The 144,179-nt window shown below is 41.0% G+C and overlaps 5 protein-coding genes, 2 long non-coding RNA genes and 1 other non-coding gene across 16 annotated transcripts; 5 read left to right on the top strand and 3 right to left on the bottom strand.

The window, feature by feature from the left end:
* The first annotated feature begins 9,591 nt into the window (after positions 1–9,591).
* On the top strand, positions 9,592–20,051 carry rpsa (ribosomal protein SA). 2 transcript variants are annotated; one of them, XM_034189965.1, is made up of 8 exons: positions 9,592–9,674; positions 11,504–11,674; positions 17,974–18,092; positions 18,525–18,770; positions 19,294–19,422; positions 19,532–19,691; positions 19,787–19,819; positions 19,911–20,051. In XM_034189965.1, the coding sequence occupies exons 2-8, from the start codon at positions 11,542–11,544 to the stop codon at positions 20,003–20,005; spliced, it is 915 nt and encodes a 304-aa protein (XP_034045856.1). In that variant the 5' UTR covers positions 9,592–9,674; positions 11,504–11,541; the 3' UTR covers positions 20,006–20,051. The 2 variants fall into 2 exon arrangements, with proteins under 2 accessions (XP_034045856.1, XP_034045857.1); XM_034189966.1 differs by having other exon boundaries at positions 19,787–19,822; positions 19,907–20,051.
* On the top strand, positions 18,171–18,310 carry LOC117528831. The gene has a single exon (XR_004565888.1). It is a non-coding gene; the product is annotated as a small nucleolar RNA SNORA62/SNORA6 family (small nucleolar RNA).
* A 1,593-nt stretch (positions 20,052–21,644) lies between the features above and the next one.
* Positions 21,645–35,724, bottom strand: LOC117527563 (myb-like protein X). The gene is made up of 8 exons (XM_034189964.1): positions 35,674–35,724; positions 35,124–35,503; positions 31,340–31,520; positions 31,213–31,232; positions 30,726–31,092; positions 24,249–24,335; positions 22,272–22,351; positions 21,645–22,155 (listed from the first exon to the last, which is right to left on the bottom strand). The coding sequence occupies exons 2-8, from the start codon at positions 35,481–35,483 to the stop codon at positions 22,111–22,113; spliced, it is 1,140 nt and encodes a 379-aa protein (XP_034045855.1). The 5' UTR covers positions 35,484–35,503; positions 35,674–35,724; the 3' UTR covers positions 21,645–22,110.
* Positions 35,725–43,476: 7,752 nt separating this feature from the next.
* Positions 43,477–66,176, top strand: ubn2b (ubinuclein 2b). Of its 2 annotated transcripts, XM_034190797.1 has the most exons (17): positions 43,477–44,113; positions 46,119–46,247; positions 46,341–46,442; positions 48,887–49,018; positions 51,804–51,910; positions 52,549–53,044; positions 57,670–57,740; positions 57,822–57,951; positions 60,540–60,646; positions 60,774–60,884; positions 61,001–61,144; positions 61,270–61,320; positions 61,411–61,453; positions 62,491–63,774; positions 64,140–64,341; positions 64,757–64,825; positions 65,079–66,176. In XM_034190797.1, exons 1-17 carry the CDS (start codon positions 43,793–43,795, stop codon positions 65,123–65,125), a joined length of 3,546 nt encoding a protein of 1,181 aa, XP_034046688.1. In that variant the 5' UTR covers positions 43,477–43,792; the 3' UTR covers positions 65,126–66,176. The 2 variants fall into 2 exon arrangements, with proteins under 2 accessions (XP_034046688.1, XP_034046689.1); XM_034190798.1 differs by lacking the exon at positions 64,757–64,825.
* On the bottom strand, positions 65,754–67,333 carry trir (telomerase RNA component interacting RNase). Its single transcript, XM_034190801.1, has 3 exons — positions 66,580–67,333; positions 66,217–66,288; positions 65,754–66,142 (listed from the first exon to the last, which is right to left on the bottom strand). The coding sequence occupies exons 1-3, from the start codon at positions 66,844–66,846 to the stop codon at positions 66,035–66,037; spliced, it is 447 nt and encodes a 148-aa protein (XP_034046692.1). The 5' UTR covers positions 66,847–67,333; the 3' UTR covers positions 65,754–66,034.
* Positions 67,334–69,581: 2,248 nt separating this feature from the next.
* Positions 69,582–111,669, bottom strand: LOC117528203 (protein Hook homolog 2-like). Of its 2 annotated transcripts, XM_034190799.1 has the most exons (23): positions 111,499–111,669; positions 110,877–110,959; positions 104,676–104,748; positions 104,497–104,547; positions 104,226–104,358; positions 100,399–100,466; positions 100,053–100,118; positions 99,818–99,898; positions 91,824–91,990; positions 91,544–91,684; positions 88,259–88,460; positions 87,990–88,100; positions 77,177–77,264; positions 76,978–77,044; positions 76,381–76,518; positions 75,737–75,824; positions 73,835–73,840; positions 73,651–73,685; positions 73,483–73,565; positions 73,269–73,372; positions 72,904–73,005; positions 72,736–72,807; positions 69,582–71,256 (listed from the first exon to the last, which is right to left on the bottom strand). In XM_034190799.1, the coding sequence occupies exons 1-23, from the start codon at positions 111,541–111,543 to the stop codon at positions 71,128–71,130; spliced, it is 2,133 nt and encodes a 710-aa protein (XP_034046690.1). In that variant the 5' UTR covers positions 111,544–111,669; the 3' UTR covers positions 69,582–71,127. The 2 variants fall into 2 exon arrangements, with proteins under 2 accessions (XP_034046690.1, XP_034046691.1); XM_034190800.1 differs by lacking the exon at positions 73,835–73,840.
* Positions 85,287–106,304, top strand: LOC117528205. 6 transcript variants are annotated; one of them, XR_004565699.1, is made up of 3 exons: positions 91,041–91,052; positions 98,803–98,809; positions 106,135–106,304. It is a non-coding gene; the product is annotated as an uncharacterized LOC117528205 (long non-coding RNA). The 6 variants fall into 6 exon arrangements; XR_004565698.1 differs by lacking the exons at positions 91,041–91,052; positions 98,803–98,809 and adding exons at positions 95,035–95,044; positions 97,961–97,965; XR_004565700.1 differs by lacking the exons at positions 91,041–91,052; positions 98,803–98,809 and adding an exon at positions 85,287–85,306.
* LOC117528207 lies at positions 108,224–129,923 on the top strand. Its single transcript, XR_004565703.1, has 3 exons — positions 108,224–108,321; positions 119,083–119,087; positions 129,912–129,923. It is a non-coding gene; the product is annotated as an uncharacterized LOC117528207 (long non-coding RNA).
* The last annotated feature ends 14,256 nt before the right edge of the window (positions 129,924–144,179 follow it).

Raw genomic sequence — 144,179 nt, 5'->3', positions numbered from 1 at the left:
GACACAGAATGATTAATGAACTTGTATCTCGTACATTTAGATTGCTGTGGATAAACTCTGATTAAAGTCCTGTTTTTCAAATGGTGTGGTAATTTTGTTCAGTGGAGGCTCACTTTAAAAACAGTGGGATAATTAACCAAGCAGACTGAGGGAAGCTTCCAAGGGTCCAATGATGACTGAAGGAGTTAAAACCTTCTGTGGAAGTTATTGGAGAAACTGGCCTCAGGGTAACTTTTGTCTGTTGCTTTACCAGGTAGAGCTTCATGATGGGAGTGGCACACAGAAGCGCTTCTTAAAATTAAATGGAAAATGCAAATCAAAAAAATGCAGTGATCATTGTTACTTTGACTTCTCTTTCATTGCTATATTGATAGTATGAAGCAAAGATATTTAATGTTTTGTGTGGCCAGCTTCATCTCATTTAATATGGCTCTCACTGCGGTATTGTATCACTTCCTGTTCCGGAGCACAGCGGTGTTTTTCTGTATCTGTTAGCTGTTTAATCTGCGCAGTTAGATTGATCTAGTTATCTAGATTACGATTTGTTTCCCAGTGTAATCTTTACGTGCCTTAACTAAAGCACTCCTTCTGCTGAATCACCTCTAAATTATTTACACATTATTCACTTTGCGTGTTTTTAGGAATCCGCTAGCTTAGCGTAGCTACTAGCTCTTAGCCGATTTAGCATGGCGGCTTCTCCTGTCTCTCCTGCACTTTTCTGCTCTGGATGTGAAATGTTTAGTTATTCCTTGGCCTCCTTTAGCAGTAACGGTACTTGTAATAAGTGTAGCTTATTCGTAGCTTTGGAGGCCAGGCTGGGCGAATTGGAGACTCGGCTCCGCACCGTGGAAAATTCTACAGCTAGCCAGGCCCCTGTAGTCGGTGCGGACCAAGGTAGCTTAGCCGCCGTTAGTTTCCCTCTGGCAGATCCCGAGCAGCCGGGAAAGCAGGCCAACTGGGTGACTGTGAGGAGGAAGTGTAGTTCTAAACAGAAGCCCCGTGTACACCGCCAACCCGTTCACATCTCTAACCGTTTTTCCCCACTCGACGACACACCCGCCGAGGATCAAACTCTGGTTATTGGCGACTCTGTTTTGAGAAATGTGAAGTTAGCGACACCAGCAACCATAGTCAATTGTCTTCCGGGGGCCAGAGCAGGCGACATTGAAGGAAATTTGAAACTGCTGGCTAAGGCTAAGCGTAAATTTGGTAAGATTGTAATTCACGTCGGCAGTAATGACACCCGGTTACGCCAATCGGAGGTCACTAAAATTAACATTAAATCGGTGTGTAACTTTGCAAAAACAATGTCGGACTCTGTAGTTTTCTCTGGGCCCCTCCCCAATCGGACCGGGAGTGACATGTTTAGCCGCATGTTCTCCTTGAATTGCTGGCTGTCTGAGTGGTGTCCAAAAAATGAGGTGGGCTTCATAGATAATTGGCAAAGCTTCTGGGGAAAACCTGGTCTTGTTAGGAGAGACGGCATCCATCCCACTTTGGATGGAGCAGCTCTCATTTCTAGAAATCTGGCCAATTTTCTTAAATCCTCCAAACCGTGACTATCCAGGGTTGGGACCAGGAAGCAGAGTTGTAGTCTTACACACCTCTCTGCAGCTTCTCTCCCCCTGCCATCCCCTCATTACCCCATCCCCGTAGAGACGGTGCGTGCTCCCAGACTACCAATAACCAGCAAAAATCTATTTAAGCATAAAAATTCAAAAAGAAAAAATAATATAGCACCTTCAACTGCACCACAGACTAAAACAGTTAAATGTGGTCTATTAAACATTAGGTCTCTCTCTTCTAAGTCCCTGTTGGTAAATGATATAATAATTGATCAACATATTGATTTATTCTGCCTTACAGAAACCTGGTTACAGCAGGATGAATATGTTAGTTTAAATGAGTCAACACCCCCGAGTCACTAACTGTCAGAATGCTCGTAGTACGGGCCGGGGCGGAGGATTAGCAGCAATCTTCCATTCCAGCTTATTAATTAATCAAAAACCCAGACAGAGCTTTAATTCATTTGAAAGCTTGACTCTTAGTCTTGTCCATCCAAATTGGAAGTCCCAAAAACCAGTTTTATTTGTTATTATCGATCGTCCACCTGGTCGTTACTGTGAGTTTCTCTGTGAATTTTCAGACCTTTTGTCTGACTTAGTGCTTAGCTCAGATAAGATAATTATAGTGGGCGATTTTAACATCCACACAGATGCTGAGAATGACAGCCTCAACACTGCATTTAATCTATTATTAGACTCTATTGGCTTTGCTCAAAAAGTAAATGAGTCCACCCACCACTTTAATCATATCTTAGATCTTGTTCTGACTTATGGTATGGAAATAGAAGACTTAACAGTATTCCCTGAAAACTCCCTTCTGTCTGATCATTTCTTAATAACATTTACATTTACTCTGATGGACTACCCAGCAGTGGGGAATAAGTTTCATTACACTAGAAGTCTTTCAGAAAGCGCTGTAACTAGGTTTAAGGATATGATTCCTTCTTTATGTTCTCTAATGCCATATACCAACACAGTGCAGAGTAGCTACCTAAACTCTGTAAGTGAGATAGAGTATCTCGTCAATAGTTTTACATCCTCATTGAAGACAACTTTGGATGCTGTAGCTCCTCTAAAAAAGAGAGCTTTAAATCAGAAGTGCCTGACTCCGTGGTATAACTCACAAACTCGTAGCTTAAAGCAGATAACCCGTAAGTTGGAGAGGAAATGGCGTCTCACTAATTTAGAAGATCTTCACTTAGCCTGGAAAAAGAGTCTGTTGCTCTATAAAAAAGCCCTCCGTAAAGCTAGGACATCTTACTACTCATCACTAATTGAAGAAAATAAGAACAACCCCAGGTTTCTTTTCAGCACTGTAGCCAGGCTGACAAAGAGTCAGAGCTCTATTGAGCTGAGTATTCCATTAACTTTAACTAGTAATGATTTCATGACTTTCTTTGCTAACAAAATTTTAACTATTAGAGAAAAAATTACTCATAACCATCCCAAAGACGTATCGTTATCTTTGGCTGCTTTCAGTGATGCCGGTATTTGGTTAGACTCTTTCTCTCCGATTGTTCTGTCTGAGTTATTTTCATTAGTTACTTCATCCAAACCATCAACATGTTTATTAGACCCCATTCCTACCAGGCTGCTCAAGGAAGCCCTACCATTATTTAATGCTTTGATCTTAAATATGATCAATCTATCTTTGTTAGTTGGCTATGTACCACAGGCTTTTAAGGTGGCAGTAATTAAACCATTACTTAAAAAGCCATCACTTGACCCAGCTATCTTAGCTAATTATAGGCCAATCTCCAACCTTCCTTTTCTCTCAAAAATTCTTGAAAGGGTAGTTGTAAAACAGCTAACTGATCATCTGCAGAGGAATGGTCTATTTGAAGAGTTTCAGTCAGGTTTTAGAATTCATCATAGTACAGAAACATCATTAGTGAAGGTTACAAATGATCTTCTTATGGCCTCAGACAGTGGACTCATCTCTGTGCTTGTTCTGTTAGACCTCAGTGCTGCTTTTGATACTGTTGACCATAAAATTTTATTACAGAGATTAGAGCATGCCATAGGTATTAAAGGCACTGCGCTGCGGTGGTTTGAATCATATTTGTCTAATAGATTACAATTTGTTCATGTAAATGGGAATCTTCTTCACAGACTAAAGTTAATTATGGAGTTCCTCAAGGTTCTGTGCTAGGACCAATTTTATTCACTTTATACATGCTTCCCTTAGGCAGTATTATTAGACGGTATTGCTTAAATTTTCATTGTTACGCAGATGATACCCAGCTTTATCTATCCATGAAGCCAGAGGACACACACCAATTAGCTAAACTGCAGGATTGTCTTACAGACATAAAGACATGGATGACCTCTAATTTCCTGCTTTTAAACTCAGATAAAACTGAAGTTATTGTACTTGGCCCCACAAATCTTAGAAACATGGTGTCTAACCAGATCCTTACTCTGGATGGCATTACCCTGACCTCTAGTAATACTGTGAGAAATCTTGGAGTCATTTTTGATCAGGATATGTCATTCAAAGCGCATATTAAACAAATATGTAGGACTGCTTTTTTGCATTTACGCAATATCTCTAAAATCAGAAAGGTCTTGTCTCAGAGTGATGCTGAAAAACTAATTCATGCATTTATTTCCTCTAGGCTGGACTATTGTAATTCATTATTATCAGGTTGTCCTAAAAGTTCCCTAAAAAGCCTTCAGTTAATTCAAAATGCTGCAGCTAGAGTACTGACGGGGACTAGAAGGAGAGAGCATATCTCACCCATATTGGCCTCTCTTCATTGGCTTCCTGTTAATTCTAGAATAGAATTTAAAATTCTTCTTCTTACTTATAAGGTTTTGAATAATCAGGTCCCATCTTATCTTAGGGACCTCGTAGTACCATATCACCCCAATAGAGCGCTTCGTTCTCAGACTGCAGACTTACTTGTAGTTCCTAGGGTTTGTAAGAGTAGAATGGGAGGCAGAGCCTTCAGCTTTCAGGCTCCTCTCCTGTGGAACCAGCTCCCAATTCAGATCAGGGAGACAGACACCCTCTCTACTTTTAAGATTAGGCTTAAAACTTTACTTTTTGCTAAAGCTTATAGTTAGGGCTGGATCAGGTGACCCTGAACCATCCCTTAGTTATGCTGCTATAGACGTAGACTGCTGGGGGGTTCCCATGATGCACTGTTTCTTTCTCTTTTTGCTCTGTATGCACCACTCTGCATTTAATCATTAGTGATCGATCTCTGCTCCCCTCCACAGCATGTCTTTTTCCTGGTTCTCTCCCTCAGCCCCAACCAGTCCCAGCAGAAGACTGCCCCTCCCTGAGCCTGGTTCTGCTGGAGGTTTCTTCCTGTTAAAAGGGAGTTTTTCCTTCCCACTGTAGCCAAGTGCTTGCTCACAGGGGGTTGTCTTGACCGTTGGGGTTTTACATAATTATTGTATGGCCTTGCCTTACAATATAAAGCGCCTTGGGGCAACTGTTTGTTGTGATTTGGCGCTATATAAAAAAAATTGATTGATTGATTGATATACATCCATTCCTACATATCAGGCCTGCAACACAACCAAAAAAAAAAAAAAAAGTTAAGAAGTGTGCAGTTTATTCTATACATATCCACATTAAATCACTTGCACAGTTTTCTTAGTGGAAGGATACATGAACATTTCCAAGACCCTGAATTTATCTTGGATTTTAATTTTCATCAATCATTAAGAAATATAAACAGAACGGCACTGTGTCAGAAATCTGTGTCAGGTAGGGAGTTCTCAAAAACTGAGAGACTGTGCTGGAAGTAGACTAATGAGTGAAGCCACCAAGACAACAACTGAATGAGTTTTTTTTGTTTTTTTTTAAGCCTCAAAGCATGTTTTTTGACTGTGGGAGGAAACCTATGCAGAGATGGGGAGAACATGCAAACTCCAGACAGAATGGGATCCCCAGGACCTTCTTACTGTGAGGCAACAGTGTTAACCACTAAGCCAAAAAAAAAAAAAAAAAGCTCTGAAAAAATTATAGGCTTCTGTAGATGTAAGTGGAAAAACTGCGAATGGTGATGCAACATTTGTCAGTCGCAGCACCATTCATGGGGTGGAGTACAGGATTACAAAACAGGAAAGCAGATCAAATATAGGCTTTCCCATGTGCCTTCTGGCAAACGGCAGCTGAAATTTCACATTCTTTTTCAGAAAATCCTCCACTATACCACTTCATTATGAAGCCGTACAACTGGTGATGCAACAGACAAAAGTTGTACACTCAACTACAACTATAGAAGGCTAACTCCTTCAGAGCTGTCTGGGTGTCTTGTTGGCTTCCATTAGTAGTCTCCTTCAAGCATGGTCACTCAATTCTTAAGACGTACCTACACGACAAATTTCTGTGATAGTACTGTCGTGTTTGCATTTATTAATGATTGATGCAAAATGAAGTCCAAGACATATTCAGTCATTTGGAAATGTTCATATATCCAGCCCCTGACTTGTCTCAAGAAAACTGGCTGTAAAAGTGATGAGTCAGTACTTATATTTAGAACAAATTGCCCCAATGTGCCTCAGGCCTTAAATCCAGGAAAGGATGTACAAATAAGATCAAGCTGAGCACATGAAACATGAAATGTCTTTGGTTCATCCTGTCTGTAATGAAATAGATGTCAAAGTAAATATAATCGCTGTATTTGTATTTCAGCTCAAGCAGCAGCAGAGATGTGAACGTTAATTTCTCTCGAGTCATTTTCAATATAATAGCACTTTACTAATGTTTAATGTTAAGTTAATTTGTAATTTATGACTGCATTTGTGTTTATTTATTCATGGTAGTTATTCATTGTATTATTTACTGTATTTGTATCATTGCATTGCATTGTATTATTTTTTTAGTATATTTTATTCCATTGTAAAGCCTGACCAGGGACAAAGACTGCAAATTAGCTGAAGCTAGAGGTCTTATATACATCGCATTTTCCCATTTTCTGTGGCAATGTTGTATGTATCGTCCCTGTTAAACATCAGAATAAACAAATTTTTTTTAATCTGCATTTTCCGTATCATCCCATCATTTTCTGATTTGGAGTTGTATTTGTGACTGATTTAAAAAGAACGCTGAGACTTGTTCAGTGGCTTGGAAATGTTAGATTGTCAATTCTCTGACTTGAGTTTAAAAAATGGCTATAAAAGTGATGACTTGGGGGTATTATACTAAAGGTTTTGATGTACTTAAATGACTTTTGCTGAAATGAGATTCTACTTTGATGCATGTATGTCTTTCTAAAATATTTATTTGTGATTGTTCTTGAGAGGAAACTGCCTGTCATCTTAGATAAAGTGTTACAGACAGGTTAAAGAACTATGAATCATTTGGCTTTTTAAGGGATGTTGCACAGGGGCGCGTTCACATATGTCATATTCTCTACGTTAAAACTGCAGTGCATGGTGTACAGTCTGTCACTTTTCTCTCATTCTTACAGACATACAGCCCAATAACTTTATAAAAGAATTTTACATAAGAAATTTCAAAGTGCTTTGCAAAATGCAGCACATTAAAACACAAATGCGCAAATCAAAATAAACATTCACAGGCAACAAGAAGACGAAAATCACCATGATCCCACTGAATTAAATAAACCATCTGCTAATACATAACATACATAATACATGTGCTCTGATGCTTCAACCAAATGTGACTAATTTCAACAGAATGTCTGTGAGGCTGGTGTTTTACTGGTTCTGCTGTGTTGTGTCAGAGTACATAAAGTAGATTAGAATGTATTTTCTCCCTTTGATACCAGTCAGAACATAACGGGCAAACACTTATCAGTGTTGTAAGCTGATAAGCAGGGGGAGTGACAGCGTGACATCAAATAGGAGGTCAGGACAAAGAATACAGGACAGTCAGACTGAAGTAAGAAATTTAAAAGATCTGATCCTTAACTGGGTGAGATGTTTAAAAAAAAAAAAAAATCCAACTGTAGTCCATGTTTAATAAGTTACACTTTGTGTTATGTGATACATTATGCACAGGCCTCAGCAGTGACTTGTGCAAATAAATTTTGGAACTTCTGTCATTTAAACCTTATAAATCCTCATGTTAACACATATAATGAGCCTCATGTGTGCAGCACATGACAGTAAGTTAAATATGGCACATCCTATGTTTGCTGTGAAATAGGGAATTGACTGATACTCTGTAAGAGTTGTGGCAGCTTGAATGAATAAAGTATAACAGACTACTTTCAATGGTACAATAAACATTTAATGACGGAATTGTGAGGTGTTTTATGCAACAGACTCTGAATAGGAGCCGAAACACTCCATTAATGAGTGACAGAAAGATAATCATCAGCTATTTTGATAACTGCTTAAATGTTTCCATCACTTATCAGGGGAATAACAAGGTTGCTCACTCTAAATTACAGATTGCAGATTTGGATTGTTGGTTTGGAAATTCAAATAAAGCTACAGTATGTAGGATTTAGTGTCATCTGGTGATGAGGCGGCAGATTGTTTTCTTTCATGTTCTTGTTTCTTTTGGAGACAGACAGTTGGTCTCCCTTGTCTTCTCTTGTGATAAGTAATATGTATGATCCTCCAATTCATAAAACAATGATAGGTCACAAACTTGTGTCTGCACTCAGAACCAGTCTATAGTCTGTAGGGGAGCAACTCTTTCTTTAATTTTTTTTCAGCCATCTGGCTGCACTGTAAAATGCTAAAAACAGAGTAAGTATGTCCCTATTGGGCCACTGTACTAACATGGCACTGCAACATGGCTTCCTCCAGTGAGGGAGCCCACTCCCATGTAGATATGATGGGCTTGTAGAAATTGTGATGAATGAAGAAGCCACAATTTCCCCATTTCAGCAACGCATCAGCACATCACTTAATTTCTATTGTTATTTCTACATTTTTCCTCTTTTCTTCTCTCTGTCTTTCATGCAATTCACAGACATTTTATAGCAGCTCAGTCCTGCCCATGAACTTCACAAGAGCCCTTACAGGAAAAGCACCACAGGGGACCGAGACAGCTTGTTATATGCACAGTAGGAATACATATTGGCAGTTACAGGAAAGCTCAATATGTGAGACGGTTTGTCAGTAACAGTTTGTCATTTGCATAGCAGGGATACTGAGACCATTGTATGCTCTTCACACAAGGCGGTGTGCGACCAGAACATGAATACACATTGGCAAGACAGCAGTCTTGGCTGGGATACATCAAAGAGGCCAAAACACTCTGAGAACAGAAATTACACAGCAATCACAGATGATAACCTTGTATGGTGAATTATGTCCATTACGTGCTGCCTATCTGCTACAGGCTCATTCTAAATTTAAGAAAAGACATCGTGTTTTTGTTTGAGGTAATTACACACTAATGAAAATATGTTTGCAAATGCTATATTTTATTCCTGATAATTAACGCCCTTAAATCCAACAGACTGTAGCTTTAAAGATGGTGTATGGAAAATGAAATGTGGATTTTTTTTTTTTAATTAATGGAAGTAATTGGTGTTGAAATTTCTGTTAGTGCAATCCTTTCTCAAAATATATTTGTCAGATAACCCACTTATTCAATAATAAAGAAATAAATGAATAAATAAATAATGAATATTTTTAATAAATAATAATAACAACAACAATAAGAAGAATAACAACAACAAAATAAATGGACGTAAAAAATCTTTATCCTCTTCATTTCCCAGAAACGCCCTCAAAACATGTTCGCTTTTAGACTTACTTTAAAAAATTAAGACACGTTTCATTAAACGATTTCTCAACCTGTGTACTTTCACCGTGGACATACGTTCAACTCGTCCTTGAATTGTTTGTCTCTGGCAAACAGTTGCCACACAGGTCAGTGTCTCACTGTCTCGGCATTGTCTTAATATGGTCTTTCCATCTCCATTGTCTTAATATGGTCTTTCCATCTCCATTGTCTTAATATGGGAAATCATCCGACCGACAGTTACCTCTGCTGGGCTGGAAAGAAGACAAAACGCACCACCTACTGTCCAAGAGCAAAAACTGCACAGCTACCTAACCAACCAATCACACGCTTGGCTTTTCTACCATAAATATTACGTCATTTCCTCCTAGCGGCCTCTTTTTCCACCGTACGGTCAGATTTCCATACGGCGTTGTTTCGAGGTGAGTTTAAAGCGATAATATTGATGTAATAAGTGCTTAATTGTTGGCAAGGAAGGAATATAATGAAAGACTACGCAGAAAACTCGTAGCAATGCGGCACAAAACTCGACACGGCTGGGTCTTTTTAAAAAAAAAAAAACTTGTGACAACCTGCTAACATTCATAGCTAATATGTTAGCCGCCGACACGCGCTCACTTCGAGGTGTTTCCCTCGCGCCGGATTCTAGTCATTAATCGAGCCTCATGGTCAACTCGTAAACTGTAAGATCGTTATCTAGTCAACATATGGGTACTTAAATATTAAAGTTGTGCTTTGGTTATATGCTAAAAGGACCGCGTGTAAGGTGGATGCTGTGCATTTGTGCTCGGATACTCTGCAGCGGGAGCGGGAGTACCATGGGGGTGGGGGAGATATTGCAGATGCGCGTCTTTTATGACCGCATGGCATAAAATGGTGTTCTTTACAAACATGAGAGTTTTTATTGAAGCCTTCCAGCTGTCTAAGTTACTATTAGTTTTGCACGGATCCGGAATCATTTTTAAAATTCCCAGTTTTTTAAATAGTTCAGTTATCAGGATAGTCGTGTAAAATACTGCCGTATGTCGGTGGCAAAAAACATGCCTGTTATACTGTAGGTGACGACGTGACTTACCGTCATTTGTGGAACAGTTTCTAGCCCCCTCCAAAATAAAAAAAAAACACATAATGGTGTAGCTGCCTCTTTAACCTGTTTATATCAGAGAAGGTCTGGCATGTGCCGGAGAAATGATCTTAAATGGATTTTTATTTGGTCACTGGATGTGCATTTTAATGCCAGGTGTAAATGGGGCTTTCCATATCTGTATTTAGACTCATTGTGAGGAAAGAAATGTCTGGAGGTGCACTGAAATAAAGACAGATGCAATTTTAGTCATGATAATACATGCACACAAATGGGACGTGCGTGGTTCAGGGGTTACGGCACATATTGCATTACACAGAATGTAAGCATGCAGGTTTGAATCTTGGCCAAGCAAGTTTTGGTTGTATGTCGCTCCCTGTCACTGATTCGGTTTATCTATTCTTTACTGTCCTAATAATAATAATAAAGGCTGAAAAAATGCCATAGGTTTTCTAAAAGGCTGTGGATATTGTTATGGTAACCATAACTATGTTTTGGTAGACTCTTACAGTGTTGATGTGACATCCTATCCTTAATATCCCAAATAACCCAAATCTTACAGAGCTAAGTGAATCCAAAGAATAAGTGAAACAAGTTGTTGGTAGATACGAAGGGAGTAAAAAGTCTTCCATCTGAGAATTTAACCAGTCTTCCACATGATGGGATATTTACCACTATACTGTGTAGTTAGCGACACACACTTTTACAGAACATCAATTGCAGTGGCTGTTGTAAGAATATCCCCAAGATTGAGAGTTATGGCTGCCGTAGCCGCAACTACTTCATTAAAAAAGAAAGTACATCAGTTTTTGGTTCATGCAGAAAAATACATGGAATGCTTCCCCTGTAAAATTCAGTCTTAACATGGCACAATAGTTGTAGTCTTTCCTCCCAACAACAAAGTCTGGGGTTTAAAGCTCGCCTGTGCCCAAATCTTTGTGTATCTGGAGTTGCGCCATGAAGGGAATCTGGCATAAATATGCTAAATCAAGATGTGGGCCCATACTGTAGCTGCTGTGATAACTTCACCCAAAAACTGGAGCGGGCAATCACATGTATGTGCTGCTTAAGTTACATTTTCTTGTGTGTGAGAACTGTATTGCAAGTCTGCAATGTGTGACAAGGTTGCTGAACTTATTGGCCTGTCCCCGCCCCATCTTCCCACAGCTCTCCCGTCTTAACGTAGCTCAGGGAAAGCGGTCACGATGTCCGGAGGTCTAGATGTCCTTCAAATGAAGGAAGAGGATGTGCTGAAGTTCCTGGCTGCAGGAACCCATTTGGGAGGTATCAACTTGGACTTCCAGATGGAACAGTACGTCTATAAGAGAAAAAGTGATGGTAAGTGGTGGAATGATAATAGCTTGTCACATGTACTGCAGTGTGATTATTAGGGCTGTCACTAACGATTATTTTCATTGTCGATTAGTTGGCGATTATTTTTCGATTAATCGACTTAAACGATTATTTTCTTTTCTTGCTTAAAATGCATCACGCTGCTGTGCACATTACAGTTGACCTTTTAAGTTCACTTAATGGACCTTAATCAAAATACTTATGATAAATTCAGGTAAAACACACATTTAACTTAAAAGTGTGGATTTTATTATACACAAATATTAACAAGTGCAAGTTTAACAGTGCAAGTGCTTGTAAACAATTTAAACTTCAGCTCCCTGACAATGACAAGTTACTCCAAAATAGGGCTCAGTGGCAACACTTGTTGTTTTAGTTTGGGATTTAAGACTCTCACCTCCTGAATGACATCCTTGTAGTTTTCTCCCATCAGTTTTGTGAAATGACTGCGAGATGGCAATTGGTAGCCTGGAGATAGTGTTTGAACCATCTCAATAAAACCTCTCTCTTTAGCCGTTGATACGGGCATGGCTGCAAAATCTCCGTCTGTATACGGATGTCCGTCAATTTTTATTTTGTGGTTCCGTTTATTCCGTCATTTATAATCGCTAACTGAAAAAATATTTTATTGTTTCATTTCAACACAAAACGGGAGAGAAGTACGGAATTTGCTTTAAAATGTATTCCATACGGAGGCTGCCATTACAGGAAGCGGTCATGTGTGCGCAGTGGTATTCTGGGCAGCAACTCTGTCACCGCGCTCATTGCTTTCTGAAGGTAAACGTGAGCAAAACCTCCGTTTATGGATTTCCGTCCAATTTTTTTTTTCCATGTTCCGTTTATATCGTCGTATAAAACCGCTAACTTAAAAAAATATATATTTTATGGCTTTATTTCAACACAAAACGCTCTCCTATCAAACCGGGTGTCCCTATGAGAAAATCAAACACCCCTCTCTTCTTCTACTGCGTTTAATGGCAGCCGGCATCCTTATTGTTGGACTGCTGCCACCTACTGTATCAGGCCGTTAAAGCAACCCTAAATCCTTTCAATGAGTCCCGTGTCTTTCACGTATTTAAAAAGGCAACACTTCCTCCTCTCACTGGACTTTACTGCTAAAATACTTCCTACAGAAACTCCTTTCAGGCCTTACAATTGATTTCCTTCCGTTTTTACACTTTATAACTTTATTTTGACATGAAATGCACTCCTCTCCAAACGTGTGTCCCCGTGATGAAATCTAACTTACCCCTCTCTTCTTCTACGGCACTTAATGCCATCGCACTGCTGCCACCTGCTGCATCAGTCCATTATAGCAGTACTAAATCCTCCCGATGAGTCCAGTGTCTTTCAAGTACTTAAAAAGTCAACACTTCCCCCTCTCGACCTTCTGGATAAATTGCTTTCTACATAAACTTCTTTTAGTACTTACAACTGATTTAAGTTTTTACTCTTTAATCGATTCAAAAATGAAAAGATATATTTTGTAAAATAAAATATTTTGAAGTAAAATAAAATGCTAATACTGTAAAAGTGTTCATTGGTTATGATTTGTATCATTGTGGTGACAGTATTTCGCAAGACTATTTAAAATTCAGTTGGTCTGGTGGTTCAATCAATTTTTTTTTTTATTTCGAACTTAGTTGTCAATTCAAGTATCATGGCAGTTCACAATATAAGCAAATCAAATGAACAAAGCTTCTTTGTACTCTCTGTACCTCTACACTCATATGAAAAAATAAACAATTAAAAAAGAAGCAAATCAAAAAATGACAAAGTTCAAAAGGGAGTGGGAAGAAGTAAAAATCCCACCCCAGTGCACATATCTTCAGTGGTTGCTTAATTGACAGTAAATACAACTGCAGTTAATTTATAATACCTAAATATATTTACAATTTCCCCCCAAAAGTGATCTCCAAATTAAATAAAACATTAAAAAAGAAAACAGCAGTGCCACACAGATAACATGAATGCAGAATGCCACCATAGACTTCCATTTTTTTTTATCTAATAACAGCCATGGACTTGCTGCCAGTAGGCGGTGGTATTGCTCTGTATACAAAAACAGATCTGATGTGTACAATTGTTGAAGAAATGACGATTATGAATGATGTCATAGAAATTGTAACAGTGGAACTTGTACATGAAACATCTAAGAATATTTTAATTAGTTGTGTATACAGAGCACCAGATTCTTGTGTTGTGAAATTTACAGATAAAATAATTGAATTATTCCATCAAATTAAAAACAAAACGCTTTTTATGTGTGGGGACTTTAATATTAACATAGAAAGCTCCAGCTGCCAAAGATTAAGTGATTTTGTGAATACAATGTATAGTTTGGGGTTATTCCTCTTGATAACAAAACCAACCAGAATTACATCGCAAAGTGCAACGGTAATTGATGATATATTTACAAACAGAACAGATGAAATTATCAAGAATGGGATCTTCATGACAGATATTAGCGACCATTTACCAATTTTTTCAATATTTAAATATAAAAATAGGTACAACAAAAAAACTGATATAAACTTTAAAAGAGATAAGTCAGTAAAAGCCTTAGAGGCATTAAAATATGACCTTAAAAATCAAAACTGGGAAGAAGTTTATGTCAGTGATGTTAATGTAGCATATAACTCATTTATGAAAATATTGATGAAATCATACAATAAAAATTGTAAATTAATTGAAATTAGTAAGAAAAGAGTAAATAAACCATGGCTGACAAAGGGAATAAAAAATGCTTGTGCAAAGAAAAACTATTTATACAGGTGCTTTTTAAAATTGCAAACAAAGGAATCAGAACATAAATACAAAAAATATAAAAATAAACTATTAACAATAATTAGGAAACAAAAAAAAGATTATTACAGTGAAAAACTAAATAAGAGTAAAGATAATATGAGGGTAACATGGGGAATTATAAAAAGTGTGATTGATAGTGATGGAACGAAAGAAACTATTCCAAATTACTTTAAGGAAAATAAAGAGATATATGATATAAAAGAAGTTGCAAATTGGTTTAATGATTATTTTTCAAATGTAGGGTCAAGTCTGGTGGGAAATAAACCAATAATAGAAGATAAATTATGTACATTGGTAAATACGGTCAATAGTATTTTCCTGGACAATGTGGAAAAAGATGAAATAAGAAATATTGTAAAAAACTGTGTAAGCAAAAGATCAACTGACCATGAAGATTTAGACATGACTGTAAAAAGTATAATAGAAATTGTTATTGAACCATTTACTTATATTTGTAATCTGTCTCTGTCAACTGGGGTTTTTCCAGATGAAATGAAAATTGCTAAGGTAGTCCCATTATATAAAAATGGAGACAAACATAATTTTTCTAATTACAGGCCAGTATCATTGCTTCCACAGTTTTCTAAAATTATGGAAAAAGTTTTTGTAACAAGATTGGATAAATTTATTGAGAAACATCATATTTTAAATAATGCTCAGTATGGATTCAGAACAAAACATTCGACAGCTATGGCAATTATGGAACTAATAGAGAAAATATCAACAACAATAGATAATAAGGATTATTTTGTAAGTATTTTTATTGACCTGAAAAAGGCTTTTGATGACCACTCAAGATTGCTCCACAAGTTACAACACTATGGAATAAGAGGTGTTGCACATCAGTGGGTAAAAAGCTACTTAGAAAATAGAAAACAGTTTGTTCAGATAAATAATACCAAATCAGAATTGTGTAACATTATTTATGGAGTACCACAAGGATCGGTACTTGGACCCAAACTGTTTATTTTGTATATCAATGATTTTGTGAATGTATCCAATGTGCTTGGCAGCATTTTATTTGCTGATGATACAACGCTGTTTTACTCTGGATCAGATATACAGGAAGTAGCACAAGTGATAAATACAGAGTTGGAAAAAGTTAAACATTGGTTTGATATAAACAGATTGTCACTAAATATTAATAAGACAAATTTCATATTGTTTAATGATAGAGCGAAAGAAAATAATGTGTCATTACAAATAGATGGAATGGATATACAAAGGGTAAAAGAAATGAAATTTTTAGGAGTCATGATTGATGAAGATCTTACATGGAAGTCACACATAAATTACATAAAAGGAAAAATAGCGAAAGCCATTGCTGTTTTGCATAAAGTAAAATATTCATTAAATAGTTATGGTTTATTAACATTGTACAATTCATTGATTGTCCCATATTTAACTTACTGTGTAGAAATCTGGGGATCAACATATACAACCTATATACAACCTTTATTTATTTTGCAGAAAAGAGCTTTAAAAGTGATTAGTAACAGTGGTTTTAGAGATCCATCTAATCCATTGTTTATTAAGTATAGGGTACTTAAATTTCATGATTTAGTTGATTTGAAAATATTACAAACGATGTACCAAGTTAATAAAATTACTTTACCAACAAACATTCAAAATATGTTTGAAAAAAGAGTAAGTAGTTATAAATTGAAAGGAATAGAAGTCTTTAAAAAACCAAGATTTAGAACCAAAGTAAAGGAAAGGAGTATTGCAGTAAATGGTGTCAAATTATGGAACAATCTTAATAAAGAAATTAAAGAATTAAGGTCACTTAAATTATTTAAAAAACATATTAAATTAGATGTATTAAGTAAGTATGAAATTATGAAGTAAGTCAGTGGGCTGCAAGAAAGTAAAAAAAAAAAAAAAAAAAAAAAAAAAAGTAAACTGTTAATAATGTTTGGAGTGTCTTAAGTTTAAATATAACCTGTCAGTGATGTAATCTATTAATTAATGGTCATAATTATGAAATGGGTCAGTGGTATGTGACAAGTTAAAGAAATGCAATCTGTTAAATAATGTTGACTATGATGCTGTATATTGAAAGATTGTATTGTTAAAAGGGGCAGAAATCATAAGACTTGTTCTTCTTTCTGCTCCTTTTCATTCTGGTATTGTGGTGCTTTTGTTTTTTGCTTTTCTGTTTTTCTTTTAAATTAATGAAATAAATATTAAAAAGAAAGAAAAGAAGAAAAGAACTGCAGGTTGAGGTGCTGAAATATGTAGGTATCGTGGACCTACTCAATGTGGAGAAGGCCTACGGCCACATGCCATCCATCCGCACACCAAGTCTTTGGAGAGAGGTGAAGATGTACAGGGTTGATGACCAGTACTTGCCAGAAGTGTGGGAGTTTGACCAAGGAAGTGGGATGCCACTTGAAGGAACTTCATTTGCCCTACATAGCAGAAGAAGAGATAAGCTTCAACAACGGGGAAAAAGACTTTTCATTGGCAATACTTACCATGTCTTTTAGTGTCTTTAAGTGTATTATTTATTTTACCAGGTAATAGCATAAAGGTTCGAATAATTTATTTTGTAAGACACACTTAGGATTTGATTAATTGTGTAGAATGAAAGCAGAAATTATAGTCAGTTAAATTACTGCAGACAGTCATTCCATTTGTGGATGGTAACTTATTACGGACACATACTGGCATACAAAGTAGTAAATAAATTGTGATGAAATTAATACACTTTAGTCATTTTTTGCAGTATGATAAGAGTCAAAAAGCACTGTTTTAGGCAAAGGAAAACTGTCCAAATTGCACTCAGATTGCACCAAATTGTACCGTATCCGCTTCTCCCTTGAGGGAACCCCCCCCCCCCCCCCCCCCCCCAAAAAGTTCCTTTTGCAGTTAGCGCTTCCACAAAAAAACGTCGCCGGACCAAAATGATAGTTTTTGAATGGTAAAACATGATTGGGCAATTTGTCGACAATGAAAATACGTGTTGACAAATTTTCATTGTCGACATTATCGATAATGTCGACTAATCGTGACAGCCGTAGTGACTATAATGCTCTAAGGCAGGGGTGGGCAATTAATTTTTACAAGGGGCCACATAGGGAACCTGAATTATGTCCAAGGGCCACACCATCGATAACTCGGCTGTCTCCCATTACAAATTTTACAAAAAAATTACCTATTTAACAGCTTTTATAGGTCATTTTTATTATTGTAATATGTAAATATTTAAATATACCTAAATAAACCTCTCTAATGATTTGCAACACACAAGCTTGACATTTTTAATATATGTAATAATAATCACAGACCTCATGAGGGCCGGACAGAGACATGCAAAGGGCCGCATGTGGCCCCTGGGCCGCAGTTTGCCCAGGTCTGCTCTAAGGGCTAAGTTCTGCAATTGGCTACCTTGTCTGATTGCATGTCAACCCACAAGACTTTCTTCACATACCTTTAATGCAAAATAACCACAATGTGGTTGTCTCCATCAAAAGGTGTGTATATCATCAACTTGAAGAAGACTTGGGAAAAGCTTCTCCTGGCAGCTAGAGCCATCGTTGCCATTGAGAACCCAGCAGATGTGTGTGTCATCTCCTCCAGGAACACTGGTCAGGTAATGTGAGGGTTTTTTTTTTTTTTCTCCTGTTAGTGTAGAAAATGTTGCTTATGCAACAGGATATTTGATGTTTGCTGTGCACACTATTAAAACCAGGCACTAATGTCGGTGTTTAGGTGTCGGAAGTGTGCTAGAGTGAGTGGGCTAGGTTTTCGCTGACACCATGAGGATTGTTGTCCTATGACTGGGGTTAGATAGTGACCTGAGCCACAATCCAATTGTCATCTGTCTGACTTTAATATACTTGGAAATATCAAGAGAACTAAATTTTGATGTGATTGGTCCATTACCAATCCAGCAATGGGGCAATTACAGGCTATTTTCAGGCATTTTCTGTGGGTTTGATGCTGAAAATTAAAATGCTTAAATCAGTTTAGGGACATGTGATCATGGCCTCCGTAATGTCCAATACTCTTCTTCTCACTGTAGAGAGCTGTGCTGAAATTTGCTTCTGCCACTGGAGCCACAACCTTTCATGGTCGCTTCACTCCTGGTACATTCACTAATCAGATCCAGGCTGCTTTCAGGGAGCCCCGCCTACTGATCGTGACTGACCCCCGTGCTGACCACCAGCCACTGACTGAGGCTTCCTATGTCAACATCCCCACCATTGCGCTGTGCAACACAGATTCTCCACTTAGATATGTGGACATTGCCATACCCTGTAACAATAAGGTGAGGTGCCCTGAAATTAAATTATATTTTCATAGCTTTGGCAGCAGTAATTTAATATTTGTATAAGACACAAATCCGTTAAAAACTTGATAAACATTTGGATTATTTTTGTTTTTATGCAATAATTGCTAAAATGTTGGTCTGTCCAATTGAATGCTACTTTGGCATCCCACAACTTAATGATTGCTGCACTACAGGTAAATTGGGATACATCTTTTAATGACTTAAGTCATGTAATGGTTATCCACCATAAAACTGTTCTGACCCAGAATCACCATTCTGGGTCCTTTGGCTCTGAGGGAATTCTTGCTTCTTGCACACAGCTAGAGCCCGATGCTGTCCTGTCTGTGCAGCGTAGGGTGTAGGATGTGTGCTAAATCATATGCTTGACCTTTGTCATCTGCTTTCTGAACTCCAGAGAAGCAAGTAAAGGTCTTGCCACATATGGCATGCTTCATGTAGCTTGGCTTTAGTTGGCTGTGGGTTTAATGTGATTATTGATGGCCAATCCTTTGACTTGCAGGGTCACCACTCTGTGGGTCTGATGTGGTGGATGTTAGCCAGGGAGGTGCTTAGGATGAGGGGCACCATTTCCAGAGAGCACCCGTGGGAGGTCATGCCTGATCTCTACTTCTATAGGGACCCTGAAGAGGTAAGTGAAATACAGTATACTTTGTTACATATATAACAGTCTAAGTTGGCGTTGTATATAAATGTGAGAAATACTACTTCCACATTCGCTGATCATGTTTTTGGTGTAGATCGAGAAGGAGGAACAGGCCGCAGCTGAGAAGGCTGTTGGGAAGGAGGAGTTCCAGGGTGAATGGAGCGCCCCGGCAGCTGAGTTTGCTCAGCCTGAGGTAGCCGATTGGTCAGAAGGAGTGGCTGTGCCATCTGTGCCCATCCAGCAGTTCCCAGCAGGTATGATCACAAGCTTCCATGAAGTTCATTATTGTGACCATTCATTTACTCTGCACTTTTTTTTGTTTATCAAAACCCATAAACCTTTGTTACAGCTGCTGCACCTGTCAAGCCAGAGGTTTACACAGGTGAGTTCACAAGAATAAACTTGCCTGAATGATGGTTGTGTAGAAATGTTTATTACTGGCAAGTATTCACTTTAACTTCTTTCTGTCGCAGAGGACTGGAGCACCCAACCAGCCACTGAGGACTGGTCCACTGCTCCCACTGCTCAGGCATCTGACTGGGGTGGAACCGCTGCTGACTGGTCTTAAACACCGAATGCAGACCATGAAAATAAAAGGCTTTTGTACATGTCAATATTTGATTCATTTCATAAAGTATGGTGTTAGTGCTTTAACACTTTACTAAGTGTCATAGTACCAGTTCTAAAGAGATGCTGTGTTTGCACTGCAGGAACCAGGGGCAAAACTCCATTTTACCAGTTCCTATGATCTTGCATGAAATTACTTTATGGGATTGGATCTTAAGGGAACAAATGCAATGATTTCTAGTTTTTGAAAGAGCAGTGCTGATCTTCACACAGAAAACCGCTTTTAAACCAAGGTGCTGAAGCGGTAATGAAATGTAGCACTGCTCTTGCTTTGAGTTCTACTCCCGGCCCTTATGATCCAAGGAAGACCCTAACTTGTATGTGTGCAGTCAATTTCCTGAGCATGTCATGCACAGGTGTCAGACTGATTCCAGAAAGGGCCAAGAGGGTGCAGGTTTTCTTAACCACAAACTGCTTCAGGTAATTTCACTAAGGAGATGGGAAGAATTCATCAATGAAATCGCCTGTGGATTTTGTGGTTGCAAAGAAAACCTGCACCTTCTTGGCCCTGGAATCTGTTTCACATGTACAATGTAGTTGGTGGATAGTGTTGAAGGTGCTTCAGTGCCTGAAAGGTTTGCATGATCCCTGACCACTGCAGGATAAACAGTTCTTGACAAAGAACTTTCGCTGCTACTTATTACAATACCATTAAAATGGTACTTGCACTGGCAGTTGGCTGGGGGGGGGCGCAGTACATGACAGGAAAGACTTGACGATCACATCTGTAGAAGGTTGGAGTAACATTTTGTGTTGGTACCCCTCTATTTTTTTTTCATTTTAAAATTCACAGCATGTTTACATTCACCAACTACAAGCCATGTCATAAGATGAGAAGGTTGGGGTTTTGTTTTTTTCCCCTCAAACAATTTGAGGTAGGGTCCGCCAGAATCATGTAGAAACAGTTTGATGTGCAATTGGCCAGAATCAGTTAAAATAGTTAAGTTGGGGCCTATCAAACACTGCAATTTTATTCCTTTATATGCACCCACAGACGTGTGTGAGTGAGATGTAAAATCGCTCTCTGGAAGCAATGCGTATACTTGACACACATTGGAAGGCATCAGACTGACTGAACAAATGGGAGCATAGATGGGCAGCCATTGACTTGGAGGGGGCTCACTGAAAAGATGCAAGAGATCTAATCGTCAACAATACAGGTGTCTTATGTGAACCCCAAAAGAACTTTTAAGTACTAAACATATTTGCTATTCTTGTAGGGGTAACAAGCTCTGACCTTGAAGGAACTCTGTTAACAGTAAGGTTACCCAGTATGCGCTGGTTTCTCTTGTATCCCCTGGAAGTATGTGGAATATAACCACTGTCACTTTGTAGCTAATTTAAGAAATGTTTAGTATCTGGCTGCTAAACCACATTCCATTTGGAAACACTTGGTAATTGATTTTTTTTTTTTTTTAGCATGACTTCAATATAAAAACACTACTTACCCTTACTCCCTGCATTTACTCTGAAAATCTGAATTAAATGTGGTTCTGACAGTTCAGTAGTTTGGAAAAAATAGACAAGCACAAAATTATGCTGTGGAGTCCTTCTCAATACCATATCATACCAGGCTCCAATAAGAAAAAAACAAAACTATTTAATTAAACTGGATCAAAACAAGTGAAATTTAAGTTTACAGCAGAATTGGCAAATTCTTGGGAGGCAGTATTACTGTGTTCAAAAGGTTTAAAAGAAGTCAGCAGGCCACAGTGCTCTTTATATTGTGTGGAACAATCTCAGAGATTCATTCAAATCCAGACCCATCTGTTCTCCGTTTCATAAGACAAATGTAAATCCCTTTATGGATCCTTCATAGCTCACATCTACAGGAATAAAAATGTCAGAGCTTAAAGAATGTTCAAATTTAAAAACATCACAATGTAAAATATGAGAAACCATTTTCGATACAGAATAAAGCAAATGCAAAATTTAACTTTCTTTATCCATGGACAATCTTCACACAGACAAACAGAAAACACAAAGGGTCATCAACACCCCCCCCTTCCCGGACATACAACACCTTGTGTCAGTTTTCTCAATTTCTCATTGATGCAAGAACAAACACTTTTTTGAACCCAAAACGTCCATCTAATAAGAAAGAAGCACAATTCCATTACGAGTATTACAATTAACAACAAAGCTCAAGTGTAAAAAAAAAAAGAGACATTGTCGTGAGAGTCAGCTTTCAACAATTAAGACCAAACCTTGGCTCCACCCCAAGTGGAGGTCTGACTCATGGGACCAGTAAACAAGTCATCTGTAGGCAGCTCAGAACTCCAGTCATCTGCAAGCAAAAATAAACTCAAATTATTACACATCAAAATCCAGAACGTGCACTCAGACAGTGCAACACTTTATTATACGAGGTCTGTCCGTAAAGTATAGGTCCTTTTTATTTTTTTCAAAAACTATATGGATTTCATTCATTATGTTTTTACATCAGACATGCATGAACCCTCGTGCGCATGCGTGAGTTTTTCCACGCCTGTCGGTGACGTCATTCGCCTGTGATCACTCCTTGTGGGAGGAGTCGTCCAGCCCCTCGTCGGAATTCCTTTGTCTGAGAAGTTGCTGAGAGACTGGCGCTTTGTTTGATCAACATTTTTTCTAAACCTGTGAGACACATCGAAGTGGACATGGTTCGAAAAATTAAGCTGGTCTTCAGTGAAAATTTTAACAGCTGATGAGAGATTTTGAGGTGATTCTGTCGCTTTAAGGACTTTTCACGGTGCGAGACGTCGCACAGCGCTCTCAGGCAGCGTCATCAGCCTGTTTCAAGCTTAAAACCTCCACATTTCAGGCTCTATTGATCCAGGACGTCGTGAGAGAACAGAGAAGTTTCAGAAGAAGTCGGTTTCAGCATTTTATCCGGATATTCCACTGTTAAAGGAGATTTTTTAATGAAAGACGTGCGGGCGGATTGCAGCATTGGCTCGCAGCCGCCGCGACGCTCCGCCACAGGAAAAACACCTCTGTTGGAAGCCTTGAGGACAAGTTGGAACATCTCCAGCTGATAAACAATTTCTCATATACTCACTCCACTGAAAGCCATCAAAAGATTTTAACAAATGGTTATCAACACGGAGGTGTTTTTCCTGTGCCGCCGCACCGTGACGGCTGCGTCCCGACGCGCGGACCCGTCCGCACGTCTTTCATTAAAAAAAATCTTTAACAGTGGAATATCCGGATAAAATGCTGAAACCGACTTCTTCTGAAACGTCTCTGTTCTCTCACGACGTCCTGGATCAATAGAGCCTGAAATGTGGAGGTTTTAAGCTTGAAACAGGCTGATGACGCTGCCTGAGAGCGCTGCGTGACGTCTCGCACCGTGAAAAGTCCTTAAAGCGACAGAATCACCTCAAAATCTCTCATCAGCTGTTAAAATTTTCACTGAAAACCAGCTTAATTTTTCAAACCATGTCCACTTCGATGTGTCTCACAGGTTTAGAAAAAAGTTTGATCAAACAAAGCGCCAGTCTCTCAGCAACTTCTCAGACAAAGGAATTCCGACAAGGGGCTGGACGACTCCTCCCACAAGGAGTGCTCACAGGCGAATGACGTCACCGACAGGCATGGAAAAACTCACGCATGCGCACGAGGGTTCAAGCATGTCTGACGTAAAAACATATGAATGAAATCCATAGTTTTGAAAAAAATTAAAAGGACCTATACTTTACGGACAGCCCTCGTATGTTTAAGACTGATTCACGCATCATCATACTGCATCTTTGACCCTTCCAACACATTTAGCCCATATGGGCTCCAAACTGTTCCAAGTTCATGTATGATTTTATAGCCACTGTAAATAGTCCCTATGAATTAGCATTGACCCAAGATTCTGACCTTGACTTTTAACCAATTTTTCCCTCAAACTCATATCACTTTGTCCTTGCCTGTTATTTTGTTCACACATGGATGGACAGACACATGGGACTGCAAACAAACAACACTCCCGTATGTGCAGTCATACTGAGGACATTACCATCTATAATACCTTTCTGGGTTCGCCACCTGAAGCCACCCCCCCTTCACAACTGTCCCACACACAATCTAATAATACTGTACAAAATTTGTGAATTTTCTCACTGTTAATTTTGCTTTTCACAAATGTTCACACTTATGCTGGACAATATATAAAGTAGGCAAACACAGGATTGCTGTGACATCTTCATGCTGCTCACCTGCAGGTGGGAGGTGGGCAGGTTCACTGGGTGGATGTAGAGCCTGATGTGGCATGGTCACCTCAGAGCTGGTTTCTAATGACAATTCTGTTACAAAAAATAGTAAACACTTATTGTTAAGGTAGCATTTTAAGTGAATTGAAGATTATTTACAGTGAGGAAAATAAGTATTTGAACACCTGTGAAAATCAATGTTAATATTTGGTACAGTAGCCTTTGTTTGCAATTACAGAGGTCAAACGTTTCCTGTACAACCCCTGGCAATAATTATGGAATCACCGGCCTCGGAGGATGTTCATTCAGTTGTTTAATTTTGTAGAAAAAAAGCAGATCACAGACATGACACAAAACTGTAGTCATTGCAAATGGCAACTTTCTGGCTTTAAGAAACACTATAAGAAATCAGGAAAAATAACTGTGGCAGTCAGTAACGGTTACTTTTTTAGACCAAGCAGAGGGAAAAAAATATGGACTCACTCAATTCTGAGGAATAAATTATGGAATCACCCTGTAAATTTTCATTCCAAAAACTAGCATCAAATCAGATCTGCTCGTTAGTCTGCATCTAAAAAGGAGTGATCACACCTTGGAGAGCTGGACTGACATGAATCATGGCTCCAACACGAGAGATGTCAACTGAAACAAAGGAGAGGATTGTCAAACTCTTATCACGCAATGTTGCAAAAGATGTTGGTTGTTCACAGTCAGCTGTGTCTAAACTCTGGACCAAATACAAACAACATGGGAAGGTTGTTAAAGGCAAACATACTGGTAGACCAAAGAAGACATCAAAGCATCAAGACAGAAAACTTAAAGCAATATGTCTCAAAAATCGAAAATGCACAACAAAACAAATGAGGAACGAATGGAAGGAAACTGGAGTCAACATCTGTGACCAAACTGTAAGAAACCGCCTAAAGGAAATGGGATTTACATACAGAAAAGCTAAACGAAAGCCATCATTAACACCTAAACAGAAAAAAACAAGGTTACAATGGGCTAAGGAAAAGCAGTCGTGGACTGTGGATGAAAGTCATATTCAGTGATGAATCTTGAATCTGCATTGGGCAAGGTGATGATGCTGGAACTTTTGTTTGGTGCCGTTCCAATGAGATTTATAAAGATGACTGCCTGAAGAGAACATGTAAATTTCCACAGTCATTGATATGGGGCTGCATGTCAGGTAAAGGCACTGGGGAGATGGCTGTCATTACATCATCAATAAATGCAGACGTTTACGTTGATATTTTGGACACTTTTCTTATCCCATCAATTGACAGGATGTTTGGGGATGATGAAATCATTTTTCAAGATGATAATGCATCTTGCCATAGAGCAAAAACTGTGAAAACATTCCTTGCAAAAAGACACATAGGGTCAATGTCATGGCCTGCAAATAGTCCGGATCTTAATCCAATTGAAAGTCTTTGGAAGTTGAAGAAAATGGTCCATGACAAGGCTCCAACCTGCAAAGCTGATCTGGCAACAGCAATCAGAGAAAGTTGGAGCCAGATTGATGAAGAGTACTGTTTGTCACTCATTACGTCCATGCTACAGAGACTGCAAGCTGTTATAAAAGCCAGAGGTGGTGCAACAAAATACTAGTGATGTGTTGGAGCATATTTTTTTCCCTCTGCTTGGTCTAAAAAAGTAACCGTTACTGACTGCCACAATTATTTTTCCTGATTTCTTATAGTGTTTCTTAAAGCCAGAAAGTTGCCATTTGAAATGACTTTAGTTTTGTGTCATGTCTGTGATCTGATTTTTTTCTACAAAATTAAACAACTGAATGAACATCCTCCGAGGCCGGTGATTCCATAATTTTTGCCAGGGGTTGTAGTTTTTCACCAGGTTTGCAAACACTGCAGCAGGGATTTTGGTCCACTCCTCCATACAGATCTCTAGATCTTTCAGGTTTGGAGTTTCAGCTCCCTCCAAATATTTTCTATTGGTTTCAGGTCTGGAGACTGTCCAGGCCACTCCAGGACCTTGAAATGCTTCTTATGGAGCGCTTTACTTCTTCCACATTTTGTTATGTTACAGCCTTATTCCAAAATGGATGAAATTCATTTTTGTTCCTCACAATTCTAAACACACAACACCCCATAATGACAACATGAAAAAGATTTTTTTGATATATATATATATATATATATATATATATATATATATATATATCAAATCAATTTTATTTATATAGCGCCAAATCACAACAAACAGTTGCCTCAAGGCGCTTTATATTGTAAGGCAAAGCTATACAGTAATTACAGAAAAACCCCAACGGTCAAAACGACCCCCTGTGAGCAAGCACTTCGCGACAGTGGGAAGGAAAAACTCCCTTTTAACAGGAAGAAACCTCCAGCAGAACTAGGCTCATGGAGGGGCAGTCTTCTGCTGGGACTGGTTGAGGCTGAGGGAGAGAACCAGGAAAAAGACATGCTGTGGAGGGGAGCAGAGATCAATCACTAATGATTAAATGCAGAGTGGTGCATACAGAGCAAAAAGAGAAAGAAACACTCAGTGCATCATGGGAACCCCCCAGCAGTCTAAGTCTATAGCAGCATAACTAAGGGATGGTTCAGGGTCACCTGATCCAGCCCTAACTATAAGCTTTAGCAAAAAAGAAAGTTTTAAGCCTAATCTTAAAAGTAGAGAGGGTGTCTGTCTCCCTGATCCGAATTGGGAGCTGGTTCCCCCAGTAGAGGAGCCTGAAAGCTGAAGGCTCTGCCTCTCATTCTACTCTTACAAACCCTAGGAACTACAAATAAGCCTGCAGTCTGAGAGCGAAGCGCTCTATTGGGGTGATATGGTACTATGAGGTCCCTAAGATAAGATGGGACCTGATTATTCAAAACCTTATAGGTAAGAAGAAGAATTTTAAATTCTATTCTAGAATTAACAGGAAGCCAGTGAAGAGAAGCCAATATGGGTGAAATATGCTCTCTCCTTCTAGTCCCCGTCAGTACTCTAGCTGCAGCATTTTGAATTAACTGAAGGCTTTTCAGGGAACTTTTAGGACAACCTGATAATAATGAATTACAATAGTCCAGCCTAGAGGAAATAAATGCATGAATTAGTTTTTCAGCATCACTCTGAGACAAGACCTTTCTAATTTTAGAGATATTGCGCAAATGCAAAAAAGCAGTCCTACATATTTGTTTAATATGCGCATTGAATGACATATCCTGATCAAAAATGACTCCAAGATTTCTCACAGTATTACTCTCTCTCTCTCTCTCTCTCTCTCTCTCTCTCTCTCTCTCTCTCTCTCTCTCTCTCTCTCTCTCTCTCTCTCTCTCTCTCTCTCTCTCTCTCTCTCTCTCTCTCTCTCTCTCTCTCTCTCTCTCTCTCTCTCTCTCTCTCTCTCTCTCTCCTCTCTCTCTCTCTCTCTCTCTCTTCTCTCTCTCTCTCTCTCTCTCTCTCTCTCTCTCTCTCTCTCTCTCTCTCTCTCTCTCTCTATATATATATATATATATATATATATATATATATATATATATATATATATATAAGAAATCACATGTATCCACAGCCTTTTGTTTATGTTTTATCTTCAGTATGATGAGCTTGTGCCGGCCTCTCTCACCACAAAACATGGAGGCTTCTACATCAACACGGGTACTCTGCAGTTCAGAGCAGCATCTGACTCAGAGGGAGAAGAAGCCGGCCCCGAGGATAACCACTTCAAAGTTTGTTGCTGTTTCTTCACGCTTGTTTGCACACATAATAAAGTTACCATCAGATACAGACAGATCAGAAGAATGTTGAAATATTAGTTGTTTGCTGAAAAAAGTAATACTTGAATTCATGTTCTCACTTTTGTGGAGTTAATGATCATAAAAATACAGTGAGGAAAATAAGTATTTGAACACCCTGTGATTTTGCAAGTTCTCCCACTTAGAAATCATGGAGGGGTCTGAAATTTTCATCTTAGGTGCATGTCTACTGTGAGAGATATAATCTTAAAAAAAATAATAATAATAAAAAAATCCAGAAATCACAATGTATGATTTTTTTTTTAATAATTTATTTGTATGTTAATGCTGCAAATAAGTATTTGAACACCTGTGAAAAGCAATGTTAATATTTGGTACACAGTGATGCCGGTAACGCGTTACTCTAATCTGACCACTTTTTTTAGTAACGAGTAATCTAACGCGTTAATCTTTCCAAATCAGTAATCAGATTAAAGTTACTTCTCCATGTCACTGTGCGTTACTATTATTTTTCATTGTGGGTCGATAGCAGCATTAAACTTGGTCTGTGGGCAGGAGGTCGGGGTTCGACTGAACTGCCCACTTTAAGTGAGCTGTGAGCTTTTCATCCACGGTTTTTTGCAGCTGCTCGACTCGTCGTCTCCTCTTAAAGTGCGGTGATCAGCACACCTGCACTGAGCTTTACAAAGACATTTTTATACTTTTTTTCCTCCTTTATTTAGAGCTGAGCTGAGCCGCTCTGTATCTGCACGTTAAAACAGCTGATCCTCCGCGACGCGTCAACAACTAACACTGTTTTCCACTCAAATGCACCTAAACTCTCTTTCTGAGGACCACATGATGTGAAAACACAATAAAACTTTCTTACCTGTAAATCTGGTCCTGTTTTCTGCATAAATAAATGTTATCCATTCTTTGTGCTCAAACGCCAAAGTAGGGGCGAATCCAGATGGAATGGGGGCGTGGGGGAGGGATGTGCCCCCCTCACAACACCCCTAGATTAAAGGTCCAGTTTTGAAGCCTTTTTTTACTACAACTACTAATACTACTTAAAATAATATTAATTTCGACAAGTAAAATATTTAGAGAGAATTTAAATGTTAGAAAAATACTAGAATGAATTTAATAGTTACATTTATAAACAATGTAGGTTCGAAATTGCAAGTTTTACTGTTACAGTGCTGTCAACAGTTAAATGTGAGGTCAAGAAAGAGGTCTTTATTTTACTTTTTATAAAACAAGTATTTATTTTCATTGAAGTCAAGAAAGGGTGACTATAAAGTAAGTTTTGGCAAAACAGGTATCATTGTCATGTTGAGGTGGCAGAGGGTTGTTGTCGGCAGCTGGGAAAAGTAACTAAAAAAGTAACTAGTAATCTAACTTAGTTACTTTTACAATTGAGTAATCAGTAAAGTAACTAAGTTACTTTTTCAAGGAGTAATCAGTAATCAGTAATTGGATTACTTTTTCAAAGTAACTGTGGCAACACTGTTGGTACAGTAGCCTTTGTTTGCAATTACAGAGGTCAAACGTTTCCTGTAGTTTTTCACCAGGTTTTCACACACTGCAACAGGGATTTTGGTCCACTCCTCCATACAGATCTTCTCCAAATCTTTAAGGTTTGGCGTTTCAGCTCCCTCCAAAGATTTTCTATTGGGTTCAGGTTTGGAGACTGGCCAGACCACTCCAGGACCTTGAAATGCTTTTTACGGAGCCCCTCCTTAGTTGCCCTGGCTGTGTGTTTGGGGTCATTGTCATGCTGGAAGACCCAGCCATGACCCATCTTCAATGCTGTTACTGAGGGAAGGAGGTTGTTTGCTAAAATTTTGCAATACATGACCCCATCCATCCTCCCTTCAATACAATGCAGTCGTCCTGTCCCCTTTGCAGAAGACCACCCGCAGAGTATGATGTTTCCACCCCCATGCTTCACGGTTGGGATGGTTTTCTTGGGGTTGTTCTCATCCTCTAAACATGGTAAGTGGAGTCGATTCCAAAAAGCTCGACTCTGGTCTCATCGGACCACATGACCTCCTCCTATGCCTCCTCTGGATCATCCAGATGGTCACTGGTGAACTTTAAACGGGCCTGGACATGTGTTGACTTAAGCAGGGGGACCTTGCTGCTGCATTTGTGTCGAGACTGGTGCTTGTATCACCACTTGAAAGATTGTTTCAGTTAACTGCTGCACTATCATGTCAATAATGCAATGTATGTGCAAGAACATGCGTGCACACGTAAGAGCAGGCAAAGCTCCACTCTGTTACACAGTCTGTCAACTGTTTGGCTATAAATGTTGTGTCTTTCATAGTGAAACTATTCAGGGCTAGCCTTAAAATATTTGGGGCTATCACCCCGAATCTATTATGCCACTGATTATTTTGTATAAATACAAGGTGAGCAAACAAACTGTTGACAGATTACATTTGAGTTTGAATAACTGATTGCAGGTAGAATAACAAAATAATCCTGTGTTCTTCTAAAATGAGTCATTCCATCTCAAATGAACAAATATGAGAAAATATTGTTGCATGACCTCCTCTGATTTCTTTCAAACTTTTTTGTAGCTTTACTAATATAAGAATAGATACTTTGTAAAGTTTCAACTTCATGAGATGGCTAATTTCAAGGTTATAAAATGTTAAAATCTTAAATTTCTTACTTGGAAATTGATATTTTAGGTAGAAAGGCCTATTTTGGAAAGTTACGGCACCACAATCAGTGATAGTCAGGCCTTAAGAACTTTGATTTATGAACTCACCATTATCGACATCATCTTCCATCTGATCGACTTGATCCGGCTCAGCTTCATTCTGAGCGGCGTAATCCTGCTCAGCTTCATTCTGATCGGCGTAATCCTGCTCAGCTTCATTCTGATCGGCGTAATCCTGCTCAGCTTCATTCTGATCAGCGTAATCCTGCTCAGCTTCATTCTGATCAGCGTAATCCTGCTCAGCTTCATTCTGATTGAGGTAATCCTGCTCAGCTTCATTCTGATTGAGGTAATCCTGCTGAGCTTCATTCTGATTGAGGTAATCCTGCTGAGCTTCATCCTGATTGAGGTAATCCTGCTGATCTTCATTCTGACTGGTGCAATCCTGCTCAGATTTATTCTGATTGGGGTAATCCTGCTCAGCTTCATTCTGGCTGGCACAATCTTGCTCAGCTTCATTCTGATTGGCGTAATCCTGCTCATCTTCATTCTGACTGGGGTAATCCTGCTGAGCTTCATTTTGATTGGTGTGATCCCCCTCAACAGTGTCATCAGCTGTAAGAAAGGTTCAGGTGACATCAAAGAGCACAAAATAAGCAACATAAATACAATTTTTAAAACAATGAAATACCAAATTACTCAGGATTCTGGGGGGATCTTACATGCAGGAGATTGCTGGGTGGGCGCAGATGACACCTCAACTTCCTCGGCCACATCAGGCTTGTCAAATTTAGCTGCTGGGTCACTGCATTCACCCTCCATCACCTCCATCTTACAGTTTGAACCTGTGTGTAACTCTTCTGTAGAAGTACCTTTCTCTGTTGTACCCTCTGACGCCTCAAGCTGCATCAAGAACATACATCAGCTGAAATTGTGAAATGAATTAAAGATTTAAATACAGAGATTTACTACCAATTGCTAGAACCTACTGAATGACAGGAGAAATTGACTCAACTCCACTCACAAATAATTCATGAGCCTGAAGCCAATTTTGACCTAATCTGTACCACAAGGTGTCCAAACACTTACAATCCAGGCACAGCATACCATGGCCTACACAGAAATGTATGATAGCCACCCCAGGGTGACAGTTATAGCCAGGTAGTGGTCAATGAAGGTTTACATAGGGGTCAAATGTAAAAATGCTCCAATCATATGGAAAAGTACAGCAAATTATTTGTCTGATCATCAAGTTTCTAAAAAGGTATAGTTTAGATGATCTATGACTGATTGTTATGGAGTTATGGATAAAAAAAACAGCAAAAATGGTGATAAAGATCAATTTTGGGTTGAACATAGTTACTCCAATTTTGACAAAACATGATGCAAATTAGTGGTTGGGTTAATAGGATTAATAAATTAAATAGTTTTGACTGTGGTGAATGCTCGGTCTCCAAAGTAATGGATCAAACATGGTTAATGTCCACTGGATTCTATGGCATATGTTCCCCATAGCATGATAAATGAGCACAATATAGGGCAAACTATTGCTTTTTAAAACCAGATGAGTAGTTTAAACGCAATTGCAAATATTGCCAGCGCTTTCTTATGTTCTACACTGATATTTGGAAAGCACGTTGTTCGGGCTGCTGTCTTGCAAAACAAAAATTCTGTTGTATCTTTCAATTACGTAAATTATTGTCCATCTTGTCAACATGGAAAATGACCACGTCTTACATCGTCATCTAGTCTGCCACTGCAAATAATAAGTATTCTACTATAAGGACCTTCATAACAGTTTCTACTGCCAACATGTGAATACTACATGGAGCAGGATTCAAATCTCTGATTTCTTCCCAGTGAAAACTGGAGTTAATCAGGGATGTGTTCTGTATCCTTCTCTGTTCAGTCTTTACTTTGACTAGGTGTTGGGTAGGGTTGTGGAGACCAGTTCCGTGGTAACTTTGTCGGAGAGAATGGTCTACTGACCTTGATATTGCAGATGCCATCATCTCTGCAAAAATAAAGCGATCCATTTGGCCATCAGACATTCACTCATCTCAGCAGCGGCATTCATGTCTCTGCACCTGCTGTCTTTGAGATCAAGAGATGCCTGAGAAGAGCTTATGGGGTCCATGGACCCATGAGGTCACTAGACAGAGATATTTGGCAATGCTGATTCTTTTATAGGAGAACAAAGATCCAAGTCTTGTTCCAAGTCTACCAATCCTTGAGTACCTATAGAATGTGTCAAATTAATGGTTAGTTAGGGAGACTAAAATGAGGTGTACCACCACTTGCATGCAGTACCTTTCCTTGAACATGAGCTAGCATTTAGGTACCTCCTAGCAACAAGAAACGAGAAGATGCCCACATAGCACCTGGCTGCACTTGATAGATGGCTACTTTTGAAAGGTTGGGACAGATCAGTTGTCTGTCTGGGTGGTTGCCATGCAGGATTAAGGTGGCTCCATAGTGTGGTGAAGTCAGATGAGTGGCACCAGCACACACTCCCAGACCAGACAACAACTTCAGGGAACACATGCATGATGACCACAGATTCAAGGACTGTTGTGCGTCATCAGTTCTGAAAAGGTTTTTGCAGCACATCTCAGTTCTGCATCTACTCACACACAATGGAACTGTGATGTAGAACGTACTGAACATAATGTGTTTGCATCAATGTGGAAATGAGAGAATTCCCAAATCTGTACATTTGCATTTTCATAAACTGTAATAGAACTTTGTGCATTTATGCATCTGCATTTCTGACATATCATAAACCAGTTTCATTAAACCTGAAATATTGAAACCTTTCTACTCAGACTGGAAAGTTTAAGTGAACAGGGACGATGTTTGGCTCGACTATATGATTGTGTGGCTGGATTGCTGTAAGTAGCATATAGGCAATATTTTGCGTGGATCCTCTGAAGCGAGTGACAATTCTTACGTGTATGGATTAAAGTACACAGGCTGTAAAGAACAAATCAACAAGCGAGATATGACCGGTTAGATTAGACAATCCAATATGCAGATTTTTCCCTTGCCAAGCTGCATACATTTACGTGGATGTGGATTTTGTGGGGAAACTGCACGAGCAAACTTTCCAGTCTGGCTTTCAACTATATAACCAGTCTACGAGGGCTGTCCATAACGTATAGGTCCTTTTTATTTTTTTCAAAAACTATATGGATTTCATTCATATGTTTTTACGTCAGACATGCTTGAACCCTCGTGCGCATGCGTGAGTTTTTCCACGCCTGTCGGTGACGTCATTCGCCTGTGAGCACTCCTTGTGGGAGGAGTCGTCCAGCCCCTCGTCGGAATTCCTTTGTCTGAGAAGTTGCTGAGAGACTGGCGCTTTGTTTGATCAAAATTTTTTCTAAACCTGTGAGACACATCGAAGTGGACACGGTTCGAAAAATTAAGCTGGTTTTCGGTGAAAATTTTAACGGCTGATGAGAGATTTTGAGGTGATACTGTCGCTTTAAGGACTTCCCACGGAGCGAGACATCGCGCAGCACTCCCAGGCGCCGTCATCAGCCTGTTTCAAGCTGAAAACCTCCACATTTCAGGCTCTATTGATCCAGGACGTCGTGAGAGAACAGAGAAGTTTCAGAAGAAGTCGGTTTCAGCATTTTATCCGGATATTCCACTGTTAAAGGAGATTTTTTTAATGAAAGACGTGCAGGCGGATTGCAGCGTCGGCTCGCAGCCGCTGCGACGCTCCGCCACAGGAAAAACACCTCTGTTGAAAGCCTTAAGGACAAGTTGGAACATGTCCAGCTGTTAAACAATTTCTCATATACTCACTCCACTGAAAGCCATCAAAAGCCGCCTGGATTTTACAAATGGTTATCAACACGGAGGTGTTTTTCCTGTGCCACCGCACCGCACCGGCTGCGTCCCGACGCGTGGACCCGTCCGCACGTCTTTCATTAAAAAAATCTCCTTTAACAGTGGAATATCCAGATAAAATGCTGAAACCGACTTCTTCTGAAACTTCTCTGTTCTCTCACGATGTCCTGGATCAATAGAGCCTGAAATGTGGAGGTTTTCAGCTTGAAACAGGCTGACGACGGCACCTGGGAGCGCTGCACGACGTCTCGCTCCGTGGGAAGTCCTTAAAGCGACAGTATCACCTCAAAATCTCTCATCAGCCGTTAAAATTTTCACTGAAAACCAGCTTAATTTTTCGAACCGTGTCCACTTCGATGTGTCTCACAGGTTTAGAAAAAATTGTGATCAAACAAAGCGCCAGTCTCTCAGCAACTTCTCAGACAAAGGAATTCCGACAAGGGGCTGGACGACTCCTCCCACAAGGAGTGCTCACAGGCGAATGACGTCACCGACAGGCGTGGAAAAACTCACGCATGCGCACGAGGGTTCAAGCATGTCTGACGTAAAAACATATGAATGAAATCCATATAGTTTTTGAAAAAAATAAAAAGGACCTATACTTTATGGACAGCCCTCCTATAATGTCTTCTTGTTTTCAGACCTTACCGCTGGTGTAAATCTTCTGGTAAACCCTCTGTATCTACTCTGTTGAACTCTTCTCTTGATTGTCGACTTTGACACAAACACGCCTAACTCCTGCAGGGTGTTCTTGATCTGGTCCACTGTTGTGAGGGGGTTTTTCTCCAGCAGGGCAAGAATTCTCCTGTCATCCACCACGCTTGTGACCCTCGGTCTCCCGGTCCTTTGGTAGTTCCTGAGCTGACCATTTCGCTCTTTCTTAAGAATGTACCAGATAGTTGATTTGGCCACACCTAACGTTTTTGCTATCTCTCTAATGGGTTTGTTTTCATTTTTCAGTCTAATGATGTCTTGCTTCATTGGCAGGGACAGCTCTTTGGACTTCATATTTAAGTCCTTTTCGTCTGCTTAAGTGAAAAGAAAAAAAAAAGCGGCTTTCGGTTAGCAAGTGAAATCCGACGCAAGGAAAACGCTACGAAATGACAGCGGATAGTAAGTTAGCTACGGGTGTTAGCATAAATAGCCAGAATCCTTTAAAACGTTGCAAACGCTGCAGCCGAGTCTTGTGCAGCTCTACTGCGGAACTGGCGTGTCGTCTGCCATTAATTGCTTCCTCGACGAAATCAGACCACAGGATGTAAAAAAAAAAGGGGACGTTACACGGAAATGACGTAATGTTTATACGGAAACCACGCGTGGAATTGGTTGGATAAGCGTGTAGTTTTCATTTTGACCACTAGGTGGTGCTTTGTCTACAGTTGGAAGACAATGGAGACGCAAAGAACAATGTAATGTGGCAGAAATAGAGATCAGCGAGTGATTACGATGTGCACACAATGATAATACAAAATGTTGATAAATCATTTAATGGCACGTGTTTTATTACACATAAAAAATTAAACTGTATTTTATGGCGGTCTTATATGTAACTGCATTCTTTTCAAATGTGTCTCATATTTTGTCCAACGTACTTCCATATTTGAAGGGTTAAATTTGCAAATATTCCATAAGCATTATTCTAAAAAGAATCAAATAAAAGTATTTTAAACTACGATACTTGTATTTTATTTATATAAAGATTGATCATGCACATTTTTATTTATTATGTTAAACTGTGGCTGTGTTATTTCAGCGCATGTTTTGTTTTCAATAAAATTCTTTTTACTGTTCAGCCTCTTTGCATTTGTCTTTCATCAGTCTGTCCATCTTTAACACTTTCTCGTCCCCTGTAATTCCATTCTCATCACTCTTTGACTGACACATTTGTCTCTTCTCATGACGAATCCAAACTACCTCAGCCTGCGTTTTTTTCTGCATCTTCAGATGCTCGTACAAGCAACAGTGGCTTTACTTACCATCAGGACTTATTCGTGTTATAATATGCCATCATGGCCCAACATAGAAGGTGCACTAGTCCTCATCTGTATCTAACAGGAGCCAAAATTTCAAAGCTGAATATGTAGTACTTTGAAAGTAAATTTTACACCTGATTGTCTCATTTCTTATTCTGAACATCTGTTCTTATTATTTCATACAGCTTCACACTTCCATCTCTGCATTCTCATTACCATTGCATTCATTTTCTCCTACATTCCCTTCATTGCCCACTTCTCCATCTCATACAGCACTGCTGTTCATACCACCGTCTTGTAAATCTCACATCTAACATTTATCCGTAAGTCTCAATTTTAGTCTCTTCCATTTTTCAGGAGGTTCTAAAAAGTAGTTTGAGGGGTCGCACCCTGCCGAGCTGCTGACCAAATGTATCATAAAATATGGGAAAGATCACTGCTGAGCTACTTTGCAACTGGATACAGTCAAGGAGGCAGCACAGTGGCTTAGTGGTTAGCACTGTTGCCTCACTGCAAGAAGGTTGTGGGACCCCTTCCCACCTGGAGCCTTTCTGTGTGGAATTTGCATGTTCTCCCTATGTTTGCATGGGTTCCCTCCGAGTGCTCTGGCTTCCTCCCATAATCCAAAAGACATGCAGGTTAGGTGAACTGTAAATTATCCATAGGTGTGTGTGTGGGTGTGAATCTGTTTGTTTGTCTGTATGTGGCCCTGTGACAGACTGGTGTCCTGTCCAAGATGTACCCTGCCTCATGCCCTAAGACTCTTGGGATAGGCTCCAACCCTCCGGACCGGTGACCCTTAAGTGGAGTAAGTGGGTATAGAAAATGGATGGATGGATGCAGTCAAGGAGACTTGTTTGTAAGTACATCATATTTGACTGAAGTCACCATCCTCAGAAGATTTCCAGTGTTTAAAAAAGTAAGTTGTCCATAAGGGCAAGGGACACTGTTGATGTGTGTGTGTGTGTGTGTGTCATCACACACACACACACACACACACACATCAACCAGCCCAAGTATTGGAAATCACTTGACCATCATTTCATTGTGAATGAAGTGGTTGTGAGTGTTGGCACAGAAACAACTTTGTGTGCCGGTCCCATAACACGGCTGCATTACACAGAAATGGGTCAAATGTGCTGCTGAAGCTTAAATTTAAAAGGTTTAAGCGCACAAGTGCATATCTGTACTAATGTGGTAAAAAAGGCATTTATAAAGGTCAGAAATGCATGATTTTTTGGCTTTGACCTCCCAGAATTAATGCATAAAAATTGCAATTTTGAGAGCTTTAATATATGAAAGTTTACTGAAAGGATGTACAAAAGGACAGGATCCTCGGCCTCCTTTAGCAGTAATGGTACTTGTAATAAGTGTAGCTTATTCATAGCTTTGGAGGCCAGGCTGGGCGAATTGGAGACTCGACTCCGCACCGTGGAAAATTCTACAGCTAGCCAGGCCCTTGTAGTCGGTGCGGACCAAGGTAGCTTAGCCGCCGTTAGTTTCCCTCTGGCAGATCCCAAGCAGCCGGGAAAGCAGGCCAACTGGGTGACTGTGAGGAGGAAGTGTAGTTCTAAACAGAAGCCCCGTGTACACCGCCAACCCGTTCACATTTCTAACCGTTTTTCCCCACTCGGCGACACACCCGCCAAGGATCAAACTCTGGTTATTGGCGACTCTGTTTTGAGAAATGTGAAGTTAGCGACACCAGCAACCATAGTCAAATGTCTTCCGGGGGCCAGAGCAGGCGACATTGAAGGAAATTTGAAACTGCTGGCTAAGGCTAAGCGTAAATTTGGTAAGATTGTAATTCACGTCGGCAGTAATGACACCCGGTTACGCCAATCGGAGGTCACTAAAATTAACATTGAATCGGTGTGTAACTTTGCAAAAACAATGTCGGACTCTGTAGTTTTCTCTGGGCCCCTCCCCAATCAGACCGGGAGTGACATGTTTAGCCGCATGTTCTCCTTGAATTGCTGGCTGTCTGAGTGGTGTCCAAAAAATGAGGTGGGCTTCATAGATAATTGGCAAAGCTTCTGGGGAAAACCTGGTCTTGTTAGGAGAGACGGCATCCATCCCACTTTGGATGGAGCAGCTCTCATTTCTAGAAATCTGGCCAATTTTCTTAAATCCTCCAAACCGTGACTATCCAGGGTTGGGACCAGGAAGCAGAGTTGTAGTCTTACACACCTCTCTGCAGCTTCTCTCCCCCTGCCATCCCCTCATTACCCCATCCCCGTAGAGACGGTGCCTGCTCCCAGACCACCAATAACCAGCAAAAATCTATTTAAGCATAAAAATTCAAAAAGAAAAAATAATATAGCACCTTCAACTGCACCACAGACTAAAACAGTTAAATGTGGTCTATTAAACATTAGGTCTCTCTCTTCTAAGTCCCTGTTGGTAAATTATATAATAATTGATCAACATATTGATTTATTCTGCCTTACAGAAACCTGGTTACAGCAGGATGAATATGTTAGTTTAAATGAGTCAACACCCCCGAGTCACACTAACTGTCAGAATGCTCGTAGCATGGGCCGGGGCGGAGGATTAGCAGCAATCTTCCATTCCAGCTTATTAATTAATCAAAAACCCAGACAGAGCTTTAATTCATTTGAAAGCTTGACTCTTAGTCTTGTCCATCCAAATTGGAAGTCCCAAAAAACAGTTTTATTTGTTATTATCTATCGTCCACCTGGTCGCTACTGTGAGTTTCTCTGTGAATTTTCGGACCTTTTGTCTGACTTAGTGCTTAGCTCAGATAAGATAATTATAGTGGGCGATTTTAACATCCACACAGATGCTGAGAATGACAGCCTCAACACTGCATTTAATCTATTATTAGACTCTATTGGCTTTGCTCAAAAAGTAAATGAGTCCACCCACCACTTTAATCATATCTTAGATCTTGTTCTGACTTATGGTATGGAAATAGAAGACTTAACAGTATTCCCTGAAAACTCCCTTCTGTCTGATCATTTCTTAATAACATTTACATTTACTCTGATGGACTACCCAGCAGTGGGGAATAAGTTTCATTACACTAGAAGTCTTTCAGAAAGCACTGTAACTAGGTTTAAGGATATGATTCCTTCTTTATGTTCTCTAATGCCATATACCAACACAGTGCAGAGTAGCTACCTAAACTCTGTAAGTGAGATAGAGTATCTCGTCAATAGTTTTACATCCTCATTGAAGACAACTTTGGATGCTGTAGCTCCTCTGAAAAAGAGAGCTTTAAATCAGAAGTGCCTGACTCCGTGGTATAACTCAAACTTGTAGCTTAAAGCAGATAACCCGTAAGTTGGAGAGGAAATGGCGTCTCACTAATTTAGAAGATCTTCACTTAGCCTGGAAAAAGAGTCTGTTGCTCTATAAAAAAGCCCTCCGTAAAGCTAGGACATCTTTCTACTCATCACTAATTGAAGAAAATAAGAACAACCCCAGGTTTCTTTTCAGCACTGTAGCCAGGCTGACAAAGAGTCAGAGCTCTATTGAGCTGAGTATTCCATTAACTTTAACTAGTAATGATTTCATGACTTTCTTTGCTAACAAAATTTTAACTATTAGAGAAAAAATTACTCATAACCATCCCAAAGACGTATCGTTATCTTTGGCTGCTTTCAGTGATGCCGGTATTTGTGTTATGTGTCGGACGCAGCTCGGAGAACCGACCAGCGTTTGAAGGACCCAGTATGAAATAAGCAGAGCACGGTTCAAAGGCTAACTGAATTTAATACATAACAGTGATCATAATAATAATAAAAGGTGCGGTCTGGCGTGGTGCGCTCCCAGCAGCGCTAATGGTCCGGAGCCAGAAGCTGTTTCGGACCCAAGGACCCCGCCGACACCCCCCAGGTGGCCGCAACAACCGAGTCTGTGAAAGAAGGAACTATTATGTGAGTCCACACTCTACACACAGAACACTTAAAGGTGTACAAACAGCAAACACTTCCTGGCTTGATTACTGATCAGCTTCCAACCTGCAGGCATGGAACATCCCGTTCACAAAACTCCACCGCAGTGGAAGCTGATACATGACTAACATACAGCTCAATACAATAAGGTGTGAGGGACACCACATTTACTGACTGTATAACTGTTAGTCACAAAATCCAACGTACCTCAGGAAGTGTGCTGACGAGCGTGAAACCTCACCCTCTCCTCTTTCACAGACCGTGCATCAAACCTGGACATTCTCAGCGTCCGCTGCTGATGAGATGGCTCCCGAGACGACGATCTCACCCGTCTGGTCACAAGGTCGAGTCTCTGGCAAATGCACACTGTGCACTTCAGTCTTAAATGCCAACATACTCCAATCCCTCCAGATGCACCTCAGCTGTGAGTCCTGACGAGTCGCAGGTGATCAGGGTGAAGTCCTAACAGCCTCAGCAACACAGCCACTCAGTCCCAAATGCATGCCACCTGGGAGGAAACACAAAAGGCAAACAAACCGGCAGCCAGGCCCCCCCAGCCATACAACAATTTGGTTAGACTCTTTCTCTCCGATTGTTCTGTCTGAGTTATTTTCATTAGTTACTTCATCCAAACCATCAACATGTCTATTAGACCCCATTCCTACCAGGCTGCTCAAGGAAGCCCTACCATTATTTAATGCTTCGATCTTAAATATGATCAATCTATCTTTGTTAGTTGGCTATGTACCACAGGCTTTTAAGGTGGCAGTAATTAAACCATTACTTAAAAAGCCATCACTTGACCCAGCTATCTTAGCTAATTATAGGCCAATCTCCAACCTTCCTTTTCTCTCAAAAATTCTTGAAAGGGTAGTTGTAATGGTCTATTTGAAGAGTTTCAGTCAGGTTTTAGAATTCATCATAGTGCAGAAACAGCATTAGTGAAGGTTACAAATGATCTTCTTATGGCCTCGGACAGTGGACTCATCTCTGTGCTTGTTCTGTTAGACCTCAGTGCTGCTTTTGATACTGTTGACCATAAAATTTTATTACAGAGATTAGAGCATGCCATGGGTATTAAAGGCACTGCGCTGCGGTGGTTTGAATCATATTTGTCTAATAGATTACAATTTGTTCATGTAAATGGGGAATCTTCTTCACAGACTAAAGTGAATTATGGAGTTCCACAAGGTTCTGTGCTAGGACCAATTTTATTCACTTTATACATGCTTCCCTTAGGCAGTATTATTAGACGGTATTGCTTAAATTTTCATTGTTACGCAGATGATACCCAGCTTTATCTATCCATGAAGCCAGAGGACACACACCAATTAGCTAAACTGCAGGATTGTCTTACAGACATAAAGACATGGATGACCTCTAATTTCCTGCTTTTAAACTCAGATAAAACTGAAGTTATTGTACTTGGCCCCACAAATCTTAGAAACATGGTGTCTAACCAGATCCTTACTCTGGATGGCATTACCCTGACCTCTAGTAATACTGTGAGAAATCTTGGAGTCATTTTTGATCAGGATATGTCATTCAAAGCGCATATTAAACAAATATGTAGGACTGCTTTTTTGCATTTACGCAACATCTCTAAAATCAGAAAGGTCTTGTCTCAGAGTGATGCTGAAAAACTAATTCATGCATTTATTTCCTCTAGGCTGGACTATTGTAATTCATTATTATCAGGTTGTCCTAAAAGTTCCCTAAAAAGCCTTCAGTTAATTCAAAATGCTGCAGCTAGAGTACTGACGGGGACTAGAAGGAGAGAGCATATCTCACCCATATTGGCCTCTCTTCATTGGCTTCCTGTTAATTCTAGAATAGAATTTAAAATTCTTCTTCTTACTTATAAGGTTTTGAATAATCAGGTCCCATCTTATCTTAGGCACCTCGTAGTACCATATCACCCCAATAGAGCGCTTCGCTCTCAGACTGCAGGCTTACTTGTAGTTCCTAGGGTTTGTAAGAGTGGAATGGGAGGCAGAGCCTTCAGCTTTCAGGCTCCTCTCCTGTGGAACCAGCTCCCAATTCAGATCAGGGAGACAGACACCCTCTCTACTTTTAAGATTAGGCTTAAAACTTTCCTTTTTGCTAAAGCTTATAGTTAGGGCTGGATCAGGTGACCCTGAACCATCCCTTAGTTATGCTGCTATAGACGTAGACTGCTGGGGGGTTCCCATGATGCACTGTTTCTTTCTCTTTTTGCTCTGTATGCACCACTCTGCATTTAATCATTAGTGATCGATCTCTGCTCCCCTCCACAGCATGTCTTTTTCCTGGTTCTCTCCCTCAGCCCCAACCAGTCCCAGCAAGACTGCCCCTCCCTGAGCCTGGTTCTGCTGGAGGTTTCTTCCTGTTAAAAGGGAGTTTTTCCTTCCCACTGTAGCCAAGTGCTTGCTCACAGGGGGTCGTTTTGACCGTTGGGGTTTTACATAATTATTGTATGGCCTTGCCTTACAATATAAAGCGCCTTGGGGCAACTATTTGTTGTGATTTGGCGCTATATATAAAAAAAATTGATTGATTGATTGATTTATTCTGACAAACACAACTTAGACTTGTGAATTAAAAAATGTGTATTAAGAATGATGACTTGAAAGTCAGGGCTATAGAACTTTAACATTTTTCAGGGAAGGGGGCAGCATACCCACAGCCCCCTCCCACCCTTCAACTAAAGCTACATCCGCCCCTGAAATCCGAAATTTCAAAGCTGAATGTGCAGTAGTTTTAGAGAGTTACTGACAGTCTTTTTGCGGTCCCACTGCTTCTGCGTGCGCTGCGTGGAATTTCAATCTAAAGCGTTCAAACTGCCGTATCAAAAACACAATATTTGATGTTCCCCTTTATGTTTGTGGAAGTAAATTGCAGGATCTGGAGGTTTTCATGGCATCTTCAGCGGCAGAGGCAGCTTTTAGAGTAAATATAGAACATCCCGCCTGTGCAGAACATTCGCGCGTGTATGTCAGGTGGGCGTGGTCAGAGGCTGTTCCAGTTCTGCCATTGGATAATCAGCGTTCCCTTTCCGCTCGTACTTCCGTTTCTTCTCTCGCGCACGCCCAGCCTCTGAATAATGATAATAACGATCAAGATGGCCACTACTGAATCCTCCTTGTGGTAGCTAACTACCAATTTCATGGAAGCACTTAAAACTGCGTTTTCCCACTGTCCGAGTCCCTCGTAGGTGACGCGGGCTCTGCCACAGGTGATTCTATATGGATTAACACGGACTGAGAACGCATTAAAGTAACGGTGTTGGCTTCAGCAGCCACTCTGAAGAAGCTAGCTAGCGGAGCACGTAGCTAGCCGTAGTTGTCGACCGTCTCCGGGTTTTAGTTTTGCAACCAGCGGCGGGTCGAGGGGAGTTTGGCACTCCCTGTTTTGCGTGCCCGCACCGTTGGACGGAGAGTGTCAAATGGCAGAGCCGAGGAAAGTGCCGTTCGTCACCATTTCATCCTTCGGCACCTCGCCGCTGACCTCGGAGTCCAGCAAGAAGCGCCGCCGCGAAGATGAGGCCGCCGACGTCGCTTTTGGGAAAGATGGAAGTGGAGGTGTCGCGGCGATCTGCTCCGGAGGCGGCGGCGGAGGAGGAGGAGGTCTGTTCGGCAACACGAAAGGAAGCGACGCCGAGTCTGCCGAGACGAAAGCTACGGTCCGCCTCAACCTGTCTCTGACCGAGCCGAATGAACGGGGCTCCGCCGAGTTCAATTACGGGGAGCTCGTCCACACAACTCAGGTTAGGAAGGACACACAGGGAGGGCACCATGATGCGGACAGTGGGGGCCGCAACCTGGCAACAGCCTGTCAGGATCTGATATCACCGGCGGACTCAGCGTGGCACGGGCTGCTCCTTGTGCTCTTTGTGCTCATTGTAGCTGTTTATTACGCTTTTAGGACAAAGACAGGAAATTTTTCGGAAGATGAAAAGTTGTTTGTTGAAGTGAAACTGACAGGCTGATCAAATGAATTGGGGTTATGAGGTGTAGTTTTTTTTATGATCGATGCTATATAAGCGTCTTACTGTATTACTATTACTACTACTGTTGTTTTTTTCAGTGATCAGAGAGCATGCGTAGGGTTCATGAAGTCAGTCACTGCAGTCCACAAATTTTCCTTAACTACCTTCGTAAAAACTACAGCGTATCCAGCTCTGATATTTTGGATTTGATAGATGTAGGCCAGGCAGCACAGTGCCTTAGTGGTTAGAAATGTTGCCAACAAGAAGGTCATGAGTTCGATTCCCACCTCTGGCCTTCCTTTGTGGAGTTTGCATGTTCTCCCTGTGTTTGCTTGGGTTCTTCAAAGACATGCATGTTAGGTAGATTGGAAACTTCACAAATTGTCTGTAAGTGCCCGTGCGGGTGTGAATGTGTTTGTCTATATGTGGCTCTGTGACAAGACTGGCGCCCTATCCAGGGTGTACCCCCACCACGCCCTATGACTGCTGGGATAGCCCCCCCCCCCCCCCCCCCCGACTCTTAATTGGAGTAAGCAGTTGAAGATGTGAGTAAGATATAGGCCATGTTGCCATGATTTCTTATGCAGTATTACCGTAACAAAGATGGGCAGGCCTGTCAAGTTGTTCGGAAGATAATGGTCTTGTGGTTAAAGCGGTGGGTTTGAGAACAGAGTATATTATTATTTTCTCTGTTCAAATCCCCTTCAAAATGGTAAATCACTAATGACAGATTTGGTACGGGGATCATCTCAGTCTGTGACACCTTAATACTTAAGTTGCTCTCGATGTGCAGTTGGGTGCCTTGCATGGCATCACACTGATGTGACTGTAAGAGATCACTGTAAAGTGCTTTGAGCTTCAGATGAAAAAGTGCTTTAGAAGTTGCATGTGTAGGTTTGCTGTTAATCACAGGGTTCTGGGAGCTACTAAGGCCACTGTGACGTGTTATAGTGCATTCCACTTGTACATGGAGGTTTTTGGTGGACCGAACATATATATTTGTAGCACTGTATCCTCGAAAATCTTGGAGAGATCCAGATTTGTAGTGGTGGGTGGAAACTGGAAAGAATTCACCTCAGGTGTAACATCATTCTCAGTTACAAGATCTGGCATAAATGGAACGCAGCATAGGCTATTGTCATAAGATGTGTGGAGTCAATCAATCAGTGAGTGGATCTGCAAAATTTCCGTACACGACTCTGTAAAAACTACTGTGCAGTCAGCTTTCAAGATTTATGTTCTGATATATACAAGTTATCACCAGCAATCCTACTTTGGCATCTTTTAACATGTACAATGACTTTAATATGAAATAAAGACGGTCAGGCTTATTGTGTTGCTTGTGAACCGTTTTTACGGTGGCATCTAAGAGTACTGTTGCTTTTCCTTTTTATTGTTCTTATTACTATTACTAGTAGACGGTTGTTAGCTGTCCAGACCCAGATATATGGTGTAACAGCTGTTGTTTTGGCACTTCCAGTTGTACATAAGCAATGGGTCAGATTTCACACACCAACTATTTTGCTACCCTAATCATAATCCCTAATGATTACATACATTTGTATATTCAGCAGATATTTTTATATTAAGTTTTGTTAGAAATTGGGAGAAATAGGCAAGATTTGATCAGCTGATCGTTAGGTCAGAGGACAACCAATCTAACCACTAAACTGTAACTGCAACCAAAATACTGGCCATGTAGCAGACCAGTTGAACACTCCACATATAAAGTATACTACAAATAGTTGTGTTATTATTTTGCCCCTTTCCTTGTTTTCTTCAGGTAAAGCACGCAGGTCCACCAATCCATAAAGGACTCACACCTTCACTGGACCCAAACGATCCTTTTGCTGATGATGAGAGGGAAAGACGTGAGGTAGAAGAGCTAGCCAAGAAGTTTGAGAATAAATATGTAAGTGGTACACTATTTATATCTGTGAATGTTTACAGTTGTAACTGCATAGTTTTTCAACATATAAATTATATCTTTTTTTGTTGTTTGAAGGGTGGTGGATCAAAGAAGAAGAAAAAGGACAGGATGCAAGATCTCATTGACATTGGCTATGGCTATGATGAGACCGATCCCTTCATTGACAATTCAGAGGCTGTAAGTGTTGTTTTTGCTAATACTGAAATATTGAGTTTATATGTTGTCAACCTGTCAGTAGGAACGTCATTACCAGGTTGAACAGCTGGCATGGCTTGACACTAACACTGGTCTGGTGGCCTAACAGGATTTATTTATTTCAGTGTCTGAAAGTTTGGAGCACCAATCTTCATATTCTGGTAGCTCAGTTGACTCGCAGAGAAATGAGGTGCTTATACAACTTTTATGATCCAGCCATGGTCTGCAGTGGTCAAAAACATTTTGTCCAAGACTTGACATTCCCACTGGATTGTTAACCTGGACAATTAAGTATTGTGTATACACATTTTAATTTCCTGCTAAATTCCTGGCTAAGTTTACATAGTTTTATATGAAAGGTTTTGTTTTGCTCTGTTCTGTTTACTTTTATGGACACTTGCACATGACATTAATGAGAAGGGGTGAAGATATACCACTCACATTTTGAAGGCTCTCCACTAAAGTCTGATGTTTGGATGATCATTCAGTGTGAAAACTTACCCCCCCCACACACACACAAAATGTCTGTCCCTTTGTATGGCAGCCAATTATTTAACATTTGAAGTTGTATAGTCAGAAATTCTGTAGTGTCTTGCCAATATCTGTCTCTTTTACGTACACACACACACACACACACACACACACACACACACACACACACACACACACACACACACACACACACACAGAGCGAGTTAATCACTTGTGATCAATTGCAATTTCTAATTGTGTGTTGTTTATGTACAGTGCAATTTATTTCCACACACACACGCTGCCTCACACAAATATGCAAACAAACATACTTATGTAGTGCTGTCATTGTCCCATTTGCATGTGTTGTATTCATCAAGTCTGAAACTGTTTTGTGCCATGTTGAGATCACGTCAGTTCGATCTTGATAAAAGAAAAAAAAAAAACAGTGATAACTGTTGCCGCAGGTGTTTCCTATTGCTCTTCTTGGTTAATGTCAAAAACTGCAAAAATGAGATGTAACATGTACAGTGTATCCGGAAAGTATTCACAGCGCTTTACTTCTTCCACATTTTGTTATGTTACAGCCTTATTCCAAAATGGATGAAATTCATTTTTGTTCCTCACAATTCTAAACACACAACACCCCATAATGACAACATGAAAAAGATTTTTTTGATATATATATATATATATATATATATATATATATCAAATCAATTTTATTTATATAGCGCCAAATCACAACAAACAGTTGCCTCAAGGCGCTTTATATTGTAAGGCAAAGCCATACAGTAATTACAGAAAAACCCCAACGGTCAAAACGACCCCCTGTGAGCAAGCACTTCGCGACAGTGGGAAGGAAAAACTCCCTTTTAACAGGAAGAAACCTCCAGCAGAACTAGGCTCATGGAGGGGCAGTCTTCTGCTGGGACTGGTTGAGGCTGAGGGAGAGAACCAGGAAAAAGACATGCTGTGGAGGGGAGCAGAGATCAATCACTAATGATTAAATGCAGAGTGGTGCATACAGAGCAAAAAGAGAAAGAAACACTCAGTGCATCATGGGAACCCCCCAGCAGTCTAAGTCTATAGCAGCATAACTAAGGGATGGTTCAGGGTCACCTGATCCAGCCCTAACTATAAGCTTTAGCAAAAAAGAAAGTTTTAAGCCTAATCTTAAAAGTAGAGAGGGTGTCTGTCTCCCTGATCCGAATTGGGAGCTGGTTCCCCCAGTAGAGGAGCCTGAAAGCTGAAGGCTCTGCCTCTTTCTACTCTTACAAACCCTAGGAACTACAAATAAGCCTGCAGTCTGAGAGCGAAGCGCTCTATTGGGGTGATATGGTACTATGAGGTCCCTAAGATAAGATGGGACCTGATTATTCAAAACCTTATAGGTAAGAAGAAGAATTTTAAATTCTATTCTAGAATTAACAGGAAGCCAGTGAAGAGAAGCCAATATGGGTGAAATATGCTCTCTCCTTCTAGTCCCCGTCAGTACTCTAGCTGCAGCATTTTGAATTAACTGAAGGCTTTTCAGGGAACTTTTAGGACAACCTGATAATAATGAATTACAATAGTCCAGCCTAGAGGAAATAAATGCATGAATTAGTTTTTCAGCATCACTCTGAGACAAGACCTTTCTAATTTTAGAGATATTGCGCAAATGCAAAAAAGCAGTCGTACATATTTGTTTAATATGCGCATTGAATGACATATCCTGATCAAAAATGACTCCAAGATTTCTCACAGTATTACTCTCTCTCTCTCTCTCTCTCTCTCTCTCTCTCTCTCTCTCTCTCTCTCTCTCTCTCTCTCTATATATATATATATATCTATATCTATATATATATATATATCTATATCTATATATATATATCTATATATCTATATATATCTATATCTATATATAAGAAATCACATGTATCCACAGCCTTTTGTTTATGTTTTATCTTCAGTATGATGAGCTTGTGCCGGCCTCTCTCACCACAAAACATGGAGGCTTCTACATCAACACGGGTACTCTGCAGTTCAGAGCAGCATCTGACTCAGAGGGAGAAGAAGCCGGCCCCGAGGATAACCACTTCAAAGTTTGTTGTTGTTTCTTCACGCTTGTTTGCACACATAATAAAGTTACCATCAGATACAGACAGATCAGAAGAATGTTGAAATATTAGTTGTTTGCTGAAAAAAGTAATACTTGAATTCATGTTCTCACTTTTGTGGAGTTAATGATCATAAAAATACAGTGAGGAAAATAAGTATTTGAACACCCTGTGATTTTGCAAGTTCTCCCACTTAGAAATCATGGAGGGGTCTGAAATTTTCATCTTAGGTGCATGTCTACTGTGAGAGATATAATCTTAAAAAAAATAATAATAATAAAAAAATCCAGAAATCACAATGTATGATTTTTTTAAAAATAATTTATTTGTATGTTAATGCTGCAAATAAGTATTTGAACACCTGTGAAAAGCAATGTTAATATTTGGTACACAGTGATGCCGGTAACGCGTTACTCTAATCTGACCACTTTTTTTAGTAACGAGTAATCTAACGCGTTAATCTTTCCAAATCAGTAATCAGATTAAAGTTACTTCTCCATGTCACTGTGCGTTACTATTATTTTTCATTGTGGGTCGATAGCAGCATTAAACTTGGTCTGTGGGCAGGAGGTCGGGGTTCGACTGAACTGCCCACTTTAAGTGAGCTGTGAGCTTTTCATCCACGGTTTTTTGCAGCTGCTCGACTCGTCGTCTCCTCTTAAAGCGCAGTGATCAGCACACCTGCACTGAGCTTTACAAAGACATTTTTATACTTTTTTTCCTCCTTTATTTAGAGCTGAGCTGAGCCGCTCTGTATCTGCACGTTAAAACAGCTGATCCTCCGCGACGCGTCAACAACTAACACTATTTTCCACTCAAATGCACCTAAACTCTCTTTCTGAGGACCATATGATGTGAAAACACAATAAAACTTTCTTACCTGTAAATCTGGTCCTGTTTTCTGCATAAATAAATGTTATCCATTCTTTGTGCTCAAACGCCAAAGTAGGGGCGAATCCAGATGGAATGGGGGCGTGGGGGAGGGATGTGCCCCCCTCACAACACCCCTAGATTAAAGGTCCAGTTTTGAAGCCTTTTTTTACTACAACTACTAATACTACTTAAAATAATATTAATTTCGACAAGTAAAATATTTAGAGAGAATTTAAATGTTAGAAAAATACTAGAATGAATTTAATAGTTACATTTATAAACAATGTAGGTTCGAAATTGCAAGTTTTACTGTTACAGTGCTGTCAACAGTTAAATGTGAGGTCAAGAAAGAGGTCTTTATTTTACTTTTTATAAAACAAGTATTTATTTTCATTGAAGTCAAGAAAGGGTGACTATAAAGTAAGTTTTGGCAAAACAGGTATCATTGTCATGTTGAGGTGGCAGATGGCTGTTGTCGGCAGCTGGGAAAAGTAACTAAAAAAGTAACTAGTAATCTAACTTAGTTACTTTTACAATTGAGTAATCAGTAAAGTAACTAAGTTACTTTTTCAAGGAGTAATCAGTAATTGGATTACTTTTTCAAAGTAACTGTGGCAACACTGTTGGTACAGTAGCCTTTGTTTGCAATTACAGAGGTCAAACGTTTCCTGTAGTTTTTCACCAGGTTTTCACACACTGCAACAGGGATTTTGGTCCACTCCTCCATACAGATCTTCTCCAAATCTTTAAGGTTTGGCGTTTCAGCTCCCTCCAAAGATTTTCTATTGGGTTCAGGTTTGGAGACTGGCCAGACCACTCCAGGACCTTGAAATGCTTTTTACGGAGCCCCTCCTTAGTTGCCCTGGCTGTGTGTTTGGGGTCATTGTCATGCTGGAAGACCCAGCCATGACCCATCTTCAATGCTGTTACTGAGGGAAGGAGGTTGTTTGCTAAAATTTTGCAATACATGACCCCATCCATCCTCCCTTCAATACAATGCAGTCATCCTGTCCCCTTTGCAGAAGAGCACCCCCAGAGTATGATGTTTCCACCCCACGCGTCACGGTTGGGATGGTTTTCTTGGGGTTGTTCTCATCCTCTAACCAGGGTAAGTGGAGTTGATTCCAAAAGCTCTATTCTGGTTTCATCTGACCACATGACCTTCTCCCATGCCTCCTCTGGATCATCCAGATGGTCACTGGTGAACTTCAAACGGGCCTGGACATGCGCTGGCTTGAGCAGGGGGACCTTGCTGTCCTGCAGGATTTTAAACTATGACAGCATCATGTGTTACTAATGTAATCTTTGTGACTGTGGTCCCAGCTCTCTTCAGGTCATTGACCAGGTCCTCCTGTGTAGTTTTGAGCTTTCTCAGAATCATCCTTACCCCACAAAGGGAGCTCTTGCATGGAATCCCAGACTGAGGGAGATTGACAGTCATCTTGCGTTTCTTCCACTTTCTAATAAATAATCGTAACAGTTGTTGTCTTCTACCAAGCTGCTTGCCTGTTGTCCTGTAGTCCATCCCAGCCTTGTGCAGGTCTACAGTTTTGTCCCTGGTGTCCTTAGACAGCTCTTTGGTCTTGGCTATGGTGGACAGGTTGGAGTGTGATTGACTGAGTGTGTGAACAGGTTAAAGAAAAATTAACAGGTCTGTGTGAGCCAGAATTTTTGCTGGTTGGTAGGTGTTCAAATACTTATTTTCCTCACTGTAAATCACAGATTAGTCTATAATGAAAATAATCATTATTTGCAGCACTATAAATAGCAGCATGTTTGTTTTCTGAAGTGTTAAAATGATGACATGGTGTTGAAGTGCACCGGTTATTACATTATTATTACATTAACCTGAATTATTACATTAACATGGTAATGATTGTTAATTTTGTGGTTGTAGAAGATGAAAGATGGTGAAGAGCGGGTGATAAAAAAGCATAAGAAAAAACAAGATGGTGGCATTCTGGAAGACAAGAAACCCAGAAAGAATAAAATACCAAAGCCAGGGTGAGTTTTAGCTTTTCTTTAGTGTTACTTTCGAGCCATATTTAAGATGGTTTATGTATTATTTGTTTGTTTTATGCTCTCATCAGTTTTTAAATAATGTCCTTATTGTGTGAACTGTTTGTCTCTGGCCCAAAAAATATTAAGTATATATTGCACTTTTCACAGTATAATTACATTATATCCCCGCAAACTAATATTGGGTTCATAAAGGAATCACACTGTCTGTTTATCTCTCTGTGAGTCTTGTAAACACTCTTTTTTTTTTTAAATAAAATGTCATATAGTGCTGGAACACTATGTGAAGATGTGGATGAAGGAAAGTAATTCTAGTCTGTCCTCTTCTAGAGGACATAATTTGATTTATTTAAGACCTCATATTTACCAGTTACACGTACCAGCAGAAATACCTATTGCTTAGAATGCATAATGTAAAATATAAAAAAGTAAATACTGGCCTTGGGAGTTGTCTTTTTTATTTATTTTTTGTGGTTAAACTGTAGTTATTGGTAAGCTTGCTAAGGTTAAACTTTGTGAAGCACCATGGAGCGACTTGTGTTGTGACTTGGCGCTATATAAATAAATTGAATTCAGTGTTTGAATGTCATTTCAGCATGTCTCTTCCTCTTTTGTTCCCACAGAGTTTCACCCTTAAATGTTCATCGGCCAGAAAAGAAGAAGCGGAAAAAGCTAATGAAGGACTCTATCCACCTGGCTAACATGCTGCGCCGTTTCACCAGGGAGAAGGAGGAGATGCGCAAGAAGAATCTGACTGCTGCTGGTTTGCCGCGACTGAATGCCAAAGTGCCCAGTGCCAACAGCACACTCCTCAACACGCACGCAAAGACTGCTGGCAGCAATGACTGCAGCATGGCTGACCTGACTGCTGACCCCACTGTCATATCGCTGTTGGGATCGGCCAACAATGACATGTTGCAAGACATGATGGGAGATCTGGACTTCAGTATGCTGGACTCTCCACAACCCTCCAGTCCTGTACAGGCAGAAAATGGCTCTTTTGGTGTCGGACATAAACCAGGTGTCAGCCGAGTGGTGCAGGGTAATATGGCACCGCCCCCTCCTCTGCCCACTGGACTCCCAGCCCCACTCACCAAGCGCATTGAGGATCTAAGAGCGGTATGAGGCACTGCATTGTTTCACAGTAAAAATTAAATTTCACAGGAGAATGTACATTCTTTCATTCATTCATCTTCTACCGCTAAGTCCAATTAAGGGTCGCGGGGAGCTGGAGCCTATCCCAGCAGTCATAGAGCGCGAGGCAGGGTACATCCAGGACAGGACGCCAGTCTGTCGCAGGGCCACAAATAGACAAACACACACACACACGCCTACGGACTATTTTAAAGATTCCAATCCACCTAACCCGCGTGTCTTTGGATGTGGGGGGAAACCGGAGCACCCGGTGGAAACCCACGCAAACACGGGGAGAACATGCAAACTCCACACAGAAAGGCCACGGGAATTGAATCCACGACCTTCTCGCTGCGAGGCAACAGTGCTAACCACTAATCGACATTTTTGTATAAATTTTGTCCTCGCCCGTTTTGATGGCCATGTTTGTTAAGAGCTTGAGATTGTGTTAGAAATGAGACAGAGTACCGACTCTGTTGTTGCACCGTGATGATGGCTGTGTCAGAGGCAGTGGTGTAGCAACCTCAACATGGGCCCCAGTGCAAGATATATTGACGGCCCTACGAGCATGTTTGTAGTTATTAGGCGTACACGCGCAATCACACACATGCACGTGCCCACCCACACTATCAGGTCTATATAGATTTCTGCCAACAGTGTGTTGGATTTTACAATCAAATAAATTACTTGGGTTATTATATTAGAATTTTTGTTAAGAGGTCAAGAATCTAGATTGAACACCCAGCGCTGAATTGCATGTGCACAACAGTCTGCAGCCTGCAGGTCAACATACCTCATCATCACATCAAACAGCAGGGGAGGAGCTGTCTAATTCATGGTGGTGCTGAAATGACTACAAAATCATTTTTCTTGCAAAGTCAAGACTACACCCCTACACGATAAACCTTTAGGCAAGAACAGATCATAATAAAATGAAGCCTACAGCATGACAAGACAGAAGAGAGATATTGTTTTTTGACACTTTATTTAAAAATCACCTGACCAATCAGCAACTGTGTAATATGTGAAAAACACAAGAAACCCTTTCAAGAAACTGGTGCACAGCGGTAATCAAACAGGGAAGGGGCGTGGCAGCCCACCACAGTCAGATTATTAAGATACCCCAAGTTCCCTGAAAAATATTTGGCTCAGTGGAAGGGCATCTTGCGAGCCTTGTGCTGGGCAAAATCCTTTATTACATCCCCAATGTTCTACTCCCTGGCTCTTGAGTTTTCAGCTGTTCCTGCCCCATGGAGCTCCTCAGATATGTCTTAATCATTTTTAACTTGGAAAACAATCTCTCAGCTGATGCTACTGTCGCCAGCAACGTCAGAAACAAAAGGTGCAGCCCGGGCTCAGACTCGTTGGTGGGCTGCTGGTGCTGGCTTCTGGCTGTGCTGGAAATTCTAAAACTGTCTAATTTAGTCAGCTTTGCTCTCTTCTCTTTCTTTTCTGTCCTTTCTTTTCTTACTGCCGGATTTATGTTTGTAAGAAGACATTTTTCTGCAAGTCTTTGGTGTCACTAGTTATAAATCTAACTATCTCATTGATTGACATGGAGGTAGCGTATAGTTTTCCCAGCATTCATCAGTGCATAGTATCTTATGAAATACCCCAACAGACATTATGTTATTCTTTTAACTGAGTTTTCTTTATTATAAATTTAGCCTATTATTCTTTAAAAACACCATTTTGGAATATGTGCGCTTAACTATTTCACCATTTGGGAAACCATGACAGAGATAGGTTAATCAGCTGTGTAACATGCATGATGTGTTGTGTGCAGTGCGCACATTGTGCGTAAAAGTGTGATTCACTGTGATAATATAAATTAGTCCAGACAAATTCACGGGCTCCTGTAGGTCCCGGGCCCCAGTGCGATGGCACATGTTGCATTGTCTGTCCTGTGCCACTAGTCAGAGGAGTTGTGTTGTTTTTGTCGGTGCGGATGAGGTGAAAAGTGCCAGCTCCTCTCCCTGACAGGGTCACGAAAAAAAGGCAAAATGAGCAGGAAAGAAATTATAGAGCAAAGGAAAACAGGTTGTGGGGTAAAGAAAGAAACAAGACGAGACGTGATATTTTAGTTTGGCAGGTGATGAGTTCTCTTGTAAATATTGCCAGATATCATGCTTGCAAAGTTTGTTAAATCAGAAGTGCCTGACTCTGTGGTATAACTCACAGCTTAAAGCAGATAACCAGTAAGTTGGAGAGGAAATGGCGTCTCACTAATTTAGAAGATCTTCACTTAGCCTGGAAAAAGAGTCTGTTGCTCTATAAAAAAGTCCTCCGTAAAGCTAGGACATCTTACTACTCATCACTAATTGAAGAAAATAAGAACAACCCCAGGTTTCTTTTCAGCACTGTAGCTAGGCTGACAAAGAGTCAGAGCTCTATTGAGCTGAGTATTCCTTTAACTTTAACTAGTAATGACTTCATGACTTTCTTTGCTAATAAAATTTTAACTATTAGAGAAAAAATTACTCATAACCATCCCAAAGACATATCGTTATCTTTGGCTGCTTTCAGTAATGTTGGTATTTGGTTAGACTCTTTCTCTCCGATTGTTCTGTCCGAGTTATTTTCATTAGTTACTTCCTCCAAACCATCAACATGTCTATTAGACCCCATTCCTACCAGGCTGCTCAAGGAAGCCCTACCATTAATTAATGCTTCAATCTTAAATATGATTAATCTATCTTTATTAGTTGGCTATGTACCACAGGCTTTTAAGGTGGCAGTAATTAAACCATTACTTAAAAAGCCATCACTTGACCCAGCTTTCTTAGTTAATTATAGGCCAATCTCCAACCTTCCTTTTCTCTCAAAAATTCTTGAAAGGGTAGTTGTAAAACAGCTAACTGATCATCTGCAGAGGAATGGTCTATTTGAAGAGTTTCAGTCAGGTTTTAGAATTCATCATAGTACAGAAACAGCATTAGTGAAGGTTACAAATGATCTTCTTATGGCCTCAGACAGTGGACTCATCTCTGTGCTTGTCCTGTTAGACCTCAGTGCAGCTTTTGATACTGTTGACCATAAAATTTTATTACAGAGATTAGAGCATGCCATAGGTATTAAAGGCACTGCGCTGCGGTGGTTTGAATCATATTTATCTAATAGATTACAGTTTGTTCATGTAAATGGTGAGTCTTCTTCACAGACTAAGGTTAATTATGGAGTTCCACAAGGTTCTGTGCTAGGACCAATTTTATTCACTTTATACATGCTTCCCTTAGGCAGTATTATTAGAAAGCATTGCTTAAATTTTCATTGTTACGCAGATGATATCCAGCTTTATCTATCCATGAAGCCAGAGGACACACACCAATTAGTTAAACTGCAGGATTGTCTTACATACATAAAGACATGGATGACCTCTAATTTCCTGCTTTTAAATTCAGATAAAACTGAAGTTATTGTACTTGGCCCCATAAATCTTATAAACATGGTGTCTAACCAGATCCTTACTCTGGATGACATTACCCTGACCTCTAGTAATACTGAGAGTCATTTTTGATCAGGATATGTCCTTCAATGTGCATATTAAGCAAATATGTAGGACTGCTTTTTTGCATTTGCGCAATATCTCTAAAATTAGAAAGGTCTTGTCTCAGAGTGATGCTGAAAAACTAATTCATGCATTTATTTCCTCTAGGCTGGACTATTGTAATTCATTATTATCAGGTTGTCCTAAAAGTTCCCTGAAAAGCCTTCAGTTAATTCAATATGCTGCTGCTAGAGTACTGACGGGGACTAGAAGGAGAGCGCATATTTCACCCATATTGGCCTCTCTTCATTGGCTTCCTGTTAATTCTAGAATAGAATTTAAAATTCTTCTTCTTACTTATAAGGTTTTGAATAATCAGGTCCCATCTTATCTTAGGGACCTCATAGTACCATATCACCCCAATAGAGCGCTTCGCTCTCAGACTGCAAGCTTACTTGTAGTTCCTAGGGTTTTTAAGAGTAGAATGGGAGGCAGAGCCTTCAGCTTTCAGGCTCCTCGCCTGTGGAACCAGCTCCCAGTTCGGATCAGGGAGACAGACACCCTCTCTACTTTTAAGATTAGGCTTAAAACTTTCCTTTTTGCTAAAGCTTATAGTTAGGGCTGGATCAGGTGACCCTGAGCCATCCCTTAGTTATGCTGCTATAGACTTAGACTGCTGAGGGGTTCCCATGATGCACTGAGTGTTTTTCTCTTTTTGCTCTGTATGCACCACTCTGCATTTAATCATTAGTGATTGATCTCTGCTCCCCTCCACAGCATGTCTTTTTCCTGATTCTCTCCCCTCAGCCCCAACCAGTCCCAGCAAAAGACTGCCCCTCCCTGAGCCTGGTTCTGCTGGAGGTTTCTTCCTCTTAAAAGGGAGTTTTTCCTTCCCACTGTCGCCAAGTGCTTGCTCACAGGGGGTCGTTTTGACCGTTGGGGTTTTTCTGTAATTACTGTATGGCTTTTGCCTTACAATATAAAGCGCCTTGGGGCAACTGTTGTTGTGATTTGGCGCTATATAAATAAAATTGATTGATTGATTGATATTTTCAGGAATCCAAGAGTATTGTGAGTTTTGCATTTCACATAAATCAGTGTAGTGTAATTGTTTTTGTTACAGGCATCCCGTTTGTTTGATGAAGAGGGAAGGAAGAAATTCTTCACATTGGACATGAACAACATCTTACTAGAGTGAGTAATTTTTTTTTTTTTTTTTTTTTGTGGTCGTATAATGAAGCTGTGTGTAAATGTGTGTGTACGTGCATGTGGCAGTATTGAGTTGCAGGTTCAGGAGCAGCCTGCAGAGGTGCGTTCAGCGGTCTATTCCCACCTGGAGGCCTTTGTGCCCTGCAATAAGGAAGCTCTGCTCAAACGCCTGAAGAAGCTCAGCCTCAACATACAGGTGTGTGGCTGAAACATGTTATTCTTGGACACTGACATACAAAATGTTGCAGATTCTGCATTTAAAGCACAACGCCAAGAACAGGTGTTAAAGTGAGCACTACTTTCACCCTCTACTCATCGTGTATCAACTTATGGAAGGATATATGGATGTGAATCTTACAACAACTCTCGATTCAATTCGATTCCGATTCTTGGGGTGACGATTCCATTCAGAATCGATTTTTGATTGAAAGAGCTCTGAGAAATAGTTATATTACTTAAAAAATGTTTATGTTAAGAAAATGCAGCTTTACAAGGTTAATCAAGTGATTCTAAAGATGTAAATTTACTTATCTGCTTTGCTCGTTCAGAGTTGGCTGGCAGTTTAGTGAAGTGATTTAGTGTGCGCTGGTCAGCAGAGACCGCTGCTCCGCTTCTTTTAACTCCGGGTGATGGCGTAGCATGTGGGCTTGCGGATTTGAAGTGTTTCCAAAGTACTTGACTTTCATTTTGCACACTGCATAAGTCATGTCAAGCTCCTCCTTACGCAGCAAAGAATAAAATCCAAAATGCGCCCAAACATTTGCCTTCAGCAAAGACGGTCCTGGCTGAATTAGCTCTTCATCCGCCATGTTAAGCTGCAGCTCACGAATGTTTGAAGCACGCCGGACCCTCCCCTAGCAGGGACGCTGTAGTATGGAGGCCGTTGCCTGACAAACAGTACTCGCAGCGAGTAAGTAAAAATATTTAAACAAATGCTTTTTAAAAATCGATTTTTGGACATTTTGGATCGATTCAGAATCTTAATAAATAAGAATCACGATTCGGACGTGAATCGTTTTTTTTTTTTTTTTTTTTTCCCCCGGCACCCCTAAAAGGATACGTTGAAAACTTCAGAATTTAATGGCTACATGTGTTATAGTGTATATGAGACCATCAGCAATTTTTATTTATTTGCAATTTTACTAAGGTGCTAGAATGGTTTTTAGGGTGGGAGCCCTTAAAGAACACAAAGTTTACTCTTACTGTCTTGAGGTATAGTACTGTAGTCGTGTCTTATCTTAAAATATAGGAATAGGTGGCTTTTCATAGCAGCACAGTACTACTGATCTAGTGTTTGATGAGGTGTTGTGTGTTTCCCCTAGGGGCACTAGGTTCAAACTATGACGTATCAGGTTTTTTCTTTTTTAATCCAAGCCTCAGAGGTATTACCTTTTGTTGGTCAGGCTCTAAAGGGGCGGAGCGTGGAGCATCACACCACTGATTGTTCAGGCGCTACATTTATGAAAGTAGGACTTTTACTTGCCTTCACTAATAGCCAAATCAGAGAGAATATTTCTGAATTTGACATTTTCCAGAACATACTGCATCCTCTGACCCTCCGTCTTTCCAGGATGAGGACAGCATGAACTGCTGTAGTTATACAGAAACATAATATCTATATATAGAAGACACAGTGGAGGTATACTGACTAATGCTGTGAACTTTGATAAATTACTTTTTCATGTCTGTTCAGAGAAAAAGAATGTGGGAAATGAAAACACTGCACTTGCACACTTCAGGACAAGTAGTACTTCACATTTACAAGGTGGGCTCTGTGAAACAATACTAAGTGTTTAGTTCTTGCAGTGTGTGTGGGAAAAACATCTAATTGCTTATTTGCAAAATCTGAAACTAAGCACATTGTGACCAGAGGCTTAAATTGGCTGGACACAGCATCATTACACCAGCAGCACATTGCTTGACATATTAGAACTTTTATTCTATGTCTGTGTACAGACAGGTGCCTTTAAAAGTAACATGTTTTATTAGTGCAGCAGATAACTGAAACAATCCTTCACTTGGTGATACAAGCATCAGATTTGGCATGAATGTTCTTCATAAATCAGTGTTTGAGAAAAAAGTGCGGGCCACTTGAAAACCCAATATGGCGGCCAGATAGGGATTAATGAAGAATTACACATGGTTCAAAATTTAAAAATGCTCCAGTCATATTGAAAGCTATACCGCATTATGTGTCTGATCACAAAGATTCCAAAAAGGTATAATTTGGACTATCTATGACTGAATGGTATGGAGTTATGGGGTAAAAACAGCAAGAACGGTGACAAAGGTCAGTTTCAGTTTGTACAGGAGTCAAAAGTTAAACTTATACAATTTTGATAAAAGGTGGTGCAAATTATTGGTTGAGCTAATAGGATTAATAAATAGAATAGTTTTGACTGTTTTGAATGCTTGAGCTGCTGCCCCCGCGACCCGACTCCGGATAAAGCGGAAGAAAATGGATGGATGGATGGATGCTTCGTTTGCAAAGTACATGTCAAACAATGTTGATGTACATTGGACTCTGTGGCATGTGACATATGTTAACCTGTAATGTGACAACTAAGCATCACACATGGTGCAAACTATTCATTTTTAAAACCCTATTAACTCAACCAAAAATTTGCATCACATTTTACAAAGATTAGAGCAACTTTAACTTTTGACCCCTGTACAAACTGAAAATGACCTTTGTCACCATTCTTGCTGTTTTTACCCCATAACTCCATAACATTCAGTCATAGTCGGCACGCGTCTCATTTCTGACTATGCTCTGTTTCTCAGGACGATCGCCTTCGAACACCCCTGCTGAAACTGAAACTTGCAGTGTGCAGTGTGATGCCTGAGCAGATTGCTCGATACAACATGGACTGTATTGCTAAGGTGGCAAAGTAAGGATACATCCAACATGTGAATGCAGCTTAGACTTTCTCTCACGCTTATTACTTCTTTTGGCTTCCAGCTGCTTTTATCTCCATCATTTGTAACTGAAAATAATGTTTATTTCTGTGTTCACAGGCACCAGTCTGAGGAGGGTGACAAGAATGGTTCAGAGGATGATGATGATGAGAAACCAGGGAAGAGGGTAGTGGGGCCCCGAAAGAAGTTTGTCTGGGATGACAAACTCAGGTTAGTTATAATTGAGGGAGGCAGGTTAATTTATTATTAGGAATGCAGCTTTAAATGTTCAGTAATGTGATGTCAGCCATCAGTGTTGGAGTGCTCTGCCTATTTATGCTTTCTAGGGCATTACTGTGTAACTTGGTACGGGTGAAGCTGAGCTGCTATGAGCTGGAAGGCAAGAACGCGCCATCTCTAGAAGACTACCTCAAAGCCTTCATGGAGAATGAAGTTAAACCACTATGGCCTAAGGGTTGGATGCAGGCCAGGTATGAGTGTGTGCTCTTTAGAAAATGATAATTTTATATTGTTACTGCCAATGGTATATGTTTTAACTTGCTACACCTTGCATCATTTTACATAAAGGAACTGATTGACTCTTTTTTTCCTCCAGGATACTGTTTAAAGAGAGCATCACAGTTCATGGTCACCTCACAGGCTACACGTGAGTCATGTGATTAATTTCTTAACCAATCCCTTCATAATTGTATTTGAACAATCTAGCTTGTTTTTGCTTATTTCTGTTATGTTCCAGAGGAAAGAAGAAGATTGTTCCTACTCCAAAGGCCAAGCCGAAGGTTCAAGCTCTTTTTTTTGTTGTCGTCGTCTTCTTCTTCTTCATTTTATAGCTGGAGTCTTACAGCAGGTTTATGTTAGGTTTTAAGCTGAGCCTTTGATCAGTTTGAAGGCATTTAGTTAGACTAATGGTGCTTTCACACATTGACTGTATAAAACCTGTCATATCAGGTACATGATGATGACTTGAGACTTGGTCATTTTTCTGTTAACATTACAATGTAATTGAAAGATGGATAAGGAGTTGGGCTACCAATATTCCTGGGTTTGATTCCTGATCATGTTGCCTGTCTGTCCTTGATAAGACACCCAGCTGTAAATGGGTACTGTCCTTGGCTGGGGAAGTAGCTTGTCAGACTGGTGCACCATCCAGAGACAGTTGTAGTCTCCCATCCATTTTATGATACACACTGGAGCACAAACAGGCCTAGGGGCTTATATTGGACCATGTGTATGATATTAAAGAGGAACCTCTGACACTGTTTGTTTAAAAAATATATTTTTTGTGACACTACAGCTTAATTTCTCACTCATATCACACAAATTCACATTTACCCGATATTAAAAAATAATGTTTCTGCACTTTGCTATTTTCACCATTCTTAAAATTAAAGCATTATCTGTTTGAACATGTTACCACACCAAGTAGAAAAAGTAGAAAATTGCTTTTGCACTGTGAGGGTACCACGTTCACAGCCAGTGGGGGTGGAGTTTTCAGTCATCCCTTCAGTGAAAACAATGGAACATCTGGTTTACTGTCTGCTGCATACAGCCAACATGTGAATGCAGTATAAGTGTGTATTACTGCTCGTGGACACTCTAAATTTAACATGGTTTTCATTAAGGAACTTAAAAGCTGTCTTGAACAAATGTGCCAAGAAAACTGTGCACAGTAATCAAGAAGTAATTAAAATAGAGGATTCCAGAATGCAAGAAAATGTTCTGTGATCAGAGACACTTTTTATTTATGGTTAATAAAGTTACAAATTTCAGATTATTAAATGGATTCTGACACATTTCATGTAAATTCTACTTGCAGGAGACTTTGTGGGTTCAACGGTCTACACCCTCAGCAGGTGCCACTCCATCCCCTGTTGCCCAGGTTGCCAAGCAACCACCACAGTCGCCAACCGAGCCCATCTGTCTCGATTCCCTGGATGATGATCTGACAGCTCCTTCCCTTGATTCCATTTCCCAGGCGTTGGCCATTCTTGGCAGCGCAGCCAAGGGCCTGGCTCAGGAGGACAGCCCCCCATCACCAGATGGAGCCAAGGCAGCTGCCAGCCCCTCCTCCCTCCATGCCTCCCCAGTCATCCAGCAGCAGAAAAAAAACTCTGTCAGCACCCCCAGCTCCAGCGCACCTCACTACATCTCTACCTCTTTGTCTTCCTCCACACCTCTGTCTCGGCCTCACTCCATCTCGTCCTCTCCGTTGTCCTCAGTGAGGGCAGATGGGATGGTGGGTATTAAGGGCATGGCACACACACACAGGCACCCAGTTTTGAGTGCTCAGAGACCTGTAGGAATGGGTGTGGCTAAAGCAAACATCCCAGTCTCCCCCTCTCCACCTAAACCACGCCCACCACCCACCGCATCTCCGCTTGTGCCCCCAGGATCAAAGACAGTGGTCTCTACTGCTCCCTCCAGCCTCCTCAAAGGCAGCAATAACAAAGCCAACAGTGCTGACACTCTGGTTATTACATCACCTCAGTCTCGACCACACACCCTAACATCATCCTCGCAAATGACCCCCAAAACCTTCCAGACCCCTCGCCTCCCTCAACCCACACAAAGTAAGTCCTCTCCCGCTTCTTCCCTCTCTCAGACACTACCTGTCGTTCAGGCTCAGCCCCAATCTAACTTCATCACCCCTATGCATGCCACTCTCACCAAATCCACTCACAGCAATATCCCCCCCATCGTCAAGCTGACGCCACGTTCCCCCAACCCTGCCGTCGCTGCTACCACCTCAGCCTCACCCTCCATTTCTCAAAGTCCAAGGTCTCAGGCAACCCCTTCCATACACCAGTACTCTCCCAAAAGCCCAGCAGGCTTCCGCCCGACGTTCTCAGGTGCCCAAGCAGTAACAACTAAACCGGGGCAAGGCAGCTACACTCCTCCAGGCAGCCAGAAGACCCCAAATAGCACCACCAACACCAGCCTTAACACCTCATCCATAAACAAACTTTCAGGATCCAGTGCCTCCCCCACAATGGCCTCTGCCAACCCAGGTCAGCGTCAGAGATCAGGTGGTGGGACACCTCAGGGGGCCAAGACAGTTGCATCTGTCCCATCGTCATCAGTCTCTTCTCAGTTTCCAAAGGTTTGTAATGTCACTGTTCATTTCAGATTAAGTGACAAATTAAAAAGTAACATTTTGCATTATCAAAGCATAGACATGGGGCGCTCAGATTGAAGACATTCACACATGCAATTGGCCCTTTTACATATTTACCCCAACTGGCCCATATCCTAAACAAATCAGCAAACTGTTGATATTTTACATGCACCATTAACCTTTGTTAATCAGCACTGTCATCTCTACCACTATAGGTTCTTTCTTGGTCCATACCTCATGCCTTCACTGAGTTTTCCAAAAAGCAGTTAAAACATTTTAGACCAGTGAAAACACAACTTCCCCAGCAGACGTTTAAACACTTACCAGCTTTTTATGCTGTTGTTGCTCAGGTGTCTACAGCAGGCAGCAGCGGCTTGCTTGGCTCACCTTCATCTCTGCCCCTTAGTTTTGGGATGCTTGGGGGGCTGGTGTCACTCCCGTTCCAGTTCCCCACGCTGTTAAACCTGCCTTCACTGGGCACAGGAGGAACCAATACAGCAGCCAGCGGCTCTGCAGCCAGTAGCAATGCACCATTTTCTACCCTGACCCAGAGTGAGTGAAGCACCAAAGCAGAAATGCACAAACTGCAACTCATGAAGTTTAATACACCTGTTCTGTGTATTTTTAAAGTAACACTTTGTTTTGCTGCTGTGCAGTATATTTGGGTGGTGTTGTGTTGTTTTTTAAGCACCATTTATCACCATATTGTGTGTCTAGATGTAAGAATGTGATTTATCTCCTGTTTGACATTATTCCATTTGATTTGCTTCATTTCTCCAAATTTCTGCTGTTTTTCCTGCACTCATCCCAAAATTGTCACTCCCACTGTGTTCCTCCAATTTGGCTTGATTGATACTACCCTCCCATCTTTGTCTTGCCTTCATTTTTCCTCTCTCTTCCACTCTTCACCCCCTCCCATTTTTTGTTGGCATTCTTTCCTCCCTGTTCCCCTGTCCTGTCTCCTCAGATCTGTATAAGAGTCTCCAGTCAGGGTCTCAGGTTGCTCTGCCTCCTCACTTGCAGCTTACTTTTTCAGGTAAAATGTGACCCTCCCTTCGCAGAGGCCCGCTCCGTTTACCCAATACCCCCTCTCACCTCTCCTTTCCCTCTCTTAAATGTCTGGTGTGCCCTCGGGTTGTTCCTTTTCCATCTGGTCCTGTTGTGGTTTCTGTTTGTCTCGTGGCCGCATGCTTTTCGTGGTGTCATTTGAGCCATCATCTTGTTTCTAATAACTGAGTGCTTGTCTGCATTTTTAAATTCTCCATTTCAGGATGTTTACTTTCTTTCAGATGCCAACCAAAGCCAAGGAGGAGATACTAAGAGGAAGTCTCTATGATCCATCTCTCACAGCAAGCAGACAGGGTCTGGTTTTTAGCCACAAGTGGACAAGCCACTAAAATTATGGGTGTGAATTGAACTGGGTTATATATAAGCATCAAGATCACTTCAACTGTCATGAACAGCAGTTGAATATAACTTTTTAAAACAGTTTGATAAATTTTAAATACTATTCTTCATAGAGCTCTTAAATAAAATGACAGTTTGACACTGTTTACAAAATAGACCTATAACACTGTGGACCGAGGAGGAATGAGTGAGTGAACGTGTGACTGTGGTACATGATGTTTGGACTGAAAGTATGCCTGACTCCCTCTCTGTGCATGGTCTATATTTGGTGCTTTTTTAAAAATCAAAATGTAATTATCACTGATACCTGTAAGAAATGTAAAGTGCAAACTGAATTTGAGCTTTTCACCAAGAGCTGTACACTTTTCACTGTACTTGAATTTTTTTTTCCTGTATAGGACCTGAACCTACTTTGAATTAAATCTTTTCCCTTTCCAAGGTAGTTTTATATTTAGTTCGCAAGACTACTGATCTATCAAGATCCCCCAAATGTTCCAGTGAATCCATGTAGTCTTTATAGTTTTGTGAGACACAAACCCAACAACACTGCAGGTAAATGGGCAGTACAGATTTAATTTTAATGTGATTTGATTAGTCAATTATCAATATGCCCATGTATCAGATGTAATCAACAACAGAATTAAAGTAAACTACATTTCTGAAACCCTTTTTAACACCAGATAAAAACAACAAGCAAGACGAAGAAAAAACAAAAGTTTTTCAGAGATTTAAGAGACTGGAAAACTGGCAGTAAGAAGGTAAGCAGTTTGAGCGTTTCAAAGCTTCTTGCAGATGGCTTTCCCCTCAGCACTGTCGGTCCACGTTCCCTTTTAGGAGCCTACTTGACGAGAGGCCTGGTTTTGTCATCGTCGCCACACTGGTGGGCTTTGTACTTTTTCACCTCAGCCATGTACTTTGACCAAGCATCGCTCTTGCCTGGCTCAACCTGCAGGAAAGAAGTTTGGGAATTACTGGTTAAGCCACAACAAAAACAAATTAAACACTGACGCATCTGTTTACCTCTGTGTCCTGTTTTTGCTTCTTTGCAACCATACCGGTCTTTAGGAACACACCGCCTCTGCGTTTCCCCACCTGGGTTAGGGGATAGAAGACTGAAACCGTTATAGGAGCCCTTGCAGATGGACTGTCAATGAAGGAGACTACACCAGAGCAGAAGATCTACATTTAGATTCCTGCTGCACCACCATCGAAGAGCATCCTAGTCACAGCTGCTTTAAAATAATGCAAACAATAACTGGAATGTGTATGCATCGTCTACTTGTACTGAAATACTGGCTTGTTTTCTCAGAATCCAATAATCTGCGTTTAGTGTCAAATCTGGATGTGTGGAGATTAGAACTATCTCACTGCCAAACCCCTTACAAAGCTCGTCACGGCAGCAGGCTTCCTTTCCACTGACGACTGTCCTTGCTCGTCTCCACCTGTTTGCTGCGTCTCCTTTTTCCTCTTCTCCTCCTCCATCTTCTTTTTAAACATCTCCATGAAGCTGCCGTCGTTGGCGAACACGTTGCCTGCGGGCACGGCGGCTTTGCTAGCGGCCTCCTGCGGGCTGCGGGACGGGGACGCCGAGCTGCAGCTGCTCGACTCGTCGCTGCTTTCGTTTTTGCTCTTTGGACGTTTGGAATCCATGTTTTCTCGGCGACACGTTCATAAACAGGCAAAACAGGCACAGCTGAGCAGACAGTACTTCAAACCAGATGGCTTTGTTGTCAAATCGGCCTTCAAACAAGAAGCGCACTGATGGGCTCCACCCGAACAGTTCAGAAAAACAAAAAATCCCGGCGTGTCTGTCTTCACAGAAGTACACCAAAAAGTTCCAAGTTTACTTAAAAATGAAGCAGGGAAAAAAAAAGCTAAATGAAGGTCTAACGCTCCAAAACAACCAAGTTCGCTGCTAACGCGGCTAAAGGTAAGGGCTACAGCCCAGCTTTATCAGGCACGTTATAAACAAGTACCAATTCGTGTATTAAGCAAATAAAATATATCAAGTTAAGCAACTCGGGTGGAAAAAAGTAGTCTTACAGATTTATAAATAATTTGCGCTAACTCACATTAGCTATGGCCCATGACGAATCTTCCATCGTCGTTTCTTCTCTGATTTATGGAAGTGGTTAGCAGATTGAGTCTGCTGCACTGCCCCCAGAGGAATGGTAAAGAATGACAGTCCTTGGAGCGAGCTAAAAGTGCGTCCATTAAAAAAAAAAACGTTTAACCTGTCATTAAAATAAGAAAAAAAAGAGGAACTCAGTTACATGGTTAAAATATGTTGCACCTCTCAAGCTACCTAGCAAAATGTACTTCAGTAGATGCTCTTAGCTTTAAATGCCCATTGATGACACCTGCTGGTCAGTGTGTGTAGCAGAAATCAGGCAAGTTACATTTTAAACGTTAGTTTTAAAACGCTAATTTTAAATGTAAAAACTAATCTCCAACGGAATCTAATAATACTAAATAAAATTTTGATTGCATGCATATGCACCCTCATTAATAACTTTTTAGGGAAAGCAAGATAATCATTTTTAAAGCTCCAAATCACGTCACCTCAATGTGCTATGCACAAGTAAGGTCTTGATTTTACTCACCCCATGAACAAGCACACTAGTATCAGTCAAAAGGAAAGCCTCCCTCAGTGGTTATAGAAGAAACCTCAAGCAGGCCAGACTCAGTTGGGTGACCATCAGCTATATCCAACCTTAACGCAGTAAACCAAAAGTAACTCAAAATTTACAGATGTTCACAATGATAGCTGAAATGACAGTGAGGTGTAGAAGAGTCACAGTGAATCACAACACACCAGTGACTCAGTAATTGCAGTCAAATAGGGTAAGAATTCTCCCACAAACTCAGCTGTACCGCTACCACCTCCCCAAAACGACCACATTCAAAAGTCCCAGTTCAAACAGCAAAGGTTTCCAGCTGTTGATGAACTGGCCATGAGTTCATCCCAAATCTATTCAGAAACCTTCACTGTTTCAATACTGACACAATTCCCAAATCGGATTCATTTACTGGCATTCAGTTTATGACTAAATGTAAGAAATATGGCAGAGTATGTAAACCTGCCTTGATTGCACAATCCTCAAAAGATTCATTATACTGGTCTGCACATAATTTACCAATGACTCATTTTTTGCAGACTTAATTTTTGCAGAGCGTGATTCAGTTGACTGGGCTGCATGGTCTCTGGGACATCATGAAAAACAGATACCTAAAAGTTGCTGAACTTCATAGTTAGCTTATACACAACCTGAGCGCTGGGTGGAGCCGAGACAGTTTCTTCCAGTTAATGCTGGTGTTCATTGGGCATGTGTTTTTGCTTTTCTCTGGGTTACACAGTGGAGATGAGCAGCTTAGGTGCCGTCTTTGTTGGCAAGGAAGGACTCATCAATATAGTTTGCAGATGATACTATGGTCTTTGAAGACTCACTGATTGTATCATTTGAAAAGCTGAGTGAGGAATGGGTGCCTGGGTTTGTTATTGTTCTGGAAGCAAGACCAAGATACTGTCTTTCATTGACTTCCTGGACTTGGCTATTAAATGTGTTGCATTTAAGAGACGTTCACTTGTCTCGGCAGCAACGTTCAATGTTGCCCATTCAAGTGGATGTCTTTGGTACCAAGTTCCTTCAGAGAATTCATGGTTACTGTGGCAGACTAAGGCCTAATCACAGTACCTGCTCTGGCATGAAGGAGGGTATTGGTGTTGCACCCCCCACCCCCCCCCAAAAAAGGCTCATCACGTGTAGAAATGGAACATCACCTATATTTTAATTTTGCTTTTCTGGGCATGTTTTAGCACTCAAGCGCCTCAGTGTTGAGTACCACAGTAACTGGAGGTACCAGCTGGCTGCACCAAATATGGTTGCAGTCAGCTGCTTGGGTATTGCTGTACATCAGGGGTGGGCAACTTGTTCCAGAAGGGGCAGGTTTTCTTTGCAGCCACTGAGCAGGTGGAATCAGTTAATCAGTGAAATCACCTGGTGGAGTCAGTGGCTGCAAAGAAAACCTGGACCCTCTTGGCCCTTCTGGAACAAGTTACCCACCCCTGCTGTACATGATCCAGGCAGCTCCACAGTGGGGTGGATGTGGCAACATGCATATTCATTGACAAAAAAAAGTTCTTGTATGGATTCCTAGACCTCTAGAGCCTGTAAAAGAGATCTCACCATGTTGTAAGAAAAATAAATGACAAATGTGATGAGGTGTCTGTTTGGCTGAGCCCACCTGAATGAGCCAAATAAATTTTGGTTAAGCAGGGGAGATGACAAGTGTGCAGAATAGGGGTTCATGAAGATCAGAGCTGGGAAACATTGCTGTAGATGCAATTTAAGTGCATTGACAAGCAGAATAAGTATATTTTCAAGTTAAGGCTCCATTTATTAGTGCATAAGTAGAACAGACAGTGCTACAAATCATTAACTTGTCTCAGATCCCTTTGTGAAGTACAATGTGCTATAATCTGTTACACAAAGATAACCTGAAGGTTAACACACTCAAGCCATGCAAATGTGCAGCAAAAACAGCAACTTAAAGCAACAACAAAAAAAACAAAACACACACACCACATCTACTCAAAAACCAAATGTGTACAAAAAGTTAACAGCAGAATCGGTCCTCAGTTTATAACACAAAACACTCACAGGGATAAAGTACAAGTAACAACAGCAGTATCTGCTGAAAAACAAAACCTGAACAGTAGCAGCTTATAACTACAGTTAAGTAGTATAACCTCTCTGACTAAATTATTGTAAACAACTTTAACATCAATTCCAGCCTATACAAAATTCTTTTAGATTAAAGAGAACCATTTGAGGTCAAGCAGCAAACAGCCATGAGTCATTCTTAGTGTTACTTGGGACTCCAATAGTGTTCTAGATTTTTTTGCCAAACTCTCCTGGGTCTAGGGTGTTTTTTTTTTCTTTTAAAGGTCTACATTCAAGTCAGACATGAGTCTACAGTGTTGAGGGCACAGGAGTTGTACTCAATCAAAACCCTGTTTCAACTTTTGGGAAGTTAAAAAAAAAAACACCATCATAGGCAATTCATTTCAGAATATTTCTGATTAACAGACCAACAAATCTGCTGTTATATGAAACTAAAACAGGACACAGGAAGCTGACAAGAAGTTCTGAGACTCAATATCAGACTCTTCCACCAAAGGAGAGTTTAGTGTCTTAATGAGGCACTTAAAAACAAACAGTCCTCAAAGTGCACTGAATTATCAAAAAAACAAAAAAAAAAACACTACATTCTAAAAAGTTCTTCAAACTGAGGCATGCAGTGAATTAAAAAGGAAAACAAAATGTCACTGAGGTCTCATAAATCCATATTTAAGCCAATAAAAATCTCAGTCTTTGTTCAGTATACTATGTTAGCTTTGCAAACCACAGTTATAAGCACACACGCAACTTCATTGTTGCAGCTCAATAAAGATTGTGTCGTGGGAGTAAGGAGTTAAAACTACATTTCTTTTCCCACCAACTACAAAAAATTAAATAAAAATGTTTTAACTAACTTAAGATCAAACCTACATCCTGTTTTACAACACAGTGTATATAAAAGCATTTGACACCCCAAGAAGCATGAGTGCAACCAAGAGGCAAAAGAAAATAAAAGTCACCTTAAAAGGTGAGTGAGGCTTTTCTTCAGGCCCAAAAAACACACCCTCATACAGTCCTTTTTGTCTCTAAGGCCAAACAGTAGTTGTACCCCACTGCTCTGTGGCTCTGATTGCAAAATATAAATATCATACCAGTGTGAACCAGCAGGGGGCAGTAGCAGCATAGTCTGAGATGCAGAGATTCAGTGTAAGCACAAAGGCCAAGTTTATTGGGAGTCATTGATGTGGTCTCCAGGCTCCACATGAGCGGGTCCTGTTGCCTTTAAGTCCTTGTCAGTGTGAGAGGAACTTTACTTGGGCTGGTACCGGATCAGGCCTCTCCTGGCGTTGGTGGACTGCCTCTGTTGGGCGAGGAACGACATGGCGTGGCTGCTGGAACTGATCCTCTCACCTGCTAGGTTCTGATGCAAAGTCATTCCCTGAATAAGGAAACAGATATAAATAGAAAATGCTGTCAACAGAAAGGGCTGAATGTGGAAACAAATGTTTAAAATAAGAGTATGCACACCATTTATTGTGGAAACTCAGTGGTCAATAAAATCCTGATTTTTGAAAAATGAGGAAAAAAAAAAAAAAAAAAAAGATCAACTTGCTTTGAATCAGACATGTTTTAAGAAGTATGACTCCAGCTGTTTGATCAGCCTCTGATGGGAAAACAAATCCCATCCTGTCATACACAATTATCAACGGGAAAAATTACATAAAAAAATACCCAGAAGGTACTCTGAAGTACAGTGATTAAGGGGGGGGGGGGGGCAACCTGACAAAGATTTTTTCCACATTCAAATCTTAAGCTGTTCACCACCTACCTTTTAATAGAAACCCCTTCTGCGATCGCATCCTAGTGTTCAAAGTAAAACAAGGTGGAGACAGTGAAGACAACAGCAAATTGTTCGCCTGCTGAACAAGATTATATTTCACCCACTAACCACTGCTGCTCTTTCCTAATGCAGCATCATATAGAGAAGTTTTAACCTACACATTTAAATACAGTCCCTTTGGTTGTGTTCAAAGTGGACCTTTATCAGCAGGGGGTCTGTGGGGATGCTCAAGGCCCCCAGAAAATTTTGGGTTTTGATGATTCTGGAGGTTTTTTTGATGACTATTTTCCTCACCCGATCCCCCTCAATGTACAACCCCAATTCCAACAAAGGCCAAATGAAATGCTCAGGTCTGAATTCATTGGTCATCATCCTAGCACACCATCAAGCAGTTTGTAAAACATCTCCATCTGGAGCAAGTCTTTAATTCAAACACTTATTTGCAGTTCTCACATAAAACTATTCAGGAATTTAAGGACACAGTTTGCTCAATTTCTTCTCCAAAACTTCTAAAATTATATTGTTTTATAAAAACAATATAATGACTTATTATAGTACGATAAATTAGGATGACTAACTTTGTTACTGTTCTGTTTTATCTGTGGGTTACACTGCTGTTTGTTCTGCTGTGTACAAATATTTTAGTTTACTGATTAATCTATATTGTCTCTGTTTGTGTTTGTCTTCTTTTTTGGTATTTGTTATTATGCGTGTACATCTATGTGTATATAGCAACTGGTGAAGGGAGGGGGCGTTTATAAGCTTTTGCTTCAGCCTACACCCTTTTGGCCGCGCAAAACTGGGAAATCGAGTTTGTTTTCTTTTCTATGAGAGATTCTTTTGTTAAGTATGTGTGTGCGCGTTGAATAAAAATTCATTCATTCATAAAATTAAATCAAGATACATTTCTCTACTAGCGATAGTCCAACCGGCTGCAACACTGTAGTTTGTCTACGTAAAGGCAGAAAAACTTTGGCACCATCAGCACAAGGTTCCTCTCAGGTTCTGCTGTTTTTGAGTCCCTGAGGACAGAGTTCCGGGGCTTGTCAACCCCTGAAACCATGTATGAACACTCACCATGTTGTACCACGCAGAGATGATGAGCTTCTCCTCCTGGTCATGTCGAGCCCGACTCTTCTCATAGTCATGCTGTGCACAGAAACACACACATTTGGAGAAACAGTCAGGCATCACCACGCTGCACACCTGACATCACTAAAATGTGCAAACATCACATGATCATACTTCCAAATGCTGGATTTTTCTTTCTTTCTCAGTCAGCTGGTTCTTCAGTGCCTGAATGTCAGGGCTCACCATCTGCTGCTTGGGATCGAGGGTTTTGATCACCTGCACACATAAATGCCTTCAACTGTGTGCACCAATGAAAGTCAACCAACAGCTTCATGTTAACAAGTGCATCCTGAGGACATGTGACTTCTAATTTTTCAGGAATTAATATAAGTCAAGTCTAAACAGGCTGGTCCAAGCCGACTGTTTGCTTACAGTAGTGGACATTATACACCTACAAGAAGTGCATTCCGACATCTATATTTAACTTCAAAAAGGTAAAACCCATTTTGGTGGAGATGAAGTCCCTGTGGTGGACTGACCGTTCTGGCCTTCTCCATATAGCGCTTATAACACTCCTCCATCTGCTTCATGTCCTCATCCTTTTTCCGCAGAATCTCTTGAAGCTCATCAATCTTCTTCGCCACTGTGACAGAGTGTTTGTGAAAGAAAAAAAAACAAAAAAAAAACAACATGTTTAATCACAGAAGAGAGAGAGAAGACACTGGCAGGTGTTACGAGAGAAGAAACACTTACTGTTGCTGTCCACTTTGGGTTCCAGGTCATCAATGACCTCTTTTTTCCTTTGGAGATCTGTGTGGGCTTCATGGAGCTTCTCCCTGTAGAGAGGGGGGGAAACACACATCAAGTTTCTTTTCCTTCAACTTTCATGAACATGTTTGCAGCAACAGCTAATGTACTTACAAGTGCTCCTTTAGCTTTTGCTTCAACAATGAGGACTTCAAAAGAAGAAAAAAGGACATCCATTAAAGTCCAGACCTTCACAAGAGCACTGGAACTCATCTCTCTTACACACACACACACCTATAGGCTGTGAAAGTCAAGAGTTAATCATAGGCCAGTTGGACAGAGGGCGGGCCGTACTTACGATGGCCTGATTTTGGCAGCCGATCAGTGGGGGGAGGCGGAAACAGACAGAGGGCAGGTGTTAACACTGAATCACCACAGCAAACATGGGTTAAATTCCCACATGTATGAATCCAGGAGAACCAAAACTGTAGTCCACTGTGACCAAGTGTTTTCTGCAATAATCTGTGCTTTGTATTTTCTACGTAACATTTGGTTTTGTTCTGCATATCAGCTGCCATTTTCCACAAGGAGCAGGATTTAAAAGTTAATCATTATCACTAATATGAAAAATATGTAAAATGGGAAATTCTATCTCCTAGTCTGAATCAGTTTGTTGTTTAACTGCCAATTTTAAGATTCAGGCCAATTACTATTAGAGTGTGACATAAAATTACCTCAGATCTGCCAGATTTTTTTTTTAGTCATGTTTCCAGAGCAGAAGGTTCCTGGTTCAAGACCCCGTGTCCATTCTCAATGAAATTTGGAGTTATGTCAGGAAGCTTAATGTGCAGATTCGTCTCAGATCAACTTTTTTTTTTTTTTTAATATAAATCCAAAAGTAGATTAAAAATATCCTTTAATTCTAGGTCCCTCAACAGTCCTCCCCTACCCCACCCCATTTCTTTAGGGTCAAAACTGGGCTTAAAACAAACAAAAAAAAAAAAACATCTTTTGGAATTGAAATCTCTCAATCGCCCCCCCCCCCACACATACACTTTGAAAAAGGAAGAAGAAGAAAAAAAACAAATCCCCCAAACCTTTGGCGGCTGGGTGGGAGTGTTCTAGAAGCCCTAGAAAAACAACCAGCTTGGTTTAGGGACTACAATTTTAGGATTTCCTTAATTCAGATTTTTTACCCCCCCCCCCCCCCCCCCAAAAAAAACAAAAACAAACAAACAACAAAAAGAACCCCACAACTCTTCAGTAACACTTTTCATAAGAGGCTACAACAGGCCCAGTTGATGCAAGTTATGGGGGGCAAGAGACATTTAATGCTAAAAGATTTTGGAGTAATAAAAATTTCAGTCCAGCTACGGGCCATATCAAGTTCTGAGAAGTATTTTGAGGGAGATTTTAGAAACAGTATGCTGAAGCAGGTACTGTGTGTCATTTCTGAGCTATACTTCATTGGTTTGGATATTTCAGACTATTCATTTCAATATTTATGTACAGGTTAGGTCTGAAATCTTAAAAATGTAAGCATGTCTGAGATCACTGATCTACTATGCATTTCCACCTGGTCTATTCTGTTAATGGCAAAACAATATTTTGCAGACAAACCTGTTAATGTTGTCAGGGAGACAACAGTTTGTGATTTAAGGGGAGTTTTCACCTTCATGACTCGTGCCAACCTGTAGGACGTGGCAAGTCCTGTTGACATCAACCATCATCTTGTGGCTGAGTGTAAAACATAATCGGGGCCGGGAGGGTTATGTCACACCACGTCTGTTTTTTTTTTTTTTTTTTTTTTTTAAATAAACGGGTGGGGAGAAGCAGTTTTTGTGTGGCGTGCTGCACTGTGATGACTGAGTGGTGCAGCTTGTCAATGTCCTGGTGATTTCATTACTATTCTTAGCAGCACTTGAGGAAAAGAACTGGTAATGAACCAGCAAGATGCCACAAGATCACAACAGCAGACAGTTAACCAATTCAGCATGTGTCATTAACTGTTCAAATAGCAACGATATGTACAAAGTTGGTGCAATTTCACCCCCCCGTGTGTTGTAGTTATACTGTGGTGTCTGAAGTGTTGACAGTACATTGTGGGCGGGGCTCTTTTTGTGCAAAATGGCCAAGTACCACCACAACTGGCAGCTTTGTTTATAAATCTTGACAATTCATGAAGGTGGAAACCCCACTTAAAGCATTTATTGTGGTGCCATGAGGGGGCAGGAAAGCAAGCGGCTTAGCGTGCACTCACATCCTCAGTCTTGCTGTCCTGCTCGTGCAGAGCTCTTTGGAGCTCCTCCACCTGAATACGCAGCTCTGAGATCTGCTGTTCATTCAACCTTGAAAAGTAAGAGTAAAAAAAAAAAAAAAAAAAAAAAAAAAAAAAAAAAAAATTAAAAACATTAACAGGAGACAGCTGAAGCACAATGCAAGCGAAGCATCACTGATTCTTGTACATCTGCTGCGATCAATGTTCATCCATCAAGTGTGGCCAATCACTGCTGTGCTCCGCACCGAGCACGCTCACTCCACGCCTCTCCTCCTGTTGCTGAGGATGCTTCCCACACCCTGGGTCTGGTGTTGCATGAACACACACGCACACACTCCACCCACATGTCCACATGCCCACAGCCATGTAAGCACACACAGCAAAGGGACAATCTGGCTTTTTGCTGTCTGTCCTCCAGTCCAACCCACGTAGTGCACAGTCCAGAGGGCGAGATGACATTTAGGCAGATATCACTCCTACAAGCAGCCATCTTAATGTCCAGGAACACACATTGTGGTGGCACAGAAGAGCAATGACTAATTCAAACTGCTGATCAAGAAGTTGTAAAGTACACCTGTGAGTGGGTTGCCACGCATATAAAAACATCAGGACACAGAAGCACATGCCTGTTCCGAGTTTCCAGGACATTGTTGCTGCGCTGAGTCTCCTCAAGCTGAGCCTGAAGCTCAGCCAGCTTCTGTATGTAGCTCTCCTCCTGGACACACAGCATCTTGTTTTCACTCTGTAGACGCACCACCGTCTCCCTGTCGAAGGAAAAAAGAAAAATGACCAAGAGGAGGTGAAAATAAGTAACAAGCTGGAGAGGAAAAGTAAATGATCAGTGAAAGCAGAAACTTTGTGTTGAGTTGACCATGCAACAATGTATCATGCTGCCATGTGTCAACATTCCAGAAGCCAATTGTGGGGTCTAGGCCTAAAAATAAACACGGGTGGCTGCGCTAAGAGGATGAATATGGAGCACAAGTGCCCTATCACTATCGAACTTTTATCCTGTTTTTATTTAATTGAGCAGTGCATCTGTATTTCATTCTGTGACAGCATCTGTGATGTTTTATACTCAATGACAAAAACGAGTCTACGTCTTAATGATTTTAAATACAAAACATATCTATTAAAGGCCTGAGGAAGATAATCTGTTAGACTGCTCTTTGTGTATACAGCCACACACAAACACACTCTTCACAGTATTAGAATAAACTTACTTGAACTCTGTAGGCATAATCTCTGCAGCAAGGTTTCCTACGGTCATACTGTTTTCACACAAGCCTCCTGCAGCAAAATGGAGAAGTGTTGCAGAGAAGCTACAGATTTTTGAAAGTATGCTGTTTTTGATACATCTTAGAATGATTCCCTATCTGTTAATTTTTTATTTTAGATTTTCAACACACAAACACCCCTCACCTGCTTCACTGAGGCATTTCTGATGAACTTGTGCACACCTCAGCTCATCATTTGTCTCCCGAAGTGTGTCTCTCTCTGAAATGAGATGCTGAAAACAAAATGGAACAAGAGCAATCAGATTTCTGACATCCGCCAATCTGGATCACCTCCAAATTCAGTGGAGTCTTCCATGCCCTAATACCCATCTGTGGTGCAAATTTGGTGAGAATTCATGAAGTAGTTTTGATGTAATCCCTCAAAGACTATATAAAGTGTAATCTGGATCCAGAATCTGGACCACCTCCAAAAATTTAATGGAGTCTTCCTGGCCTAATATCTATCTGTAGTGAAAAGTTCTGCAAAATCCGTGCAGCAGTTTTGACATAAACCTGCTGCAATGATTTTATTATGTCCTTGGCAGACATTAGGCCGAGTCAGTATCTGGTGTGACCACCATTTGCCTCATGCAGTGCAACACATATCCTTCGCATAGAGTTGATCAGGTTGTCAATTGTGGCCTGTGGAATGTTGGTCCACTCCTCTTCAATGGCTGTGCGAAGTTGCCAGATATTGGCAGGAACTGGTACACGCTGTCGTATACGCCGGTCCAGAGCATCCCAAACATGCTCAATGGGTGACATGTCCGGTGAGTATGCCGGCCATGCAAGAACTGGGACATTTTCACTTTCCAAGAATTGTGTACAGATCCTTGCAACATGGGACCGTGCATTATCCTGCTGCAACATGAGGTGATGTTCTTGGATGTATGGCACAACAATGGGCCTCAGGATCTCATCACGGTATCTCTGTGCATTCAAAATGTCATCAAAATGCATCGTCCATAACAGACGCCTGCCCATACCATAACCCCACCGCCACCATGGGCCACTTGATCCACAACATTGACATCAGAAAACCGCTCACCCACACGACACCACACACACTGTCTGCCATCTGCTCTGAACAGTGTGAACCGGGATTCATCTGTGAAGAGAACACCTCTCCAATGTGCCAAACGCCAGCGAATGTGAGCATTTGCCCACTCAAGTCGGTTATGACGACGAACTGGAGTTAGGTCGAGACCCCGATGAGGACGACGAGCATGCAGATGAGCTTCCCTGAGACGGTTTCTGACAGTTTGTGCAAAAAATCTTTGGTTATGCAAACTGATCGTTTCAGCAGCTGTCCGAGTGGCTGGTCTCAGACGATCTTGGAGGTGAACATGCTGGATGTGGAGGTCCTGGGCTGGTGTGGTTACACGTGGTCTGCGGTTGTGAGGGTGCTTGGATGTACTGCCAAATTCTCTGAAACGCCTTTGGAGACGGCTTATGGTAGAGAAATGAACATTCAATACACGAGCAACAGCTCTGGTTGACATTCCTGCTGTCAGCATGCCAATTGCACGCTCCCTCAAATCTTGCAACATCTGTGGCATTGTGCTGTGTGATAAAACTGCACCTTTCAGAGTGGCCTTTTATTGTGGGCAGTCTAAGGCACACCTGTGCACTAATCATGGTGTCTAATCAGCATCTTGATATGGCACACCTGTGAGGTGGGATGGATTATCTCAGCAAAGGAGAAGTGCTCACTATCACAGATTTAGACTGGTTTGTGAACAATATTTGAGGGAAATGGTGATATTGTGCATGTGGAAAAAGTTTTAGATCTTTGAGTTCATCTCATACAAAATGGGAGCAAAACCAAAAGTGTTGCGTTTATATTTTTGTTGAGTGCACATACATACACACACACACACACACACACACACACACACACACACACACACTGAGCAATGGAACTTCCGCAAATTTGTCTGAGGTGACTGAGTACTTGAACATAAAATGTGACATAGTGCACCACTGAAAATTTCTCAGCTAATGTTAGCTTAGCCTTTTTAGCTGAAGAATCACTCAGCTGAGCTGGGTGAACATTTTATATTTGTAAATTGTTCAATCTATTTTTACCAAATAAAGCTACACAGTTTTTTTTTTACTGTTACTGTTGTAACTACAAGAAAAGTTTCAACTTTAAATAACACCTTGTAAATACAGATGCACTTCAAAAATGTCCAGTGATGGAGCTGAACACCAAAACCTGAAGTCCAGAAGGAAGAAGAGAACATCTCTGCTCTTCAAAATGTGAGGAAAGTGTCTCCAAAAACTCCAAGAGGCCGAAGAGGTCTCTCCAAGAGGAGAGACAAGTGTACAAAGCTGCATTTGTTGCTCTGCTAACAGGTACTGTTGATGCTTCTGTGCAAAGATGTGTGGGACAGAGGGGGGGGGATGCACAGGCTGTGAGCCCCCCTCCCCCCATGCATGGGGGCCATTACAGTTATCACAGATTGTACAAACACAGACATGATACATGTAACACATGGGGACTGCATCATGGCTATGTGAGCCTATAAACACAAACCTGGACCCAACTACAGACTTTTGCATCAGTGCTGCATATATCATTTTATTACTCCCACAATTAAGTACAGAAGCTAGAATCTTCGACTGGACTGGGTTGCTTGACGTGAGGATGTTTCGCTTCAAATCGCAGAAGCTTCCTCAGCTAAAATTCTTGCTCTGGTAGTCTTTCTGTCGACTCTTGCAGAGAACAACAAACAGAAGCCACAAAAGCTGGAGTTTTAAACCTAAAGGGGCTTTCACAGTGGCGTATTTATAGAGCTGCTCATTGCAGCGTTGTGTTTCATTTAAATACTCCCAAAATACGCGTGTACTCAGCCTTTAACAGTGTTCGTTCATACTTGCAGCTGCGTGTGTTTGTGTTTTAATATGTGCACAGTCGCGTGTGCCATGTCGCACCAGTTTCAGTGCCATTTTCTGCCTCTGTGGAAGTGCACTCTGTTCTCTACTGCATGGTGTGGTGCGGCTCAAAAACAGTCATTTAACATTTTTTTTTTAATGCAGCAAGTGCAAGTTTATTTTAAAGAGCCACAGTTCTGATTAGACAGACACAGAGAGAGAGAAAGATTTTATGAAACGATGCTGTATGATAAAGTGAAGCAACAATCTTGCAGTATTTATAGCTCCAGAAGAACAAGGAGATGTGAAGTGGCGCACAGTACCGTGTTGAAGCGTGGGTGGGCTCACAATAGTGGACAGTAGCACGGCGCTGCGTGTTCTCGCGTGAAGGCTCCATGCTGTGCGCCGAAGAAAATTAAACAGGTTTAATTTCTTCCATCCTACGCACGTAGCCCTCAACATACTGCTGCGTATTGAGAAAAAAAAAACTCATGAAGTGGGCGGAGAGCTGCTCATTACAGCGTAGATACGCTGTAATGAGCAGCTCTACGAATACGCCACTGTGAAAGCCCCTTAACCAGACCCCTCCTACCGAGAGGCAGACTGCTATACAATAGCTCTAATTACCACCTATTGTGCTCTAGTTAGCACTCTCCTAACGACAGGGCAGCTGTCCCTCCTAATGATGGGACGGACGCCTCTCCTGATGGCTCCCTTGACGACTCTGATGACGTGAATGACTCATTACCATGAACAAAAGACTGAAACTGTTTTGACCCGAGTACCCCATTGTAAACAGGGGACAAAGCGTGTCTCAGACCCCCCTCCCGGTTAAGGGAGGGGGTCTTCACATAGAATGCCTCCTTGACCCCTCTCTCAAACCATTTCTTCTCTCTGGCTAAGATTTTAAATTCCTTGTCCTCAAACATGTGGTCAGTGTCTTTAAGGTGGAGATGAACTGCAGACTGAGGTCCAATGGCGCCCTCTCTGCAGTGCTGGTATAGCCTTTTGTGTAAAGGTTGCTTAGTCTCACCTATGTAGTGTTCGTTAGTTTTCCTGACATCTGATAGAATACACGACATTGCTTTGTTTGCAACTAGGAATCTTGTCTTTAGCGTGAACTAATTTCTGTCTCAAGGTGTTAACTGGTTTAAAGTAAACTGGGATTTTGTGCTGTCTGAAGATCCTCTGTAGTTTTTCCCCTACTCCTGCTAAAAAATGGAGAGACACTCTTCTTCTTGTCTCCGTCTCCTGTCTATCTGGTCTCTTTGTACTCTGGGACTTCTGCACTTTGTCCAAGGACCATCGTGGGTACCCACATACTGTGAGGGCTTTCTGGACAAGTTGTTGTTCTTTAGCCCTTCCCTCTGCAGTTGTGGGCACCTGTAGGGCTCTGTGTTGAAGAGTCCTGATCACTCCGAGCTTCTGTTCAAGGGGTGGTTTGAACCAAAGAGCAGATATTGGTCAGTGTGAGTGGGTTTTCTGTAAACCCCTGTCTGGAGCTGCCTGTTCTCTCCAATCGTAACATCACAGTCCAAGAAGGCTAAATGGTTGTTTCTGGCATCCTCACGTGTGAACTGGATACTGGAGTCCACCGAGTTGATGTGTTCTGTAAAGTCCTCAACTTCCTGTTGCTTGATTTTAACCCATGTGTCACTGACATATCTGAACCAGTGACTGGGAGGGATCCCCGTGAAAGACATCAAGGCTGTCTTCTCCACTTGCACCATGTACAGATTGGCCACAATGGGGGATACCGGAGACCCCATCGCACAACCATGGATCTGCCTGTAGTAATTCTCCCTAAACAGGAAATACATGGTGTTAACACCGATCTCCAAGAGTTGGCAGATGTGGTCTGGTGTGAGTTTGGTCCTTTCAAGTAGAGACATCCTCCAGCAGTCTCTGCCTCACAGCCGAGATGGCCTCAGCGGTGGGGATGCAGGTGAACTATGGAAACCACCTGGACAACTGAGAACCTACACAGAAACATTGCCCCCCAATTAAGTGGGTGCATTATTGACCCTGTTTGATCCAGAGGGTGCTCGCACTGAAATGTGGGAGTCCACTCAACAATATCAATCAATCAATCAATCAATTTTTTTTTATATAGCGCCAAATCACAACAAACAGTTGCCCCAAGGCGCTTTATATTGTAAGGCAAGGCCATACAATAATTATGTAAAACCCCAGCGGTCAAAACGACCCCCTGTGAGCAAGCACTTGGCTACAGTGGGAAGGAAAAAACTCCCTTTTAACAGGAAGAAACCTCCAGCAGAACCAGGCTCAGGGAGGGGCAGTCTTCTGCTGGGACTGGTTGGGGCTGAGGGAGAGAACCAGGAAAAAGACATGCTGTGGAGGGGAGCAGAGATCGATCACTAATGATTAAATGCAGAGTGGTGCATACAGAGCAAAAAGAGAAAGAAACAGTGCATCATGGGAACCCCCCAGCAGTCTACGTCTATAGCAGCATAACTAAGGGATGGTTCAGGGTCACCTGATCCAGCCCTAACTATAAGCTTTAGCAAAAAGGAAAGTTTTAAGCCTAATCTTAAAAGTAGAGAGGGTGTCTGTCTCCCTGATCTGAATTGGGAGCTGGTTCCACAGGAGAGGAGCCTGAAAGCTGAAGGCTCTGCCTCCCATTCTACTCTTACAAACCCTAGGAACTACAAGTAAGCCTGCAGTCTGAGAGCGAAGCGCTCTATTGGGGTGATATGGTACTACGAGGTCCCTAAGATAAGATGGGACCTGATTATTCAAAACCTTATAAGTAAGAAGAAGAATTTTAAATTCTATTCTAGAATTAACAGGAAGCCAATGAAGTGAGGCCAATATGGGTGAGATATGCTCTCTCCTAGTCCCCGTCAGTACTCTAGCTGCAGCATTTTGAATTAACTGAAGGCTTTTTAGGGAACTTTTAGGACAACCTGATAATAATGAATTACAATAGTCCAGCCTAGAGGAAATAAATGCATGAATTAGTTTTTCAGCATCACTATGAGACAAGACCTTTCTGATTTTAGAGATATTGCGTAAATGCAAAAAAGCAGTCCTACATATTTGTTTAATATGCGCTTTGAATGACATATCCTGATCAAAAATGACTCCAAGATTTCTCACAGTATTACTAGAGGTCAGGGTAATGCCATCCAGAGTAAGGATCTGGTTAGACACCATGTTTCTAAGATTTGTGGGGCCAAGTACAATAACTTCAGTTTTATCTGAGTTTAAAAGCAGGAAATTAGAGGTCATCCATGTCTTTATGTCTGTAAGACAATCCTGCAGTTTAGCTAATTGGTGTGTGTCCTCTGGCTTCATGGATAGATAAAGCTGGGTATCATCTGCGTAACAATGAAAATTTAAGCAATACCGTCTAATAATACTGCCTAAGGGAAGCATGTATAAAGTGAATAAAATTGGTCCTAGCACAGAACCTTGTGGAACTCCATAATTAACTTTAGTCTGTGAAGAAGATTCCCCATTTACATGAACAAACTGTAATCTATTAGACAAATATGATTCAAACCACCGCAGCGCAGTGCCTTTAATACCTATGGCATGCTCTAATCTCTGTAATAAAATTTTATGGTCAACAGTATCAAAAGCAGCACTGAGGTCTAACAGAACAAGCACAGAGATGAGTCCACTGTCCGAGGCCATAAGAAGATCATTTGTAACCTTCACTAATGCCGTTTCTGTACTATGATGAATTCTAAAACCTGACTGAAACTCTTCAAATAGACCATTCCTCTGCAGATGATCAGTTAGCTGTTTTACAACTACCCTTTCAAGAATTTTTGAGAGAAAAGGAAGGTTGGAGATTGGCCTATAATTAGCTAAGATAGCTGGGTCAAGTGATGGCTTTTTAAGTAATGGTTTAATTACTGCCACCTTAAAAGCCTGTGGTACATAGCCAACTAACAAAGATAGATTGATCATATTTAAGATCGAAGCATTAAATAATGGTAGGGCTTCCTTGAGCAGCCTGGTAGGAATGGGGTCTAATAAACATGTTGATGGTTTGGATGAAGTAACTAATGAAAATAACTCAGACAGAACAATCGGAGAGAAAGAGTCTAACCAAATACCGGCATCACTGAAAGCAGCCAAAGATAACGATATGTCTTTGGGATGGTTATGAGTAATTTTTTCTCTAATAGTTAAAATTTTGTTAGCAAAGAAAGTCATGAAGTCATTACTAGTTAAAGTTAATGGAATACTCAGCTCAATAGAGCTCTGACTCTGTCAGCCTGGCTACAGTGCTGAAAAGAAACCTGGGGTTGTTCTTATTTTCTTCAATTAGTGATGAGTAGAAAGATGTCCTAGCTTTACGGAGGGCTTTTTTAATAGAGCAACAGACTCTTTTTCCAGGCTAAGTGAAGATCTTCTAAATTAGTGAGACGCCATTTCCTCTCCAACTTACGGGTTATCTGCTTTAAGCTACGAGTTTGCGAGTTATACCACGGAGTCAGACACTTCTGATTTAAAGCTCTCTTTTTCAGAGGAGCTACAGCATCCAAAGTTGTCTTCAATGAGGATGTAAAACTATTGACGAGATACTCTATCTCACTTACAGAGTTTAGGTAGCTACTCTGCACTGTGTTGGTATATGGCATTAGAGAACATAAAGAAGGAATCATATCCTTAAACCTAGTTACAGTGCTTTCTGAAAGACTTCTACTGTAATGAAACTTATTCCCCACTGCTGGGTAGTCCATCAGAGTAAATGTAAATGTTATTAAGAAATGATCAGACAGAAGGGAGTTTTCAGGGAATACTGTTAAGTCTTCTATTTCCATACCATAAGTCAGAACAAGATCTAAGATATGATTAAAGTGGTGGGTGGACTCATTTACTTTTTGAGCAAAGCCAATAGAGTCTAATAATAGATTAAATGCAGTGTTGAGGCTGTCATTCTCAGCATCTGTGTGGATGTTAAAATCGCCCACTATAATTATCTTATCTGAGCTAAGCACTAAGTCAGACAAAAGGTCTGAAAATTCACAGAGAAACTCACAGTAACGACCAGGTGGACGATAGATAATAAATAAAACTGTTTTTTGGGACTTCCAATTTGGATGGACAAGACTAAGAGACAAGCTTTCAAATGAATTAAAGCTCTGTCTGGGTTTTTGATTAATTAATAAGCTGGAATGGAAGATTGCTGCTAATCCTCCGCCCCGGCCCGTGCTACGAGCATTCTGACAGTTAGTGTGACTCAGGGGTGTTGACTCATTTAAACTAACATATTCATCCTGCTGTAACCAGGTTTCTGTTAGGCAGAATAAATCAATATGTTGATCAATTATTATATCATTTACCAACAGGGACTTCGAGGAGAGAGACCTAATGTTTAATAGACCACATTTAACTGTTTTAGTCTGTGGTGCAGTTGAAGGTGCTATATTATTTTTTCTTTTTGAATTTTTATGCTTAAATAGATTTTTGCTGGTTATTGGTAGTCTGGGAGCAGGCACCGTCTCTACGGGGATGGGGTAATGAGGGGATGGCAGGGGGAGAGAAGCTGCAGAGAGGTGTGTAAGACTACAACTCTGCTTCCTGGTCCCAACCCTGGATAGTCACGGTTTGGAGGATTTAAGAAAATTGGCCAGATTTCTAGAAATGAGAGCTGCTCCATCCAAAGTGGGATGGATGCCGTCTCTCCTAACAAGACCAGGTTTTCCCCAGAAGCTTTGCCAATTATCTATGAAGCCCACCTCATTTTTTGGACACCACTCAGACAGCCAGCAATTCAAGGAGAACATGCGGCTAAACATGTCACTCCTGGTCCGATTGGGGAGGGGCCCAGAGAAAACTACAGAGTCCGACATTGTTTTTGCAAAGTTACACACCGATTTAATGTTAATTTTAGTGACCTCCGATTGGCGTAACCGGGTGTCATTACTGCTGACGTGAATTACAATCTTACCAAATTTACGCTTAGCCTTAGCCAGCAGTTTCAAATTTCCTTCAATGTCGCCTGCTCTGGCCCCCGGAAGACAACTGACTATGGTTGCTGGTGTCGCTAACTTCACATTTCTCAAAACAGAGTCGCCAATAACCAGAGTTTGATCCTCGGCGGGTGTGTCGTCGAGTGGGGAAAAACGGTTAGAGATGTGAACGGGTTGGCGGTGTACACGGGGCTTCTGTTTAGGGCTACGCTTCCTCCTCACAGTCACCCAGTCAGCCTGCTTTCCCGGCTGCTCGGGATCTGCCAGAGGGGAACTAACGGCGGCTAAGCTACCTTGGTCCGCACTGACTACAGGGGCCTGGCTAGCTGTAGAATTTTCCACGGTGCGGAGCCGAGTCTCCAATTCGCCCAGCCTGGCCTCCAAAGCTACGAATAAGCTACACTTATTACAAGTACCGTTACTGCTAAAGGAGGCCGAGGAATAACTAAACATTTCACACCCAGAGCAGAAAAGTGCGGGAGAGACAGGAGAAGCCGCCATGCTAAATCGGCTAAGAGCTAGTAGCTACGCTAAGATAGCGGATTCCTAAAAACACGCAAAGTGAATAATGTGTAAATAATTTAGAGGTGATTCAGCAGAAGGAGTGCTTTAGTTAAGGCACGTAAAGATTACACTGGGAAACAAATCGTAATCTAGATAACTAGATCAATCTAACTGCGCAGATTAAACAGCTAACAGATACAGAAAAACACCGCTGTGCTCCGGAACAGGAAGTGATACAATACCGCAGTGAGAGCCAACCACCAATATCACATCTACATACCAGCAACTCCTGCTGCATCAGCCTTCAATAAGCATAATGTTCCGTTCAGGAATGGTTAGACGCAATAATAAATAAACAAACTGTACAGCTACACATTGTTTAGTGATACGTGTACTGCCAGTCCGTTTTATGAAAGCATACTCATTAAAAAAAAAAAAAAAAAAAAAAAACTCTGAACGGCATGTAAACATTCCACTCACATAACTCAATGACATTTATAGCCCCGTAATGTTCAACTCACTTGTAGAGAAGCTTGAATCTTCGACTGGACTGGGTTGCTTGACGTGAGGACGTTTCACTTCAAATCACAGAAGCTTCCTCAGCTAAAATTCTTGCTCTGGTAGTCTGACTGTCTTGACTCTTGTAGAGAAGAATAAACCAGAAGCCAACAAAAGCTGGAGTTTTTAACCTGACCAGACCCCTCCTACCGGGAGGCCGACTGCTATAGGCTAGTGACTAAACAATAGCTCTAATTAGCACCTATTGTGCACTCTCCTAATGATGGGATGGAAGCCTCCCCTGATGGCTCCCTTGACGACTCTCCTGATGACGTGAATGACTCATTACCATGAACAAAAAACTGAAACTGCTTTGACCTGAGTACCCCATTGTAAACAGGGGACAAAGCGTGTCTGAGACCCGCCCCCCGGTTAAGGCTGGGTTTCAACTGTTTTACAAAGAATGCTTCCTTGACACCTCTCTCAAACCATTTCTTCTCTCTGGCTAAGATTTTAACTTCCTTGTCCTCAAACGTGTGGTTAGTGTCTTTCAGGTGGAGATGAACTGCAGACTGAGGTCCACTGGCGACCTCTCTGCGTTGCTGGTATAGCCTCTTGTTTAAAGGTTGCTTAGTCTCACCTATGTAGTGTTCATTACAGTTTTCCTGACATCTGATATAATACACTACATTGCTCTGTTTGTAACTAGGGAACCTGTCCTTAGGGTGAACTAATTTCTGTCTCAAGGTGTTAACTGGTTTAAAGTAAACTGGGATTTTGTGCTGTCTGAAGATCCTCTGTAGTTTTTCCCCTACTCCTGCTAAATAAGGGAGAGACACTCTTCTTCTTGTCTCCGTCTCCTGTCTATCTGGTCTCTTTGTTTTCTGGGACTTCTGCACTTTGTCCAGGGACCATCGTGGGTACCCACATACTGTGAGGGCTTTCCGTACAAGTTGTTGTTCTTTAGCCCTTCCCTCTGCAGTTGTGGGCACCTGTAGGGCTCTGTGTTGAAGAGTCCTGATCACCCCGAGCTTGTGTTCAAGGGGGTGGTTTGAGCCAAGATTCAAGCTTCTCTACTATGGAAACCACCTGGACAACTGAGAGCCTACACAGAAACGTTCAACTCACTTCTTTCTCCTTCATCAGGGCATCATACTTGTCTTGAAGGTTCTTGTATTCAAACTGCCACTTCTCAGCTTTCACGGCCTCTGCAGAGTGTTTAGTGTGGAGCTCATGCGTCTGGAAGTCATAGCAACAGTCCATGTCAAGGGAAGGTTTCTTTAGACGTGCTGCATTTCTTTTCTTTAGAAGTCGGACTGCATTTAAAAACTACATGGGCCCAGCAGCTTCAGACCATGTTTTCTGAGATTTTCTCCCTCGTGAACCCACAAGCTTACTTGTCTCTTGTAGGTGTCGAGCTGACTGCGCACTGCGTTGGCTCGGCGCAGCTCCTCCTCCAGTTCGCACGTGCGCTGCATGTAGACGGTGTTGCGCTCCTCCAGGAGGCGCACTTGTCTGCGTAGGTCACCGAGATCTTCCAGCTTCCTCTTGTACGTCTCCACCAGTGCTTCAAGCTGGTTCACCCGGTTAGAAGAGTGCCTGGAGGTGGATAAGTGGAATAAAGACAAAAGGACGAGTGTTAAACAGAGTAGAGCTACATTTATATGTGCCTAATATAAAATTGACACGCCAACACACATACGTGTGTGTGTGTGTGTATATATATATATATATAAATCAATGAAGCTGAGAGAGGACTGAACTGATGACAGTGGGTAAACATTTTTAAATAGGAATGAGCTCAAATGTTTTAACTTAAACTACTATATTTGCATTCTCTGCCAAAACATATTTTATTGAAATGTCTTGATAAACCAGTGTGCTTTTTGCATTACAAACTAGAACACCGCGCTTGTAGAGCGCAAACCTGTCAACACTAGTTTCCAATTCCACAAATTTTCAATGTCAAAGTCCTGTTAGAAGTGGTTTTTCATAAGCGAAAATAAAATACAAAATATAGATCAAAAGGGCTTTTCAATGTTAAAAAGAAACATATCTGCTAAATCAGCAATACGGATCAGATGTGGATCAAACTTAGTTTATTCATTCAGACTGCCAGTTTGCACCTCACTGTCGCAAATGATTGAGGCACTTTTGACTGGGATATAATACAAAATGTACACCAAATGGGCTTTCAATATTAAATTCAAATGTCCACAAAATCCACAATCTGAATCAAACTATGAGTGTGATTAGGGCATGTTCAATTAAGATATAACGTAAAATATACATTAAATGGGGGTTTCAATGTTAAATTTAAATGGTCACAAAATCTGTAATCTGGATCAAACTGTCAGTCGATAAAGGATACCATCCTACATAATGCTCTCAAATATGAAAGAAATTTGATCTTTTCTGACAGAGTTGTGAATTTTTGAAAATTCATTCAACGTTAAAGACAGATTTTTTTCCAATTTTCCAGGATTTTTCCCAACTTTGCCCTTGAAAACTAAATCAGTTCTTGCCCATCAGGATATAAATCCTCAGCAAAAATGTCATAACCATGAATGAAAAATTATGGGCCCCAGGCTGTTCACAAACAGACAAACAGGGTCGATAACATACCTCCGCCAACAAAGTTAGAGGAGGTAATCTATGCCAGATATTACTGAATCTTGCCCAGTTGGTATAAGCAGTCCAGGGAGACAAACAAACACACTGTTTTGACACCTACAAAGTGGTTCACAGCAAAGCTGCTCAAGTATAACAGAATTGGTTTTGCTTCCACATGCACCTTAACCTGAAGTTTAAGTGTATTCACATTTTCTACTTACACTCAACAAAAATATAAACGCAACACTTTTGGTTTTGCTCCCATTTTGTATGAGATGAACTCAAAGATCTAAAACTTTTTCCACATACACAATATCACCATTTCCCTCAAATATTGTTCACAAACCAGTCTAAATCTGTGATAGTGAGCACTTCTCCTTTGCTGAGATAATCCATCCCACCTCACAGGTGTGCCATACCAAGATGCTGATTAGACACCATGATTAGTGCACAGGTGTGCCTTAGACTGCCCACAATAAAAGGCCACTCTGAAAGGTGCAGTTTTATCACACAGCACAATGCCACAGATGTCGCAAGATTTGAGGGAGCGTGCAGTTGGCATACTGACAGCAGGAATGTCAACCAGAGCTGTTGCTCGTGTATTGAATGTTCATTTCTCTACCATAAGCCGTCTCCAAAGGCGTTTCAGAGAATTTGGCAGTACATCCAACCAGCCTCACAACCGCAGACCACGTGTAACCACACCAGCCCAGGACCTCCACATCCAGCATGTTCACCTCCAAGATCGTCTGAGACCAGCCACTAGGACAGCTGCTGAAACACTCGGTTTGCATAACCAAAGAATTTCTGCACAAATTGTCAGAAACCGTCTCAGGGAAGCTCATCTGCATGCTCGGCGTCCTCATCGGGGTCTCGACCTGACTCCAGTTCGTCGTCGTAACCGACTTGAGTGGGCAAATGCTCACATTCCCTGGTGTTTGGCACGCTGGAGAGGTGTTCTCTTCATGGATGATGCGAAGGAGATGTGTTGCACTGCATGAGGCAAATGGTGGTCACACCAGATACTGACTGGTATCCCCCCCCAATAAAACAAAACTGCACCTTTCAGAGTGGCCTTTTATTGTGGGCAGTCTAAGGCACACCTGTGCACTAATCATGGTGTCTAATCAGCATCTTGATATGGCACACCTGTGAGGTGGGATGGATTATCTCAGCAAAGGAGAAGTGCTCACTATCACAGATTTCAACTGGTTTGTGAACAATATTTGAGGGAAATGGTGATATTGTGTATGTGGAAAAAGTTTTAGATCTTTGAGTTCATCTCATACAAAATGGGAGCAAAACCAAAAGCGTTGCGTTTATATTTTTGTTGAGTATATTTTCAAAATTATGTACTGGGAGCAGTGGATTAATGGTTAGTCCTGTTGCCTGACAGTGAGAAGAACCCAAGTTCGCTTCTGAGCTGGTCCTTCGTGTGTGGAGTTTACATGTTCTCCCAGCATTTGCGTGGTTTTCCTCCGGGTGGTCCGGCTTCCACCCACTTCCAAAGAAATAAAGGTTAGGTGAATTGTGATTCTAAATTGACTGTAGGTGAGTGAAAGGTGACTATATTTGTATGTCTATATGTGTCTGCCGTGTGATAGACGGGTGGCATGTGCAAGGGGTACACCCCATTTATTGCCAGAATACACGCCAGCCCCCACCCCCCTAATCTTTAACGGGAACAAGCTGATTTAGAAATTGGATGGATGCATAATGTATTGGGCAATAAAACACCACCAGAGGAATTCCTGTTGGGAGCTGCCACAAAACAGTTTAAACATCTGACAAATTTAGCTCCATTGCAATTATTTTGGCAACTCAAACAGAAGAAAAACAACTGTCAGACATTATTCAGCAACAGTAAAAAAAAACAAAACAAACAACAACAACAAAAAAAACAAAACAAAACAAAATTGTGACAGCCCAACTACAAATATTACAATAACTTGTTATGAACACACAAAATACTATAATCTACTTATCAGGCAACACATTAAATACCATTTGAGGTTAAATACCACTAAGAAATGACTAGCTACTCTTCAAACTGACAGTGTTTGTGTTACCTGAGGATATCCATCTCATCCTTGAAAACCTGTGCCTCCTGCGCCAAGCTGGTCAGCTCCTCATTACGTAAGCGCAGGTCGGCCACTTCACGCGCCATTATCTCACCACGTACATGCATGTCATCCCTGATAGTCTCCAGCCTAAGATGTACATAATTTAAAAGCAGCAATTGTGCAGTGACTGCTTTTATTTATTTATTTTAAACCTAAATCACAGATACTTTTATCATGCAGATTATTTTTGTTAGTCATTATTGGACCAGAGCATAAAGGAGTTTACCTGAAGTTCTCCTCCTGAAGTTGTTCCATTTGACTCTGGAGCAGGAGAAGCTTCTTGCCAGTGATGGCTGTCGTGGAGGCATCCAGAGAGTCACAGCAGCTGAGTTTCTCCTTTAAGAAGCCTGCCTCTGCTTGTAGGGCCAACTTCTCCTCCAGGGCCACCGATAACTACAAAAACAAGACACCAGAGAAAAATCAGATGAAGGACGCATTTTAAAAACTGAGACGTGACAATGCAACAACACTGCAGCTGTACAACAAAGAAGAAAACCTCAGAAAGTGTGATGAACCTTAAAAGTGCATCTTGGTAGAGGGAAAATAAAAGATTAAAAAGTTGGAAGAAAAACAAAAATATTACTGGACCAAAAAAAGAGAGAGCATCAGTGACAAACTCACAAAGAAATTAGAACACATGCTTAATGTGGTATTTCACATGCGCAGTCATCAAAGCCTTGTTAATCAGCCGATTATAAAACGGTCCCAGCCAGGCAGAACAGCTACAGCCAGAGGTCAACATTAGATCCTCATGACCAACAGAAAATACAAGTTGGTCATTCTGGGATGTCAGTGATATTGGAAATTAGTTATACTTGTAGGAAATGTAAAATCCGAGCAGTTGTACTTAAAAAGGCTGTTGCTTCAGAGATGCAGCATAAATGCCTTCAAAAATGTTCTGTGACGGAGTGTCAGGAGGAACAAATACTGATGTGAGGTTACAGTTAAAGAAGATGGTATTCCAGCTTATACGTACCTGCTGGACATCTTTGCAGTTTGATTACAGCAAAACCCTATACTGAACTTTAAGGACAAGATTTCATGCTTTAGCACAGGACCAGTGACAGTAAATAGCTTTCAAAATAACACAAATGACTAATCCCTTATGCGTGGGCAGAGTAAGTAAACAAACAGGTGGGCTGAGTGCAGTACAAATTACTGCTGGCTACTGCTCCATGCCAAAGCAATGTGTCAGTTTTATCTTGATCTTATGCAACTATTGACTGGAATGCATTTTCTAAAAACCCCAAAGGACTCAGTTTTCTGTTTGCGGTGCAAAAACAAGCAACGTTTACGTAACACATTCATTTTGGGGGGGGATATATACCGTATTTTCCGGACTATAAGTCGCACTTTTTTACATGTTTTGGCCGGGGGTGCGACCTATACTCCGGTGCGACTTATAAATGAAAAATATACCGGTAGGATCTCAATTAATTTACTGTAACAAAACAATTTTACGTGACAGAGTCGATCTATGTTTTAAAATGGCCACCGGAAAAGGAAATGCAATGCATCATGGGCACTGTAGTATGACGGCCATCCTATAGTTCACGCTGGTCGCGATAACCAATCAGAGAACAGAACTTTGGATGCATATTCCTCACCTCACCCACAGCGTGTGAAGCTGACGAACACGGTGCTTGCTGTTATTCCGGCATGGCGAACAGAACAGCTTCAACCCTTGGATATCAATGTGAGCAGAGTGTTTAAGTTGACGCTGAGAGCTGCGTGGGAGCATTGGGTGAGCGACGGCGGAGGATTAGCGTGTGCACTTGGAAGGAGCTGGCGTCGATGATTGTGAAAAGCGTTTGAAGCAGACGAACATGGTGTTTATTCCGGGACGGCTAACAAAACAGCTTCAACCCTTGGATATCAGTGTGAGCAGAGTTGACGCTGAGAGCTGCATGGGAGCACTGAGCGACGGCGAAGGATTAGCGTCTGCACTTGGAAGGAGCTGGATCGACACCGCTGGGTGGTCATGAGCTGCGCAGGTAGGTGCTGCATGGTTCGGCTCGCAATGTGGTCCGCAAAATACAAACATATCCGTAGGTAAAATGCAGCTCACGAGAGGGCACTCGAGGCTTGTGTGACTGTTCCTGCGACTTCTGACTACCATAGAAAAATAAAAATTTTAACATAACTGATAACATAAGACAACGGAGAAGGCCCGAAAAAATGCCACCAAAAAGAAAATCATACTCTGCAGATTACAAGTTGCGACTGGTGAAATATGCATCCGAAAACGGTAGCCGTCACAATATTATCATCTGAACTTTTCATGTTAACATACCTGTATGTCCATGGGACTTATAGTCCAGTGGACCTTATTTATGGTTTATTTTTCTTTATAATGGATAAAGTAGCTGGTGCGACTTATACTCCGGTGCGACTTATAGTCCGGAAAATACGGTACATTACCTCAAGGCAGGCTAATCAATGACAGGCAAGAGAGAAAAACTGCAAGCACACACACTCAACAAAACATGCCATGGTTTTTGATAAGGCAAAGCCAGACTACACAACGTTGCAAGCAGATTTTGCTGTAATACAAGGTCAGAGTCCAGGACAGCTGTAGGTTGTCCTTAGAATGGAGAAAACCTGTCAAACAATTACCAGTCTGCTATATGCTGGAGGTTAGTTGTAAAAAAAAAAAAAAAAAAAAAAGTTTGAACTTGCTATAAGCCCAGAGAATGAATGAATATATATATATATATATATATATATATATATATATATATATATATATATATATATATATATATATATATATATATATATATATATATATATATATATGCGCGCGCGTGTGGAAAGTATTCACAGCAATTCACTTTTTCTACATTTGATGTTGCAGCCTTAATCCAAAATGGAATAAATAAATTTTTTCCTGAAAATTCTACGTGCAATACTTCAATGTGAGAGATTTTTGCAAATTTATATATAAATAAAGTCTACTACGAAATCACATGTACATAAATCTTCACAGCCTTTGGCATGAAGCTCAAAATTGACCCCATGTGCATCCTGTTTCCACTGATCATCCTTGAGATGTTTCTACAGCTTAATTGGCATCCACCTGTGGTAAATTCAGTTGATTGGACATGATTTGGAAAGACATACCTGTTTACATATAAGGGCCCACAGTTAACAGTGGATGTCAGAGCACAAACCAAGCATGAAGTCAAAGGAATCGTCTGACAGTGGTGGACAGAGTTCTGCTAATCCACTAACTGGTAATTATCGAAGCTAATGTTTTCGTTATCGGATTAGCTTTTCAGATAACTTTGAAAACGATCAGATCAAATATCTTCCGATAAATTTTGGTCCGATAATTTTTAGACCGCTAACATATTATTGCAAGCTTAGTGAATAAAGCTTTAACAGTTAATAAATATTTTTAAAGTCTGATATCAAAGATTTTAGAGCCTACCTGTTAAATGTTTTGTAGTAGATGTACAGTTCTATCCTCTGCAATCAAAGGAGAGCTGGTTTCAGGAGAAACCGCTTTATCCTCTGCAATCAGAGGATAACTGGTCACAGAAGAGAACCAAAATGAGTTAAAAAAAAAAAAAAAAAAAAATTTTCTCATGACACCCTACTAACTAGCCGGCAATATCACCCAAGGCATACAGTTTTAACTTATGTTTAAAATTTTAACCAAACTAATTTCAGACAAGTTATTTAAATTAACGTCATGTCTGAAGTTTTATAAAGTGACAAAATCAGCTATATGTTTTAGTTTGAAAGTATTACACTAATTTTGAAGGTTTTAGTGAGGACATGCCTCGGCAGTGCATTATAGGTAAAAATTCACAACACGAGAAATGCATATGAGATGCTCTGATCAGGCTCCACAAGGACAACAGCATTAAACCCTTTATATATTGTGCCTAATACTCTTGTGAATATATTCTCTGGGTTTATAGATGTTGTTATTGGGTTTGTTTTATGTAAAAATGCCAGAAGCAGCTCAGGTTGCTTCTCGACTATTTTCAATTGGAATCACTGTGAGCTGTAGTCGCTTCCTGTTTGCTCTATAATGTCCTGGTTATTGTCCTTTACAACACTGTTTGTCGTCTTTGTTCTAGCGAGAGCGCGAGAACTGAGTATTTGAACACCCTGCGATTTTGCAAATTCTCCCACTTAGAAATCATGGAGGGGTCTGAAATTTTCATCTTAGGTGCATGTTCACTAAGAGACAGACAATCAAAAAAAAAAAAAAAAAAAATCCGGAAATCACAATGTATGATTTTTTTTTAAATAATTTATTTGTATGTTACTGCTGCAAATAAGTATTTGAACACCTGTGAAAATCAATGTTAATATTTGATACAGTAGCCTTTGTTTGCAATTACAGAGGTCAAACGTTTCCTGTAGGTTTTCACACACTGCAGCAGGGATTTTGGTCCACTCCTCCATACAGATCTTTAGATCTTTCAGGTTTGGAGTTTCAGCTCCCACCAAAGATTTTCTTTTGAGTTCAGGTCAGTGCTTCGATCATTGCTTCGTTGATTTTTTTTTTTTTTTTTCTTTCGCATATCTTAATTTTCCCCCCACTAAAACCCTAAAGAGCATATGGCTGTGAGTATTATTTACCTTTTTTTTATGTTAAACCAACCTGTTATGGTCTTCTGAAACAGTTGATAGATGTATTTTATAACTTAAAAACGGGAGTGTTGCTAAAACTTTAGCATGTCTATGGCATTTTCAATGTTAAATTTAGCATTAAGCAGCTGCAGCTGTCAAGCGTTTGTCATAAAAGAGTCAAATGTATTGCAAATTGTAATTTTAAAATTTGTTTATATATTAATAATCTAATGATTAGCTATTATATACAACTTTAGAGAAAGAGACAAAGAACCCAAACAGAAACAGAAAATATAAAAACTAACAATGAACATACATAAATAAATACATACAGAAATAAGTGTTTCCTGTGAACACCTAGTGACTCTTACACCTCCATTTCATCCCTGTCTTATTTAAGTTTAATGACAGTTTGTTTATGTCAAACCATATTTTCAATGTGTTAATTTCTTCAGTGATTTCCTCCAGAACTATCTGCCAAGCTAGAAAACTGCTGCATCCTAGTAAGAGCAGAATACTACTGGAATGAATCTGAATAAGTTGTTTTTTTTCCCCCTCACTAAATGGATGCTGCACTCACTGCAGTTTATTGTCTGGAGTAGTCCCAGATTGCATTTCAGAGCTTCTAGAATTCAGGTGGTGTGGGGGGTAATTTTTGGTTTCAGCTTTTTTTTTGTTTTGTTTTTCACCACTTTCATCCTTGAATGTCAATCGTGAGTCACTTTTGTGCGGATTAATGTTACTGACTGGGACTCCTGTCTTGTTGCGAGAAAAAAAAAAAACGAGAACCGTCCTCCGTTCTGTTCACACAGCTCCAAACGCTGCGCGGCTCTCTGCTGAGTCAAGTTAGAACGATAGAGTCCAGTCGGAATTAATAACTTCAAAGCGAAACACCGTTTTGTTTATTTTATTTATGTCCAGAGATCAAGATAGTGACCAATTTCATATTTATTTACTTTAAGACTCAATGAAATACATAGAAAGCCTGTAAAGTCTACTTTTAGTACAAAATTCACAAGAGGTATCGATAAGCAGAATCGATAGATAAAATCTTATCAATACCCATCCCTATATATAAGATGTCTGAAGTTCAGTTTGTGTTTACTAAATTCCACACAGATTAAACGTAGCAGACATGGATTATTTGGAATATTTGTTCTGGCAAGTTTTCACTGTCTCTACTGCCATCTACTGGCCAGTAGTGTTCGCCCCAAGCGTCTGGGCGCCAGTCGATGGCAGTGTTGCATTTTGACCCCAGTTATATCAGATGGTTGTCTAATCACAACCTGACTTTTGCAAATGGCTTTTTTAAACATAAAAAAATGGCATATTTCACAAAAGCACATTTATATGTAAACACCAACACACACCTCACTTTCACATTTTTGTTTTTACATAGAATGAATGCGTCAACCAATCAGTGTTAGCGGAGGCTCATTTTACCCATAATGGCTTTGGCATCTGTGTGTTTGTTACAAAACTTCAGAATTAGTGCATTATTTAAAATTAAAATATGTTATATTTCAACTTTGTACAAATGACAATTGTCATTAATGTAGTTATTCTTTCCAGAATAATTTGATTTGTAAATCAAAGCCATAAGTCAAAACTGCTTTATTTTCCAAGACCTCTGCCTCACGGGGAACAGCTGTATGCAGTTAAGGAATAATTACTTTTTTGTGACAATCTGGTGGTTAGGCTCCTTTTGCTGCAGTAGAGTATAATGCGTAGTAAACAGGAGCTTCCAGCAGGGGGCACAGCGCACAAAGACAGAAGTGGTGATTTATTGTTTGGGTTTGTGATCGTGGTGTTAAAACTCCACTTTGAAAGTCATCAGTTAGCTGTAGCTTCTGATAAATTTTTGGGTGGTTTATCGGTTTAGCTTTACAAAAGATAACTTTTCAGTTAGCTGATTAGCTGTTATCAAAGCTAACTTTTTGGTTAGCTGTGCCCACCACTGTTGTCTGAAGACCCCCAAACAGGATCGTCTCAGGGCACAAATCTGGGGTAGGGTGCAGAAACATTTCTGCTGCTTTGAAAGTCCCAATGAGCACAGTGGCCTCCATCATCCATAAATAGAAGAAGCTCAGATCCACCAGGACTCTTCCTAGAGCTGGCCAATGCTAAAACTGAGCAATCAGGGGAGAAGACCCTCAGTCAGGGAGGTGACCAAGAACCTAATGGTCACTCTGTCAGAGCTCCAGTATTCTTTGGTGGAGAAAAGAGAACCTTCCAGAAGGACAACCATCTCTGCAGCAAACCATCAATCAGGCCTGTATGGTACAGTGGCCAGACAGAAGCCACTCTTTAGTAAAAGGCACATGGCAACCTGCCTGGAGTTTGCCAAAAGGTACCCAAAGGATTCTCAGACCATGGGAAATAAAGTTCTGTGGTCTGATGAGACAAAGCTTGAACTCTGGCGTGAATGCCAGGCATCATGTTTGGAGAAAAACAGGCACCATCCCTACAGTGAAGCATGGTGGCAGCATCATGCTGTGGGGATGTTTTTCAGTAGCAGGAACTCAGAGACTAGTTAGGATAGAGAGAAAGATGAATGCAGCAACGTACAGAGACATGCTGGATGAAATCCTTTTCCAAAGCCCTCTTGACCTCAGACTGGGGGTGACTGTTCATCTTTCAGCAGGACAATGACTCTAAACACCGTCAAGATATCAAAGGAGTGGCTTCAGGACAACTCTGTGAATGTTCTTGAGTGTCCCAGCCAGAGCCCAGACCTGAATCTGACTGAACATCACTGGAGAGATCTGAAAATGTCTGTGCACTGACGCTCCACATCCAACCTGATGGAGCTTGAGAGGTGCTGCAAAGAGGAATGAACAAAACTGCCCAAAGATAGGTGCACCAAGCTTGTGGCATCATATTCAAGAAGACTTCAGGCTGTAATTGTTGCCAAAGGTGCATCAACAAAGTACTGAGCAAAGAGTGTGGATGCTTAAATACATGATTTCTTATTTTTTATTTTTAAGAAATTTGCTAAAATTTAAGAGAGATTCCCATGTCATTATGGGGGTGTTGTGGTCGTTATGGGTGGTCGCCATCATTTAACAGGTCCACGGGTTTGCAGCCACACAGCGGGCTCTCTGGTTCCCCACACCCAGGGATGTGTGTGACACTTGGCACCATATTATATTGCAGGCAGGAAGCAGCATTTTGTTAATAATTGCCTGCTTCATTTAGACGCCAAGTCTGAACATGTTTTTTTTTTGGGGGGGGGGGGGGGGGGGGGGAATAAATAAATAAATATTCCAGGACTTTTAATCAGAGAAATATGGGACCAACTTTCCTCAAATCAGTGAGTGTCAGTGCTGAAGTTCATTTTGTACCTCTGTTACTAGGCACGTCAATACTGCTCTGTCTGGTATATGCATGGGGTTTTTAATGAAAATACATTGCAATCAGACATGGTGTTTTGTCCAATGTGAGCAAAAATCTGTTATACAAAATCTGGTATATACAGCGTTTACTACATGGAAAACCATACAAAAGCATTGGGACTTTTGCTTTTGCCCAATGAGTGCAAATATCAGTTTAGGTAAGTTTTGCCACACACATTTTTTTTTCCGGCCCCTGTAATAATAATGTCCCAGTGTGTCAAACAAACTTCTGTACCTGATGCTCTAGGTCTTTGCAGCGCTGGCTCAGGTCCTCCTTCTCATCTGCCATCTCACTTAGAAAATAATACTTTCTGGACTGCAAACATAGAACAAGGACAGTGGTGGCATCACAGCAGGAGAGAGGAAACCGTGAGAGGGAGGACACAAAAGAGGGATATAAACAAACCACTGACAACAGGCAGATTTTAAGTATATACCAAGTGAGAGAGTGAAAAGACAGAGGGTTTCACCTGAAAGTCAAAGTCCCCATAGGTCTCTGGACTTCCTGGTTCAGAAGAAGGTTCCTTTGACAAGAGCTAATAAACAACAAGGAAGCAGCTGGTTTAAATTTATGAGAAAAAAAATGCAGTGAATGGACAAAACTCTGCACAGACCTTTTAATTTTGAGAGGAGCTCTTTTAAAGTTAAAATAATTAGCAAAGAGCTTCTTAGACCTTGGATTAAAAAAAGGCAAAAAGTAATTATTCCTTTTAACAGTTGTATGTAGAATACAGAAAAATCAGAGGAGGAAATCTGTAAATGTTTACCCTCCCCTTCAAAAATTACAAGAAGGCTTAACAGAAGAAAGTCCTTCACCTCTTGAATGGCTGTCATCACAACATGCTGGACAGATTCTTCAAGGGTCATAATTTGCTGGATTTGCTCTGTGGATTAAAAGGCATTAAAAGGTGCAGTCAAATTAATAAACTCTGAATTGTACTTTTGTGAAAAGGACTATGCCAAGCATTTTGATAAGTGAGCCCAAATAAATATTTTGCATTCATTTTCAAGCGAGTTTTTCCCCTATTGGCCATCTTTCCATGATGACACATACAATGCTTCAATTTTTCCATATTTTGTTACATTACAGCCTTATTCCAAAATGGAGTAAGTTATTTTTTTCCCCCTCAAGTCTACTCACAACACCCCATAATGACAACATGGAAAAAGTTATTTTTCTTTATTTTAGCAAATTTATAGAAAAAAAAAAACACACTAAGAAATCACGTGTATAAGTATTCACACACTTTGCTCAAGGATGATCAGTGGAAACAGGATGTACCTGCGCTCAATTTTGAACTTCATGGCAAAGGCTGAATAAAAATGTACATGTGATTTCTTAGTAGTAGTTTTTAGTTTTTTATAAATTTGCAAAAACCTTTCACATTGGGGTATTGTGTGTAAAATTGAGAAAAATAAAATGTAATCCATTTTAGATTAAGGCTGCAATGTAAAATGTGGAAAAAGTGAAATACTTTCTGGATGCAGATATATATATTTTTATTTATTATTAATTAGTATAAAATGACCATAAAAGGACTGACCAACACTAAGGGTGTAACGGTACATGTATTTGTACTGAATCATTTTGGTACGGGATGTTTGGTTCGGTACAGGGCTGTGCACGAGTGAGTTTACGTTGTTTACATTCAGTCTTGTCAATTTAGTGACTTTCTCGCTAAATTCGGTGACTTTCCAAACCCTCTTGATGACAAATCTAGCTATTTTTCCAGGCGTTACCGGAGACTTTTCTGATGTTTGGCGATTAAAAGTGAAAGTCTGTCACCGAGCGGCAGCGGGTCTTCCCCTCCTCTGCTGACCGCTGCAGCCTGTAAAGCACTGAGCGGAGGGATATCTACAATCCTCCCCACTTGGACTTGCTCAGCCTACTGATCTTATTTGCTGCTCTGTGATTAAATAGTCCCCAGACGTGGAGAAGCCCTGGCCTTGAGAAGTTATTTTATTTTATTAAGTGATGGCCAATTTTAATGGCAAAATAAATTAAACCAAGAATCAAGTTTATTTGTGGTTCTAAATATTTTAAGGTGGTTTTACACACTTTTTTCCTCTCCCACTGTTTTGCTGCAAAACACTCAAGTTAGGTAGTTTAACAATAAAAATTAAAATAGATTAAATAGTTTTACTGAGTCAGTATTTGACAGTTTTTTTTTCTGTATGAATTTGTGATGGTACAGCCTTGACTGTTGAACTGTCTTGAGGAGATGGATACTTTCAGCAATTGCACAAGGCTGAACTTTCTGCCAGGGCTTTAGACATCTCTGGTGTCAGGGTTCTGCTGGATGATCTGCTAGTTAGCTATGAACCACTGAATCTCAGAGAGACTGGAAAGGTGGTGAAACTGCTAACTGGCAGATCATAGGTTGTGGTGCATGATCTACCAGATTGCAAAGTTGGTGAAACAACTGAGGAAGGTAAAGCACAAAGATGTACGGTATCAGGGTTGAACTACTTTAGGCAAGTGGAAATGCTGTGTTCCTGGTGGTCAGTAAATTTTTGCTTCATTTTGGGGGATTGGTGTCATTCCAGCAGAGTAAATGAAGGACTTGTCCATCTCTGGGAAGGAAGCACATCCTAGTTCTGTAATTACTCACTGAATGTAGGCATGATCAGCAGCAGGACTTCTTCGTAACCTCTGCTGATTTTCTCAAAGCACTAATTTTAGGTGAGCAGGCTGCTGTTTGGGACAATCCGAGAATTGAGGTAAAGGAAATCCATTAAGTTGCTGGGTATCCTTGTTTGCCAATACATAGGTACTGTGAGGGCTTTATAGAGTATCGGACTTGTTCGCAGTGAACTGGGTATTGGGTTAAAGTCATGGAAACCAGCAATTTAGGTGCCTTTTTCAATGTCAAAAGGTTCACAGACCTTGACGGTACGACACTGAGAAGTGCAATTCACAATCAACAAATGCTCAGTTTACAGCATTTGAGAAGCAGAGGAAAAAGTTGGCGTGCACCTGTCATCACAAACTACTCAGTGATTCTTCTTTAGAGACAGGGAGAGAAGTGTGTGCAGTGCTCAAACAGACCTAAACATTGAATGACAACTTTCACTTCATCTTGATTTTCTAAGATCCCATATAAATTACTACCAAACTGCATGGGCTTTTGTGGGTTGGGGGTCAAGAACATTTAGTGGGTGATTATATTAAGAATAATTGTGCAAATAACAGCAGGTGGTAACGAGATGTAGACAGCAGTATGTAAATGAGGATTTGGTATGTGTGTTAAAGATTGCAAGTGCAAAATGTAATTCAGCCAGCCACTTGCAGCTATGCACAAAGACAGGTTTTAACTGAAACTGTCATTTATCAAATCCAAAATAAATGTGGCTTAAGAATGGTTTCACAGGGGAGGTGTGCAGCATTTGGCACAAATCCACATTCAATACTGCTTGCATTAAACTGTTTAAGGTGGCAATTTTCAAATGCTCAATCCCACAGCAGCACAATCACTAGAGCCTTATAATATTCTTTTCTTTTTCACATAATTGGAAGGGACATGATGGAGAATGAGAACCAGTTGCATATGTGGTTATATATAGGTGACTGCTGCTTCTGTCCATAGACTATAGTGACCGCGGACTCGTGGTCTGTGACTCAAGCAAGAGGTCAGTTTCAGCAGAGTTCCGGTGTCAGGAGCTCAGCACTCACAGTGTAAACACACCTCGAAGTATAGACAATAAGACAACATCGGGGCACAGCAGAAGTCCATCACAGGTGCTACACCTCCTCTAGATAATCCTCTCAATTTGGGAGAGCATATCATCATCATAATTGCCTGTGAACTCGCTAAATAAACCCCATCCACATCCTTGCTTTGCAATGTTTACATGCGCTGTGAGACGGCGGAACTCTGCTGGCACCGCAGTGCATTCTGGGAAGTACTGAATAGTTTCATGAGCTGAAAGATGGAACATACCATTCAATTCCCCTGGTGTGTCGTTGAATGGTACATTCCATCTTCCAACAATTGAAAATATTCTTTCCCCTGCACAAATGGAAAAATCTTTTTTAATAAATAGGACACCTAAATAGAACCACATCACTTGATACTTTACTTAAAATTAGGTGTTTCTTCTCAGGGCAGGAGTCCACTTCTCCATCTGACAGCGTTTCATGAGCTGCTAAAGATTTTCTCATAAACTGCTGCTTCCTCGTATCATGGAAGCATTTCTAGAAAAAGCTAATGGAGGTGTGCTATTAAAGTGAAATGTATAAGACAAAAAGTTACAGTAAACCCATAATATTGCAGTCCAGTAGATGCAGACCCAATTGCATATGCATGAATGCAAACATGCTAAACTGACAATACGTTCCATTTTGCACACTGGAAATATGCCATTTTCATCATGCACAATTAATAAAACGGCATGTAGTTCTTACGCAATTGCTATGGTGTTTACACACCTTTTTAAAATAAACAAGCCTTTAATACGTCAGGCCCAGAATGCAAATGAAAGTTTTTCCATTCAGTTGACCGGTGGCAGTGATTAAGCCATTAGGATAAAAAACAAGACTTGTGATTCAGCTTATGTTAATGATGTCATTTCCATGGATGGCTGCTTCTGCTCTGGTTATTAGAAATCGAGCTTTAATGGGTTCTGACAGCACAAGAACTTGCCTTGCTTCTTCTCACAGCTGACGGCACAGCCCAGGACAAGCTGTACCAGTTTGCCCAATTCAGTCACATCTCCCTTTTCTCCAATCAGATTCACATCTGGCAAGTGCTCATCTGATACCTGGTGACCAAGTACCTGTTAATGAAGAGTGAGAGATACCATTAGAAAAAAGTAACAAAATTGTGTCAGAAATCCAGTGAAAGAAATTAGAGTTACACTTGTGAAAAACTGGAGGTTTACAAAAAACTGCTTAAACAAAATAAAAGGTCTTACATCATGGTAGTATTCCAGCATGCTCTTAAGAATCTTTTTCAGGTTGCTAACCTGGAACAAACACAAGAGTAATATTCTTTATCTTGATTTTAATCAGGATGAGGGAGGGCGGGCAAACATGCTGATCATTCTAGACTGCCACAGGGTGGTCTGTCATATCCTGCCATTTCACAGATTACCTTGAGGCGCCAGTTTGCCCCGCTCTCCTCCTTGATCCTGCCCAGCCACGTCTCATTAAACCAAGAGGAGTCTCTGTTAACAAGAGGAAAAGAACACTGTTGACAACAAGGACATCACAGATCTCTGGACATCAGGATTCACAGGAGGCCACAGGGCAATGTATGCCTGTGCGTCTGTTCTGGAAGCACAATGACATTTGAGCCATAGAACAGTTCATTAATGTCTGTCACATCATATGCCACATATGATAATGTTGTACTTCTTTGTTATATATATATATATATATATATATATATATATATATATATAAAAGCCTGAAGCAGCTGAATTCCAAGTTAAACTAACCTTGAACTAAAAGAGCATGTTCATAAACAGCTGTGCAATCATTTATTTTCCTGTGGGCTGTGTGTACAAGGAAAATACAAATACCCCACTACAAACTAGAAAGGTTACCAGGCTTGGATCATATTTCAACCAGAGTGAAGTCTGCTAGTACAAATAGCCACTGTAACTTAAAAAAAAATAATAATAAAAGAAATGTTAACCTCAAGCAACAAACCTAAATAGGATTTAAAGATGGGACATTTTGTGCAACTTAAATGATAAAAACAGGTGCATCTCAAGAAATTAGACTATAGTGAACAAGTTCAATAGGTTTTATACGTTATTTCAGAAAGAAACATTTATGCATTCTAGACTCATTACATATAGACTAAAATGTTTCAAACATTTATTTTGATAATTACAGACTAAGCCTAACAGCCCCCCTTCCTCCCTAAAAACCCACCCCTCACACAATATTCAAATATTTCATTTCAAGTTTGACCACCTCACAGTTTCTGCAGGATGAATATCACGAATCTCTCAGTCTGTTACAGTGCACACAACCACAATCATGTAGAAGACTGCTGACTTGACAGAAGACACTCACTGACACCCTCCACAAGGAGGGTAAGACACAGAAGGTCATTGCTGAAAAGGCTGGCTGCTTGCCGAGTGCTGTATCAAAGCATATTCATGTAAAAGTTGTCTGAAAGAGAAAAGTGTGATTGGAAAAGATGCATAAGCAACAAGGATGACCGCAGTCTTGAGCAGGCTGTCAAGCAAAGCCAATTCAAGAACTTAGGGAGCGTCACAAGGAATGGACTGAGGCTGGAGTCAATACATTAAGAGCCACCACATACAGATGTGCGACAAGTGTTGCATTCCTGGTGACAACCTGCTCATGAACCAGAGATGAGAAGGGTCTCACCTGGGCTAAGAAGAAAAAGAACTGGACACTGCTCAGTAGCCCAAAGTCCTCTTCAGATGAAAGTAAATTCTGCATGAAATAATCTGAAATGCTTTACAATGGCAACAAAAACCAGAAAGATGTGGAAGAAAACAAACTGCTAATCAAATGGATCAAAGAATAGTCAGAATGGAAAAGAGTCAGCCGATCATGGCTGCAGGAAGAAGGGAGGTGATGGTCCAGTGGTTAAAGCCTTGGGCTTTGGACCAGAGGCTCCTCGGGTCAAATCAAAGCCTGACCAGAAAAATCACTAAGGGCCCTTGGGCAAGGTCCTTATTCCCCTAGCTGCTCCCAGTGTGCAGTGGGCGCCTTGCATGGCAGCAGCCTCACATCGGGGTAAAGCGCTTTGAGTGTCTGATGTGACCCCAAACACACCAGCAGGTAAGCAGCGTCTTAGTTCCAGACCAACATGATTAATGTTATGGAGTGGCCAGTCCAATCCTGGGACCTTAATCCAACAGAAAGCTTGTGGGGTGACATGAAATAAAAAATGCAGAGGAATTGTTGGAATGTAGTCCAATTGTCCTGGACTAGAATACCTGCCAGAAGTTGGTCAACTCCATGCAGCACAAATGTGACGCAATTGTCAGAAACAGTGTTTATACAATTAAATATTTATTCAATGGTTCACAGAAAAGCTAAATGTTCAAGCATTTTACAGTAAATGCTTGAGTTTTTAAAGAAAAATGCAGACACTATTTTTCTTAACAGGATAATATTCCTTTTGTCCATTTTCTGTCAAGTAACAAAACTGATAACTTTGTTCATGTTTTGAATTGGAATAGAATGTGCAGTGGTCCCAACGCATTCGTGTGTATGGAAATAAAAGCCATTATAAGGATTCTGAGCTTAAGGGGTACTGTCAAGAGGAAGATGAGACACCAGACCAAACAACAAAGACGAACTGAAGGCCGCTATCAAAGGCACCTAAGCGTCTTCCATAAGACCTCAGTGGTGCCACAGTTGGATCGCTTCCATGCCGAGTGCACAAATGAACATGCTTTTCAGAAGTTCAAAATTCCTGCATTATAAATCTCGTTTTTGTTTTTTTTGGGGGGGTGGACTGACCTTACAAAATATTCTACTTTGAGATGCAGGTTATTTTTTTTTTCCTCCCAAGGCCATAATTATCAAAATTCAAACAAAAACATGGTTGAAATATTTAAAGTTTAAATATGTAATCAGTCTAAAATATATGAACATTTCCCTTTCTGAACTGACAAAAAAAACAAACAAAAAAAAAAAAACACATTTGACTTTTCAATATTCACTAGCAGTGTGGTGAGCTGATGCAGTACACTTACCAACTGCAACTTGAAATTAATATGGGATAATGAAGGCACGAGAGTATAGGTAGTACTCAAGTCAGTCATAATGTAAAATTATGTCTTTTAGGGATCATATAGCTCTGTGGTCCCTCATCAGATTTTAATATTTTTGTTTTTTAAAAATCAGGTAGCCATGTATGTTCTACTAATAGTTTTAAACATCAGCATGAATGCAGCTGTATTAACTGTTCTGAGCATTAGGATGTGGCAACTTTAAAAACATGCATTTGAGTAGAAATGCCTTATTAACATACTGCACATTTGCTGAGTAAATTTGTGTACCTAAACTGCATATTTACTTATATGTGAATTTGAGGCATCATTGTAAAGCACGTTGACCATAAAAAGCTCGACATAAATGCAGTCCATTTATCATTTGACAGTAAAGTCACACTGCTGCCTTCAGTTTAAAAAATTTTAATTGTTACACAAGCTGCTGTCTGCCACCTTTCTGTGACAGTTGTGTCTCGCAGTGTGCGACACATCAGTAGTTGTGCTGACAGAAACACTAATGAAGGTCAGATCCCATATACTGCACGTAAACCATGTCCAGAAATTGAACCCAGCAGATAATCTCTCTTGTGACATTTCATAATGCTTTAATGGAGATGTTGGCATTAAGCTTCGAGTTATATACCCCCCCCACACACACACAAAATGTCAGCGCAGCAAATACTTTATTATTTACTAACAAATCTGAGAATTTCAACTTCCCTACCTCGTGCAGCAAAACAATGAGTGTTGTTGTCATTTAATAACTGGGGGGATGTGTGAGCAAGACCCCAAAATGATAACCCACAGGCTGCCATACTAGTTGCTTAGCCTGTATTATATTATACAAATAATGAATGTCAATGAGTGCAATGGTAAGAATACTTGCATGAGCTGAACAATGGAACATACTTTACATCTGTAAAGTGTTCACAGCACTTCATTTTTTCCCCACTTTATATTACAGCCTTATTCCAAAATGGAGTAAATTAGCTTTTCCCCCTCAAATTTATACTCACAACAACCCAATAACGAGTTTTTTTTTGCAAATGTATTAAAATAATAATAATCATCGCATGAGCATAAGTATTCACACCCTTTGCTCAATACTTTGTTGATGCACCTTTGGCAGCAATTACAGTCTCAAGTCTTCGCGAATATGATGCCACAAGCTTCGTGCACAAATCTTTGAGCAGTTTTTCCATTCCTCTTTGCAGCACCACTCAAGTTCCATCAGGTTGGATGGGGACTGTTTGTGCACAGCCATTTTCAGATCTCTCCAGAGATGTTCAATCGGATTCAAGTCTGAGCTCTGCCTGGGCCACTTAAGGACATTCACAGAGTTGCCCTGAAGTCACTCATTTGATATCTTGGCTGTGTGCCTAGGTTCACTGTCCTGTTGAAAGATGAACCGTTTCCCCAGTCTAAGGTTAAGAGCACTCTGGAGCAGAGTTTCATCCAGGTTGTCTCTGTACATTGCTACATTCATCTTTACCTCAATCCTGACTAGTCTCCCAGTTCCTGCCACTGAAAACCATCTCCACAGCATGATGCTACATGCTTCAATGTAGGGATGGTGCCTGGTTTCCTCCAAACATAATGCCTGGCATTCACAAAGAGTTCAATCTTTGTCTCATTAGACCAGTTTTAAAAAAATAAATATTTTCAATAACTTTGCAAAAATTTAAAACAAAAAACCTTTACACACTGTCATTATGGGGTATTGTGTGTAGAATGTTGAGGGGAAAAAAATAATTTCATCCATTTTGGAATAAGGCTCCAACATAAAACATGGAAAAAGTGAAGCGCTGTGAATACTTTCTGGATGCACCGTACAGCATCAACAGAACTGAATACTAGAAGCACTCGGAGAGCGCAAACCTCCACCAAGGCCATAGGGTCACTGACGTCACATGGAATACCCTTTGGCAAAGAGACTTATTCCACGTTGTTTCATGCATCTACTGTCATGTTTCAGATTCAGTGGTTAACCCTCTGGGGTCCGAGGGCATTTTTTGGACAGTTCACTTGCCTGGCATAAATGTTTTATTATTGCTGTTAACAGCTCTCCCTGCATCCCACAATCAAGTTTTATGTCTCTTTTTTTCAGGACAACCTGTACTTTCAAAATATATATGCTATAGTTGTGTTTTAAGTGTAATAAAGGCTTACAATCAGAAATAAGAAAGGAAAAAGTAAAGCGGAAAATAATTTTACACACATTTATTCAAAACACACAGCAAACTATTATAAACAACTGTTTTGACACTTTATAAAGGTAATTTTGGCTCTTGTGTGAACGACTGTACAAAAAAGTTTCAAACAATAAACACAAATGCACATTTTGAACAATATATACAAAATGGTCTATGCGTTGTGTTTGTCTTCATCTCAAAGCAATTTTTGTCTGCTATTACACAAAGGTCACATCACAAACTTCTACTCTGAGGTTGACTGTGTGTTTGTTCTCTCCTGCTCTGAAAGCAACATTCACACTTCGAGACTCATTCAGTTTGAGGAGCGGCCCCTCCCCCTCGCTCCATTGATATGGTAAACAGTGCTTTACACCGGAGCGAGAGAGCTTGCCACAGGCTTATCCAGTAACATTCACAGGAAAACTAGTCAAGCAATCCTGATACTCACACACTGAGCACGTGAGATTGTATGAGAGGCTCTCCGTCTGCTCACTTTCACTTTCGCTGTGCATAATGGCGCAGGGTGCATTGGAGCAGCCAGGGGGCTATTCAAACGGGCCAACTAGCAACACATCACTCCTAAAAACAATCTTTGGTGTGTCACGTGAGGTGAATCTGTCCTACGATTGGATTTTGGAAACTCATGTGATGGTGAACCAATTCTGATTGGACACTCACATTATCATCACAGCTTCTATGAGGAGTACAAAGATGGTGGAAAGTCCACGGAGTTAACTTTTCAGCAAAAAAAAAAAAAAAAAAAGTACGTTTCTATCTCATATCATTAAAAAGTTATTTCTAATTTAGTAAAGCTTGGTCTCAGCCGTTGTATACGATGACGTCGGCCCCAGAGGTTTAAACCCTTAGAAGTTCAGGAAATGTATTTATAAAAAGAAACTGCATGAACTACACAAGCTTTTTAATTTTCTAATAAGTTTATTCAATGAGGAGAAACAAAAGCTAAATTATTGTTGTGTCGTAACTTAATTTTTGTTCAGCCTTTGTGACCCGTTTTCATGAAGTTAGATGCAAAAATGTTGAAAATGGCCCTATCCTGCAATGATAAAGAATCCTTAAAAAAAAAATTACTGGATCCGGAAAATGTAATTACTTCTGAGTTAGGCAAAGATACACCCCTGGTAATAATTTCACTGAAATCTGTTGAGGATTTTTTTGAGTAATCCTGCTAACAAACCAACCAACAAAAACAAACGGGCGTGAACGAAAACATAACCTCCTTGGCAGAGGTAAAAATGTACCATTCCAGGAGGTGCAGACAAACTGGTCAAACGTGGGGAAAAAAAAGCCTAATGAGCTCCCCCTTAAAAACGGACCATAATCGTTTTCATTCATGCACAAACACACACCTATATTTCTATATAAATATGAGCTTACATTCTGTGCAGCACATGAGCAATGGCCACTCCACTGGTTAGCTCATACTTGCTGTTGCACGAAGGTACTTGAAATGTCTGCAGCTGTGAATGAAGACATTAAAAACAAACAATTAACCTTACACACTTTATGCTCATGCCAGCTTTACTAATGCAGGTATGACGTGAAAAGCCACTTTTTACTGAGGGTTTTTTTTTTTTGGCCCATGTGGTGTGACATTTTGAAATAATGCAATCAAATAACAGGGATCACAGGACTGTAGTGTCTGATAAACACAGTCATAGGTGACGGATAAGTGGGATAACGAAGGTCAGTTGGAACATACACAGTTCGACAGCCTCATACAGTCTCAGCATCTTAAATGACTGACACGACAGTTAGCATAAGATACAACAAAGCAAAGTATCGCTTGACACTTCTTAAAGAAATGCAGCACACACTGGCACCGCTTTCCACATTAAAACCCTTGCTCAGTCAAGTAGTTAAAAATGGATTATATCAGTATATGTCAGACACAATACTATGTTTTGTTCAATTAAAATAATTTAACAGCACCTGCTGACGAAGCGTTAACACCTGCAGCGCAGTTAGCTTAGCTTAGCCTCACTAGAAGCAAACTTACCCAGGTGAACAGTGAATCACACAACTCCGCTTTGTCCAGACTCATTGTGTCTTGTCCAGTGAAGCCTCCAGCAACGAGGAGAAACGAGTATATATATATATATATTTTTTTTTAAACCAGCAATAAGTTACCCTGAACTTTGAAGCTCACTTCTGCCGCTATCCACGTCAGTGCCCCTGCGCCTTTCAGCTTCTCTGACCCAAACGAGCCGCCGTAATAAGAGCGGTTCCATTTTGTTTGTATTTTATTCATTATTATTATTATTATTATTATTACTATTATTTGCATTGTTTTTGTTGTTGTATTTTAAGGTTACAGCTTAACATTATTTTCCACAGTTTATTCGTCTTTAGATTATTGTATGATTATTCGATTGATAATTATTTCGTCTATAAAGTGTCAGAAAAATTAGTTTTAAAATACCCAGTTTAATTTATACAGACAAAAGTGATAATTTGTTTTGGACAACTAACCACCAAGGTTTGCGTTTTTTATTTTATTTTATTTTATTTTTTTTTACATAGACTAGGGGAGTACATTTTCACATTAACAAAGCTGCTTTCGTTGTTAAATGAATAAAATGCTTGATTGTTGAAAGAGATTACGATGATGAAAGTGATGAAGATGATGAAACATGTTATTTGCTCGTTTACAGAGAAATACACCCAAATAGATCAATTCAGAGCAAAAACTGGGCAAAAAGGCTTTCAGATTTTCTGCCCCGTCTACCAGGAATGATGTGCAGAAGGACTTGAAATTGACATCTCTATTTCTGGGGACATTTAAGTCAATATAAAAGACAGAGAGGTAAGATCAACTTGTGATTGCACTGTGTAATCCCACTTTTGTTTTTCTGTAAGGTGTGAAGCTGAGACTGTATTTTGTGTTTTGCATGGTTGATGTAATCTGTTTGTGCTGCTCTGTTGGCCAGGTCACTCTTGATAAAGAGGTTTTAATCTCAATGAGTTTTTACCTTGTTAAATAAAGGAAACTGATTGACTGAAATGGATCTGGTAGATCTTCATCATGCAGCAAGGCATTGATCAAAAACACGCAAACCCGAAAAATTACTTCATCAGTCTTCTGAAGATTCTAGATCAGGAAATGAAACCTTACATTCTAAATTGCCTTATCACATTTTTGTTTTTCAATTTAAATGTATTTGCTTTCAGCTGTCCCCCAGTTGCTCAGGGTTGCCATGGTGGGATCTGGTGGAGATTCACATTGGGATTTGGCACCAGATGGACTTTCTGACGCAAATGGTGTAGGCCTGTGAGCTAGTTCAGGTGGACAATTTGAGCTGCTCTGCCTACATTGACATTTGTCACTCCACATAAATACCACATACATCCTACTAGAACTTGCTGTCTACATGATTCACTAAACACTTTGTCCAAATTGGACAAGCAAAGGCCAGATTTTACCAGCTCTCCCTCTGCCTGCCAAATGTTGCCTCTGTTACATCCTCTTCACCACTGCTGCTCTGCCCCGCCTTCACCCCAGAATCCACCTGTAGGCTCTGATGGGTGAAATGTGTAGGGTATAATCACTGTCCAGAATCACAAGCAAATATCTGCGGGAGTGATGATGTCAGAGCAGAGATGCCAAACTCAAACTGTGTCCTTCTGATGCAATAAATATGTTTTAATTCATGATTTGTTGTAGGGTAGCAGAGTGGGCTTAGTGATTAGCGCTGCTGCCTCGCAGCAAGAAGCTCCCAGGTTTAGTTCCCACCTGATACTTTCGGTATGGCGTTTGCATGTTGTCTGTGTCTGCACATGGGGAGAGCATGCAAACTCCATACAGAAAGGCCACAGGTGGGAATCGATCCCATGGCCTTCTTGCTGGGAGATGTTTCCATTGTTCACACTTCAAAAAACAACTGCAGAACCCCTGGTCTTCTATTTAGTCTTTTTTTCTGTCCGCTCCCTTGTCAGGTCCTCGAAGAAACACAGCTTGCAATCCTCCCAGTTGATTCCACGATTCTGACATCTCTAGCACTTTGTCTCGAGCCACTGAGTGCAGGAAGCGAATCAAAATGTTTCTTGGTGGCTTATCCGTGTCAGGTATGGGGGCCATAGAAGAGTGTGCATGCGCAATCTTAAATTCCTGGCCGGTAAGGCCAAGCCCTTCTGGTATGATTCTTTCCACATAGTCTTACACCAGTCTTACATTATTTTTCCTGCTCTGGTTTTCCAGGTCCTCCACTCGTTTCCATAGCGTCTCTAAGTTCTTGTCATGTTTCACTACATCTTTCTCCATTTGAGTGTTTGCGTCTTCCATATCCAATATCCATTGTTCTGCATCTCCATGCCTTACTTGTATATCGTCCACGGCATCTTTCAGCACTTTTGTGGTCTGTTTAATTGCGACAACTTCCACTGCCACTGTATTTCCTCCATGATTTCATTGTCATTACTTCTTTCAGTGAGCCCATCGTTTTGGGCCATGCTGCTTCTTGCTGGAGGCCTGATTCTCTTGGTCACATTTGGGAAGAAATCCACTTTGGCGTTGCTCAACATACCACCGATAATCTGCGAGTTGATGGTCAGCTATCTGTACTAAAATACTAACTGCAATATAGCCTTCAGAGTTAGCACTATAAGCAGTGTATGAAAACAAATCATGAAATTAATAGACGGTTTGTCTGGAACTCTCCTAGTTTGCTGCCAGCTTTCTCAGTGGTCCCACGAAACGCCCTGCCTCCGCCCAAGAATTCAGACTTTATTGAAGTTTAAAGTTGAACTGAAGTTACAGAACTTGTGTTACTTAATTAAATCATAGAGGAAGGGACCAAAACACATGCCACTTAGCAAAATAACAATTAAATACACATTTTGACCTATACAAAAAAATTGAAAAAGGAATCACTTGAAATTTGAGAACATTCGAGTGACTTTGTTTTTTTTATTCTCAAAACCTTCATCAACATTTTTTGTCTAAATAACAGAAAACAATTTTAACTAGACCTGCCAGCAGGCATACACGGGGTCCAAGCCCCGTACGTGGATCACCTCCTGGGACCCTGCAAGGGCCATGTGACTCCTAACGTTTAAAATGTCGGGATGTGAGACTGATCCGCAGAGCCACGTGGATAGGCACTACCATGCCAAGTTTACCATCAAGAGGGCAAAGTTCATCCAAGAGTTCCATTTTTTTCAGCGCATCTACTGATATATTGGCAGTTGCTCCCACAGCGTGCATGAAGAGTTGTGTGTGCAGGTACGTACGTACTGTATCTATGGTGTTATCTGTAGTCTGTCAGTCTATATGTTTGTCAATAATCCATATCTATTTATCTTCATATCTATTCAACCAAGTGTTCATAGAAATGTTGTGTTTGGGGTACATATAAAGGTCAGAGGTGATTGTCATATTTGAAAAAAATATTCAGCTCAATACAGTGTCCGATCACGATCTGTCACTCCAAGTAGCTTCATGTGAATAAAGTCAAACGTTAGTCTACCTCGAACAAGCACACTGGTAACAGCGGTCAAGAAAAAAAAATCCTCAGGCATTTTAATTATAGCAAGAAACACTGAGCAGACCAGACTTAGTGGACTGACTATCTGCCTTTGGCCATACCACCAGGAACAAAATAAAAAAAAAATAAAAGAAAGAAACCAGAACAAAGAATTGCCAAGCAGGCAGACAGAGAAATGTTGCAGCTAAGCAACCATATACGAAACGTCAGTCATTGGGGTCAAAGTCACATCTGTATATCTGTTTGCTGGCCTGCAGGTCTTTTAGTCAATGTCTGTCAAACCTGGTGTGTTAATGAATGCTGGCCCTGAAACTGCCAATAATTCATCAAATATTTTTGCAAAGGTCAAGGAAATGGTTTTTCAACCCAATTTGGACCAAATATGGCACACACTTGGGTGGATTCCAGAATTGTCCTACCAAGGTCATCCAGAGGTCAGTCATTTGGGTGGAGGTCAAGGTTATTTTGGACAAATGTCAAGTTGCTGTAGCTGTTACTGTCTTCATACCTATTACCTACTGTAAAAAGAGGCTGACATAAATATGCAAACATCCTTTAAATCTACTGAAAATATTCTGTAAATATGTCTGGTAAGATTCTTATTAATTTATTTTTTATTTCAGTGATAATTTACATGCTTATGCATTCAAATAGTGCATAAAAAATATTTATGGAATAAAATCCTAACACTGTGTGAATAATGATGTCTTATTTGAATGAAGCATTCTTCAGCTGTCTAACTTAATCCTAATAACGATCAGTGTTTTAATTTTATGTTCACCATATTCAAATTTCCTTAAAACACCACTGGATGGCTCCAGTTGACAAACAGCTTGGTTCACAACTGGCTGCCTTGAGGCCCACTTACACATGGCAGGTGTTTGGCAAAAACTGTCTGGTAGTAGGATGTGTCCTGACGGTAGCCAAAAATGAAAACATCAAGACAGAAATAACAATGAAAAAAAAAGAAAAAAAACCCTCTGCTGATTTGTTTATTGTGATATTTGTGTGACAGTCTCTGTGAGTTACTCTCAGTGGTTTGTGACTGTGTTTCAAAAAACCTTCAGCAGGCTCGTGTCAGAATCCTCTCTGTGTTAATCTGCCGTCACACACGTACACTGTTTCTTCAGCAATCTGCATATCTCCCCGTCCACACGTCTCCTTCCTGCTTTCTTTGACGCTGTCACAAATCACTCTACAGCAATAAATTGCTGTGGCGCGCTGCCCACTTCTTCCTGTTTGCTTTGGCCAACCCAGACTGTACCAAGTCCACTACTTGCTCCTTAGAACACCTGCTTACGTAACACAAAACAACTCCCTAAACTTCCGGTCGGCGCCGTCCAAACCTGTCTTTCAACTGTACGTGGTCACGGCACCTTCGGTATTAGTCTGACTGGAACTCCTGCTTTTTTTTATATGTATTGCAGCTTGTGTAATGCACTTTTACATGTTTATTCTGTTTCCAGTTATTACACACCCTCAGACGCATGTCTGGGTTGCCTTGCAGTTGAACTTGGATGATGTATTTACATGTTTTTGCTTTATAATGGTAATAATGTACATCTCAATTTGTACAAAACAACATCATGAAGGCAAAGAAGAAAGTTCATACAGGGGGTCTGAAGTTGAGTAACCTTGGACTGAATTAGGACACCTGGGAGGAAGTGAGGTTCATGACTGGGGGGCCTGGCGGAGAGGTTAGTCACCCCACGAGGGAGAGACCAGGCTGACTAACACTAGAGTGGCAGGAGGTGTGGTAAGGGCTCTGGCAAGGCATGGCTGCTCGAGCGGAGGCTGACTATTTTTGGCCGTCTCCTCTTCCTCCACACTAATTCCTCTTTTCACCCGTTCTCTCTTTCCTTATTCCCCAGATGTGTTTCCTTCCTGAAAGTCAAAAAGCAGTACTTCTACTCTTTTTCAACCTCACATTGACGCACTTGCATCCCTCTGGGGAACTGGAAGGAGGGTGTAGGTGGAAGGGCCAGCAGTTACGATTGAGTAATATTCTTTTTAAAAAAAACTTGTGGTTTCCTTGTTTGGAAAAAAGAAGGGATAGTTCCCCTTTTTAAATAATTCTTTAAGGGCTCAGTGCAAAACATATTGCATTACACACACTACAAGGTCACAGATTTGTGAAATATTGGTTAAAGGTGTCACAATGTGCAAGATCATTTTTAAATCTATTGTTTACAGGCAGATAAGGTTGAGATTTCACGTTAAACATCCTCAACATGCCTTAATTCTAAGTCTGTGCATGTAGAAACTGCCCTATTGCAAGAAATATTTTGGATTGAAAACAGTTGCTTTACACCTCTGTGACACAGTCATATTTCTATGAAACACAGCCACTGAAGGAATCGTACTTTGGGACATACTTACATGGTCTGTGGTGAGAGACTACATATACAGTCTGTGGTGAGAGATGGCGCCTTATCTGAATGGAAAGTGGGTGTGGACAACAGGAGCTTCTTTCCACTTAGAGCAGCAGCCATAGAAACAACTCATTTCTTAAAGATCTGAAAATGCTTATTAAATGATGGATCACCTTGTTGCATATGTAGTACTTTTGTCTACACAGTTTAATTTGTACTTTTTAGATACCTGGGGCCTCATGTACAAAGACTGCGTGGATTTCCTACTAAAACATGGCGCACACCAAAACCCAGAAACTGCACAAAAAAATTTAGATGTATCAAAGTTGTGAAGATCAGGTGACCCTGAACCATCCCTTAGTTATGCTGCTATAGACGTAGACTGCTGGTGGGTTCCCATGATGCACTGTTTCTTTCTCTTTTTGCTCTGTATGCACCACTCTGCATTTAATCATTAGTGATCGATCTCTGCTCCCCTCCACAGCATGTCTTTTTCCTGCTTCTCTCCCTCAGCCCCAACCAGTCCCAGCAGAAGACTGCCCCTCCCTGAGCCTGGTTCTGCTGGAGGTTTCTTCCTGTTAAAAGGGAGTTTTTCCTTCCCACTGTAGCCAAGTGCTTGCTCACAGGGGGTCGTTTTGACCGTTGGGGTTTTACATAATTATTGTATGGCCTTGCCTTACAATATAAAGCGCCTTGGGGCAACTGTTTGTTGTGATTTGGCGCTATATAAAAAAATTGATTGATTGATTGATTGATCAAAGTGTACATACGCATGGACCCAAGCACGTTCCTTTTATACATCCCAACCAATGTGGAATTGAGCGCACATGCACAAGTACCAAAGTCTTCCCTGTCCATGCTCCATTTAAATATGCAAATTTATTTTAATAGGCCCTGGGACCTGGGATTCCCCTCTCTGTCCGATGATTCCACATGACCAGAGAAAAGAAATTATACCGAGTGAAATGAAGTGGAGACATGCAGGGGTAGTTTGTTTGGTACCCTGTCAACCGGAATAAACATGAAACGGAAAAGAAGTGATTGGGAGTGTGTGTGTAAAATCTGTGAGCTCAGAGCAGCATACACACACTGAAGTTAAAAAAAGAGGTGCGCCAACTTTACATACACATTTATTGGCAAATACTGAACACAGGAAGACAATTGGGGTCTTGTAAAGAAGTCCTGCAGCACTAGTTTCACCATTAAGAAACAAACAAACCAAAAAATAACAATAACTAAAATATTTATATACGTACGTGCCCAAATACGAGGTCTGTTAGAAAAGTATCGGACCTTTTTATTTTTTTCAAAAACCTGATGGATTTGAATCATGTGTGCTTGCATGAGCCAACCTTGAACCTTCGTGCGCATGCGTGAATTTTTTCATGCCTGTCGATTGCGTCATTTGCTTGTAAGTGTTGGGAAAGTGTAGGAACACGGACCCACAACAGGGGGCGCAAATGAACGGACAATGGAGAAAGTCAAATCACAAAGTTTTACTGTTGTGAATCCACACAACAAACACAACAGATTACAAATACAGCAGTAACCGAATTCCAAAGGTGTCGTGTGGGCAGGCTCGACGATAGGAGACGTCTGTCCGAGTCGAACCGGAACCACCCGATTTCCTCTGCCACCGAACCCCGGGGATACTGGAGCCGCCAAGTCCCGAACCCCAGGTGGCCACTGCCTCCGCTCGTCGGATCCGGTACTGCTGGCAAGGAACAGAAACAGTCAGGTGTGGGTGCGGCTGCACCCAGCAACACACAGGGTGGAAACACCACCTCCACCTCTTGTCAGGAAAATACAGGTGAGTGCAGGAATGTGAGTACTTATCCAAAATACAGTCTCCTGCTGTCTTTTCTCTTTCTGTGTAAAGGCAAAAAGTATTTAATGGTCAAAAGATGATCTGTTTGGCTGGATACGTTACCTCCTTGGTAGAGCGATATCTCAGCAATGAGGTGGAGATGCCGTCCTGCTGATATACCTCCCTGTTGATTGATATCAGCTGTCTCGTCTCAGGTGATGGGTGACAGCTGTCACCCTGGCTGCTCCTGTGAGGCGGCAGCGCCCTCTGGTGCCTGGAGCCCGCACTCCAGACAGGGCGCCCTCTGGTGGTGGTGGGCCAGCAGTACCTCCTCTTCAGCGGCCCACACAACAGTAAGCAGCCTTTGTGTGAGGATGGGTGTAGTCTCTCTGTGTTTTTTCTTTGCAAGGAAATGGCGGAACAACTGGAACAGCGCGACTGCATCAAATTTTGCCAGAAACTGGGCAACAGCCAGGTGGAAACCATTCGGATTATTCAGACGGCTTTCGGTGACGATGCTATGGGCATCACACAGATTAAGGAGCAGTACAACCGGTTTAAAGACGTCCGCACAATGGTGGAGAGCGAGCCACTCTCCAGGCAGCCATCAACATGCTGAAATAACCGGATCATTTCATTTCTAAAGTGAATGCTGTGGTGATGCGGGACCGTTGTGTGACTATCCGAGAAATTGTGGAAGAGGTGGACATCAGCACTTTTTCGGCACATTCCACTGTGACAGAAGATTTTGCCATGAAAAGAGTTGCAAGCACTCGTGATTCAAATCCATCAGGTTTTTGAAAAAAATAAAAGGTCCGATACTTTTCTAACAGACCTCGTATGAGTGGTTTGAACACTGATGGAATGAAAATGTTTCCCATTAGCAAAAACAAATTCATCATGTGATGGCACCTTTATAGCAATATGTGTAGTCAATAGCTCCAAATACAGTAGGGAAACCGACTCTCGCTGCAAACTGTGCTTTAATGTTGGCCTGTTCAACAGCATTGTATGGGAATGTGATGTACCTGGATGACATTCAGGTGATTCTGTCCCACACAGCTGGCATGGCTTAGCTCAAGGTTGACAGGCACATTCCTTACCGACTAGCTCTCGCTGGAATGCCCCATGTTGCAAGGAACCTGAGCGTGGTCAGCACCTGTGTGGGCACAGACAATACCCTGGGTCCTTGCTGTTGCACTCTAGGGACGGATGCAGTTCTGTGCACAACTCCAGTAACACTGGCTTTGGAAAACAAAATCAGCTTATGAGCCACTTATCGTCATTTGCAAGTAAATCGCTCACGCCGGACTGCACCATTTGCATGGTCTTCTAACAACACTAGAACTGGCTCTCTACTTGGCTGGTTTCCAACCAGGACCTGGGGCCGTTTTGTAGTTTGATGGATGTGGCGATGTGCGAGACCAGCACATGCTCCCAGACTTGACCTAACCTGTGCCTACATTAGCTTGCTGAAAAGGTGTAATATAACCCCTTTAAAAGCCCAAGCGTACAGATGTTTGACATTCTTGCTTTTCTCATTAAGGAACCACCTTATATATTCTGGTTGCTCTAAAGAGTCTTATGCCTAATGCACTAAAAACATCAGCACACATCAATATTTAACAGACTGCTGTAGGATTAGGAAAGACAATGAAATGCTGCACCTTTAAATGAAGGAATGCCAGTAATCTGCGGCTGTGCCCAGGCATTTGGAGCCGGAATGTGTTGGAATGCTGGCAGCAGTTTGTTTTCCCCTGCAGCTTTCCCAGGTGTTACAGGGAAAGGAAAACAACCAGACCCTGGAACAGAGATGGACAGGCCACGAATAAAAGAGAAGGCGTGGGATGGCAAAGAAAAAAACACCCAGGAGACTAATCATAACCCCCCTTCTAGACATGAGGTCACCCACGGCTACATATTGTCAAGGCATGTAAAACAGACAATGGAAAAACACAGTCTGCTGGCGATTTATGGTCCTCACTGCCTTATCAGCTCTCTTCTGCTTCACTGTCAAACTGCAGATTTATGTCTTTAGTAAGAGCAGATAGTCAATAATAACCTCACCTGTGGAACCTGACAAGGAGTGCTCACCTTAAACACACAAAATCACATCAAATGGTTGTTGATGTGTAAAAAAGGCCCTCAGTTGAATGCTACAGTATCACATTTCACTAATGTGTGGGATAATGTTCAGCCACTTAGTTAGTGATTTCACTTTTCTTGGTGACTCAGTGATTACCCACTGTTGTGTCTGCATCAACTAAATGGCAGAAAAGTTCTTTCTTACATAAGCACACACACACACACACACACACGCACGCACGCACGCACACACACACATACACATGCATACATACACAGTATACGTACTGATCCTAAAATTTAGCAAAACACTTGGCAACAGTCAGACACTGCTTTTTTTTTTTTTTTTTTGCCAAGTTGACCAACAGTAACGTCAAAACACACACCACCAGGAGAGATCAGCCGGGAGTAGTGGGTGACAGCCAGTGGGCACAGTTCAGTTAATCAACTTACAGCTACGTAGTAAAGCTAACTTTTTCATTTCTGGATTAGCTGCGACTGTTGGTGAGAAATTGTGAACAGCATTCACATGGGAGTTTCAAAAATTTAGTAAAATATTCACAAGGATTCTCAATTTCCTCACATGAGTTAATGGGCCTTGCTGTCATGTCGCTGTAATTTTGAACATGTTCAAAAAATTTGCACAACAAATTTTCTTGAAAAAATAGTCAAAAAGTCATTGCGGGCATCTCAAACCCTTCTTAATTTAGTTTTGGCCACTCAGAAAGTGTGACAAATGTGACAACTTTGTGCGACTTACAGTATAAAACTACTTTGTGAGTGACTAGAGACAAAAATGATGCTGATATTCCAGGCATGAGACAGGAGCGATCTGCCCTGGGCAATGACAGTTATAGTAAAATGTAGATTCAAACCAGTGTTTTCACAACAAAATAGAAGAGATGATTGGAGAGTAACAGCTCTTCTGGAAGTGGTGCAATAATGGCTAAGTGACTCTGCTTCTGGTCTGGCTAAAACCTGACATGCAGGCAAGCAGGGGCAGCAGGCTGGAGGAGGAGGAGGAGGAGATGCGGGATCCGGATTATTTTGTCTTGATGTTGTCCAAAGTGCTGGACAACAGCATCCTGCAAGTGGGTGAGTGTGCTGCCACCACACAAAACATCCACTCTTCTTTATTTTTTCACCCCCATGGAGCCATACTAGGCTTATTTTTATTATTATTGTCTTCCCTGGCTACAGTCTGGGGTATTTCCACAGCTGCTTTTCACATAATAGCAGCCCACTTCTTGGAGCAGTATAATAGCAGCCCACCACCATTCTGAGCACTTTGTTTGCAAACATGTCGACAAGTCAATGTGATTCTAAGTGAAAATTGTCAGTAATTTGTGTTTTTTCTTGCAAATTTGTGTCTCCTACTACTCGCAGCCCAGTGAGATACTACCCTGAGCGGATCTGTAGGTAGTTATCAAAGCTAACATTTATGTTAGTTGTGTCCACCACCACAAATATCAGTCACTGCAATGGTGTTTGGGTGAGGGAGCACAGGTACAGCCTGGCTGTTTTTATTCTCTGCATAGTTGCTTATTGACAGGCCCAGTCTCTGCCTATCTTTCTGGTGGTAGTTTCTGTTTCGGTAGTTCTCTTTCTCTCTCACACACAAACAGGCAGCACATGGCCAGCACGACTGAGTCACACCAGTCTGGCAACAAGTGCCCCTTCTCAGGGGAGAGTCCCTGCATGTGTCCTCAGTATGAGGTCCAATCCCCGTCACTGGATCAGGTGTGTGCTACTCAAAGCAACGTGAGCCTGAGATCTATTGTCTGTGACTTCAAAATAGAGAACAAAATTGTACACGCACCTGAAACATGATATAATTATCTTTTCATATTAAATGTGTCACGATAACTTGAGAGCCACAAGAGCTTATATGCTTTGGGGTGTTTTGACACAGTTGCTGCATGATGCTGGTTCATCAGATGGTTTTGAGGTGAGTCTAAAAATAGAATTATTGAAGTGTACTGTATGAAATGAGATGCTGGAGAAGGCAGCTGTACACGGGGATATCTCACTATCATTCATTCATTGTGATGAAATAAAACAAAGTTATACATAATTATGTACTGTTATTTGAAACAGATTAGAGTGTTTATAGCAATAGAATAATAGAATAGCAACAATAGAATAGCAATAGAGTCAAGGTGGATAAAAAAGAAACTCCTATTAATGTAGGGCCCTTCAGAGAGCATTAAAAAGTTCTTACCCTATTCAATTTTAAAATATTTTTCTCATTTTATGGCCTCAAATCAGTAAAACAAAAGTCAGGCTTACTTATGGAATCATTTTAAAAATGATTTTCTTTAATTTCAAATTCTATAGTATGATTCTAACTTAAATATATAATTCACAAAACAATAACTGTAAGTACGCACTCTTTTTAAATAAAGCATAATGAAATAACCTTTACAGTAACAGAAGTCCACAAAAACTAACCTTATAATATATAATATTGTAATAACAGAATGTCTACATGCACAGTCACATAATTGTGTTACTTTGTAGAGCCGTATTGAAGTGTAAAATTTAGATTCCCACCAGTGTTTGCATAATATAACCTCTTTAAAGAGTGATTGGTTGATTGATTGATTGATTGAGTTTAAGTCTGTACCATTAATATAAACATACAGAGGTGAATATATCAATGATACATGGATAACACAATAAAGCATAAATGCTTATTTCCATTATGCTCCTTGTGAAATTATCACATGACAAAATAGAGAGGTTTGATTGAACAAGTACAAATTGTAAATAAGACAGTAGATCTTAATAATTAATGTAAATAATAAATGTGTGTATGTGTGTGTGTGTATACATATATGCACCGATTTTATACACACACACACACACACACACACACACACACACACACACACACACACACACACACACACACACACACACACACACACACACACACACACACACACACACACACACACATATATCTCATACGGCTGAGGGCATTTCAAATCAAATCAAGTCAATTTAATTTATATAGCGCCAAATCACAACATATAGTTGCCCCAAGGCGCTTCATATTGCAAGGCAAAGCCACACAATAATTACAGAAAAACCCCAACTGTCAAAACGACCCCCTGTGAGCAAGCACTTGGCGACAGTGGGAAGGAAAAACTCCCTTTTAACAGGAAGAAACCTCCCGCAGAACCAGGCTCAGGGAGGGGCAGTCTTCTGCTGGGACTGGTTGGGGCTGAGGGAGAGAACCAGGAAAAAGACATGCTGTGGAGGGGAGCAGAGATCAATCACTAATGATTAAATGCAGAGTGGTGAATACAGAGCAAAAAGAGAAAGAAACACTCAGTGCATCATGGGAACCCCCCAGCAGTCTAAGTCTATAGCAGCATAACTAAGGGATGGTTCAGGGTCACCTGATCCAGCCCTAACTATAAGCTTTAGCAAAAAGGAAAGTTTTAAGCCTAATCTTAAAAGTAGAGAGGGTGTCTGTCTCCCTGATCCGAATTGGGAGCTGGTTCCACAGTAGAGGAGCCTGAAAGCTGAAGGCTCTGCCTCCCATTCTACTCTTACAAACCCTAGGAACTACAAGTAAGCCTGCAGTCTGAGAGTGATATGGTACTATGAGGTCCCTAAGATAAGATGGGACCTGATTATTCAAAACCTTATAAGTAAGAAGAAGAATTTTAAATTCTATTCTAGAATTAACAGGAAGCCAATGAAGAGAGGCCAATATGGGTGAGATATGCTCTCTCCTTCTAGTCCCTGTCAGTACTCTAGCTGCAGCATTTTGAATTAACTGAAGGCTTTTCAGGGAACTTTTAGGACAACCTGATAATAATGAATTACAATAGTCTAGCCTAGAGGAAATAAATGCATGAATTAGTTTTTCAGCATCACTCTGAGACAAGACCTTTCTAATTTTAGAGATATTGTGCAAATGCAAAAAAGCAGTCCTACATATTTGTTTAATATGTGCATTGAATGACATATCCTGATCAAAAATGACTCCAAGATTTCTCACAGTATTACTAGAGGTCAGGGTAATGCCATCCAGAGTAAGGATCTGGTTATCAATCAATCAATCAATTTTTTTTTAATATAGCGCCAAATCACAACACACAGTTGCCCCAAGGCGCTTTATATTGTAAGGCAAGGCCATACAATAATTATGTAAAACCCCAACGGTCAAAACGACCCCCTGTGAGCAAGCACTTGGCTACAGTGGGAAGGAAAAACTCCCTTTTAACAGGAAGAAACCTCCAGCAGAACCAGGCTCAGGGAGGGGCAGTCTTCTGCTGGGACTGGTTGGGGCTGAGGGAGAGAACCAGGAAAAAGACATGTTGTGGAGGGGAGCAGAGATCGATCACTAATGATTAAATGCAGAGTGGTGCATACAGAGCAAAAAGAGAAAGAAACAGTGCATCATGGGAACCCCCCAGCAGTCTACGTCTATAGCAGCATAACTAAGGGATGGTTCAGGGTCACCTGATCCAGCCCTAACTATAAGCTTTAGCAAAAAGGAAAGTTTTAAGCCTAATCTTAAAAGTAGAGAGGGTGTCTGTCTCCCTGATCTGAATTGGGAGCTGGTTCCACAGGAGAGGAGCCTGAAAGCTGAAGGCTCTGCCTCCCATTCTACTCTTACAAACCCTAGGAACTACAAGTAAGCCTGCAGTCTGACAGCGAAGCGCTCTATTGGGGTGATATGGTACTACGAGGTCCCTAAGATAAGATGGGACCTGATTATTCAAAACCTTATAAGTAAGAAGAAGAATTTTAAATTCTATTCTAGAATTAACAGGAAGCCAATGAAGAGAGGCCAATATGGGTGAGATATGCTCTCTCCTTCTAGTCCCCGTTAGTACTCTAGCTGCAGCATTTTGAATTAACTGAAGGCTTTTTAGGGAACTTTTAGGACAACCTGATAATAATGAATTACAATAGTCCAGCCTAGAGGAAATAAATGCATGAATTAGTTTTTCAGCATCACTCTGAGACAAGACCTTTCTAATTTTAGAGATATTGCGTAAATGCAAAAAAGCAGTCCTACATATTTGTTTAATATGCGCTTTGAATGACATATCCTGATCAAAAATGACTCCAAGATTTCTCACAGTATTACTAGAGGTCAGGGTAATGCCATCCAGAGTAAGGATCTGGTTAGACACCATGTTTCTAAGATTTGTGGGGCAAAGTACAATAACTTCAGTTTTATCTGAGTTTAAAAGCAGGAAATTAGAGGTCATCCATGTCTTTATGTCTGTAAGACAATCCTGCAGTTTAGCTAATTGGTGTGTGTCCTCTGGCTTCATGGATAGATAAAGCTGGGTATCATCTGCGTAACAATGAAAATTTAAGCAATACCGTCTAATAATACTGCCTAAGGGAAGCATGTATAAAGTGAATAAAATTGGTCCTAGCACAGAACCTTGTGGAACTCCATAATTTCCCCATTTACATGAACAAATTGTAATCTATTAGATAAATATGATTCAAACCACCACAGCGCAGTGCCTTTAATACCTATGGCATGCTCTAATCTCTGTAATAAACTTTTATGGTCAGCAGTATCAAAAGCAGCACTGAGGTCTAATAGAACAAGCACAGAGATGAATCCACTGTCTGAGGCCATAAGAAGATCATTTGTAACCTTCACTAATGCTGTTTCTGTACTATGATGAATTCTAAACCCTGACTGAAACTCTTCAAATAGACCATTCCTCTGCAGATGATCAGTTAGCTGTTTTACAACTACCCTTTCAAGAATTTTTGAGAGAAAAGGAAGGTTGGAGATTGGCCTATAATTAGCTAAGATAGCTGGGTCAAGTGATGGCTTTTTAAGTAATGGTTTAATTACTGCCACCTTAAAAGCCTGTGGTACATAGCCAACTAATAAAGACAGATTGATCATATTTAAGATCGAAACATTAATTAATGGTAGGGCTTCCTTGAGCAGCCTGGTAGGAATGGGGTCTAATAGACATGTTGATGGTTTGGAGGAAGTAACTAATGAAAATAACTCAGACAGAACAATCGGAGAGAAAGAGTCTAACCAAATACCGGCATCACTGAAAGCAGCCAAAGAGAACGATATGTCCTTGGGATGGTTATGAGTAATTTTTTCTCTAATAGTTAAAATTTTATTAGCAAAGAAAGTCATGAAGTCATTACTAGTTAAAGTTAAAGGAATAATCGGCTCAATAGAGCTCTGACTCTTTATCAGCCTGGCTACAGTGCTGAAAAGAAACCTGGGGTTGTTCTTATTTTCTTCAATTAGTGATGAGTAGTAAGATGTCCTAGCTTTACGGAGGGCTTTTTTATAGAGCAACAGACTCTTTTTCCAGGCTAAGTGAAGATCTTCTAAATTAGTGAGACGCCATTTCCTCTCCAACTTACGGGTTATCTGCTTTAAGCTGCGAGTTTGTGAGTTATACCACGGAGTCAGGCACTTCTGATTTAAGGCTCTCTTTTTCAGAGGAGCTACAGCATCCAAAGTTGTCCTCAATGAGGATATAAAACTATTGGCGAGATAATCTATCTCACTCACAGAGTTTAGGTAGCTACTCTGCCCTGTGTTGATATATGGCATTGGAGAACATAAAGAAGGAATCATATCCTTAAACCTAGTTACAGTGCTTTCTGAAAGACTTCTACTGTAATGAAACTTATTCCCCACTACTGGGTAGTCCATCAGAGTAAATGTAAATGTTATTAAGAAATGATCAGACAGAAGGGGGTTTTCAGGGAATACTGTTAAGTCTTCAATTTCCATACCATAAGTCAGAACAAGATCTAAGGTATGATTAAAGTGGTGGGTGGACTCATTTACATTTTGAGCAAAGCCAATCGAGTCTAACAATAGATTAAATGCAGTGTTGAGGCTGTCATTCTCAGCATCTGTGTGGATGTTAAAATCGCCCACTATAATTATCTTATCTGAGCTAAGCACTAAGTCAGACAAAAGGTCCGAAAATTCACAGAGAAACTCACAGTAAAGACCAGGAGGACGATAGATAACAACAAATAAAACTGGTTTTTGGGACTTCCAATTTGGATGGACAAGACTAAGAGACAAGCTTTCAAATGAATTAAAGCTCTGTCTGGGTTTTTGATTAATTAATAAGCTGGAGTGGAAGATTGCTGCTAATCCTCCGCCCCGGCCCGTGCTACGAGCATTCTGACAGTTAGTGTGACTCGGGGGTGTTGACTCATTTGAACTAACATATTCATCCTGCTGTAACCAGGTTTCTGTAAGGCAGAATAAATCAATATGTTGATCCATTATTATATCATTTACTAACAGGGACTTAGAAGAGAGAGATCTAATGTTTAATAGACCACATTTAACTGTTTTAGTCTGTGGTGCAGTTGAAGGTGCTATATTATTTTTTCTTTTTGAATTTTTATGCTTAAATAGATTTTTACTGGTTGTTGGTGGTCTGGGAGCAGGCACCGTCTCTACGGGGATGGGGTAATGAGGGGATGGCAGGGGGAGAGAAGCTGCAGAGAGGTGTGTAAGACTACAACTCTGCTTCCTGGTCCCAACCCTGGATAGTCACGGTTTGGAGGATTTAAGAAAATTGGTTTTTAGATTTCTAGAAATGAGAGCTGCTCCATCCAAAGTGGGATGGATGCCGTCTCTCCTAACAAGACCAGGTTTTCCCCAGAAGCTTTGCCAATTATCTATGAAGCCCACCTCATTTTTTGGACACCACTCAGACAGCCAGCAATTCAAGGAGAACATGCGGCTAAACATGTCACTCCCGGTCCGATTGGGGAGGGGCCCAGAGAAAACTACAGAGTCCGACATTGTTTTTGCAAAGTTACACACCGATTCAATATTAATTTTAGTGACCTCCGATTGGCGGCCGAGGAATAACTAAACATTTCACATCCAGAGCAGAAAAGTGCGGGAGAGACAGGAGAAGCCACCATGCTAAACCGGCTAAGAGCTAGTAGCTGCGCTAAGCTAGCGGATTCCTAAAAACACGCAAAGTGAATAATGTGTAAATAATTTAGAGGTGATTCAGCAGAGGGAGTGCTTTAGTTAAGGCACGTGAAGATTACACTGTGAAACAAATCGTTATCTAGTTAACTAGATCAATCTAACTGCGCAGATTAAACAGCTAACAGATACAGAAAAACACCGCTGTGCTCCGGAACAGGAAGTGATACAATACCGCAGTGAGAGCCAACTACCAGTTTCAGCATTGTGTTATATTTCTTTCTTTATGCTGTTGGTACAAAAGCAGCCCATCACATCATTGTCATCAGGTGCTAATGACATGTAATATTTGCACATATTATTTATGGTCATGAATGCAATAATTACTGAACAGGACTAATAATAGGTTTCAGGTGCAGTACTTAAGCCAGCTCCTCCCAGTGCATGTTTACAAACCAGCTCATACACCCACAATGATCTCTAACAATAGAGGCGCGTGCGGTGTACCGCACCCCACCGACACAGGCAAGGTACTGTATATGTTTCTTTGCACTTTAAGCTGCATGCTCCTAAGAAGCTTTAACTAAAATATTGTGGTCTACAAGGGTGCAAAGACGAAAACCAGGATTTGGTGCTGGACTCATCATGTTGTTGGTGGATGGACTGATGTTGGCAGGCTGTGTGGTTAACAAGACTGGGCACGCTCTAAGTCCTGTTATCCCAGTGTAGTGAAAAATGTTTAAGACAGCGCAGGTAAAAGGTTAATTTTTGCACGAATAGCATTAACCTGTGAGTCCATGTGTGCTGCAATCAGGCTGTCGAAATGAGGAGGGTCACTGTTAATAGTGACCATTGGCTTTGGTCTCATAGGCCTCAATTCTTACCGTTTGCTGGGTGTGAGATGAGATTTTACAAAGTTGTCAACACATGCCAAAAAAGTTAACCACACCTTCAGCCTTGCACAACTTCCCTATTCTTTTGGTCCACACACCCAAATGTTCTTCTCCCTGCATTCTGCAGCCTAGTGTAATTGATGCCCTCTCAGCCTAAATTATAAGAGGGCAGACAGCTAGTCAACAAGTGTGGCCTGAGTGAAGCCATGGTCCTTCAGGCAGAGTGACATTCAGCCTGACTCAGCAGCACAAAGGCACTGTTTACTGGACCTGTCTACCGCAATCAACGTGCCTGCATCTGGCCTGGTAATTGAACTGAGGCGTGATGCACTTAACCTCGTCACTGCTGAGGGAACGAAGGCTGGGTGAGGATACTGTTCCTCCGTCATCATTCTCCCCCATTCACTTCAGAACAAAGTGGCAACATTTGGTGCTGAAAAATGAAGCCCACGTAGAAGTGCCAAAACTTGCAGTATACAGGGTGCTCACTTGAGGCTGATTGCAAAAGACCCATCGGGCATCAACGCCATGTTAAAATGTTTAACTCTGCAGTGAGGGTGGTGAATGTTGATAGCCTGGTCACAAAGTTTTCACATTTTCTATTAATATATTTTTTTATTTTTTGTAGTCTGTAACTATTTATTCATGAGCATGACAGTTGTATGGGTACAAGAAATCTGTGCTCAAATATTTTTGTTGACTAAAATTTTAGTATTAGTTACTTTGCACATTAGCACTGTTAGCATGTATCAGCATCTCACTAATGTTAGCTTCACAGATAGTGTCAGTTGTTGACACTATATGCTGGTCATAGTTTTTATGACATGCACCCAAACCACCCACTATTAGAGCAACCACTCAGTCTGTAAATACATGTATTAATCAAACACCCAAATGCGGGTTACCTAGCTTGTTAGCCTTAGGTAGCTTGGTAACTTCAAGATAGGTGAGCATGTTCAGGCTTCATTCATCCTTTCCAGGTAACGCTGGTCATGGTCTTGAGCCGCTTGGGTGGGTATGGAGAGTTCCCATGGGATAAAAAAGCTTTTTAACCTACCATCCCTGGTTCTCAAGACCAGGCACCTAAGTAGCTCTACTCTACTCTTTTCTACTCTCCTATTTTACTCTTCCTTTTTAGATATTTAGATATACCTTTGTATACTGGCATCGTTCCACCTTAGAATTGGAATATAATATATAAGATATACCTTACTGAATTTTCATGGCCATACTCCTTACTCCATTTTATGGATTGGTCAGGAGTTTGGTGTTGTCAGGAATAACCAACATGGGGACAGCTATAGCCAACCACACTTGAGCTTCCAACCCACTCTTCAAAAACAAACCAAACAAACTATGGGTAACATCATGGAGGGTTTGTCCATGATACAATCTATGATCACTGCAAATCAATCCAATGATCCACACAGGGCGTCAGATTAGCCAAACAAGCTCTGTACCAACACCAGTTTCTACATCCTATGTACAAATGACAAATATTTACACACGATATACACAAATGTGCTCATCTATGTGTCCACGTGCTGTTAAAATCAGTTGTGGACAGGTGCAGTGTTGGAGAATTACAATCGACCATGCTATAGACCACTGAACACCTGGTTAGAGCACTGAGTGAGGATCATTGGTTCAATTCCCCTGTCAGACAGGAAAATCCCTAAGGTCCCTTGTGTAGTTGAGTAGCTTAACATCGATGCATGCGAATGGGTTTAGATGAGGCATCATGAAGTTCTTCGAGTATCTGTATCAGATGGAATTGTCAGAGTACTTACTTCAAAATTACAATACAGGGTCATCAGCCCAAATGTCTGATTCTTGTGACTTGTAAAAGTTTATTGTGTGCGTGTGTGTGTGTGTGTGTGTGTGTGGGGGGGGGGGGGGGGGGGGGGGGGTCAGAGTGTTGTTATTCTGGTGCACTGCAGTATGTCTGCATATTTGTCTGCATGCATGTACATGTTGGCCCTGAGCTGGATGCACACTTGCTGCTGCCTTCAGCACTGTCAGCACAAAGCTGGTGTGGACCGTCCAGCTGTGACTGATCCCACCAGACAAGCACCCACTGATCTGGACACAGGTGAACTAACTGTCCTCTCATCTCACATGAGCAAGATGGAGGCCGCGCTCTTCTGAGCGAGTATCAGCCACATGACCTGGAAGACAGAAAGCTGCTGATACTGCATTGCTGTCTCCTTTCTTCAGGATCCGTTGTATGCGGTAGGTTTGTGAGTTTGACATTCCACCGATCTCCGTTTAGTAAAACAAGGTGTTGATTGAAAAGCTGAGCCTGACTTCGAACGCAGGTTCAAAGCCTTTTGAAGTAGAGAGCGATATCGCAAGAGCTGTGAGGCAAACACAGCAAAGTGTGTTGTTGCCACAGTTTCGGCACAAAGAGGTTTTCATACACAGAGTTGATGTGATAGCATCTGCGGTTTGAGAGATAATTACAGGAGCCCGAATAAGGGTTCAGTGTGAAAGGTGTTTGAAAAAGGAGTTGTCATGTAGGATTAGAGCCTCGTTAAAATAACTCCTGTGAACTTTCAACTCTTGTTGCAGGGTCACACCTTGCAGCTCAAACCACAGATAGCTGGGTGATCTCATTCCCACTGCACAGTTACGCTGCTCTTATCTGTGGCTTCATTTGTCTGCCATCATCCTGTGTTTTAATGACTTCACTGGTTACGTTTTAAAGTGCTACAAATATCAGGAGTTTGACCACAATGTTTTTCAAAAATGTTACACATTTTACCAAGGTCATAATATTAACACTGTCAAAAAAAAAAAGAGATCACACTGTGTTCTTGTAAGAATGATGCAATCCAATACAATTTCACAACATAAAACAGACATTTGACAAAGAAATGTGTTCACGTCCATGGCCGTTTTAATCCCCCCCCCCCCCCCCCCCCCCCCCCCAAAAAAAGAATGAAAGCTGTTGGAGGAAAGCTTTTGCCAAGCATTCGATATCTACAGTTCAGTTTGAGATGTTTGCATTAAATTGTTGACTACTTATAGTAAATAGGTTGATGTAAATCCATTCACCCTTTGATGGATCAAACCTCTTTTGTAGATTGCCTGCAGGATCAAGGATACTGCATAAGAAGCTAAATTTAAATACATATTAGGTAATAGTACTGGTGTGCATGAGGACAATAGGAGGTACAGGAATCTGACATTTGATTGGAATGAACTTGACCATCACCCCAACATCTGACCTCTGCTTGGCCTTACCAGAGCAATTTTGGAATCCACTTAAATTTGTGCCACATTTGGTCCAAATTAGGTTAAAAATTAAATTCTTTGAATTTGACCTTTGCCAAAAATTAACTTTTTAAATAGCAAATTCAGGTCCAACCTTCTGACATACCAAGTGTGGTAGAAAGGAGTAGACATGAGCATGACCCCAGTGACTGACCTTTGGCAGATTTGACCTTGCTGGGCAATTCTGGAACACACCCACATATGTGTGTCAAGATTTATGCAAATTAAAGTGAAAAACCAAAATTTTGACCTTGGACCCCAATGAATTTCATACCAATGAGCAACATTTGATAAATTTGCTCTTGTTTGAGCAATTCCAGACCAGAACCCACTTACGTATGTGTGCCAAGTTAGTTGTAAATCGTCCTATCAATTCTATCAATGTTCCGTTTTGGTGGTGCTCATCCTTGACCCAAAATACATAAGCATACCAAAGTTTATCTGTTATCAAAGTTATACGCATGCACGCACACAGAGCTTTTTATCTTTTCTGCATTCTGCCACAAGCAGGTGCTTCTATTTTTACACATGCACAAACAGAGCTCGTGGTGGAAGCCATCAAACGCAGTACAGTTTTCACTCATGGTAACAGCAACATGACACTTAAGTCACTCATGGTAATGACAGCATGACACTTAACTAAATTGATGAAACCAATTGAACTACAAAAACACAATGAATCAATAACACTAACAGCACTGTTAAACTAACATGAACCACAATAACATTTAAAACCCCAAACCCCTAAATTCCCATGGTACATTGCATCACAATGTCCATTGTTCACTGTTGTTACCTAATATTGCTAATTTCTTCAAAAATATTTGTCCTATCAACTTTCCGTTTTCACAGTGTTCATCCTTGACCCCAAATACATCAGCATACCAAATGGCAAATGCCAGTTTTCCCCAGTTTTACCATGATCGAAGCCACACACACGTACATGCTTGCGTGTATGTGTGTGTGCGTGCGTGCATGTGTGCGGTTGTATGGCTTCGCACACATGCACACACAGGCCACTTGGTTATTATAATATAGATTGGTTGGTTGTTGCATGTCAGCTGACCTTACAAATATGAATTAAATGGACAAGAAAAGTTAACATAATTTTATGATTGGGTTGTGTAGATTATGATATTGAGACCCCATATGAAAAGTTGTCGGCATGTGTGATCATTTATGTTAAAGGTATGAGCGTTTTTGTATGGCTGACCTAGCCACCAGCAGGCTGCCATGACGGGTGCTATAACAGCGATGTGTGACATCACATGGGCACAGAGGTTCACAGCTCCACCAGTGTCGCTGTTCAGTATAGAAGGGGCAAAGCACATAAGCAGCAATCAACATCCCAGATACTTTCCAATACTGATGTAATTCGTGGATCATAATTTCCCGAGCCAACCTGTGGGATTTTCCAATACTGGAGAGAAACCATTTCTGTGAAACCTCTCTCATGTTGTCTGATCTCTGCTTTGTTTACTGCTGAATGGGAGGACAGGAGGGGGAGGGGAGATGTTTCTGCACTGAAGCTGAGCTGTTTCTTCTGCGTACCACAGCTGAGATGAGTTTTAAGCCATCGGTAACGGCAAATTTCCACCCGGCTCTCAGGTTCAAATGGTCTGAGCCACCGAGCATGGATGTTCCAAAAAATGAACTGAATTGTTACTGAAAAATCAGCCGCTTTAACATCCCGAGGCTGTGAAACGTTTTAACAGCAGCTCAGAGCATAGCTGAGGAGGACAGCCAAACAGAGATTCACTTTCAGTGCTTACCCAGAGTTATTCACGTGAGCATCACTGATGATACATTTAGAAATTTAGTTTATTTTACAGTTGAAAGGGTTCGTGTTCGCTCAGCAGGAAAACAGCAAGCGAGAGAGAGAGAGAGGGAAGAGGGCGAGGGAGAAAGAGAGAGAGATTGAGGAAGAGAGAGACAGAGAGAGAGGGAGAGAGGACTTTTACATCAGCACGTGTTCGCCATGTGTAGCTTCCTCTACCCGTGCTACATCACAGCAGTTCCGCTCCGGGCTTTTTTTTCTGATTGGTTAAAATTGTGTCAATGGCGGCATTTATGAAATTGTCGACGGTGGATGAATTCTGCTTAAATGCAGACTTTCGGAGGCGGATATTTCAGTTATAAGAGCTCCTTATTTTCATTGATACGCATCAATCGTTAGTTTATAGCACAGTCTGTCTTCCCACCTGTATTTTATCAGTGGGTTTTCTTTTCCTTTAACATTTATGAATGAGCAAACAGATCAAGTAATTAACACAGCTGAAATTTGTAAAATGCAATACAAATGAAACCAGCCAATGCAGCTCAGTGAACAAGCTGGAACATCAGCAGCTCCATCTGACTGAATCCATTACTTGATTTATGACCCCCATCTGATACAGAAGGGCTGCTTAGATTTAGACTGTGGCTGCACTGAGCAGTACAGACATATGTGTCTGTTTGACTCAATTTGTTTTCCTTAATGAAACGTCAACAAAAACTAAATTTTTTTCCCAACCTAATATTGTTTTGCATGCTGTTTCAAATTCTTGTGACAACACATCTTTGAACAATATTGCTGTTTGTTTCAGAGTATAAGATATAGTTTTTTTTTTACTAATTTGGGAGATCCTGCAACTTGCACTCTGGTGCGATTTACATACTGAAAAATCACGTGTTTATGTTCATAAAAAACAACAGCATAGGGCTTTTCCAGGAATCAACGCAAGAAACAAAAGCAACTATAGTAATACAAGTACACTACAACAATGCACAAAAATTCCAAATGAAAGAGCTGATTAAATAAATAAATCGGCAGCGGCGGCGATCATTTGCGTCCGACCAGTGGTTTTATGGCAGGATCGCTTTGGGCTCAGTTGTTGCTGTTCGGTGGGGTCTGATGTGGCTGTTCAAGCCCAGGACAGAGCGGGAGAGATGCAAACACTTTTTGGAGGGAAGGGTGGTGTTGGGAAAGTGTTGGTACACGGACCCACAACAGGGGGCGCAAAGGAACGGACAATGGAGTAGGTCAAATAACAACACTTTACTGTTGTGAATGTGCACAACAAATACAACAGATTACAACAATAGATCAGAATCAATCCACAAAGGTGTCGTGTGGGCAGGCTCGAAGATAGGAGACACCTGTCCAAAGCAGAACCGGAACCACACGATTTCCTCCGCCACCAGACCCCGGGAATACTGGAGCCGCCAAGTCCCGAACTCCCAGGTGGCCACTGCCTCCGCGTGTCGGACCTGGTACTGCTGGCGAGGAACAAAAACACAATTAAAGGTGGGCGCGTTTGCACCCAGGAATCCACACGGCAGGAAAGCTACCTCCACCTCTCGTTGGAAAAAAGGTCTGTTATCACTCACAAAAGTCACAAAAGGTTACTGTCAAGCAGTCAGCTGAGAATATTACCTTCCAGGTAGAACGATATCTCGGCAAAGAGGTGGAGACGTCGTCCTGCTGATGTACCCCTGCTGATTGGTAACAGCTGTTGCAGGTGATGCGTGACAGCTGTCACCCTAGCTGCTCCTGTGAGGCGGCTGCGCCCTCTGGTGCCTGGAGCCCGCACTCCAGGCAGGGCGCCCTCTGGTGGTGGGCCAGCAGTACCTCCTCTTCTGGCGGCCCACACAACAGGTGGGTGGTGAGCGGGGAAGGAGAAGCCGTTCTTTGCATTGCTGTCTCTTGGCCTCTGTCTCGCGACGGCATTCATCTTCCATGCAGTTGTTCACTGAAAGATGGTGTACCTCCACTGCAGCTCTGGAAAGTTCTCAAAAGATACCAGCTTACTAGTATCTTTTGAGATTCCAAAAAGCTCTATTCTGGTCTCATCTGACCACATGACCTTCTCCCATGCCTCCTCTGGATCATCCAGATGGTCACTGGTGAACTTCAAACAGGCTTGGACATGTGCTGGCTTGAGCAGGGGGACCTTGCTGCCCTGCAGGATTTTAAACCATGACAGCATCATGTGTTGCTAATGTAATCTTTGTGACTGTGGTCCCAGCTCTCTTCAGGTCATTGACCAGGTCCTCCTGTGTAGTTTTGAGCTTTCTCAGAATCATCCTTACCCCACAAAGGGAGCTCTTGCATGGAATCCCAGACTGAGGGAGATTGACAGTCATCTTGCGTTTCTTCCACTTTCTAATAAATAATCATAACAGTTGTTGTCTTCTACCAAGCTGCTTGCCTGTTGTCCTGTAGTCCATCCCAGCCTTGTGCAGGTCTACAGTTTTGTCCCTGGTGTCCTTAGACAGCTCTTTGGTCTTGGCTATGGTGGACAGGTTGGAGTGTGATTGATTGAGTGTGTGAACAGGTGTCTTTTACACAGGTAACAAGTTCAAACAGGTGCAATTAATACAGGTAAAGAGTGTAAAGAGGGCTTCTTAAAGAAAAATTAACAGGTCTGTGTGAGCCAGAATTCTTGCTGGCTGGTAGGTGTTCAAATACCTATTTGCAGCAGTAACATACAAATAAATTATTTAAAAAATCATACATTGTGATTTCCGGATTATTTTTTTTTTAGATTATGTCTCTCACAGTGGACATCACCTAAGATGAAAATTTCAGACCCCTCCATGATTTCTAAGTGGGAGAACTTGCAAAATGGCAGGGTGTTCAAATACTTATTTTCCTCACTGTATTTGTATTAACAGCTGTAACAAATTTGGGGGGTGTTTTCCACTGTAACAGAATTTCTATTTTTTTACATACATACATGCCACCTTAACGCAGAGGCTGGAGGATGCTCAAAGGATGCACAGACGACACACACAGAAGGCACAGACGACACCATAGTTGACCAATGGACGCTGAATGAACGTATGATGATCAGGGTTGTTTACTATGATTTTTATAAGAATAAGTTCAAGTACCTCGGGGTCTTGTTCACGAGTGAGTGGACAACGGAGCATGAGACTGGCCAGAGAATCGGTGCAGCAGGGGTGTTGTTGCATTCGCTCTACTGTACTGCTGTGACAAAAAGGGAGCTGATCCAAAAGGCTAAGCTCTCGATCTACTGGTCAATCTTCATTCCTACTCTCACCTATCGTCATGAAGGTTGGGTCATGACTAAAAGAACTAGATCGCAGGTCCAAGCGGCCGAAATGGGCTTCCTTAGCAGGGTGGCTGGTGTCTCCCTTAGAGACAAGGTGAGAAGTTCAGTCATCCGTGGGGAGTTCAGAGTAGAGCCGCTGCTCCTTCGCATTGAAAGGAGCCAGCTGAGGTGGTTCGGGCGTCGGGCCAGGATGCCTCCTGGGTGGCTTCCTAGGGAGGTGTTCCAGGCACATCCTCCTGGGAGGAGATGCCGGGAGACCCAGGACTATTTGAAGAGATTATATCTACAAAATGGCTTGGGAATGCCTCCGGATCTCCCTGTCAGAGGTGGTTAATGTGGCACAAGAGAGGGACGTCTGGGGTCCCCTGCTACAGCTGTTGCCCCCATGACCCGATCTCAGATAAGCGGTTGAAGATGAGTGAGTAAAGTACATTATAAAGCGCTGCTGTTGTATTTACAATATAGGTTATCGCAGGTGAATGCAACAACCAATGAACTTCATCTGACCAGTCAAATGCTATTGCAAAATGTAAAAAGTAGATAGGCTATTGACACATTTTTTAACCCTTTGGGGCTGACGCCATCATATACAAGTGGTGAGACCAAGCTTTACTAAATTAGAAATAACTTTTTAATGACATGAGATAAAAACTTACTTTTTTTTTTGCTGAAAAGTTAACTCCGCAGACTATCGAGCCACTGTCCACCATCTTTGTACTCCTCATAGAAGCTGTGTGATGACGTGAGCAATGTGAGTGTCCAATCAGAATTGGCTCACTGTCACATGGTTTTCCAAAATCCAATCATAGGGCAGATTCACCTCACGTGATACACCAAAGAATGTTTTTAGGAGTGATGTGTTACTACTTTATTATAGTTTGCTGTGTGTTTTGAATAAATGTGAAAATTATTTTCTGCTTTACTTTTTCCTTTCTTATTTCTGATTGTAAACCTTTATTACACTTATAAAACACAACTATAGCATATATATTTTGAAAGTACAGGTTGTCCTGAAAAAAAGAGACATAAAACTTGATTGTGGGATGCAGGGAGAGCTGTTAACAGCAATAATACAACATTTATGCCAGGCGAGTGAACTGTCCTCGGACCCCAGATGGTTAAAGATAGCAGATGTGATCAGACATGTGTGACTTCCGTGGTGATGAGTGTTGAAGCGCAGAGCAGAACGGATCCACAGCAGACATGTTCACTTGACTATTTTTGCACCTTGGACAGCGGTGCAGACCGAGGCTCATGTCTAAAACGAGCATAGTCGCCAGAGCCCAGCAGACGCCAGTGTCATCCCAAAAATGTTCAGGGCCGCTGAATAGATGCTCAAAGAATGCCACCTGGTCACCGAAGTGTGGCACAGAGGACACACAGTGGATGCACAAAGGAAGCTGAGTGGACCCACAAGACTCCACGGTCACCGGTGATTGCACAGAGGAAGCACAGAGGATGCTCGGGGAACGCATATATCACCAAGAATTTTGCTCTGTAGTGCGCTGAAACAACGCACAAGGGGCATTACAGTAGTTACACAGAAAGCTGTTTTTGCATCCTGGCAAATTTTTTGGACGAACAAGGGAACAAGGGACTCTCAAAGGACGCTGTCCTGTTTAAGGGACCCATTATATATTGAAAAATCACACATTTGTTACTACAAATAATAATTATAATGATTATTTATGTAGGACTTTCCAAGTAATTGAAGCATTAATCAAAATAAACTGTAATACTAAAATCATAAATGCCAGTAGTAATGAGTACAGTACAACAATACACAAAAACCCCAAACTAAAGAGCTGATAATACAGAAAAATGGTGCGACTTATACTCCAGTGCAACTTGTATATGGGTTTTTCGTCTTTAAGTGTGATTGATACTCTGGATACAATATAATCCTGTAATACATAAATCTAATCATCTTATTTCAGTTGGGCCATTAAACCCATTTAGATTAACAATGGATTAATTTGGCATTGGATAAATATCCTTATTTCACTGTTTTAAATCACTGGTGTAAAAGGTCTGATGCTGGACAAAGACTTGTCTGTGTCACAACTGAGCCCCTCCTGTCTCTTCATATCTGCTCCCACACAAACTTTCAATTTTCCCCCTCATATAATTAGATCCATTTGTACTCTTGGCCCCCACAGAGACGAATGAAACGGTCCCGTAGACAAACATTAACCTAGGACCTGACCTTGCAGCCTGTCAAAAAGATGAACGTCTGAGAGCGGGGAGAAGAAGAAGAAAAAACCCAACAGCATTCCAGTTCCAGTAAACCAGGAAAGGGGAGGGAAGGGGGATTTTGGGAAGTTTGGTGAGTCATCACTTTTTCTTTTGTACCGGTGCAGGCTCATTTTCTTTTTTTTTTTATACACTGCACCGCAGTGATTGAATACCTCTACGACTGATCGCCCCGGCATGCTTTCAAAGGGCCTTTTGAATTCTGACAAGTGTCTCAGAGTGAACGCGGCGCTTACAGAGTTGCAGCTGTCTGCACGACTGTCACTATCACAAGCTCCTCTTGCAGATGGAGCTCTCAGTTTAAAAACAAGTTAAAACTTCCAGCAGGAGGGAGGGGGTGGAAGAAAAAACCCCAAAGCGTGTGATGACTTGAAGCACGACTCACTTGAACTCAGAGCACGTCACTCAGATGTGTTCTTCTGCACGTGTGAGCTTATTAAAGTGTTTCAGGTCACTTGATGAGATGAGTCAGTGGATATCTGCTACCATGCCGAGAAATGATTGCTTTCTAACTTCAGACAATAACACGCTGACATGCGCTTGTAAAATGATGACGGTGCTCGAATATAGGAGCACTTACAGCAGTTTTTAGGAGCTCCCCATCATGGAAAGTGTTTAAGTTCTCATCAAGTGAACCGCAGATTTTATTGCTCCACTTTCTTCTGCTATTTTTATGTCGACTCTTTTGTTGAGACACATCATCCGTCCTTAAAATGCGGTTCCACTAACTGATCGTCGACATCATTTTGTGGTCTGGGACTCTCCCCAGCAGGCCTCCGCACACAACACAATAACACCCTCAAGCCTTCCATTAGGGCCCATTTAGCTCCTGGAGACAAACTTGTCTCACTGCTGTCCACAGATGATATTCATCACTCCTAAATGACAGACTCCACAAAGGGTGATGTCATGAGCTGCGACACGCCAACGTACATACAATAAAGGGGCCGCCGTCCCACTCTGGTCTCTATTCGACCACAGTGACCACACATGATTGACAGGCCTCAGTCGTCCCTGGCTGTTTGTGCCACTGTGCCCATCGCTGTATGTGGCACATGAGGCTTACACACTGCTGCTGCTGCTACTGATGACTAAACGTGAGTCATCACAACAGTTGTAGATACTGGCATTTTGCTCAAAGATGGTTGTTACCATTAAAATGTCAGCAAGCTGTTGATATAACGGCATGTTTGGTCTTCAGCTTCATCAGTTGCAATCCCCAGTCAGGCTGTGTTTGTGTTTATTCTCCTGCACACGCTCGGTGTAAAGGGATCATATTATGCAAAATCTGTTTTATTTACATTTTACAGTTAAAGATGGTGGGGGTTTTAAGTTAAACACACATACAATTGTATAGATGTTTATGTGCCCTAAGCAGAATGACTAGAAATGGTCATCTCAGGCTTTTGCGACATGAGCTGCAGAGCTCCGTGTTTAAATTTCTCTGCCCCCTGAGCTCATCTACAGTCTGTGAAAAAAGATGAAATGTTCAGTTATTGCACCACTCCTGCTCCATCTCTGTTTTGAATGTGGGTGGGGCAAGCAGCAGCAGCTCCTTTACATTTAAAGAGAAAACAACCGAAACAAATTGCTTCTGAAAAACCTGAATTTTTTTTTTAAACCCATGTGAGCTAATTTTGTCTACCATATTTAATATCTGTTTTGAAAACACATGGCTATCCATAGTAGTTAACTGAAAAGGCATGTAATATGAGTCCTATAAAACAAAGCTTTAAACTGGTTTAAGGATAAAAAATGAAAACCAGAAACAATATATTGCTAGAAACAAAAATTAAACTCTATCTATCTATCTGTACTTTCTTCCACATTTTATGTTACAGCCTGATTCTAAAATGGAGTAAATTCATTTTCCACTCAAAATTCTACTCACAACACCCCATAATGACAACATGAAAAAAGTTCTTTTTTTCTTCTTCTTTTTTTTTTTTTGCAAATTTATTAAAAATAAAAAACTAAGTATATAAGTTTTTATTTTTTATGTTCTGGGTCACCACTGCAGATCCAGAACAGATCCACATAGGGATTTAGAACAAGTTTTATGCCAGATTCCCCTCCTGATGTAAATCCAGTAGTCCAGTTATGTATCAACTGAATGGGACCAAAGTAGAATGCCTGTATCAGGCTGCTTGGTCAGGAATTGTAAGACAAAAATGCATGACTCAAACAAACAGCTCTGGTTGTAAAACGGTTTTACTTGGAAGGATTGCAAAGGTTGGTACATGAGTAGGCAGTCCATAACAAGCAGCAGTACAAAAATCATCAGGCTAAAGACATGGTCGATGCAACAGGCAGGAGGTCAGGAACACAAGGCAGGACAAAGGAACGCAGGAACAGAGCTGGAAAGTGGCACAAGGCACAACAATCTGGCGAAGGACTAACACACACCCAGTGACCATATATAACCCCACGTGACGAGCAGCAAATCAAGAACAGGTGTGCATGGAAGGCACCAGAATAAGGCTTGGCCAGAGAGAGGGAAACACCTACCACCAAGCACCAAGAGACAGACAAGAGAGATAGAGACAGACAGACCCAAGCAGAAAACCCCCCACAAGAAAATAAACACACAGAAAACCAATGAAACAGATAAAATAACAGACTAGAAAAATAAAACCGGATAACCAGGACCAAAATTCAAACCCTGACAGCCTGTTTATGTTCTGGAACAGAAATACTCATTTGAAATACAGATTCTTCTCTGAATTAACCAAGTGACAAAAAAAGTTTGATTTGAAGCCCTGCCTTAAATCAGTCTGTGTATGCAGTCAAAATATGTTTTGAAGCAAATGCAAGTACTTCCTAGTTGAATTTCACGAGTTGAAAGTCACATGAATTTTGTTGAGCAGATAGATAATGTTCCAGGAAATGAGTCCAATTTTGGAGGTGATCCAGAATATATTCTGGGACTCAGATGCAGAAGAATGTTCGACACATATAGTAGCAGCATTTAACTCAAAAAGTTGCAAGAGGATGTTTATGAAATTTCATGAGCAGATGGATAATGTCGTGGAAAATAAAGGATTTTATTTTGAATTCGAACATATTTTGGATCCACGATCCAGAATTTTAATTGATTTTATTTTCATCGCCAAAAATTTCAGGATGTCATAAAGTTCGTCACGCAAGACAAAAAGCATCATCGCCATGGCAATCCCTTGGTGGTGAGGTCGATCATCCCTTGATCGATTGAAAGGATGGAATATTTACATCCAGTGTTGATCTCTAGAGACACCTGTGTGTAGGTTTGTTTTATGTGGGAATGTCGTTGCACACCGACAAGCACACAACCCTTGACAGATCCTTAGCCTGTCCGATGCTGGGAAATCCCAGATGATCAGGGCCTGAGGACCTGCTGCAGTCTTCATCTGCCCTTCACAGCCATTGGGTTAAAAGCCATCACCTTCTCCATCTGATCCGCAGTTGAAGGCTTCTTGTTTCACCAGAGCCCCGTTAGCAGTCTCATGATCAGCCTTCATGTTTACCATTGCAGCCACAGG

The sequence above is a fragment of the Thalassophryne amazonica genome, chromosome 16 (genome assembly GCF_902500255.1).
Source record: "Thalassophryne amazonica chromosome 16, fThaAma1.1, whole genome shotgun sequence".
NCBI classification, from domain to species: Eukaryota; Metazoa; Chordata; class Actinopteri; order Batrachoidiformes; family Batrachoididae; genus Thalassophryne; species Thalassophryne amazonica.
The sequence above is the reverse complement of the archived record's forward strand: the minus strand, read 5'-3'. Positions and strand labels throughout refer to the sequence as shown.

What these genes read in the sequence shown, in the direction of transcription:
- LOC117528203 (XM_034190799.1), bottom strand. Translation starts at nt 111,543, where the DNA reads ATGAGTCTGGACAAAGCGGAGTTGTGTGATTCACTGTTCACCTGG. An exon ending in TGCTGGAATACTACCATGAT is followed by an intron (nt 104,359 to 104,496) that starts GTAAGACCTTTT and finishes CTTCATTAACAG; the next exon opens with GTACTTGGTCACCAGGTATC. An exon ending in ATGGGGACTTTGACTTTCAG is followed by an intron (nt 99,899 to 100,052) that starts GTGAAACCCTCT and finishes CTATGTTTGCAG; the next exon opens with TCCAGAAAGTATTATTTTCT.
- ubn2b (XM_034190797.1), top strand. Translation starts at nt 43,793, where the DNA reads ATGGCAGAGCCGAGGAAAGTGCCGTTCGTCACCATTTCATCCTTCGGC. An exon ending in TCATTGACAATTCAGAGGCT is followed by an intron (nt 46,443 to 48,886) that starts GTAAGTGTTGTT and finishes TTTTATCTTCAG; the next exon opens with TATGATGAGCTTGTGCCGGC. An exon ending in TGTATTGCTAAGGTGGCAAA is followed by an intron (nt 60,647 to 60,773) that starts GTAAGGATACAT and finishes CTGTGTTCACAG; the next exon opens with GCACCAGTCTGAGGAGGGTG.
- rpsa (XM_034189965.1), top strand. Translation starts at nt 11,542, where the DNA reads ATGTCCGGAGGTCTAGATGTCCTTCAAATGAAGGAAGAGGATGTGCTG. An exon ending in CCATACCCTGTAACAATAAG is followed by an intron (nt 18,771 to 19,293) that starts GTGAGGTGCCCT and finishes TTTGACTTGCAG; the next exon opens with GGTCACCACTCTGTGGGTCT. An exon ending in CATCCAGCAGTTCCCAGCAG is followed by an intron (nt 19,692 to 19,786) that starts GTATGATCACAA and finishes CCTTTGTTACAG; the next exon opens with CTGCTGCACCTGTCAAGCCA.
- LOC117527563 (XM_034189964.1), bottom strand. Translation starts at nt 35,483, where the DNA reads ATGAAGTCCAAAGAGCTGTCCCTGCCAATGAAGCAAGACATCATTAGA. An exon ending in CTGATGACACTGTTGAGGGG is followed by an intron (nt 31,093 to 31,212) that starts GATCACACCAAT and finishes GAAGCTGAGCAG; the next exon opens with GATTACCCCAATCAGAATAA. An exon ending in GGAAGATGATGTCGATAATG is followed by an intron (nt 24,336 to 30,725) that starts GTGAGTTCATAA and finishes TTTTTGTAACAG; the next exon opens with AATTGTCATTAGAAACCAGC.
- trir (XM_034190801.1), bottom strand. Translation starts at nt 66,846, where the DNA reads ATGGATTCCAAACGTCCAAAGAGCAAAAACGAAAGCAGCGACGAGTCG. An exon ending in CTGCTGCCGTGACGAGCTTT is followed by an intron (nt 66,289 to 66,579) that starts GTAAGGGGTTTG and finishes CCCCTAACCCAG; the next exon opens with GTGGGGAAACGCAGAGGCGG. An exon ending in AGCAAAAACAGGACACAGAG is followed by an intron (nt 66,143 to 66,216) that starts GTAAACAGATGC and finishes TCTTTCCTGCAG; the next exon opens with GTTGAGCCAGGCAAGAGCGA.